This window comes from Pinus tabuliformis, chromosome 1_1, assembly GCF_031772625.1.
Source record: "Pinus tabuliformis cultivar Carrire ecotype Pingquan chromosome 1_1, CPIR1, whole genome shotgun sequence".
Taxonomy (NCBI): Eukaryota; Viridiplantae; Streptophyta; class Pinopsida; order Pinales; family Pinaceae; genus Pinus; species Pinus tabuliformis.
The window spans coordinates 930610505-930754683 of NC_142297.1; positions in this window are offsets into that span (position 1 = coordinate 930610505).

Consider the following 144179-nt stretch of genomic DNA (forward strand, 5'->3'; position numbering starts at 1 on the left):
TTAATTTTAAAATTGCTTTGAAAAATTGTTGCACTATTAAGGAGTGAAAAGTGTGCAAGTCGGGTGCAAAATTTGCACTTTGTTAGTGAATAAAATGTGCAATTTCACTCAAACTTACCATTTGGCAGAATTCAGGTTAAGTAAATGGTTTTGTTTTGTTGTGGGTGTGCAAATCCTGTAAGGAAGCAAAAAGTTGAAACTTTCATAAGCAAGTATGAAAGTAAAAAAAGGAGGGATCAAGTACCAAAGGTCACGTGGGGATTGATTGTGGAAATATGGTAAGCGCCATGTTTGATGAAGAATTGAAGGTTGAAGCTGCCACTATAGCAGCAAGATATGAAGTAGTTGAAACTACTCATGAAGCAATACATGATCTAGCAACAACTAATGATCAAGAAAAAGATAAAGTAATTGAAGAGTTTTTAATAAGAATATCCACTAATAGCATAACAGTGGAAGACAACTTCCATGTAGTGGAAAACAAAGCAGAGAAGGAAGAAGTATAAGCTCTCAATGAAGAGCGTAATAAAAATGTTTTTAACATGGTTTTTGAATATGTAGGTGTTGAAAATAACATGGGAGTAGAATTTGAAAGAAAGGTTGTTAATCAGTTTGATGTAGATTTGAAGCTCATTGAATAATGGATTCAGAAACCAATTGAACAAATTAATTTGAGTCTTAAAGAAGCAACTAGAATAAAAGAACTGAATGAAATGGTGAATAATGATCTTGAGTGTCCAAATTATAGGATGAAAGCAGCACTACCTGATGATGAAAGTGAAGAGAATGATATGGAAATTTTTGAAAACATGGAAGAATGCATTAAAACCGTTTTCAACAATGGATTCAAGAAGAGATAAGATTATGCTATCAAGAAATATGGTAGAAAGAAAGTCAGGAATATGAAGCGCAAGAAGCAAAGCAAAAAAGATAATTTGAAGATGTAATGTTGTGGAAGCAGTCCATGGTTGAACAAATATTTGAAGAAAAAGGTGTAGAAGACAATATCAGATTGTGTTTCAAAACAAATGTAAGAAAAGTCAAAGAAACATTGCAACAACAACAAGTAAATAAATATGGATCCTATAGTAAGAATGTGTAACGGATAATGAAACAATTTCGAGGATATTGAAGTTGGAAGAAAAGAAAAGGAAAATGAAAAACTGTAAAAGTTTTAAGTCATTGTAAACCTAGCTAAGATATAGACTAGCAGGCATGTTTGAGTGATAATGCAATCAAATTTCTATTGTAAACCTAACAGGAATAGTTAAGTCATGTTTGATTATGTTGAGTCATACGTGTTGGGTTGTGTTATATTCTTTCTACGACTAGCCCACGTAGTTAATCGAGGGGTTAGAAGGGGGGAAGAGCCCCCCCTTTGTTGTGTCGATTGCGTAGCGGGGGGAGTCACATGGGGTTTAACGGGTGCAAGTAACCCCACATTATGGGGTCTGGGGTAGCGCCCTGGAAAATTTTGTTTTTGGACCCCATATTAGGTTGGGTGGACCTACCTATGGTTTTATGTATTATTTTTTGCACATGGTTTTGGATGCAATGGTTTTCGGTCCATGGTATTGGATGCTTTGGCATGTATAAATATGTATTGTAACATTGAAAGGAATATAATGAAAAATAAATTTGGTAGTCCCAGTTTTTGGATCCAGGGGAAATCTCTATGTATATGTGTTTTATGTGTTATGCTCTCGCATTGTTTATTTTCTGTGTTTTAGAATTCGTATGCAAGTAATTTCTGTACGGGGTTAAAACCTACAATATGGTCATAATTAGAGGGGAGTATCAGAAATTGTAATTACTCCCACATTCTAGATTTGGCTAAATTTATGAGAGTCAATTAACTAAGTCAAGTCGAGTGAGTTTGAGTTAAGATATATTTTTGGAACAGTCGAAATTAGAGTGCGTGCATGTTGATTTATTTTTGGCAAGTAGCTAGTCCAAAAAGTATAAATATCCCTCACTAGTTTCATTGTAATAATCAAGTTTTTGTGTGATTAATAGAAGATCCACAACTCGTGTGTGTTTTGTGTGATTTATTTGTGTTATTTTGTCCCTATCGTCTTTTGTCTTTCCAACAAATTGGTATCATAGCTAAGGAAGGATCACAAGATCCATAGTGCCTGCAAAGCCAGTAAGAAGAGGGCCAAGTGAAGAAGGCAAACAAATATATCTATCTATCTATATATATATATATATATATATATATATATATATATATATATATATATATATATATATAATTGTTTTTCAAAATTGTTGCACTATTAAGGAGTGAAAAGTGTGAAAGTCGAATGCAAAATTCACACTTTGTCAGTGAAAAAACTGCACAATTTCACTCAAACTTACTATTAAGTAGAATTAAGGTTAAATGTGCAGTTTGCTTGTGTTGGTGGTGCACAAATCCTGTAAGGAAGTAAAAAATTGAAAATTTCGTAAGCAAGTATGAAAGTAAAAAAAGGAGGGATCAAGTACCAAAGGTCACGTGGGGATTAATTGTGGCAATATGGCAAGCATCATGTTTGATGAAGAATTGAACATTGAAGTTGTCACTCTAGCAGCAAGATATGAAGTAGTTGGAACTGCTCATGATGCAGTACATGATCTAGCAATAACTAATGATCAAGAATAGGATAAAATAATGAAAGAGTTTTTGATGAGAGTATCTCCTAACATCATAACAGTGAAAGAAAATTTCCATGCAGTGGAAAACAAGGCATAGAAGGAAGAGGTAGAAGATCTCACTTAAGAGCGTAATAAAGATGTTTTTAACATTGTTTTTGAATATCTAGGTTTTCAAAATAGCATGGGAGTAGAAGTTGAAAGCAAGGTTGTTAATAAGTTTGATGCAGATTTGAAGCTCATTGAAGAATGGATTTAGAAACCAAACGAACAAATTAATGCAAGTCTTAAAGCAACAGTTGGAATAAAAGAATAAAATGAAATGGTGAATAATGATTTTCAGTGTGCAAATTATAGGAAGAAAGCAACAGTACCTGATGATGAAAGTGAAGAGAATGATATGGAAAGTGCTGAAAACAAGGAAGAACGCATTAAAACCATTTTTCAACAATGGAGTCAAGAAGATATAAGATTCTTTTATCAAGAAATATGATAAAAAGAAAGTCAGGAATATGAAGCGCAAGAAGCAGAGCAAAAAAAATAAAATTGAAGATGCAATGTTGTTGCAGTAGTCCATGGTTGAACGAATATTTGAAGATGAAGGTGTAGAAGTCAAGATCATATTGCGTTTTAGCACAAATTCAAGAAAAGTCGAAGAAACATTCCATCAAAAATAAGTAAAAGAAATATGGATCCTATAGTAAGAACACACAACAGAGAATGAAGCAATTTCGAGGATATATAAGTTGGAAGAAAAGAAAAAGAAAATGCAAAATTGTAAAAGTTTTGAGTCATTGTAAGCCTAGCTGAGACATAAACTATGAGACATGTTTGAGTGACAATTCAGTCAATTTCTATTGTAAGCCTAACATGCATAGTTAATTCATGTTGAGTCAAATTAAGTCATGCTTGAGTTATGTTTAGTCATACGGTCTTAATTAAGGGGGAGTATTGCTGTATTAGAAATTGAAATTACTCCCACATTCCACTGTTGGCTAAATTTATGAGAGTTAGTTAACTGAGTCAAGTCAAGTGAGTTCGAGTTAAGTTATATTTTGTGAAAATTCAAAATTAGAGAGTGTGTGCATGTTGAGTTATTTTGGGTGAGTATCTAGTCCAAAAAGTATAAATACCCCTCACTAGGTTCATTGTAATAATCAAGTTTTTATGTGAGGAGTCGCAACTCATGTGTTTTGTGTGAATTATTTGTGTTATTTTGTGCCTATCCTCCTCTGCCTTTCCAAAAAATTGGTATCATAGTCGAGGAAGGATCACAAGATTCATGGTGCCTGCAGAGCCAGTAAGAAGAGGGCCAAGTGAAGAAGGATGACAATTTTTTTTTTAAATTGCTTTGCAAAACTGTTGCACTGTTAAGGAGTGAAAAGTGTGCAAGTTGGGTGCAAAATCCCGCATTTTGTTAGTGAAAATTGCGCATTTTCACTCAAATTTACCATTTTCAGAATTCAGGTTAAGTGTGTGGTTTGGTTGTGTTGGGGGTGTGCAAATTCTGTAAGGAAGCAAAAAGTTGAAAATTTCGTAAGGAAGTATGAAAGTCAAAAAATGAGGGATCAAATACCAAAGGTCACGTGGGGATTGATTGTGGCAATATGGTAAGTGCCATGTTTGATGAAGAATTGAAGGTTGAAGTTGCCACTGTAGCAACAAGATATGAAGCAGTTGGAATTTCTTATGAAGTAGTACATGATCTAGCAACAACTAATGATCTAGAACAAAATAAAGTGATTGAAGAGTTTTTTTTATGAGAATATCCACTAACAACATAATAGTGGAAGACAACTTCCATGCAGTGGAAAACAAGGCAAAGAAGGAAGAGGTAGAAGCTCTTACTGATGAGCGTAATAAATATGTTTTGAACATTGTTTTGAATATGAAGGTGTTCAAAGTAGCATGGGAGCTGAAGTTGAAAACAAGATTGTTAATAAGTTTGATGCAGATTTGAAGCTCATTGAAGAATGGATTTAGAAACCAACTAAATAAATTAATGCGAGTCTTAAAGAAACATCTGGAATAAAATAATTGAATGAAATGGTGAATAATGAGTTTTAGTGTGAAAATTACAAGAAGAAAGCAACAATACCTGATGATGAAAGTGGAGAGAAAGATGTGGAAATTTCTGAAAACAAAGAAGAATGCATTAAAACCATTTTTCAACAATGGATTCAAGAAGAGATAGGATTTTGCGATCAAGAAATATGGAAAAAAGAAAGTAAGGAATATGAAGCACAAGAAGGAGAGAAAAAAATACAATTTGAAGATGCAATGTTGTGGCATTAGTCTATGTGAACAAATATTTGAATATGAAGATGTAGAAGATAAGATCATATTGTGTTTCAGTACAAATTCAAGAAAAGTCAAAGAAAGATTGCAACAATAACAAGTAAAGAAATACAGATCCTATAGTAAGAGCGCGCAAAGAGAATAAAGCAATTTTGAGGATATAGAAATTGGAAGAAAAGAAAAAAAATGCAAAATTGTAAAAGTTTAGAGTCATTGTAAGCCTAAATAAGACGTATACCGGTAGACATGTTTGAGTGATAACTCAGTGAATTTCTATTGTAAACTTAACAGACATAGTTAAGTCATGTTAAGCCAAGTTAAGTCATGTTTGAGTTATGTTGAGTCACACAGTCGTAATTAAAGGGGAGTATTAGAAATTGTAATTACTTCCACATTCGAGAGTTCGTTAAATTTGTGAGTTAACTGAGTCAAGTCGAGTGAGTTTAAGTTAAATTATATTTTAGGAAAAATAAAAATAAAAATATGTATGCATGTTAAATTATTTTAAGCAAGTAGGTTGTTCAAAAAGTATAAATAACCCTCACCGGGTTCATTGTAATAATCAATTTTTTGTGTGATGAATAAGAGTCACAATTTGTGTGTGTTTTGTGTGAATTATTTGTGTTATTTTGTGCTTATCATCCTCCAAACCCTTGCGACACTCTATATTGTTCAAATTAAACTAAATTTACAGCAAGCTAGAGCCCTAGCTGGCTTCCCCATTTTTTTTTTGGCTTAAGTATGCATTAAGTGTGGATTTGCCGTAAGCTAGAGAGCTGGCTAGCTTCGACGATTTTAAGTGTGGATTTGCCGTAAGCTAAAGAGCTGGCTAGCTTCGACGATTTTATTCTTGCTCAAGTATGCATGTGGATTTCAAAATCATTCTTGTCATTCATAGCCACACTGATATACGAAAGAGAAATCGAAATTTCGAAGCGTAAACTTTGAAGAATGTGGAAAATACTGAATCCATGAATTCTGGGAAAGGTAAGAGGGGACCTGCCTTCACTCCACGTACAAAATTGTGGAGATAAAAATAATCCTCTTCCCAGAAAGGAAGCTGCTTTTGTGCCCTTTCCATGGATCGTGGCCAACACCAAGAGAGATCATGGACCCGATTGTTCGATTAATTGTGTGGAGATCACTTCATTTTTCTTTATTATTGCCGTTGGAAAGTCAAAACACTCGATCAATCCCTCCTAACCAAAATCTACGGCTTGGTCTGTTGGCAGATGCAATACGAACCTGTACATAATGGCAATCACAAATTTGTAGGTTTGGGGATTAAATTACTCCGAAGTTTACTTTATTCACAGGGTTTATTTCAAACAAATAATTCTTCTTATATTAGATGGAATGAATGAATCCGCCGGAGCAGAAATGATGGGCAAAGTTTTTTAAGCTGCCTATATGGTCAGCGGAATTTAGAGAGAATAGCCAATCGCTAATGTGCAAGGAAATATCCTCTATCAATATTTTCCTTGGTTTGTGATAGGGATTTGCTACCTTTATCATTGCCATATTGTAAGTACTTGCTTTACTGGGATCCATGGTTGAGTTGATATCCCCATTGCTGAAATGACGGAATCAAGTCTAAGACACAGAGAGGACAATAGCTTAGAAAAATATTAAGGTAGGCCAAATAAGACCCAAATAACAGCATACCCACTCAAACTTTTAAAAAATGTGGAAATTAATAAGTTCAAAGTGCACACAATGGGACCTTAGCAATAGACACAATGCTTACACTTAATTTTTTACCAATGTGGAATGTAAACATTTAAATCGTTGAAATGGTGTAAATGATTGAAATCATATAAGGCGTAGAGGCCTTTGCACGGATTGCGTTCTTATGAAATTTGTGAATTTTAAGACAATGTGTCACATATTAATTATAAAATTGGAGGCAAATTTGTGTTATGTTAATTAGGTTTGATAATATATTGTTTTAATATTATGATGGTAGTATTTGTAACGATGTTATTATATATTTTAATCATTAAAAATATGTGGTTTTTAATAAAATTATAAATAATTTTGTGTCATATTAATTAAATTGGATAATATAATGTTTCAATATTATGATCGGAGTATTTTTAATGGTGTTATTATATATTTTAATTGCTAAAAATTTGTGGTTTCTTTTTATTATAGAAAATTACAAGTTTAAATCTAAAAAGTTGACTATGTACAACTTGTATTCATTAAGGTTAGTTGGTGCTCGCTTTCTCAAGATCAAAATTTCAAAGTTAAATGTTGGAAGTATAGGATTGTGTTTATTCTTAATGAGATTGTTAATGTGAATGGAAAATCCATTAAAACTAAAATTCATTTTAATTTTACTAAAAATGTGAAGTGATTTTAAATTGAGATCTATGTATGGATATTATGGGTGTAAAAAAGGAAGAAAATAATTTGAAGTTATTGTCTAACTTTTTTAATAATATAATATATAAAACTTAGGGAATTTTTTTTTTTATCTATTTCATTAATTTTCATAATATTAAAAGAAATATTAATATAAATTTATATCAACTTCAAACATTATAATATCTAAAAAGTAATAAGAAATAAATGTTTTCTTTATCTGTTCATTTTCATATATATATATATATATATATATATATATATAGTGATATCAGATATTGTAAGAAGTAATTGAAGTTTGTATTTAGTTTTTTAATCCCTCTTAATAGTTAATAAATTCGGGATTAAGAAGGATTTATTCTAATTATTAAGATTTTTAGAATAAGGTAATTTAGTTTTCTTTATATGTTCTATTAATTTCTATATTTACTATTAAATACATATTTGTTAATAAAAATATTCCAAATCTCAAATCCCTAGAAATGTTTAGGAAGTTGCACATTGTCATTATGATTATTGTTTTTCTGACTTTAGGTGGCTGAGAGAGATTTCCTAGAAAAAGAAAAGAATGTGTGTTTTATTAGTTTCTATATTTCTATATTTACAATTAAATACATATTTGCTAATAAAAATATTCTAAATCTCAAATCCTTGGAAATATTTAAAAAGTTAGACATTATCATTATGACTATTCTTCTTCTGACTTTAAGTAGACACTAAGAAAGATTTCCTAGTAAAAGAAAAGAATGTGTAAATTATGGTTTAGAAATAAAAGATTATAGAAAAAAGTGTGTAAGTGAAATAAATCTTTCAAATTCTTTAATGCATCATCAACAACAATCAACCTATAATCTTTGTTGTTCATATTCTCCTAAATAGCTAGTTGTTCATATTCTCCTAAATAGCTAGCTCTTTATTTGATGTGATGGGCACATTTTCAACTTTTTCATTTGCAGAAAACTTTCCATAAATCATTGAAAATAAAGATGTGCCTAATCTTTCTCAACCATTCATTGTAGTTTACTTTGTGGTGAGCATTACACGAACTACTGAGATGAGAGAGTGAATCATGAATCTTTTCAGTAATTTATCAGTAATTCTGAGCTGCGACAATGTTACCTAATAAACCTAAACACCAAGAAACTTTTAACAGCCAGAAGTTAAAAAGAAAAAAAAGTGGAGGGAAAAGTGTATTGAGCACATATATTCCACCAGGATTTTTGTGTACTAGTTGGGTTCCCCACAAATTATTTAGATTCTCAACAAAGTATTTACACCAACGATGAAAAGACAATAATGACAGATAGTGAATTGAATACCAATAAACACGTTATCCAGGTTTCAAAGTGCAAATCGCAAATCACCAATAAGATTTATGGGTTCGACATACCATTCCAAATATAGATTGAATAGGATCCCACTATTTACAGTCAAATTACAATGCAGTTCAAATTTCTGGTAGTAGCTCCGTGTCTTACTGTGCAACAACGATATCATTGCACATTTGTTGCTTCACCCTTGCACGTAGCAATTGGACAGATTTAAAACGGGTTCCAAAGTTCGCAAGGACAATATGCAGCTCTGCAAACTCGGTTAGAGATTTAGAAACCGAGCATAAACATTATTCGATGGAAAAGGATAGGGATTTTGGAATGATTACGCAGCTCTGCAATCTCGGTTAGAGAATTAGCAAGCAAGCAGAGGTAGAGACAGAGCCCACGTTTTGGTGAAGGGCAGCAGCTTCTCGGTGGGGTTAATTGACAATGACAACAAGAGCCTCGAGATTAAAGCTGTTCTCACAAAAGACGATGAGAATGGACAACGACATCTCTAATAACGCATGAGAGTGTGTGGCGGTCAAAACCCGTCTGCAACTCTGGGCAGAGTAAATAAACAACTTTGACAAGCCAAAATAACAGCGAAAATAGACAGACATGCGTGAGCATGAGGGAAAAGGAGTTACGTGGAGCAGTAGATGTCTAAACTTGGCTCTCATATTATGTGGTTAAGGGAGTCTAATTTGTGATTCTTTGACCAAACACTAAAAACACAAACTTAAAATTTATGAATTTCTAAAATTTCTATGTGTCACGTAAAGGGAGTCTGATTTGGGATTCCTTCGCTTAAAAGAATCAGGGACTTAGAACACAAGCTGAAATTGATAATTTATCAATTTGCGTTAGAGAATCTAATCCCAATTATTTGTTAGTGTCACTGAGTGTAGTTTAAGTCTATGTAATTTTATTTACGGAGTATTGGAGAATCTAATCTCAACTCCCTATTAAGTGTCAAAACTGTCCCTCCAAGTGTCTTAGTTAAGTAGACTTAGTAGAATTTAAGTCCAGTTAACTCCAATCATTTATCACTGATGTTTCCAATATAAGGCTATAGAGAAATAGAAAGAATAGACAAGTTGGCATAAGATTCTTTGACAGAACAACAGAAAGGCAACAGCGAAGAAAGAAAGAGAGCATAAGACTCTTTGAGAGAGAAACAAATATTTGAAAACACCTGCAAAGAAGCAGCCAGAGAACCAAAAACTGAACTACAATTAAGACACAAGAACTGATTGAAGAAAGTTCAAAGTCAGATTTAAAAAAAATATTGTGATAACGCTGTATTATTTCGATACACTGCATTACTAACGCAGTTGAGAAATTTGAAAAGTCGTGTTAGTTTCATTTCCTTTATAAGCTTTTTCAATGCACGCTGTTCCTCTTCGCCAAACCAGCGTTAGCCGAATTCTGTTGACGCTACCACGAATTCCGTTGAAAAGAACAAAAGCCTCCAGAGGGTCTTCATAAAGAGGAGCGCACATAGGCGGCGAAGTTGTTTGGAAAAGTCTACAGGACACTAAGTCGTGAAGGTTAAAATTTCCCACCAGAAGTCAAGGCACGAAAAATCAAAGCCCTCCAAGCCCGAGAAAGCTTTTAAAAGTTCAATTTCTAAAAGTACGAAAAAAAGGTTTCATGAAAGTTTTTACGGAAAGAACTTATAAAAGGTTCTTTGAAAGCTTTTATAAAAGGTATCTTGTTTGAAAGGTTCCAAATGTTATAAAAGTTCTTATAAGACCGTGTCACATGGATGTTTTTATTTAAAGTTTTTAATTTTTTTTTAGAAAAAGGTAGAGTGAAGTGGTGTATTTCAATTTGTCTTGACGAAGAACCACACTAGTTGGTTTGAAACGCGTGGACAAAGGTTTTCTACATGTAATTTGCGCGGAAATTCTTCTTAAAAAATGTTATGGATCACAGAAGTCTCAATTCAACAATTGAATTATTACTCGAGATCCTTTTCTCGAAAGAGTGAAGTTTTTTGTTTCTTATAAAAAAAAAAAATGGAAGCCATGACAAAGTAAAAAGTATTCGACAAGTAGTGTTTAATGTGTATGTGAAGCAAAGGTTAAGTTAAAATGGGAAAAGCCAAGAAGCTTTTTTGATTTCACAAACCAAGACAGTTAAGGAGGTCTGGGATATCCTTGAAAGGAGTTTTCGGTGCAAGGGGAGCATTCAAGTTGAAGATGAATGTAGATCTATAGCATTAGGTCTACAACAAAATGAAAACTTTGTTAAATCCCATTGTGCTCAGCCACACGTGGATGATGTCTATGAAGAAGTCGCAGAAGCAAGTGAGAAGGAGCACATAGATGATCATGAACCCCACTGTGCACAATCACAAATGGATGAAGATATGTCAATTCCAACAAGTTGATGATAATATGATGATTCCGGCAACGAAGCTTGCTAATGAAGATTTAGTAAATCCAACGATGAAGCTTGCTGATGAAAGTTTGGTGAATCCAGCAACAAAGCTTGCTTAGGACAATGACGCTGCCATTGGAGCAGTCGATACTATGGTGAATCTAGCAAATAATATTTCCGATGTAAAGTTTGATGAATATTTTTGACTAATGATAAATGGCTACAGGTGATGCAACAAAAACATCATCTAGACATGATATTATTCACTGAGAAAAGCCCACTTGAGTCAGTGGAAGACAACCTACCTATAGTGGGTTAGTATAGAAGTGGAAGAGAGAAAGATAGAGACACAGACAGAGATAGAGGAAGAGACAAAGAAGGAAGCCCACAAAGAGGAAAAAAAAAATAGAGGAAAAGGTAGAAAAGGAAGTGCAACAGAAGGAAGCTCTCATTACAAAGCAAAAGGAGTAGAACCAATGTGGTTTTGCAAATATTTTTATAATGTGGTTTTGCAAATATTTTTAATTCTAATGTTGATTTTCAGTGCCTAGGTACACAGAATGACCATGAAGAAGAGTTAAATTTCCTTGAAACATGGCTCGCAACACCACGCATTGATGAACTCTACAGAGAAGCTGCAGAAATGAACCTTGAAGACAGATTGGATGATGAACAAATTAATAATTTTTTTAGGTATTGGAGTCTTGAAGAAATATTATTTTATTATAATCTTATGTTGCAACAGATTGATGATGAAAAGAACACTACATAAGATAATATGTGGCAACAGCTCACATATAAGTCGTTTTTTGAAGAAGTCCAGGATATTCTTAGACAACCTAGAAGAATGGTAGACCTCCACCAACAAATGAAGAAATTGAGGTTTGGAAAATACAACAAATAGAAAATGCTAAAACAATTTAGAGGCTATAGGATCTGGAAAAAGAGAATAAGAAAAGTTGGAGTCAAATTTTAAATTGTGAATCTAGCTGAGACATAGACCAACATGTATCTTAATTAAATTTTTATGTGGTTGTAATGAAGGGAAAGTGTTGGAGAATCTAATCCCAACAACGTGTTAGGTGTCAAAATCATCCCTCCAAGTGTCCTAGTTCAGTTTCATTGAGTCCACTTTAAGTCAAGTTAACTCTACGTCGAGTTGAGTCCAATCATTTATTAATTATATTTGCAAAGTAATCTTATTTAAGTGATTTGTAATACTAAGAAGAAAAAAATCCTCTACTCCATCGAGTTGAGTCCAATCATTTATTAATTATATTTGCAAAGTAATCTTATTTAAGTGATTTGTAATACTAAGAAGAAAAAAATCCTCTACTCCATCGGTTTGTTCCCTTCATTTTTTATCAATTTGTAGAATAAATATTAATTTTATATATAATTATAATTTTCATACAAGAAAAAATATGGAATAATTTTATATACATTTATTAACTCTCTCTCTCTCTCTCTCTATATATATATATATATATATATATATATTAACAATGTGTATTTATAAATATATTATAAGTTTAAATATTATTAAAACATAGTCCGCAGGGGTTTGATCTCATGGCCTGCTTACAATCTGTCATTGTGCAGGTGAGTCTCCTCTCAACCGAGGGCTGTCCTTGTGGGCTGGGCAGTTCCTTCTAGAAGTTATAGTGGTAGCCAGTGGGATTCAACCCCGTGTAATGCGAGTACTAGTCAACAAAAAAATATATTATTAAAACATAAAAATACAATTATTAAAGATATAAATTTATAAATATATAATGTCATTTTTATATATTTTGGGTGTTTATTTACTCAATCTATTTTATAATAGTTTCCTTATTAAATTATTAAGAAATATTTCAAATTTAATTGGATAATGATAAAAACCTTCCAAATTTTTTATTTCTTAAACAAAATCTTTCAATATATTATTTTAATAAAAATAATAAATATTTTTTATAAATCTATTCTATTTTTACGAAATAAACATTTTCATATTCTAATATCCACAAATCCCCACATTTAGCATCACCTTTAATAACTATAATATATAAATCTATTTGTTACGCTTAAATCAACAAATGTATTCCACATGTATACTCTACTTCTTAATATATATTAAAAAAATACAATTTTATATATCGAAGAAACAAATTCAAAATTCAAATTAAAAAGAAAAAAACAAAATTAATGTTAGAATTGATGGACATGTGTCACATATCTACATGCTATAACATACACGTTAAATTTTTTTTTTTATATATATACATACCGTATCTATACTTTGGTTAAACACCTGCACACTATCTAAGTATGTATTATGTTATATGGCCATCACCACTCCGTATACAGGCCTAACCTGAGGCGATGTATATTGTGGCAGGTAATGTTTGACATATCATTGATTATTCAACGATTAATACTTGCCTATGTTTTATTGTTAACTACATGGCATGAAAATCTTATGTCTACTCCTCGAGTGTATCAAGACTGTACTGTGCTCTCCTGTTGGCGCCTCCTACGCTGGACATCTGGCGATAGCATTGAATCTTGCCGGACTGATCACGTGATTAGGGTATGGTCGCTGTACTTGGGACTTTCCCGCGCCGAGCTTTTGGGTAAAGTCGCCTCCATCCACGGTGCACAATTGCTGGGTGAGATCAAGGGTTGGAATGGCTCCACGTTCCACCGCTGACAGTCCTGGTTTATATATGGTGTTCTCCGGATTATTCGAGATTTTCCTCTTACGGTTCCATACGCTCCCGCTCTCTGTTCATCACTGCAAGGGTTTGTTTCACAGTTCCACGCCAAGACCTCCGCTAATCCAGGCACATGCGCCATCAGGAGGGTCTGCAGCTTCACAGCTTTCATTATTGAATCTGTCAGGTGATTTACCCATCAGATAGCAGATCTGTTGCGTTTATTTGAATTTAATGTTTGTGCAAAAGTCTAATCTCCTATCTTTGGCATAACAGGTTGCGAACAAGTGGCTTCCAGCATCTATGGCTTGAAAGAAAGTCACTCCCGATGATGCCCGCCGAGTTTTCATAGGTATTTATCTGGTTCGAGGGTTTAGTTTTTCGGTTGGTCCCCCTCTGTCTCATTTCGGTTTGCCAGGGGTTTCCCCTGTGCTAAGAAAGAGACCCCAACCTTATTGTTACTCGGTTGGACGCAGGTCTTGATGGACCAATGCTCTTAATCTGGTTCCAAGAGTTCTGGGACTGCTTAAAGAATTGGGTCCCTCTTCATCTACGGTGATTTGGGTTTTTACCTGTGCTTCCCGAGGCTGGAGTTCCCACTTGACTCTATATACAGCTATTTATATTTTGTTTGGTTTAATATATCGTGACTGTAGCCATGTATTATGACTGTCATCAAACCCTGGTTGGAAGCCAGCGGCTTGTTTAACTTTTGTACTCATATGGCTTAAGGCCGATGGTTTATTGTAACTTTCTGTTACTGTTACGCCACGACTTGATTTTCTCTTGCAGATAAGAATGACTTTACTATTATGCAAAGTAGGATTTGATTACTACCAGATGTGTAATGCGTTTCCTCGTTTTCGGAATCATGCTTGTTTGAATATGGTATACATGCAAATGGTCATAGTATAATCTGTGGTTCTATTCCATTTCGTCAATGTCTTGAATGAATATGTAAAGAGTCAATCTGTCGCACCAACATCTGATTACTATAGATGTATGGCCGACTGGTTAGGGACTCTCCGTGACTAGAACCCTGAGGGTCTGTAATATATTTATACTCGGTTAAACCGTATAGTTGTTAAATTTCTGGTTCATTATTGGCAGACAATACATTTGCGGCCTCAAGGCGATTGCATGTTTCCATACTTTCCTTAATGCATAAAATGTTTCCGTTGTGCGTTACAGAAATATCAATTTGGTTCTGTCGCATAGTTCTATGCTCGTCTCTGTAATGATTTGCACCTTGACATTGTAATATTCAGTTACCCACAACACAAGTCTTTAATCTTGGACAGAATCTAGGTTCTCTTCGTCATTTTAGACTTCGCCAGAACCCTACCTGTTATGGCTATGCCGAGTTCGGGGTTCAGCGTTTATGCCTTTTCCTTACCTTGTTAAAATCTCTGTTGGCATTTTGTTTTAAGAGTGTTATGGGGTCTATACGGCCGTCTACGACCATTAGGGTCTTGATTTCATATCGACCCAGGTTTATTGTTTGCATGAAGAATTCAGTTTCCGTGATTCGGATATTTTTAGACTGTGTATTCATTTATCTGGTAAAGACAGGCTTGTTTTATTAATAGTCCGCCTCCTTTGTTTAGATGTTTGACTGTTCTCAGTTCTTTGAAGTTTACAGCTATACTGTATATAGTTTTCTTCGCACAGAATGTTATAGCTATATCATCTTTTGTCCTTACAGATATATTGTTGATACCTTGTAAAGTTATTCATAGTTACACTGTCTTTTGATCTTTGCAACTAGGCTGTCTATAGTTTGTACAGATATGCATAGTCATGCTATCTTTCGATTTTTACAGCTAGGCTGTCTATAACCACAGTTTACACTGTACGCTATTTACAAGTATTTGCTCAGACAATCACAATTCTTCTACAAGTTACACAGAAAGCTACACAGATAACCAGGGCACATGAGGGTTCCGTTACTTACCTGATCCCCACTGGTAAGATGAGTCTGGAACAAATCTCCTGCCAAATCGCTGTGTATCGCTTGTTTTCCACCCAACCGTGAGACCAGTCCTTCAAGCCCTGAGTCTCCCCCCAAGCTTCTGCTTACCGGATCACTATCCTCAGTAAGCCAGCACTCTGTGCTTGACTATCTGGTCCTTACCAGACTTAGTTCATCCAGGGTTTTTCCTTCCCTTTCTCCTTCTCTGCCTGTCTCTACAGCCCAGAGTTTCTCAACCAACCTCCCTTTTTCCCTGGAAGCCCTTCCAGTTGGGGAAGGTGGTTATTTCTAGTTATATTAACTAACCTTTCTTTTCCAGTTCCCTTTTGGGAATTCAGATATCTTCATGATTAATTCCTTTAATCATTAATTTAGTGCACATGTAAAATTAACAGAATATCCTCAAAAGAAAATAAATTCTTCATATTATTTCAATTCAGTTTTTTGCTGTAGTAACTTTTAAATAATTACATTTTTACGGGGTCATCACATCTCCCCCTCCTGAGATTGGACATCGTCCCGATGTCTAGTGTCTCCAAACAGTTCCGGATAAGCTTTCCGAAACAGCTCTTCGTCCTCCCAAGTAGCCTCTTCAGGCCCATAGTGCTGCCACTGCACTTTAATTTGGGTAATAACCCGCTTCCGCAACTGCACTTCTCTCCGGTCGAGAATGCTCAGCGGCTCGACCCGAACCTCTCCTTCCGGTTCGACCTGCAATCAATAACAGTATCAGTCTTTTGTTACAGATACATTTTCAATTAGTTCAAATAAAAGCAATCCTTACCCTTATATCTTGCCACTTGATCACATGCTTAGGGTCATAGATATACTTCTTAAGCATGGATACATGGAAGACATTATGAATTCTAATGTGGCTTGGTAAAGCTAGCTGATAAGCTACTGGCCCAACCCTTGCCAAGACCTGAAAAGGTCCGAAGTATCGGGGTGCAAGTTTAGCACAACTGCTCCATTGCAGAGTACTTTTTCTTGACTGAATTCTGATATAAACATGATCGCCCACCTGATACTCTTTGAACCTTCTTTTCCGATCTGCAAAATTTTTCTGCCGATCTTGAGCGGCCTTCAGGTTGGCTCGCACCTTTTTGACCATGTCCTCCATCTCCTTGAGCATTTCTGGTCCCAACCTTAATTTGTCCTCCGGGCCACTCCAATTTGAGGGCGTCCGACATTTTCGTCCATATAAGACTTCAAATGGAGACATCTGAATTGATGTGTGATACCCATTGTTGTAAGCGAATTCCACTAAGTGCAAATAGTCCTCCCATTGTGTCGGTTTTTGCATGACACATGCCCTCAACATGTCCTCCACCATCTGATTTACTCTCTCCGTCTGCCCATCAGTCTGGGGATAGTAAGCTGTGCTAAAATTCAGCTGTGTACCTAATTCTGCAAATAGCGCTCTCCAAAAGGCGGACGTAAACTTCACATCCCGATCTGATATTATAGTCTTTGGGAGTCCATGAAGTCTGAACACATTTTGCATAAAGACGTGTGCAATTTGCACTGCCTTGTAGGTGGATTGTACTGGTATGAAGTGTGTTGCCTTACTTAACTTATCAACCACTACCATAATAGAGTCATTGTTCCTCTTTGTTTTAGGCAGCCCAGTTATAAAGTCCATTGATATAATTTCCCATTTCCATTCTGGGATTGGTAGGGGTTGCAATAACCCAGCCGGGTGCTGGTGCTCTGTCTTGATCTGCTGGCACTCTAGACATCGCGCTAAATATTCAGCTACATGTCTTTTCATCCCTGGCCAGTAGTACTCCTTCCGAAGTGCAGCAAGCATCTTCTGGTATCCAAGATGACCTGCGTAATGACTGGTATGAAACTCATTCAGAATTAAGTTTCTAAGACTATCGTCATTTGGTACAAACAGTCGTTTTTTGTAAAACAGCATCCCATCCTTGCTCACTTCATACCCTTGCTGGCTTTCCTGGCTGGAAAGTGACTTTTGTCGCTTCATTTGCTGATATTCAGCATCCTGGTTTGTTGTTGTTTTTATGCTCTCCTACAAGGAGTTTTCCCACTTGCTGAGAGTAACTTCATATAAACATTGTACCTTACGACTTAGGGCGTCTGCTACACGGTTTTCTTTTCCTTTCAGGTGTTTAATATCAAAGTCGAATCCACTTAAGAAATCTGCCCAACGGGCCTGCCTTTCATTCAGAGTGGGTTGACTGAAATAGTTTGTCAAGCTGTGATGATCTGTTAATAACAGAAATTTCTTACCCAAAAGATAATGTCGCCACATTTTAAGGGCATGTATGACAGCTGCCAACTCCAAATCGTAGGCAGAATATTTCTGTTCATGTTCCTTCAACTTTCTCGACTCATAGGCGATCACTCTCCCTTCTTGCATTAACACACCTCCAACGCCTTCTCGACTAGCATCAGTACATACTACATAATCCTTATTAGGATCAGCTATACTTAGGACGGGAGCAGTAGTGAGTAGGTGCTTAAGTCATTCAAAACTTTGTTGACATTCCGAACTCCATTTGAATGCCCTTCCTTTCTTTTGTAAGGACGTGATAGGATATTCCACTCTTGAAAAGCCTTCTACGAATCTTTTGTAGTACCCTGCTATTCCCATGAAAGATCTGATATCCGCCACATCTTTAGGCACGGGCCAATTCATTATGGTTTTAATTTTCTCAGGATCCACTGCAATCCCTTCTTTGGTGATCACATGGCCTAAATACTGAATCTCTTCTTTATAGAAATCGCACTTGCTAAGTTTAGCATACAGCTGATGCTCTCGCAGGGTTTGTAGCACTATCCGAAGGTGCTCCTCGTGTTCCTCCTTGGAATGGGAATAAATCAGAATGTCATCAATGAATATTAGTACAAATTTGTCTAAAAACTGATGGAACACGCTGTTCATTAAGCACATGAATGTGGTGGGTGCATTAGTCAGTCCAAAAGGCAGTACTACAAACTCGTAGTGTCCATATCGGGTTCTGAAGGCTGTTTTAGCAATATCCTCTTCTTTAATTCTGATCTGATGGTAACCAGATCGCAAATCAATTTTGGAAAATACTGTCACCCCTTTGACTTGATCAAAAAGCTCATCGATCCGAGGTAGAGGGTATTTGTTTTTAATTGTGAGCTTGTTTAGCTGCCGGTAATCAATACACATTTGAAGAGTTCTGTCTTTCTTCCTGACGAATAATACCGGTGCTCCCCATGGAGATACACTGGGGCGGATATAATTTTTATCCAGCAATTCTTGTAGTTGCATTTTCAATTCAGTCAACTCCGGTACACTCATTCTATAAGGTGTCCGCGAAACTGGAGCAGCTCCTGGTATTAACTCAATGGTGAAGTCTATATCCCTCTTTGGAGGTAGTCCAGGAATTTCCTCTGGGAACACGTCTGCGAACTCTTTTATTACCGGGAGGTGGTCTAGCGGGTTTTCCTTATGCTTAGTTTCTGCATAGCCCACCTGAATAGCATACACTTGGCATCTATTTCGGATGCCTTTTGCCAGCTGAGATGCAGTGATTGGCTGGATCTGTACTGGTCGTTTAATTCCCTGCATTTCTTGTTCTATTCCAGCATCATCCTTGTACCGTATAACCTTTGTTTTACAGTTCACTAAAGCCCAATGCTTTTCTAGCCAGTCCATCCCAATTAGGACATCATAGGATCCGAGGGGAAGCATGTTCAGGTCTGCCACTACTGGCTATCCTGCTATCACTATAGGGCAGCTTTTGACCTTTGCCATTACTCGTCTTTTGGTCCCTGTAGCTAGCTGTACCAGCCAAGGATTCCTGAATTTTTCAGGCTGCAATTTACGCTGTTCAACTATCTTTGGACTAATATAACTTAAAGTAGCTCCAGGATCAATTAGAACAGAGATGGAAAGGTCTAAAATTTTACCTTCAAACTCTACCATGGTGGGCTGGTATTCTGCTTGGCGGTCGTCCAAGGCTGCGTTAATTCTTGGCATACTTCGTCCCACGTCACCCACGGTTGATGCCTCATGAATCTGGGATATCTGATCAGTTCCCTTCCTTTGCGGACAATTCTTGACATAGTGCGGACCACCACAACCCCAGCACTGCACTGGGGGTCTGGTTACTCCTTCAGTATCCATCTTGGCGGGTTGTTCACCCATTCTGTTTTCACTGATGGGCTTGGACCTGAATGAACCTCTCGGTGCTGCTCTACTGTTCTGGCTCTTGTTGCTTCCTTTGACTCCACTGCTCCGACTTCCCTTATTATTTCCAACAATCTTACTATTCTTTTTCTCATTCCATTTTCTGTTGGAACTGTCCCCTTTCTGCTTGCTCTGCTGGTAGCAGATTCTGGCCTTTCGAATAGCTTCGTCCATGGTTCTAGGATTGTCAAATTCAATCCTTTCCCTCATGTACATGGGTAGACTACTAACAAACCACTGTACCTTGGCTTTTTCTTCTTTAAGGTAGGGTACATAGCGAAGCAAAGATGTGAACCAATTGATGAACTCATCCATAGTCTGCTGTCCCAGTCGTAGGTCATGGAATTCCTTTGCTTTTTCATCGTAAAAGCGTTCCGTCAAGTATCTCTCCTTAAAATATTTCTGGAAATTTTCCCATGTTATGGTTCGCTCGCTTACCCCTTTAACGATTTTAACTTCCTCCCACCACAGTGTCGCCTTCCCTTGTAACTGGAAGATAGCCAAACGCGCCTTCAAATTATGATCATACTCATATAACTGAAAATATTTATTCATATTGATTAGCCATGCCTCAGCCGCTTCCTCTTGTTCCCCGTCGTAGTGTGCGTGTTCAATTTTCCGGAATTCTCCTTGCAATTCCACCTTTTGTCGCTTTGAAGTCTGCTGTTCTGATGCATTATCAGATTGATCCTCTCCATCTTCTGGAATCTCAGATTCTGCTTGGTAATGTTGCTCCTCTATCGTTCTCTGTTGCTCTGCGCTAGGGTTGGCCAGTGGCAGGTTCTGTTTGTCGGACAAGCTTTTTAGTATCCTTTCCTGCTCCATTGTCAAACGTGCATTGTCCTCACGTAAACGAGCCATTTCGTTCTTCAGCTCTTGAACTGTTTCTAGTATGGCCAAATTTGTACTGCGGGTCTCCTCACCCAACTGCACCCACAACTCTGGGTTGTTTCCTGGATTCATTTTTCCTTGTTCTGGTCTGGTCTAATCATGCAACAGTTAACCTTGTGAGCTTCTGGGCACAATTTTATTACCCCAGTTAAAGAAATATCAATGCTGTTAAAATTTAAAAAAAAAAAAAAAAACACATATTACTCATACCCAGAGGCCACAGTATGGGCAACCTGGGCTCTGATACCAATTGTCACATATCTACATGCTATAACATACACGTTAAATTTTTTTTTTTTTTATATATACATACCGTATCCATACTTTGGTTAAACACCTGCACATTATCTAAGTATGTATTATGTTATATGGCCATCACCACTCCGTATACAGGCCTAACCTGAGGCGATGTATATTGTGGCAGGTAATGTTTGACATATCATTGATTATTCAACGATTAATACTTGCCTATGTTTTATTGTTAACTACATGGCAAGAAAATCTTATGTCTACTCCTCGAGTGTATCAAGACTGTATACTGTGCTCTCCTGTTGGCGCCTCCTGCGCTGGACATCTGGCGATAGCATTGAATCTTGTCGGACTGATCACGTGACTAGGGTATGGTCGCTGTACTTGGGACTTTCCCGCGCCGGGCTTTTGGGTAAAGTCGCCTCCATCCACGGTGCACAATTGCTGGGTGAGATCAAGGGTTGGAATGGCTCCACGTTCCACCGCTGACAGTCCTGGTTTATATATGGTGTTCTCCGGATTATTCGAGATTTTCCTCTTACGGTTCCATACGCTCCCGCTCTCTGTTCATCACTGCAAGGGTTTGTTTCACAGTTCCATGCCAAGACCTCCGCTAATCTAGGCACATGCGCCATCCGGAGGGTCTACAGCTTCACAGCTTTCATTATCAAATCAGTCAGGTGATTTACCCATCAGATAGCAGATCTGTTGCGTTTATTTGAATTTAATGTTGTGCAAAAGTCTAATCTCCTATCTTTGGCATACAGGTTGCGAACAAGTGGCTTCCAGCATCTATGGCTTGAAAGAAAGTCACTCCCGATGATGCCCGCCGAGTTTTCACAGGTATTTATCTGGTTCGAGGGTTTAGTTTTTTGGTTGGTCCCCCTCTGTCTCATTTCGGTTTGCCAGGGGTTTCCCCTGTGCTAAGAAAGAGACCCCAACCTTATTGTTACTCGGTTGGCCGCAGGTCTTGATGGACCAATGCTCTTAATCTGGTTCCAAGAGTTCTGGGACTGCTTAAAGAATTGGGTCCCTCTTCATCTACGGTGATTTGGGTTTTTACCTGTGTTTCCCGAGGCTGGAGTTCCCACTTGACTCTATATACAGCTATTTATATTTTGTTTGGTTTAATATATCGTGACTGTAGCCATGTATTATGACTGTCATCAAACCCTGGTTGGAAGCCAGCGGCTTGTTTAACTTTTGTACTCATATGGCTTAAGGCCGATGGTTTATTGTAACTTTCTGTTACTGTTACGCCACGACTTGATTTTCTCCTGCAGATAAGAATGACTTTACTATTATGCAAAGTAGGATTTGATTACTACCAGATGTGTAATGCGTTTCCTCGTTTTCAGAATCATGCTTGTTTGAATATGGTATACATGCAAATGGTCATAGTATAATCTGTGGTTCTATTCCATTTCGTCAATGTCTTGAATGAATATGTAAAGAGTCAATCTGTCGCGCCAACATCTGATTACTATAGATGTATGGCCGACTGGTTAGGGACTCTCCGTGACTAGAACCCTGAGGGTCTGTAATATATTTATACTCGGTTAAACCGTATAGTTGTTAAATTTCTGGTTCATTATTGGCAGACAATACATTTGTGGCCTCAAGGCGATTGCATGTTTCCATACTTTCCTTAATGCATAAAATGTTTCCGCTGTGCGTTACAGAAATATCAATTTGGTTTTGTCGCATAGTTCTATGCTCGTCTCTGTAATGATTTGCACCTTGACATTGTAATATTCAGTTACCCACAACACAGGTCTTTAATCTTGGACAGAATCTAGGTTCTCTTCGTCGTTTTAGACTTCGCCAGAACCCTACCTGTTACGGCTATGCCGAGTTCGGGGTTCAACGTTTATGCCTTTTCCTTACCTTGTTAAAATCTCTGTTGGCATTTTGTTTTAAGAGTGTTATGGGGTCTATACGGCCGTCTACGACCATTAGGGTCTTGATTTCATATCGACCCAGGTTTATTGTTTGCATGAAGAATTCAGTTTCCGTGATTCGGATATTTTTAGACTGTGTATTCATTTATCTGGTAAAGACAGGCTTGTTTTATTAATAGTCCGCCTCCTTTGTTTAGATGTTTGACTGTTCTCAGTTCTTTGAAGTTTACAGCTATACTGCATATAGTTTTCTTCGCACAGAATGTTATAGCTATATCATCTTTTGTCCTTACAGATATACTGTTGATACCTTGTAAAGTTATTCATAGTTACACTGTCTTTTGATCTTTGCAACTAGGTTGTCTATAGTTTGTACAGATATGCATAGTCATGCTATCTTTCGATTTTTACAGCTAGGCTGTCTATAACCACAGTTTACACTGTACGCTATTTACAAGTATTTGCTCAGACAATCACAGTTCTTCTACAAGTTACACAGAAAGCTACACAGATAACCAGGGCACATGAGGGTTCTGTTACTTACCTGATCCCCACTGGTAAGATGAGTCTGGAACAAATCTCCTGCCAAATCGCTGTGTATCGCTTGTTTTCCACCCAACCGTGAGACCAGTCCTTCAAGACCTGAGTCTCCCCCAAGCTTCCGCTTACCGGATCACTATCCTCAGTAAGCCAGCACTCTGTGCTTGACTATCTGGTCCTCACCAGACTTAGTTCATCCAGGGTTTTTCCTTCCCTTTCTCCTTCTCTGCCTGTCTCTACAGCCCAGAGTTTCTCAACCAACCTCCCTTTTTCCCTGGAAACCCTTCCAGTTGGGGAAGGTGGTTATTTCTAGTTATATTAACTAACCTTTCTTTTCCAGTTCCCTTTTGGGAATTCAGATATCTTCATGATTAATTCCTTTAATCATTAATTTAGTGCACATGTAAAATTAACAGAATATCCTCAAAAGAAAATAAATTCTTCATATTATTTCAATTCAGTTTTTTGCTGTAGTAACTTTTAAATAATTACATTTTTATGGGGTCATCACATATTGTACCTAAAAGTGTTAAACATAAATTTATTCTCTGCTCCAACAACTATGGGTGACATGTGATATATCACCACTATAGTGGTTAAATAGGTTACATGTCAAGTTGTTGTTGCCATTGTTCAATGTTTAGTTTTTCAATCCACATCATCAATATATTAGCAGTATAATGGTGATGGTGACATATAATGTATCACATTGTGGTTATTATTAATCAATATTTAGTTTTTATATTATTTTAGATAATCAAAATTATAATAAAAATCATTTTTTTATTATTATTATAATATTAAAAATATATTTAATCATTAAAAAAAATTATAATATTTGTGGGTTTTCAAGATAATATTTATTTTTTTCAACTGTAGTTTACAGTTACTAAGTGGTCTAACCATAATTCCAAGAGGTTTAGGAGATTTGACCCATAATCTAAGTAGATCAACCATAAGTGACCTCCCAATTAGCAAGTGGAACTTGACCAATTAAACTATCCCTCGGAACTCAAAATAATATTTGTTATTTCAACAAAATATTAATATAAATTATATCAAATTTTTAAAATTCTAATTTTTAAAATTTAATATATATATATAATTTGAAATAATTTTATAGATATTAAAATAATTTATAATCTATTAATTTAAATATTTTTGTTTGTATGTTTATTAATTTTACATTTACAACTTTTTAATAATAAAAACTAACAATTTTTTATATAAGAATAGAAATATCATGTAAATTTAATTGTTGCTTATTATTAGTAATTATAGATAATATTAAATTTATTATTAAAAAAAAATAACACTTATAATTGAATAATGTTATGTTTGGAAAAAATTAATTTTAAATTAAAATTAAATAAATAATAAAAATATATAATAAATATCAAAATATATTATAAGTATATGAATTATATCTTAATCATATATACAATTTATGAATTATATTTTAATCATATATAATTTTAATTATATATACAATTTCTTAAAGTAACACTTCATTATAAAATTATTTCTTTATCATTATATAAAACATACATTTTTTTAAAAGTAACCATTTCAAAGACTAATTACGTTAACTAGATTTTAATGTAAATAAATTCTATCAATATTTAAAAATAAGTAAACATGGAAAATAAAATGATACAAGTAGCACATAATATATGGATTATTTAATTTAATTATTTTTAAAAAAATAACATAAATAAAATTTATAAAATTTCTTGATTTCGGTCAAGAGAAGGAAAATACAGTTTTAATAAAGGGGGAATTACCAATCATTTCAAAGACTAATTTTTTTCTCGAAGGTGGCAAAACCTATCAAACTCAGGTGTCAAACCAACAGTGAGGACAACCATCTCTGGCTGCTATCCGCGAATGTCGATTTGACTCATCACCGTTATCAAGGAAAACCACGCCACCTGTAATAACCCGCTGGTGGTCCGTAAGGGAGCAGGCTTTCACTCCTGCCAGATGCCTCTGGATCTTGGGCCGTTAACCTGTTTCCTTACGTCCAAGGAAGACGAGCTCTTCGCCAAGCAGAAGCAGTTTTACGGTATACTCCAGGCCGGATTTCAAAGACTAATTTACGTTAACTAGATTTTAATGTAAATAAATTCTATCAATATTTAAAAATAAGTAAACATGGAAAATAAAATGATACAAGTAGCCCATAATATATGGATTATTTAATTTAATTATTTTTTCAAAAATAACATAAATAAAATTTCGGTCAAGAGAAGGAAAAGACAGTTCTAATAAAGGGGGAATTACCAACCCGTGCGAACAAGAACCGGAGAATTACAGATCATGCAGGAATAACCAGACTTAGAATCTCTCGTACACACTGCAAGAGAATACTTGCAGCACGATCAAATGCTTAATAATACAACAATAGTTTGACTGACACGAAAGAACAATAGCTTAATAATACAACGAAGGAATTAATATTTGTCCAGCGGGCCTTTGAGCGGTCTGAAATGAAGAGAGTGACTAAACAATCGACACGCATTACATCTCTGACACGATTAATTTCCATCCATCTTCACGTGATTTATTAAGCCGTAGTTTACGAACATATTTTTATTTACGATTAATTTCCATCCATCTTCACGTGATTTATTAAGCCGTAGTTTACGAACATATTTTTATTTTTTGTTGGCATGAAAGTCACTGAAATTCTGGCCCTATTTTGAAAAAAATTGGCTATGATTTTGTAAATCTAAATTGTTAAACTTTTTAATTTTAGGTTGTTCTATAGGTTTTTTGATGTGGTGAATTTATTTATAGTGTCAAAAACATTATTTAGAGTTTAAACATTACCCTTATAAGATTTTTTGAATCCTCCTCTCTGTAGACGATTCCATTTATTAATATCCGTTTATTTATGCATATTTTAAAAATTTAAAACAGTTTTGTCTATGGAAGCTACAAATTCAATCAAAAGATTTTATTTTTTTTTGGAATTGGGACTTTTTTTAATATAATTTTTAATTTGATGATAAGAGTGTTTGATTTCAAAAATTTAAAACCGTTTTGTCTATGGAAGTCACAAATTCATTCAAAAGTTTTTTTTGGTTGGAATTGGGACCTTTCTTTTAATATAAATTTTAATTTGATTATAAAAGTGTTTGAATTGGTTTTTTAGGTAGAAATAGATTCAGTCTCATCTAAAACCTCAAAACACTTAAAATACTGAAATAAATTTAATAACTGTAACCCAAATTTCCCAAAATTTCTATAAGATTTTGACAAAAATCATATCAAAATTTCTACTATTTTTCATATATTAATATAAATATATTACTTCCTTATATATTTATTTAAAAGAAGTGGAACCCTTGTTTTACGTACTCTACAATTTTGAAACAAGTTCAATCCTTGGCTGTTGAATGAGGTCTTGACGTAAAGAAAATATCATTTCATATAAGAGCGTTGGATTCGTTGGCTATATATTATTTTTAATTTTCACTTATATTTAAATATTTATTTTATATAGGTGTTTTGGAATAGTTGGTTATATTTTATATTTTATTTATTTTTAAATTTTAATAAGAAATTTAAATGTTCATAAATTAGCCTAAAAATAATATAAATTTTAGTAAGATTATAATACAGTAAATTTTTGAAAATTTAGTTTATAATTGTTAAATTTCAAAATTTGTTTATTTAGAAATTTTTTATAATACTAAATCTATTTCCACCATAAAAATTATTCAAACATTCCAATATTCTTCTAATCTATTCTTTTGGTGAGAAATCTTATGTCCAGATAAATTGAATTTGTGGCATCCATGCACATGGCCATTTTTTAATCTCAGTTTTCATTGTTGATGGTTCAACGTCAAATTTTTATCTCAGTTATCATTGTTTGTTTTTTTTAATGTTGTTCTGATCTTTATGTTTATAGCGATATTAATTTTCTGCTATTTAAATTGGAATAGTCGGAAGGGACGAAAGCAACTAGGCGTCTTAAGTCGACTATTGAAAAGCAATTGTTACGAATAGTCACTTGCGTGTAATAGGCACTGCAGAGAATCACTACTGCGAATAGTCACCTTTCACAGGATCAAGTAGTCTGTCCATGGTAATTTCCCACGCAAGTCATCGACCTACAAGAAGACAGAGTGTGCTTGCAAACAGCAAGATCCAGAAATCAAGATCTTACCCAAAAACAACAAGATCTAGAAATCAAAATCAAGGCATAAATTACACGCACGCGGTTTAAGTTACTTTAAAACTTTAACTTCCACCGTTGCTTGTTCTCAACATATATTTTTGAGCTACAACTGGCGTTATCATTGCTTCCCTACCACTACCGTCAACATGCATCCCCTGCCATCATAGAGCCGAAACAGTTCATCTGATCTATTGCCCGCCTCCGACCACTACAATCTGGAATCTAGTATGGGTTGAAGTAGCACCTCTCCCTGGCTTGGTTGCTGTTTATTTTAAGATCCGTTGCAATGGCCAACTGAGGTGTTATTTCAACCCCTACCAGACTCCAGTTGGGTTGAGATCAAATAAATTTGCTGCAAGCTACAGAGTTGAAGGGTGGAAAACTTACAGGTGCATTCAATATGGATTTCAAATTCCTGTTTTACATTCATAACCATTTTGTTCCAATCTTTAACTTCATTTCCTCGCCATATATAATCCCTAACGGATTTCAAATTCCTGGTTTTGTTTCATAATCATTTTGTTACAGTCTTTAAATTCTTCTCCAAAAGCCTGGTTTCGTGTCATAGTCATTGCGGTAAAATCCGTAAATTCATCTCCTTGCCAGATTTAATCCCCAACCCCGTTATAGAGGAAGTTGTTCTAATAATGATTTTGTGGGGATGGGGATTAAAATGCTCAGAAATAGAAATTGGACTTGCAGTGTTTTATTTACAGAGGAATTCTTTTCTTATGTTGGATCGAATGTGAACTCCAACGGAACGGCTGTGGGAGAAGAAGAATATTGCTAATTGCCATTGTAATGATTTCAGTGTTAGATCAAACCCTTGCAATTAGTTTCTTCTCTCTTATTTTCAACTGTTATAACTTCAATCAAACCAATTGTTTGCTGGAGGTGAGGTGTAATTCTTAGGACCAGAAGCATTGAGTCTTCTGAGCTCAAGCCCATACATGAAAGCCATGAGAATCAGACATATTGATATGGGAATATAATATTTATATTGAGTGCACCCTTTACTTACCGTAGCATAACACTCCCTTAAAATATGCAAGTGGGTGACCATGATTCTTCCTATCACGCTACTATATGGGGTACAAGTAACAATATTTATTTTCTTTTATTTAAATTTTGGGCTGCATTAAGGTTGATCATCTTGTTTGAGGTAGAGCCATACCAAATGCGCGGTAAACTCTCACTTATAACCTAATGAATCACAAACCTTATAACCTAATGCGCGGTAAACTCTCCACTGCCAATGCCACTACTATCAAAACCCGACGTGTTCTGAGAGATCGCTTCCAACCACAGCAAAGTTGGCCAACCATTGTAAATCTGGCTGGCTTGGCTGAAGTAGCACCTCTGGCTAGCTTGGCTATTGCTGCTTATAGCTGTATGCTGCAATAGACAAATGAGACGTCCTTAAACCCTTACCACACTCCTATGTTATTCAGCTAGAGAGCTGGGTGGCTTCCGTGCCTGGTGTGCATTGAGGCTAGATTTCTAATCATGCTTGTGTTTCATAGTCATACTGGTATATGAAAGACGGGTCATAATTTCCAAGCATAAAGTTTGGAGAATTTGAAGATTACCATATACATGAATTCTGGGAAAGGTAAGAGGGGACTTTCCTTCCCTCCATCATGTCCAAAATGTTGAGATGAAAATAAACCCTCTTCCCAAAAGATAAGGTGTTAGATATGCCCTTTCCATTGAGCATGGCCAAAACAAGAAGTGATCAAGGAATGGATCCCGAAAATTGGGCTTTGATTAACCTTGTGATATCACTTTGTGTGCATGGCCAACTCCGAGAGCAATCATGGACCAGATCTCTAGAATTATCCTTTGCTTAGCCTTGTGGAGATCACTTTCTTTGGCTGACGATAGAAGATTATTTAGCCGAAGGCTTCCCTATATTGACCCCAGGTGGATGTACCATCACTGACTTTTAATTTTTATGCAAATCATGTTAAGTGTGAAGCCAAATTCACACAGGATTCTAGATCCTTTTAGATCAGAGCTTTCTAGATCTCCACACCGTCATTGGTTTCTAGATCTCGAGGATTCTAGATCTTTCTACACTACCATTAGTTTCTAGATCATTCCAGATCTCCATTTGAATCACATACAGGATTCTAGATCCTTCTTCTGCCTCTATAAATTTGTAATTTCTCCGGCCAAGGAAAGCAAGCTAAGGCCCAAGCCTGTTATGTAATGCAAAGTGATTTTTGTTCTCCAGTGATTGTTTTATCTATTCTGCTGTTTCTCACTGACTAATCTTGTTGTTTCTCCATTTGTCTGTCTTTGTGAATTATTCTCTGCTATTGTCGTCTAAGTCTCTGAGTATAAATCCGCTGTGTGTTATGTATGCTCTGGTCTAACAACTGTTATCGGAGCTAGGGTCGAATATCCACTGTGCAAGCTGCTTAGTGCTATCGCCTTACTCTGGCAGCATTCGTTAAAATGCTGGTTGTTACCCCTGGAGTTGTTGAAGGATCTGTCAAGGAATAGTTGAGGAACGCCGGAACTAAAAGACAGTTGCTGCAAGAAAAACAAGGTCGTGGACCTATGTTGAAACGTGTTGCTGGAGTTTGAAACGTGAGATCCTTACGTGTTGCTAGAGTTTGAAACGTGAAAATTGGAGTTGAAACGTGGTGTTCGTAAGTTTTTTTTACATCAAGCTTGCATGTATACGTCAAGTTTTTTTCTCAAACCAACATATGTATGTGTGAAATGTGAAAAGGTTAAAACATTTATTATGAAAATATATAATTATATGTTGGAATTTTGAAAAGTATATTTTAAAAGGGAGCAGGAGTTTTGAAAAGGGTATTTTAAAAGGAGGAAGGTCATTATTAAAAAAATTTAAAGAGTAATAATTAAAGTTTTATTTTTAAGTGGAGTTTTTGTGTTTTGGGGTGTGAATTTGATTGAAAATGGAGACAACAGATACAGATATGAAGAAGTTGAGCGGGGCTAATTTTGCCCTATGGAAATCACAGATGGAGGATATACTGACTTTAAAGGATCAGTATCTGCCGATTGAGGGAACAACAAAGAAACCCTCATTGATGACAAATGAAGAGTAGAATAAGCTAGATAGAAAGGCGATTGCAACAATCCACCAATATTTAGCAAAGAATGTGTATTTAAATGTGTCCGGAGAAAAGATGGCTGAAGGATTATGGAAGAAGCTCCATGATCTATATGAGAAGAACATGACATCAAACAAAGTGTTCTTGATGAGGAAGTTTTATAATCTCAAGATGAAAGAGGGTGCTTCAGTTGCTGAGCACTTGAATGCATTTAATATTATTACCAATCAGCTTGCCTCTGTTAAAATCATTTTAGATGATGAAATTAGAGCTATTTTGCTAATGTGTTCCATGCCAGACAACTGGGAAAATTTAATTGTATCTATGAGCACTTCAACAACTACAGGGACCCTGAGGTTTGATGATGTCAGCAGTAGTTTAATGAATGAGGAGTTGCGACACAAGTCAATTGTGGAAAACCAGGGAGGAGAGGCTCTAGCTCTAGCTAATCGTGGTAGGAGAATGGATCGAGGCCGGCAAGGGCGATCAAGATCGAGAATCCGATTAAAATCAAGGAGAGGCAGAATCATCTGCTTTAATTGTGGTAAACCCAGGCACATGAAGAAAGAATGTCGATTCTGGAAGAAAGGACAAAAGGATCAGAGACCATCTAGTACAAATCACAAGTCATCCAGAACAAATGAAGGTGAGGCTAATGCTGTAGCCACAGATGGTGATGTGTTGTTTACTGTTTCAGTAGAGGATGCATGTGTATATACATCTAGCAGTAGCTTTGATTGAATCCTTGACTTTGGGGCATCTCACCATGTAACCCCATGCAAAGATAGTTTTGTTTCATATAATCTTGGTTATTATGGTAGAGTGCATTTGGGGAATAGTCATTTTTGCAGTATTGTTGGAGTGGGAGATGTCTAGATCAAGATAAAAGATGGACAAGATATATTGTTGAAACAGGTCAGGCATGTACCAGAAATGCGCATGAGTTTAATCTCTATGGGACCACTGGATGATGAAGGCTATTCAACAAGCTTTGGAAAAGAAGGCTGAAAAATTAGCAAATGTGCATTGGTTGTAGCCAAAGGACCCAAGACAGGAAAATTATATACATTGAAAACACTGATAGGAAAATCAGATTTGGCTGCTGTCACAAAATAAGGAAATTCAGTAGATCTGTGGCATAAGCGTTTGGGTCACATGAGTGAGGAGGGCTCAAAAATCCTTGTTGGTAAAAATTTATTGCCAGGTTTGAAATCCTACAATCTTGATCTTTGTGAGAATTGTATATTTGGTAGACAAAGAAGGGTTTCATTCCTTAGAGGTGGCCATGACAGAAAGAAAAATGTGTTAGAATTGGTACACTCAGATGTGTTTGAGCCTGTTAACATCAAATCATTAGGAGGAGCATCATATTTTGTAACATTTATAGATGATGCATCTAGGAAGGTTTGGGCATATCTTATGAAAAATAAAAGTGAAGTGTTTGGAATATTTCAAAAATTCCATGTTGCTATTGAAAGAGAGACTAACAAATTGCTAAAGTGTTTAAGAACAGATAATGGTGGAGAATATTGCTCAAATGCATTTAAGGAATATTGTAACAGGTTTGGCATAAAGCATGAGAAGACTGTGCCTGGTACTCCTCAATAGAATGGTGTCGCAAAAAGGATGAATCGCACCATTATGGAAAAGGTGCGAAGTATGTTGTCCAATTCTGGTTTGGAGAAGAATTTTTGGGCTGAAGCAGTCAAGACCGCTTGCTACCTCATAAATAGATCTCCAACTACAACCTTGGATGGCGGTATCCCTGAAGAAGTTTGGACTGGTAAGAATTTAAATTATTATCACTTGAAAATCTTTGGATGTGAAGCATTCGTACATATTCCCAAAGAAAATAGAACTAAGTTAGATGATAAATCTATGAAATGTATTTTTTTGGGATATGCGGATGAAGATTTTGGTTATCGTCTATGGGATCCAGTCAAACATAAAATTATTAGAAGCAGGGATGTTATATTTAATGAGTCAGAAATGTTCAAGAGGACTGTAGGTGAGTTGGAGGTCAAGAAGGTTATTGACAGGTTTGAAGAGCAGCAAGAAAACATCCCACCAATGCAAGAAAATGAATAGCAAATTCAGGAGCATGAAGAACAACAAGTGGAAAATGATGAACAACAAGAAGAAGGAATCTTGCAAGAACCTTTACAGGAGATTCAACCTGATAATGCACCACCACAGTTGGTTTGCAGATCTTCTAGGCCTCATAAGCCTTCACAAAGGTATCCTCCTTCAAACTATATTTTGTTGACTGATGAAGGTGAACCTAATTGCTTTCAAGAAGCTTGTAAAGTCGAGCACAGTAAAGAATGGAAGAAAGCAATGGAAGAAGAAATAAACTCTTTGCAGGAAAATAAAACTTGGGAGTTGGTAAACCTCCCAAAAGGTAGAAAGGCTGTACAAAACAAATGGGTTAAAACTTTGGAGTTGGTAAACCTCCAAAAAGGTAGAAAGGCTCTACAAAAGAAATGGGTTTACAGGATTAAGAATGAAGGTGACGAAAAGAAGGAGAGGTATAAAGCAAGGCTGGCGGTGAAAGGTTTTTCCCAAAAATAAGGTATTGACTTCACTGAAATTTTCTCACTTGTTGTTAAAATGTCATCCATTAGAGTCATTATTGGTCTAGTTGTTGCTTTAGACCTAGAATGTGAACAGTTAGATGTAAAAACTACATTCTTTCATGGTGAATTGGAGGAAGAAATTTATATGGAGTAGTTAGCAGGCTTCATAGAAAAAGGTAAAGAAGGCCTTGTTTGTAGGTTGAAGAAGAGTCTCTATGGGTTGAAACAGGCACCTCGACAATGCTACAAGAAATTTGATTCATTCATGTTGGAACATGGTTTTAAGAGGTTGGAAGTTGACCATTGTGTCTATATCAAGAGGTATGATCAAGGAAAGTATATCATGTTATTGTTATATGTGGATGACATGTTGATTGTTGGGCATGATAAGAATAAGATCAATCTAAGATTGAAGAAAGATTTGGGTAGCAAATTTGCAATGAAGGATTTGGGACCAGCACAACAGATATTGGGCATGCGGATTATGTGTGACAGGCAAAACAAAAGGTTGTGGCTGTCACAAGAAAAATATATCAAGAAGGTGCTTGACAGGTTTAATATGAAGGATGCCAAGCCAGTTGGTACACCCCTTGTAGCCCACTTCAAGTTGAGTATTGAATTATGTCCTAGTGATGACAAGGAGAAGGAAGAGAAGAGTAAGATTCCTTATGCTTTAGCAGTTGGCAGTTTGATGTATGCCATGGTATGCACATGACCAGACATTGCATATTCAGTGGGAGTAATGAGTAGGTTCCTTGCCAATCCAGGCAAACAACATTGGCAAGCAATAAAATGGATTTTGAGGTATCTCAAGGGTACTAGTCATTATTGTTTATGTTTTGGTCATGATGAGACTGTGCTTGAAGGATTTACAGATGCGGATATGGCTGGAGATATGGATACCAGAAAGTCCACTATAGGTTATTTGTATACATTTGCAGGTGCAACAGTATCTTGGGTGTCAAGGCTACAAAGAATAGTAGCCCTCTCTACAACAGAAGCAGAGTACATAGCTACAATAGAAGCTTGTAAAGAGATGTTGTGGATGCAACGATTCCTAGGGGAGATAGGAATAAAGCAGGACGAGTATGTGTTATATTGTGATAGTTGAGTGCCATTCACTTGGCGAAAAACCCAACATTTCATTCAAAAACCAAGCACATTGACTTAAGGTACCATTGGATCCGGCATGTGTTGGAGGAAGAACAGTTATCCTTGGAAAAGATCCATACAGATAGGAACCCTGCTGATATGCTTGCTAAGATTCTACAACGAAATAAACATGACTTATGTAGAGGCATGGTAGGACTCAGTGTGACTTCATGACTCTTATTTGGCTTCAAGTGGGAGAATGTTAAGTGTGAAGCCAAGTTCACGTAGGATTCTAGATCCTTTTAGATCAGATCTTTCTAGATCTCCACACCGTCATTAGTTTCTAGATCTCCAGGATTCTAGATCTTTCTACACCGCCATTAGTTTCTAGATCATTCCAGATCTCCATCTGAATCACGTACAAGATTCTAGATCCTTCTTCTACCTCTATAAATTTGTAATTGCTCTGGCCAAGGAAAGCAAGCCAAGGCCCAAGCCTGTTATGTAATGCAAAGTGATTTCAGTTCTCCAGTGATTGTTTTATCTATTCTGCTGTTTCTGTCTGAGTAATCTTGTTGTTTCTCCATTTGTCTATCTCTGTGAATTATTCTCTGCTATTTCCGTCTGAGTCTCTAAGTATAAATCCGCTATGTGTTATGTATGCTCTGGTCTAACAAATCAATGGATGCGACTAAATTTCAAAGGAATATGCTTCGTCTAAGAGGGAATGGAGGGTTGTGATTTGTGGATCCCCAGGCTATAAAATAAATTTCAATAGTTTAATAAATAAATCGAATAGCAACCGCTTCATTTGAAGAGTCGTCGCTTCAGTTGGTTTGCAAAGGCGTTGGAATATGTGGAGAAGCTCAAGTCCGTTCGATTTGCATTGTTGATGGTGAAGATATCAAAGCACCATGTAACACTGGCATTTCCAAGATTTTGCAGATGTGGGTGATGTGAAATCTTAGAACAAAAGCAACAAGAATTGGTTAACTAGTAAAATTTCGAGTTAGATTTCACCATCTTGATTTCAAGTTAGATTTAATGGAGAATTTGAGTGTATCTCGTCGAAACAAGTAAAATTAGCTTGGATTCCAAGAGAAAGACACCAAAATTTGATGCGATTGTAAATCAAAGGATCCTAGAAACGAAGCTAAATTCGTAGCGAAAAAATTTAGTGAATCTACAAGTTGTTCACATCGACCATTATCATCCCAGATCGTGAAGAAAGTTTCATTGGATTATTTAGAGAAGAGCTTGAAATGTTATTGAATCAGTGTACAAGGTCGCTTTGAAGTTGTCATTTTAATTATATTTTTGTGACTTACGTTTTTATTTAACTTTTAAATAAATTTTAATTATTTTTGTTTTTAGAATTAAGCCTAATTGTTATCTTAACATTATTTCCATGGGAGGACCAAACGATGGATCCCCCATAAGACAGAAGGAGACTCGCGTCCTCTGTGTGATTGAAAATGCCGGACAAGTTCTGTAGTGGCTGCTCTCTATTTGCCATCCAAGCGATTGTCTGTTGTGACAATATGGAATACCAAATACCCACATACCATTGCTTAACATTGTTTCTGAAATAAGTTTCAAGCAGGAGAAATGAATTGTTTCTGAAATAAGTTTCAAGCTAGAGAAATGAATAGTGACTAGATACATTTATAATTTCTTATAAAATATAAGGAAGTAGAAGCAACTTCCTTATATATATACATTTTTTAGCAAATAAGATAATAATCAAACTATTAAGATATTTCTCAATTTTACAGGGTTGATCAAATAAAGAAAATAACATAATTCTAAGAGTATTGAGTTATTCCTAAATTTGAAATGATATTAAAGTTAAACATTTTCGAACAACACAACTTTTGGTGTTTCACTCATGCTATGTTATGCCATGCAGATCTCTTGATTGTCAATTACCATTCATTGGGTTTATAATATAATCCATTGGGTTTATAATATAAATTCCTTGGGTTTATTAATCACATTGTGACAAAGATTGTCTCGGTATGAAAATCAATCATGGTCAACCATGGTCCAATGTTGCATTGTGACAAGGATTGTCTCGATATGAAAATCAACCATGGTCAACGATGGTCAACCATGTTTATTTTAGGGTTTATATCAATCCCTTCGGTTTATTAATCTAAGGGTTCATATTCCTAGGGTACAATATTATTCATAGTGTTTATAATATTAATCCTAGGGTTTAATATAAATCTCTTGGGTTTATAATCATGGTCAACTATAGCCCAACATTAGATTGTGACAAATATTGGCTCAATATGAAAAATAACAACAATCAATCATGGGCAACCATGTTCAATCTTGGTCAATCATGGTCAAATGTTGCATTATGACAAAGATTGTCTTAATATGAAAATAAATCATGGTCAACCATGGTCCAACGTCGCATTGTTACAAAGATTGTTTCACAATATAAAAATCAACCATGGTCAATAATCATGGTCACATTGTGATGACGATTGTCTCTTGGTCCAATGTCACATTATGACAACCATGATCATCCATCGTCAACTATGGTCAACCATGGTCCAACATTGCATTGTGATAAATATTATCTCAATATGAAAATCAACCATGGTCCAACATCGTATTGTGACAAAGATTGTCTCAATATGAAAACCAATCATGGCCAACCATGGTCCAACGTCGCATTGTGACAAAGATTGTGTCAATATGAAAATAAACCATGGTCAATGATGGTCAACCATGTTTATTTTAGGGTTTATAATATTTATAATATGAAAATCAGCAATATTCAACCATTGTCAACCATCGTTAACCATGGTCATTCATGGTCAACCATGGTTAAATGTCACATTGTGACAAAGATTGTCTCAATATGAAAATCAATCATTGCCAACAATGGTCAATCATGGTCAATATGAAAATCAAGCATGGTCAATTATGGTCAACAATGGTTCAATGTCACATTGTGACAAATATTATCTCAATATAAAAATCAACCATGGTCAACTATGGTCCAACATTGCATTGTGACAAAGATTGTGTCAATTTGAAAATCAACCATGGTCAATCATTGTTAATCATGGTCATTGATCATTAATAACCATGGTAACATTATGACAAAGATTGTCTGATTGTTCAACCTCACATTGTGCCAACCATGGTCGACCATGGTCCAACGTTGCATTGTGACAAAGATTCTCAATATGAAAATCAACCATGGTCAACCATGGTCCAACGTCGCATTATGACAAAGATTCTCTCAATATGAAAATCAATCATGGTCAACCATGGTCCAATGTTGCATTTTGACAAAGATTGTCTCACAATGAAAATTAACCATGGTCAATCATCATCCAACATCACATTGTGACAACGATTGTCTCAATATGAAATTCAACCATGGTTAGCCATGGTCAACCATAATATCAATAATAACAATCCCTTGGGTTCATTAATCCAATGGTTCATATTCCTAGGGTATACTATTATTCATATGGTTTAATATAAATCCGCGGGGTTTAATATAAATACCTTGGGTTAATAATCATGGTCAACCATGTTCAATCATCATCAACCATGGTCAATCATGGTCAACTATGGTCCAACATTACATTGTGAAAAAGATTGACTCAATATGAAAAACAACCATGGTCAACCATGTTCAATCTTGGTCAACCATGACCAAACGTCGCATTGTGACAAAGATTGTCTTAATATGAAAATCAATCATGGTCAACCATGGTCCAACGTTGCATTGTGACAAAGATTGTTTCATAATATGAAAATCAACCATGGTCAACCATGGTCAATCATGATCAACCATGGTCAATAATCATGGTCACATTGTGATGAAGATTGTCTCTTGGTCTAACGTCACATTATGACAACCATGGTCATCCATCATCAACTATGGTAAACCATGGTCCAACATCGCATTGTGACAAATATTATCTCAATATGAAAATCAACCATGGTCAACCATGGTCCAACGTCGTATTGTGACAAATATTGTCTCAATATGAAAATCAATCATGGTCAACCATGGTCCAACGTCACATTGTGACAAAGATTGTGTCAATATGAAAATAAACCATGGTCAACGATGGTCAATCATGTTTATTTTAGGGTTTATAATATTTATCATATGAAAATCAACAATGTTCAACCATCCTCAACCATGGTAAACCATGGTTAAATGTGGCATTATGACAAAGATTGTCTTAATATGAAAATCAAACATGGTCAATCTTGGTCAACCATGGCCAATCATTGTCACTATGAAAATAAACCATGGCCAATTATGGTTAACCATGGTTAAATGTCACAATGTGACAAAGATTGTCTCAATATGAAAATCAATCATGGTCAAGCATGGTCAAGCATGGTTAAATGTCACATTGGCACAAGGATTGTCTCAATATGAAAATCAATCATGGTCAAGCATGATTAATCATGGTCAACCATGGTCAACCATGGTCAATCATGGTCAATTATGGTAAACGATGGTTCAACGTCACACTGTGACAAGTATTGTCTCAATGTAAAAATCAACCATGGTCCACCATCATCAACCATGGTCAAGCATGATTTATCATTGTCAACCATGGTCAACTATGGTCCAACGTCGCATTGGGACAAAGATTGTCTCAATTTCAAAATCAACCATGGTCAGCGATTATCAACCATGGTCACATTATGATAAAGATTGTATGATTGTTCAACATCACATTGTGTCAACCATGGTCAACCATGGTCCAAGGTCGCATTGTGACAAAGATTCTCTCAATATGAAAATCAATCATGGTCAACCATGGTCCAACACCGCTTTGTGACAAAGATAGTCTCACTGTGAAAATCAACCATGGTCCAGTGTCGCATTGTGACAATGATTACCTCAATATGAAAATAAATCATGTTCAACCATGGTCAACCATAATATCAATAATATCAATCCCTAGGGTTTATAATATTGATCTCTTGGGTTTATTAATACAAGGGTTCATATCCTTAGGGTATAATATTATTAATAGGTTTATATTATTAATCCTTGGGTTTAATGTAAATCGCTTGGGTTTATAATCCATTGGGTTTATAACATAAATTCCTTGGGTTTATAATATTAATCATAGGGTTTATATTCCTAGGTTTATTATTGAGCATAGGGTTTACAATATTAATCCCTTGTTTTTATTAATTTTAGGGTTATTCAACCATGGTCCAATGTGGCATTGTGGAAAAGGTTCTCTTAATATGAAAATAAATCATGGTCAACCATCCCATTGTGACAAAGATTGTCTCAATATGAAAATCAACCATGGTCAATGATGCAGGAGCATTCAACACAAGAGAAAATCATTGTAAATAAGTAGACATAGCGGGTTATGTATCTTTAGAGAAGTAGTTTCCTAAGTCTCAAGTTGATGTAATATTAGGCTTTGAGTCATTAAAATAGGATTCAAATTAGATGTGTGAGATATCTTGTAAATGCTCTTGAATAAGGAGGACATGAGTGGCTAGTAATGACAAAGAGTTAGAAGTCAAATCCAACTCTTAAAGTAGTTCATGATCCGAGGAACAAGAGAGATATTTTAGGAATTTAATGAGTTAGAAGTGGACATTGAGGATAGAGTACATCTAGGAGTCGGTTCAATAGATTTAGGAGTCAAACCAGGATCAGTTCAACATAACTTTCTGGCATAAATGTGAGCCTATGGGAAGAGCACAAGAAGAAGCCATAGATATTGAAGATTAGGCCTGTGAGAGACAGAGGTCTCATTCTGTAATCATTGTTGATATTTATTAATATAATCAACTCAATTCCGAGTGGGAATGCGTGTTTCGAGTGTTGAATTGTATGTGAATTCGTAGGTTCTATAACAGGGGTTGCAGGCAGAGTTCTGCAGAACACGCAGAGGAGGAAATGATACAGAGGATCACTATGGATCATTGAATCCATTTGAAGCTAAGATAGAGCTCTGTAAAAACAGAGATCAAGAGAACATGCGGAGTTAATCTCAGAAGGAAGAGGGCGTAGCGAAATAGTAGTGGACAGAAAACTTGAAGAAAATCCCAAAATTGCAGAGAAACCAATGGAAATAGCGTAAAGTCTAACAAAAGGGACAAGCAACAGAAGTGAGGCAGTGGCGTAGAGTAACTGTTGGATTTCGGTGATCAATGGTCCAGATTAAACAACAGAGGAACCTAAAGGTTTTATCGGAATTGATCGATGAAGTAGATCGACGGTCATCGCATGTGAAAGAGTGCGGGAGTTAACACAGCAGAAGGGTGGTTTCACAAGCCTTAGGTGGTATTTCGAGCGGCGAAGAAACGGTAAGTGATATTGAGGGTCGAGCTCCGATCCCATTTAGAGGAGGACACATGGCACAAGGGAGGAAGGGAAAACTGCCTATCGGGTGGTTAAATCCCATGCATGTTGTCAACCCAAAAACAATGTTAACCATTGGATCAGGTAAGGAAATAGACGGCGGTGATTGATTGAATCGGAGATCGGCGGAAGGAAGGGGGAGCACTTCGGCAATGGTTGAAGGCACGGACCTGATAGCTTATAGAGGCGGACTCAATTCCATTTGAGTTCCAGACTTAAGCTTTGGGAGCAGCATTAGTGTATTTCCTTTGTAAAGTGGAATTCGAAGGAAATGTGATAAGGCAAACTTGATTAAGTATTGAGGCACAGCTATATAAATATTTGAGTTCTGGAAGGCTATTGCATATCGGGAATGTGGGAAGATGTGTGTTAATGTGACCGCAGGAAACCCCGATTACGATCAGTGATAAAGAGAAAGCCTCGAGAACTGTGTAGAAGCTTTAAAAAGGCAGAAAAATGTAAGTTTATGTGCGTTTGGGTATATTTCTATGAAGAATGGAAATAAAGCACTGATAAGGGATTTTATGTGTTCAAACCTTATACAACCAAAGTTAAGGAAGTTAAAGGTTATATATGGTCATAAAGGGTTATTGAAGGTTGTGAAGGGTGTTTTAAGTGTTGATAGGAAGGATTAATGAAAGACTTCAATAAAGTCTTATATGAAGGCTCAAGGGTTGTAAATAGTCTCAATATGAGGTTTTGGCGAGGTGATTGAGTTCCAATATAAAAGGAATTGTGGCTAAAAGGGACTTAACCATTTGTGGTTGAAAATTTGACTCCTTTGAGAGTTAAATACTTGGGACAGATGTGTACAATGCATGGTGAATGCATACTGTGGGTATGTGTGAGGTAACCCTGCATCATTAGTGGTATTAGAGAAAAATAAAGAAGCTCTGTGTGAACATTTCTATGTGAAAGAATTAAAAGCAGAGTTATGTGTTAAGGTGTTTATGTAGGCAAGGAAGGATCAGATTCTAATCTGACAGAAGGAAGGCACACAGAGGTGATGTGTAGCAGAAATTGTAGATACAAGAGACAGAGGAAATCCATTCAAAGTACAGGTGGAATGGTGAAAGAAGATCATGCTGAGATCTTGAAAGTGAGGTAATATGTTCTGTTTTAAATTGAGAATGTGTGTTTTACACTAATGCACAAAGGACATCAAGAGAAGCTGTGAGAGGAGAACCAGATGTGTTCTTGAAAGTAGAGTAAGGAAAACACTCTGAAGAAAAGTGGCAGTGAACCTGAAGAATCCAACAAGAGATTGGACAAAGAGAGGATAACTTAAGTGTTCTAAAGAGAAAGTGAAAGATTGTAGAAGCCTAGAAGGAGCAAAGGTTTTGCTCAAGAGGAGGTTCCAGACAAAGGACCCGTGCTTACCAAAAGACTCAATGAGGAGAGCTTAGTGAGGTAAGATTGCAGCAAGGAGGACTAGCTATTGCAGAGGCTTAATGTAGATGAGTGAGGAGTTCATGAAGGAAGAGGAGAGGAAGATGACTACTGATAGTCATAGTAGAGGTTTAAAGAGAAGCCACGGCATAAGAAAGATGAAGAAAGAGGATGCCAAAGAAGATGGAAAAAACATGAGTCAAGAGGAAATTGATAAAGAGATTGCAGAGTTAAAAGAAAAACTTGATGCAGTAAGGATGATACTTGAAGAAGACCAAAGACTAGGTTGGGTCTTGAGGAAGAAGCCAGTAAGGTGGCATGAGATGCAGAGAAGGCTACAACAAAAGTAAGTAAAGTGGCTGAGGGAAAAACTCAAAGAAGCTGAGTTGGAAATGGAAGAGTACATTTGTAAACTAGAACAGGGAGAAATTCTGGGAGAAAGTGAAGACTACATTAAAGATAAGGAATGGAGATCAAGTGAAGATCTCATGGACTATTGGGATAGTTTAAAACAACATGAGGAGATGCTGACTAAAGATGAAGACTTGAAGACTGAAACTTCAAGTAAGGCCAAAATGTCTGATGATTTTAAATCTGACAATTTGTGTATGTTTGCAAGTGAAACATGTGAAGGACGATTTGCTGATATTGTTATAAAGGAGAAAGAAGACAAGCAGAATCCAAATTCTGTTTTGGAAGAAGATGAGATAGATAGGTCTCATATACAATTGGGGAAAGATATCAAGCAACCAAGTGAAGGGCTTGAGGAGATTGGAGAAGAGACCATCAAAGAATTTCTGAATCATATGAGGCATTTAGAACAGCAAGGAGATATGATGGCTGAAACATCAAGTGGGACCACATGGTATTATATTTTTAAGACTGATAGTTTGTCTGTGGATGTAGACCAAATGAAGGATAATGTTAATGCAGATGGTGAGATAAGAATAGCTCTTTGAGGAGGTAAACAACAAGAGATTAAAAGAAAACTTGAAGAAGAGACTATGTTAGCTGAAAACATAGTAAAGGATCATCAACACACTACGATGATAGGCACAGTAGAAATAGCCATGGAAGCTATTGAGACAGTCAGAAAAAGAGAAGGACATCTACTGAAAGATGTTAAGGAAGAAGAAACCTATGCAAAGGATTTAACCTTGGGAGAAGGAACACTAACAAAGGAGTGTTATGCAAAGGATAAACAATCTTTTGAAGCTGTTAGAAGTATGGAGAAGTATCTTTTAGAAGATAAAAACTCTAAAGTAAAGGAGGATGGAGAATGTCTCTTAAATGAGAGAAGCAATGACTTATTGCAGCAGAAGGAACTTAATAATGCATGGATGTGTGAAGATGTGACAACACAGGAACAAGTTCTTGTGGAAGAAGGAGATGAAGTTTAGTCTGAAGAGCTGATATGTGAAGCAATAGTTGAGACTATTGAACCTTATGATTTCCAAACTAATAATTTGTGTATAAATGCAAGAAACATAAGTGATGATGAAGTACTTATGAAATGTCACAACGTAATTGCATCGCTGGAATATTTGCTGGAAAATTCAGAGTATGACAGTATGATTGCAGAAGAAGAAGTTCACTATAGTGAACAAGAGAAGGAAGACATCATTAGAGCAGATGATGTGGAGGAGAGACTAGTGGACAGTCTCATGAATTCTTTTGAGAATTCAAATCAGCATACTGATGTGTTGACAGAGGGGAAATAAGCAGAGAAACATACTGATGTGTTGCCAAAGGAAGAAGAGGCACTGAGGCCTTATGTTTTTGATTTTAACAAGTTTTTTGTGAGTGCAAGTTTACTTGTATATGCTGGAGGAAATTTGGCACATATGAGCAGCCAAATAAAGATGAAAGAAGAAGTTTCTGTGGAAGTATTTAATCCATGGAGAAAAAATGTTAAATTGCTGGAGAGAGTGTTGGACAGTCATGATTCAATCATGAAAGAGGGTAAGGATGATAGGGAGGCAGTCAGCATAAGAGTCAATATAGAAGTCAGCATAGCAAGCACAACAAAAGTTGGAGGAAGCAAAGCAAAAGTTGGAGCAAGAATAACAGAACAAAAAGAAGAACAATAGATTGAAGAACTAGTGGACAACAGCACCAACCTGAAGTTAAGAGAAAGAGGAAGAAGTAAGGAGCAGAACATGGACCAGTCCAAGGATAAACTGGAGCCAGAGATTGAATAATTGTGGCAGTTAATGATGAAATTGACCATAGAGAGGAGAATGATAGCAGCAGGAAGAATGACCAATCAAAGAATGAACTTGATTAAAAAAGAGAATAAGATGGAACAAAAGACAACAGAAGTGCAGCAGCCGCAAAGGAAAAAGACATTTGGGCAATTACAAAACAAAGTATGGGATCCAGGAAGACAAAGATCAGAAGACACATGATCAGGAGATCATGAATATTTTCTACTTTGGGAGTCTGATGCAGGAGCATTCAACCCAAGAGAAAATAATTGTAAATAAGTAGACATAGGGGGTCATGTATCTTTAGAGAAGTAGTTTCCTAAGTCTCAAGTTGAAGTAATATTAGGCTTTGAGCGATTAAAATAGGAATCAAATTAGATGTGTGAGATATCTTGTAAATGATCTCGAATAAGGAGGACATGAGTGGCTAGTAATGACAAAGAGTTAGAAGTCAAATCCAACTCTTAAAGTAGTTCATGATTCAAGGAACAAGAGAGAGATTTTAGGAATTTAATGAGTTAGAAGTGGACATAGAGGATAGAGTACATCTAGGAGTCGATTCAATAGATTTAGGAGTCAAACCAGGATCAGTTAAATAGAACTTTCTGGCATAAATGTAAGCCTAGGGGCAAAGCACAAGAAGAGGCCATAGATATCAAAGATTAGGCCTATGAGAGGTAGAGGTCTCATTCTGTAATATTTGTTGATATTTATTAATATAATCAACTCAATTCCAAGTGGGAATGCGTGTTTCGAGTGTTGAATTGTATGTGAATTCGTAGGTTCTGTAACAGGGGTTGCAGGCAGAGTTCTCCAGAATACGCAAAGGAGGAAATGATATAGAGGATCACTATGGATCATTGAATCCGTTTGAAGCTAAGATAGAGATCTGTAAAAACAGAGAACAAGGGAACATGCGGAGTTAACCTCAGAAGGAAGAGGGCATATCGAAATAGCAGTGGACGAAAACCCTGAAGAAAATCCCAAAATTGCAGAGAAACCAATGGAAATAGTGTAAAGTCTAAGAAAAGGGACGAGCAGCAGAAGTGAGGCGGTGGCGCAGAGTAACCGTTGGATTTCGGTGATCAACGATCCAGATTAAACAACAGAGGAACCTAAAGGTTTTATCGGAACCGATCGATGAAGTAGATTGATGGTCATCGCATGTGAAAGAGTGCAGGAGTTAACACAGCGGAAGGGTGGTTTCACAAGCCTTAGGTGGTATTTCGGGCGGCGAAGAAATGGTAAGTGGTATTGAGGGTCGAGCTCTGATCCCATTCAGAGGAGGACACATGGCATAAGGGAGGAAGGGAAAACTGCCTATCGGGCGGTTAAATCCCATGCGTGTTGTCAGCCCAAAAACAATATTAACCATTGGATCAGGTAAGGAAATAGATGACGGTGATTGATTGAATTGCATATCGGTGGAAGGAAGGGGGAGCACTTTGGCAATGGTTGAAGGCACAAACCCGATAGCTTATAGAGGCAGACTCAATTCTATTTGAGTTCCGGACTTAAGCTTTGGAAGCATCATTCGTGTGTTTCCTTTGTAAAGCGGAATTCAGAGGAAATGTGATAAGGCAGACCCGTTTAAGTATTGAGGTGCAACTATATAAATATTTGAGTTCTGGAAGGCTATCGCATATCGGGAATGTGGGAAGATGTGTGTTAATGTGACCGCAGGAAGCCCTGATTGTGATCAACGATAAAGAGAAATCCTCGAGAACTGTGCATAAGCTTTAAAAAGGCAAGAAAAGGTAAATTATGTGTGTTTGGGTATATTTCTATGAAGAATGGAAATAAAGCGCCAATAAAGGGTTTTATGTGTTCAAACCTTATACAACCAAAGTTAAGGAGGTTAAAGGTTATATATGGTCATAAAGGGTTATTGAAGGTTGTGAAGGGTGTTTTAAGCGTCGATAGGAAGGATTAATGAAAGACTTCAATAAAGTCTTATATGAAGGTTCAAGGGTTGTAAATAGTCTTGATAGGAGGTTTTGTCGAGGTGATTGAGTTCCAATATAAAAGGCACTGTGGCTAAAAGGGCCTTAACCATTTGTGGTTGAAAATTTTACTCCAAGTTAAATACCTGGGACAGATGTGTATAATGCATGGTGAATGCATACTGTGGGTATGTGTGGGGTAACCCTGCATCAGTCAACCATGTTGTTTTTAGGGTTTATAATATTTATCTAAGGGTTTATCATATTTATATAAGGGTTTACAATAAAATATTTTAGCTTTTTAGTATTAATCTCTCGTATTAATTAGTGCCTTGGGTTTATAATATGAATGGTTTGGGTTTATTAATGTAAGGGTTCATATTCCTAGGGTATAATATTATTCATAGGGTTTATAATTAATATGAGGGTTTAATATGAATATTTTGGGTTTATAATCCATTAGGTTTATAATATAAATTCCATGGGTTTATAATATTAATCCTAGGGTTTAATATTAAGTATAGGGTTTACAATATTAATCTCTTAGGTTTATTAATTTTAGGGTTTAATATTAATTGTAAGGTTTATTGTTATTCCCTTGGGTTTTTAATAATAATCCCTTGGGTTCACATTATGACAAATATTATCTCAATATGAAAATCAACCATGGTCAACCATGGTCCAATGTTGTATTGTGGCAAATATTATCTCAATATGAAAATCAATCATAGTCAACCATGTTCCAATGTCGCATTCTCACAGAGATTGTGTCAATATGAAAATCAACCATGGTCAACCATAATATCAAAAATATCAATCCCTAGGGTTTATAATATCAATCTGTTGGGTTTATTAATCTAAGGGTTTATATTCCCTTAGGTTTTTAGTATTAATCCCTTGGGTTTATTATTCCCTTGTGCTTATAATATCAATACATTTGGTATATTAATCTAAGGGTTCATATTCCTAGCGTATAATATTATTCATAGGTTTATCATATTAATCTCTTAGTTTCAATATAAATCATGGTCAACCAAGGGTTTATATACCTTGTATTTATAATATTAACCCCTTGGGTTTAATAATATTAGTCCCTTCTATTTATATGTCCTTGAGTTCTTAGTATTAACCCGCTGTGTTTATTATTCCCTTGGGTTAAAATATCAATCCATTAGGTTTATTAGTCTAAGGGTTCATATTCCTAGGGTATAATGCTCAAACCCCAAGGGATTATAAATCCAATGGAATAATATTAACCAAAGGGATAATAAACCCAAATTATTAATACTAAAAACCTAAGGAATGATAAACACAAGGGAATAATATTAAACCCTAGGGATTAATATTATAAACCCAAGGTATATAAATGCTAAAATAAACATGGTTGACAATGGTTGATTTTCATTTTGAGACAACCATTGTCACAATGTGAGTTGGACCATGGTTGACCATGGTCAACCATCTTTATTGGAGGGTATTTCATATTTATCTTAACATTTATATACATTATGTTTATAATATTAATTACTTAGATTTAATTTTATTCCTTTGGGTTTAATACTAAAAACTCAATGAATTATAAACCCTAGGGAATAATGCTAAACCCTAGGAATTAATATTAATTACAAATCCTATGAATAATATTATACCCTCGGAATATGAACCCTTAGATTAATAAACCCAAGGGATTGATATTGGATTAATATTATTCCCTTGGGTTTATAAGCCCTTGGAGTTTTATTATTAACCTCTTGGGGTTTTTACTATTAACCCCTTGGGTTTATTATTCTCTTGTGTTTATAATATGAGTTCCTTCGGTTTATTAATCTAAAGGTTCATATTCCAAGTGTATAATATTATTTTATAGGGATTGTAATTAATATTAATCCCTAACCTTTAATATTATTGCCCAGTGTTTATAATTCTTTGAGTTTTTAGTATTAAACTGAAGGGATTATAAACACAAAGGAATAATATTAAACCCAATGAATTAATATTGTAAACTAAATGTATGTAAACCCTAAGATAAATATTATAAACCCTAGTATAAAGATGGTTGACCATAGTCAACCATGGTCCAACATCGCATTGTGAAAATCAACCATGTTTATTTTAGAGTTTAAAATATTTATTTTGGGGTTTATATACTTTAATTTCATAATATTAATCCCCAGGGTTTAATATTATTCCCTTAGGTTTATAATTCCTTGGGTTTTTAGTATTAATCTCTTGGTTTAATATTATTTCGTTGGGTTTATAATCTCTTGGGGTTTTAATATTAAACCCTAGGAATATGAACCCTTACATTTATAAACTCAAGTCATCGATATTATAAACCCAAGGGTTAATACTAAAACCCCAAGGTATTATAAACCCAAAAGACTAATATTATTAAACCCAAGGGACTAATATTATAAATCCAAGATATATAAATCTTTGGATGACCATGATTTATATTGAGCCTAAATGATTAATATTATAAACCTATAAATAATATTATACCCTAAGAATATGAATCTATAGATTAATATGCTCCAACAATTGAAATTATAAACCCAGGGGATTAATATTAAAATCCCAAGGGAATATAAACCATAAGGTTTTTAGTATTAATCCCTTGGGTTTATTATCCCTCGGGATAATATTATCCCCTTGGGTTTAAAATCCCTTGCAGTTTTAATATTAACCCCTTGGGTTTTTTATTCCCTTGAGTTTATAATATCAATCCGTATGTTTAATTAATCTAAGGGTTCATATTATATTACATAATTTAAATTTAAATAATAATAAATAACATTTAACATTAAAGAAATAAATTTTATAAAAATAAATAACTTATTATATAGAATAATTACTATTAATTATAATGATAATAATAATAATTTTATGGCAATAGTGTTTTTGATATTATTGCAACATATTGCAACATATTTATTAATGGAAGATACAAATAAAGCTTTAGTTATATCAACCTTATTAATGTAGTTGTGCTAATATTAACTACTATTCAAATCTACATAACCATACCTTTAGAGAGGCGACAGAGGAGACCGACATCATCAATTCATGCGAATCAAATTATGTTGCTTCGTCTTGTAGGAAGATGTAATCCCATCCTGTACACAATGGCAATAAAAATTTTGTAGGATGTTATTTTCAAAAAAAAGTTCTTCTGATATTAGATGGAATGTTGAATCCGCCGAAGCACAATTGATGAGTGCAGTCTTTTATTAGCAAGTTTTGAGCACGAGCCATGTGGTGAGAAGAATTTAGTAAAAATTGCCTATCGCCAGTGATTTAGCAAAGCAATATCATCTATCTTCCTTGGTTTGTGACAATGATTACCTCTCTTTAATCATTGTCAAATTGTAAGTACTTTCTTGTACACATCCATGGTTCGGATGATATCTCAATATTTATCATCACTGGATGAGACAACACTGACACTACTTGATATTTTTCCCAATGTGGAATGTAAGTCCTAAACTATAGAGTTTCTCTTTGGCTAAAGAATTAGGAAGAATATTCAATTAATTGCATTTATATCTTCAATAACTCAAATCATTAGCAAACTGTGAGAAATGGTTTAAATATATAAATGATCGATATCGTTGTCTTCCATGCATAGAGGCTTTTTGCATGGAATGTCTTTTTATAAAATTTGTAAATTTTATGATTTTAAGATGATGGGTCAAATATTATCACCCATAACGTATTTGGAACTTTGTCAAAGCTTTCTTGAATTAATTTGGAACATTTTCAAAGCTGTCTTGAATTAATTAAGTTTTGGTAACATAATATTAAAATACCATGGAGGGAGGTTTTTAACGTTGTTATTATATTTCAGAATTTCTAACTTAAAAGATTTCATTACATCATGATAATTATGATAATGAGTTGATAAAATACTAAATTAAAATAGAAAAAAAAACTTATTTTTATGATGATAGGCGTTCCCTTATTGGAATTGGCCATTTTAATTATTTTTTTAATTAATCTTTTTGATTAGATACTTTAAATTGAAAGATGTCAATGCATTTTCGTCGTCGCCACTCCATCAATGAATGAAATTGAAAACAATAACTTTCTTGCATATCTAAATCACATGTTTAAACTATAGTCAAATTAATTTTTTACAAAACATGATTAAAATTTTATTTTTCCTATTATTTATAATCATGTATCATAATTAACAAAAAAAATCAATTTAAAAAAAATTGAAACTATTCATATTCTTAAAAGTATGCCATTCAACCATTTTCCAAGTGATTTGGACACTCCATTACTCCAATGGCTCCCTATGCGTTACAAATTCCCTTCATCACTCCATTATCTCAGTACTACTTATGCGTTACAAATTCTCTCTCCATTTCGTGGTAAGTGGTTGCATAAGAGATTTCATGGATCACTAAATTATGGTGTATGTTTGATTGTGTTGAACCCTGACTCTTTGGATTGTTGAAAACTATGCAAGGTAAATTAGTGAATTTTAATTATATATTATAGTATAATGTGTTTTATCATTTTTCTTAAAACCTTGTAATGCTAATTCTTCTTCTTCTTTTTTTACATTGTAAGAGATTCTAAAGAAGATGTAAGGCTTGATCTGGAGTGCTCTGTTCCTTTTTCTTTAACTGTTTATTTTTCTTTGTTTCAAAGAGATTGTGGTTATATATTTTCTAGATATGTAAAAGATTTTTTAATATAAGAAATGTTATTTTTTTCTGTTGTTCTAAGGAAGATAATCCCAAATATAAAATTATTCTAATAAGTTTCTGGATGTGATTAAATGATTTTGGATTGTTTTAAATCATGGTAAAAATATTGATGTAATGTAGAATAAATAGGAAACCCACATGGGAATGGCATAATAGAAACTCAAGTAATTTAAATTTCTTTGATCTTCTCATCTTAACAGAATGTGCACCAATAAGAATTGGCTTTTTCCAATAAGTTTTTTATGTTGACAGTGCCTGCATAACTACCCTCATTTCCCTCATTTCAATGGGATGGATTTTTTCCTTTGGTGTGAGGTTGATACATGTATTGAAGTAATGGGCATTATCTACCTAGTCTAACTGGATTGAATGGATATTGACCCAACTGATTTGAATGGATGTTTACATTATTATAATTTTATGGATTATTAATTGATTATTAATGGTGTGTACACTAGGGAGCTATATGAACTTATTGCTGATAGGAATCCATGAACACTATTATTTTAAAAGCTCTATTTACAATGAGAATTTATTTATCTACCTATTTCTAATTGTTTTCCCAACTAATAATTATTGGCCATTGCATAATGAGGTTACCTGCTATTCATAGAAAATTTTAGGGGCGAATGTTCGCCCTTTGGCGAAATTAAGGGGTTTTAAATTTTTAGAGGCCGAATATTTTGTATCATAGTACAATTTTACAAATCACCTTAAATAGCCCACCTTATTTTAAGGGAGAGGGTAGAAAAGGTAAATTTAGCCTTTGAAATTAGGAGTTACAACCTTCCATTCACCCATTTTCAAGAATAGGTTTTATTTAAGTGAATCCTATGGGCCAAAGGCCCAAATACCATATTTATAAAAGAGGTATGGTAAATTAATAAAAATATAAATAAATGAGAGGTATGGTAAATATATAAAACATTTTTTATATTTACTCCATAAGTCACCTTATATACATGCAAGGGTGTAAACAAATAAAAATATAAGTAAAGTGGAGGTATGGTAAATAAATAAAACGTCCTTTTATACTTGCTCAAAAGGTATGGTAAATAAATAAAAATATAAATAAACTAGACGCATGGTAAATAAATAAAACCTCTTTTTATATTTAGTCCATAACCCTCATTCTATTTATGAAGGCTCAAGAAAGAGGTTTTATTTAAGTGAATTCTATGGGCCAAATACCATATTTGTAAAAGAGGTATGGTAAATTAATAAAAATATAAATAAACGAGAGGTATGGTAAACAAATAAAACATTTTTTCTATTTACTCCATAAGTCACCTTATATTTACGAACACTCAAAAAATGTGTTATATTTAGGTGAAACCTATGGGCAAAATACTATGGGACAAATACCATGGACTAGATTGTTATTAATACCATGCAAAAAAACATTATTAACCATAATATTAGTATTAATAAAAATAAAAATGGCATATGGTATTGACCCATGGTATTCACCAAAATGGCACATGGTATTGACCCATGGTATTCACCTGGAATGTAGCCTATTTAAATGGGGGAATTAAACCAGCATAGATCCATCTTTACTCTGGATCTACTAACCCCCGAGAGGTATCAAATATAGTGATATGCAAATTAGCATAGAGTGGAAAAATATTTGATCCAATCAAGAGTAAAAATGGATGTTGTAATTTAATGTATGTTAAACATTTTAGCTTGGTTAACATAAAAAATAAAATAAAAATCAACTATTAATTTTATTAATTTTTATAAATTACTAATAGTAATTTTTAAGCTCTAGGTTTATGATAACCCATGGTATTGACCCATGGTAATACCATGGTATTCATGTGAGCATAGACTATTTAAAGGGGAAATTCTATCATCTTAGATCCATATTAATTCTGGGTCTACCAAGTGCTCAGAGGGATAAATAGATTTCATCCCCCTAAGAGTGGTAGATGTGGAGTTAAGATGGATATAGGTTGGTTTTTATGATAATGAAGATATTAAATAGACTTAGGAAATTATATTGTAAAAACATCCTAAGGTGAATGGTTAAAGCATAGACATTGGACAAGTATATTTGTATACTTCTGTTTTAAACTGAAACAAATCGAGGGCCAAAAGGAATGGATTGATTGCACTAGTCATCCTTCTATAACTTTCCAACATATGCTGGAGTAAACAGATTGTAATTTGGGTAATTTTTCTAATTGCAAACAGGAACATACTTGTGTATTGGCAGGGTGGTTACGAGGTCCCTAGAAGTGATGAATTTGAATTTTTCTTGGTTTTATATATAGTATTAGGTTTTTTCTCATGCTTTCTGTGAATGGTACGGGTGAATTTTATCCTACTCGCACTAGGTTATCGATATGTAATTATGGTAATTTTGATTTCAAAAGATATTTTAAAGAAATGCAATGATTTCATTTGTGTATTCAATAAACACAAGATTTTATAATTAAGTAAAATATTCGCCATGCCTGGCGAGAGATTCGCCAAAAAATTATATATACATATCATATTATTGATAAAATCGCCTTCCATTTTTCCTATATACCATGGAGATTCGCCCATTTATTATACATGTAAATTTAGGGGGGGTTCTTAAAATTTTCCCTACTGCTATTTGTTCATGGTTTAATAACGAGCACCTTAGGATTTTATTCTGAATCTTGTTGATGATAGATAAACGTGATTGATCTCCAACAATTTTTTTTTAAATCTCCTTTTAAAATTATTTATCATATCAATATTTTTTTTTTATCTTCAGTAAGTTCAATATTTTTTAAAACCACAATAATGAAATTGAGAACTAAATGTGCAATGTATACCCATCATTTTTTCATGAGTATTTCCCCATTCTCCAGGCACTCTAATAATTTTTTAAGAATATATGGCTATCTAATACATCTTGAAAAATTCTTAGTATTGCAACTCAATTTAAGACTGAAGTCAATTAAAATTAAGATTAAAAATGGCAACGAATAATCGTTTTCTTCAACCTTGTTTGTGAGAATAGAATATCATCTCTCTACATTACATTTGCATATTGTAATTTTAATTTTATTGATGTAAAAAATCGTTAAAATTATTTTCTTCAACCTAGTTTGTGAGCATAGAATATCATTTCTCTATATTACATTTGCTTTATATATTTACAATATTGTAATTTTAATTTTATTCATGTAAAAAATCATTAAAATTAGAGGAAATAATGAGGATTTCACACTTTACTATTTTATATTAATATTCATAATTAATAATATAACATAATGCTATAAAATTAATATTGTTGTTAAAATAGTGTTAACTTTAATATTTATATTTGCCAAATTAAAATTAAAATTAAAATTAATATTATCATTAACATTAACGTTAATATTAATTTTATTAAATTATTTATATAAACATATTTAATAATAAGAAAACAATTATTAATATTAATAATTTAATTTTATATCGTAATATATAATATTGAAAAAATACAAAATATATTTAATATAAATATTAAATATCAAGTTCATAAATGTGATGGCATCAATTTTTATGATTTTAGGTTATTAAATATTAAAAAATATATATATTTAAATTATTAAATATTAAGTTGATAAATGTGATAGTTATGGTTTTTATAATTTTAATTTATTTAGGTTTTATGATATTAGGTATTTGTAATATTTGGTTTTTATTAATTTAATTTTTTAAATTTTTATAATATAAGTTTTTTATAATTTTATTTTCTACAATAATTAAGTTGAAGAAATAAATCTGTAGTGTATATTTATCATTTTTCTTCATAGGATTGCTTCTCTAAAAATATATGCACTAAAATTTTTTTTTCTCCTTAACGCGAATGTATTAACCTACATATTTGTAATAATATGGATTTCACATACGGTCAATCCCATCAAGTAATAAAAGTGCTAATCCATAGATACGAATTGCACATGACTTAAAATACTTACCATTATGATTAAAGTCAGAACCCCATGTAAACAAATCTTTTGAAATGAATGGAAGGATGTGGCGCCCTTCCCAACCTCGGTCGGTTCACAAGTGTACCACAGATGACCACGCGCTAAATGAATAAAAAAAGGTTATTAATGACTAGATACAACAAAGGTGGCTCCACGCTAACCATCGATCTGAATGGATATCACGGTGCCAGATCGTTACAGTTATACCTAACCAACTTACACCCCTTCTCATCGATACTCTGTCATTTCTTCATCGATTGAGTTGGGTTCTTTCTTTGTAGTGGATAGCCCCTGTGACAGCCAAGAAGGTTCAAACTCTTGCCTCATGGTCACTGGCTTATCCTCACAACAAAACAGGTAAGGGATCCCTCTTAAGGTTTATCTGTCCACTGCATTCATAATATGTAGATTTCCTTTGAAGGGTTGAGGTATGGTGATTGATTGTGCGCGGTGGTTTGCAGTGCCAGCCTTGGGCTTTTGTGCTTAGAGAGGTTGGAATGTTCGGCTCTTCGAAGGCTAGACAGATATAGGTCGCTAATGGCCCAAGTAATCCCTTATCAGACTTATACAAGATTGTTCCCTTTGAATGTATTCATGGTATCGATCAAAGATCTGAGACGAGGTAACCTGGTTTGAACTGACAGGATGGAAACGAGGGTTTCGAGATTACATTTAATCCGCAAGTATGCCTTATCGGTTGTTCACTTGTCTTTTTTTTTTTTTTTTAGTTTAAGATTTCGAGGTTTCAAGCCCTCAACTCAGAACATATTTCTTGATACAAGTATGCTACTTCCCTTGGTTTAATTGGAAAACAACACCCAAAGATCGAATCCTCACCAAGTTCTTCATCGTATGCACAGGTTGGGTCTCCTCTGGCTATGATAATACTTCTAACTTTCTCTGAGGTTGGGGATGGGATTCGATCGTCGTTCCTTGGTTTATGGCTCACAGGTCTAGTTTTAAATTAGGATTAAGGTTTTTCCAGGGTTTTGCATATATTCACATTTCAACTCTTTGATACTCTGTTCTAGATTAGAGTTGTTAGCTTGAACAACTTAGGACTGAAGTACTATTTATTATGGGTGTATTTTAATTGCCCTACGTGGTCGAATATTGAATTAAGCTTGGATTACTTAATTGCAAACAAATGTTGTATAAATTTCTATTACTGTTAATGAGGTTTCTTTCGTAATGCTTCTCTATTTCTAATTTAAGATATGCATATTATGAAAATCAAAACGTCTAAAGCTTGGTATTCGTAGTGTTTATCGATTGTAAGGGATATTCTTGGAATTTTCTGCTTGATAGGAAATGCTTTCTATTTCCAGTATCCTGTAGGAATACGATAGAAATAACATGGGTTGCAAAGGCTAAAACCTTATGCCTGATCTTGTAATTTTTTATTATATGTATGAATATAAAAGATACCCATTATGCTAGTTATGAATCATAGTTATGGCTTATCTATTCTCATTCTTGGATCAAACTTGTTTTAATTTTTTAATTGATTCCTTACCTTTGTTAGTCAATGAATACTACTATAGTATTGATTCTGAATCTGCACATAAATCTCTTTTATCTGATTTAGTTATTTGATTGGTTTTTACTATACAAGGACCTATAGCTTCCTCTACTAATTCGTTTATAAATGTATATATGTGTATACACAATTATTTATCTTATTTTTACAGTCTTAAATCTATCAATAATAAATTCAAAACTTTGTCGGTTAATGGTTAACTAGTTCACTACTATACTTTCTGTCTAGAACAACTAAACTTATCAGAGAGATTAACATTTACTCATGAGAGTTTAATATTTACTTATCTGTTTGGCGGACAATTATTCTTCAGAAGATCGTTGTTTTACCTATCTGTCTGAAAGTCTCTTCCTCCCAACCATGAGTCTGGCAATTATGTCCAGACTCTCCCCCGAGCACTTTCTGTGTTCCGCATTGGATTAACCAGCTACAGTCAGTACCTTGGGCATCAGGGTTTCTACCTAGCCTCAAGTCCTGTACTTTCTATTGACCATTCTCGTTCTGCAAAATCCCACTGGCTTTTCCTTCTCCCTCCCAACTCTAGGATTCTTTTTCCCTCTCTTCCCTTTTTCAGGTAGAGAGTAACTATCTTTTCTTTGCAACCATTTCTTTTAACTACATTAAATAATTGCTATTTCATTAAAACATCATTACCAAATTTTTGGTAAACACAACATATATGGCACTCTAGCCTCAGTGAGTTAATATTAAATCATTAAAATGTAATAAAGTATAATTTAACATTTAACCAAATTAACTTAGTAACTTTATTCATTTTATGTGACTTGGGGATGTTACATCTCCACCCCCCCCCTGCCCATATGAGGAACACCATCCCTGGTGTTCTCTCTGTTTTTTGAAAACAAGGCTGGATAGGTCTTCCGCATAAACTCCTCCTCTTCCCAAGTGGCCTCATCCGGACCAAAGTGCTTCCATTGCACTTTAATCTGGGTGATGGCTTGCTTCCGCAATTTGGTTTCTCTCCGGTAGAGAATACAAAGAGGTTCTACCAGGAATTCTCCTTTTGGTTCGACTTGAAACATCAAAAAAAAATTTCAACTTTTAGTTGTCACCAAAATAATATATCAGGTCATATAATTATCTAACTATTTTACATAAATGTTTTCCCAATCAATAATGTGTTTAGTAGGGACACATGAAACACATTGTGAACACAAATGTGGCTTGGCAGCACCAGCTTATAAGCCACTGGTCCAACTCGTTCTAAGACTTCCAAGGGTCCACAGCATCAGGGTGCTAATTTAGCACAACCTCGCCACTGTAAAAAACTTTTCTGGGGCTTCACCCTTGGATAACCATGATTCTTAGGTTGAAATTCCCTTTAAGTTATTTTTTTATTCGCATACAGTTTCTATCTATCTTGATCCACCCAAAGATTTTGTCTAATCTTCTTCATGGTTTCCTCCATCTCTGCTAGCATGTCAGGACCCAATGCTAGCTTATTAACTGGGTTATTCCAGTCTATGGGTACCCTGCATTTCCTCCCGTATAACACCTCAAAGGGGCTCATACCTAGAGATTCATGATGCCCATTGTTATAAGAAAATTCTACTAAATGGAGGTAATCCTCCCACTTGTGTGGTTGCTACATTACAAACATGCGTAGCATGTCCTCCAATACTTGATTCACCCGTTTGGTCTGCGCATCCATTTGGGGGTGGTAAGCAGTGCTAAATTGGATCTGGGTACCCATTATAGTGTCATGTTGTTTCCTTATGCAGGGTAACCCAGTGATGAAATCCAACGATATAGTCTCCCATTTCCATTTGGGAATGGGCAATGGTTGTAACAACCTGGCGAAATATTGGTGCTTAGCCTTTACTAACTGACACTCCAATAATTTGGACAAATATTCTGTGACATCCTTCGTCAATCCTAGCCAATAGTATCCTTTTTTGATGGCTGAAAACATTTTATGGTAACCTAGGTGGCTGCAATAAGTTTTTCTATGAAACTCGTCCAATATCAGTTGTTTAACAGAGTTTTGGTTAGGAATCTAAACTCTATTCCAAAATGTAAGAAGGTTGCTAGAGTTTATTTCAAACTCTAATTTTTCCTTATTTAGCAAGTTTTCTTTTGCCTGTTTCCAAAGGAAGGTGTATTCCAGATCTCTATTAGCTGCCTCTTTAACAATGTCAGGAATATTTGAATTTACTTGACTCATTTGGATCTCATAGACACAATGTACCTTTCTGCTTAGGGCATCAGCAACACAATTTTCTTTCCCTTTTAAATGTTTCATTTTGAAATCAAATTCGCTCATAAATGTTGTCCATCTAGCCTAGCGAGCTTTTAAAATGGGCTAATTAGAAAAATTTGTAAGGTTGCTGAGATCTATCAGCAGCAAAAACGTTTTCTCCAACAGGTAGTGCCGCCACATTTTTAGTGCATGTACCACCACTGTTAATTCAAGATCATAAGCGGAGTATCGTTGTTTGTAATCTTTTAACATTTGAGACTCATAAGCAATCACCTTTCCTTCTTGTGTTAGTACCCCACTGACACCTTCTTTACTTGCATTAGTGCAAACCACGGAGGAATTTTCCAGATTTGCTACTTTTAACACCGGTGCAGTAGTGAGTAGATGTTTTAGTATTTCAAAACTTTGCTGACATTCGACAGTCCATTGAAAGACACACCCCTTTTTTTGTAAATAGGTCATTGGAAAGGAAATTTTTGAAAATCCCTCAATGAACCTACAGTAGTATCCAGCTAATCCTAAGAATGATTTGATATCAATGACATTCTTTGGGGTTGTCCATTCGATGATTGTTTTGATCTTTTCCGGGTCTACTGCGATACCATCTTTTGATATAACGTGACCCAAGTATTGAATCTGATCTTTAAAGAAGTCACACTTGCTGAATTTGGCGTATAATTGATTCTCCCTTAGTGTCTGCAATACTGTTTTCAGATGTTCCTTATGCTCCTCCTGATTCTTAGAGTATATTAAAATATCATCAATGAATATCAATACAAATTTGTCTAGGTATGGCTGGAAAATACCATGCATTAGGCTCATAAAGGTGGTTGGGGCATTTGTGAGGCCAAATGGCAACACTACGAACTCGTAATGTCCATAACGAGTACAGAAAGATGTCTTGCAGATGTCTTCTTCCTTTATTCTTATTTGATGGTAGCCAAATCTTAAATCAATTTTCGAGAATACCTTAACTCCTTGCACTTGATCAAATAGGTCATCTATAAGTGGCAAGGGGTACTTATTCTTAATGGCGAGTTCGTTCAATTGTCGATAATCAATGCATAATCGTAAGGTTCCATCCTTTCTTCGTACAAATAGGACAGGGGCTCCCCATGGGGACACACTAGGACAAATGCAGTTTTTGTCCAAAAGCTCCTATAACTGCATTTTGAGTTCAGTTAACTCAGGTATGCTCATGCGGTATGGGGCTCTGGATATAGGGGTTGCACCCGAAATTAATTCAATGGTGAAATCAATATCATGCTTTGGTGGTAACCCTGGTATAGATTCTAGAAATACATCAATAAATTCTTGAACAACAAGAATGTCTTCCAGGGAGGTCATTTTATGTTTAGTATTCGAAAATCCTACTTGAACAACATATACTTGACAACCCTTTTTAATACATTTGCTTAGTTGACTAGTAGTAATGGGGTGTAACTTGTTATTGGTCTTAATTCCTTGGAGCTCCTTTCTTTGGCCTGATTCATCAATGAAACTAATAGTTTTTTGTTTACAATCTACTAAGGACCAACACCTTTCTAGCCAATCCATTCCAATTAACACGTCATATGAACCCAAAGGAAGTATATTAAGGTCTACGTGAATGGACTATCCTGAAATAGTTATGGGGCAACATTCTGTTTTCGCAGTTACTCTTCTTTTTGTCCCCGTAGATAGTTGTACTAGCCATGGTTTTGAGAACTTACTACTCTATAAATGAAATTCATCTACCACTTTAGGAATAACATAGCTTATGCTAGCGTGAGGGTCAAATAAAAAAGAGACGGGTTGCTTAGCAATCATACCTTCACATTCGATCATAGTAGGCTAGAATTTTGCCTGGTGATTGTCTAAGGCAGCGTTAATTCTGGGCATACTTCTTGCCACATCCCCAACCATGGATGCCTCTTGCATATTTGATAATTGTTATGTTCTTGCCTTATGCGGGCAATTCTTGTAATAGTGAGGTTCTCCGCATCCCCAACATTGTAGTGGTGGTTTTGGTTGCTGATCATTCACTGATTTAGTAACTCCTTCTCGCTGCCTATTTTCTAAATAAGCTGTCCTGGATTGATTTCTAATTAGAAATCGGTTGAGGGAAATTTGGTGCATGTTTCTGCCGTTAGCAAATCTGTAGTGTTTATTTGGGGTCAAACTTCTACCTTTTCTGTTTAGACTCCCTTTTGACCCTTCATTCTTTTGTTTCATCTGCTGGTAGCAAATGCGAGCTTTCTGAACAGCGTCATCCATGGTCCTGGGGTAGTCAAATTCTAATTTCTCCTTCATAAAATTGGGTAAACTACTGATGAAACGCTGAATTTTGGCCTTCTCTTCTTGCATGTAAGGCACATAACACAACAAGGAAGTGAATCGTGTCACGTATTCATCCATGGTCAAGGTTCCCAACCTTAACTCATGAAATTCCTTTGCCTTTTCATCATAATACCGTTCAGTTAGATATTTATCCTTAAAATGTTTTTGGAACTCTTTCCAGGTGACCTATTCCTCATTGATTTTTCTTATTGTTTTGATTTCTTCCCACCATAGGGTGGCCTTACCTCTTAGTTGATAAACCGCCAACTGTGACTTCAGTTTTTTTGTGTACTTATAAATATGGAAGTATTTTCCCATCTCAATTAACCATGCTTCTGTTGCTTTTGCCGTTTCCCCATCAAAGAGTGATGGTTTGATCTTTCTAAACTCATATTGTAACTCAGTTTTCTGTCTTTTCATTTTGCACTGGTCGGAAACATTGTCGGAGCATCCCTCCTTGTCTTCCCCACGCCTCTCTAACTTAGTGTTCTCTTCACCATGTTGAGCCGTCGGGGTTTTCTCCCGATCCTCCACACTAGGGTTTGGATGTTATTGATTTTGTCAATTGGACAGACTCCTGAGAATTTTCTCCTGCTCTTCTTGTAGTCTTTCATTATCTATTCTTAAATTTATCATTTTAGCACACAGTTGCTGAACAATCACGAGTAACACTGCATTAGCTTGTCATGACTCTTTGCCCAGTTGTATCCAAATATCAGGATTGGCATTTATATATGTGGTTCCGGGTGGGTTGGTTGGTCCTGGGCTCTCTTGCATCTTCCTTAATTCTCTCTTTATTTATCTCTGTTCATACATAGATTTATTAGTGAAGAAAAGCAAAAAAAAGCAATAAACACATTGATTTTCAGTACTGATTTTATTCCCAAAGAGTCTCAGTGTGCGAACCTGAGCTCTGATACCATTTGTAACAAATATATGCAATAAAAAATAAATTTTCCTTACCCCGAATGTATTAACCTACATATTCGTAATAATTTGGATTTCACATATGGTCAATCCCATCAAGTAATTGAAGTGTTAATCCATACATACAGATTGTACATGCCTTAAAATACTTACCATTATGATTAAAGTTAGAACCCTGTGTAAATAAATCTTTTGAAATAAATGAAAGGATGTGGCGCCCTTCCCAACCTTGGTTGGTTCACATGTGTACCACGAATGGCCATGTGCTAAATGAAGAAACAAAGGTTATTAATGACCAGATACAACAAAGGTGGCTCCATGCTAACCATCGATTTGAATGGATCTGACGGTGCCAGATCATTAGGGTTATACCTAACCAACTTACACCCCCTCTCACCGATACTATGTCATTTTTTTGCCAATTGAGTTGGATTCTTGCTCTACAGTGGATAACCTCTGCGACAACCAAGAAGGTTTGAACTCTCACCTCATGGTTGCTGGCTTCGCCTCACGATGAAACCGGTAAGGGATCCCTCTTAAGGTTTATTTGTCCACTACATTCATAATATGCAGATTTCCTTTCAAGGGTTGAGGTATGGTGATTGACTATGCGTGGCGGTTTTTAGTGCCAGCCTTGGGCTTTCATGCTCAGAGAGGCTGAAATGTTCAGCTGTCCAGAGGCTGGACAAATATAGGTTGCTAATGGCCCATGTAATCCCTTCTCAGACTTGTGAAAGACTGTTCCCTTTGAATGTATTCATGGTGTCGATCAAAGATTTGAGCTGGGGTAACCTGGTTCGAACTGACAAGATGGAAACGAGGGTTTCAAGATTAAATTTCATCTGCAGGTATGCCTTATCGGTCGTTCACTTGTCTTTTTTTGTTCAGTTTAAGATTTTGGGGTTTCAAGCCCTCAACTCAGAACATATTGCTTGATACAGGTATCCTACATCCTTGGTTTAATTGGAGAACAACACCCAGAGATCGAATCCTCACCAGGTTCTTCATCGTATGCATAGGTTGGGCTTTTGACAGGGTAATACTGCTCCTTGATGGCATCCCGAAATGAATCCCAAGTGGGTGCGGCTGAAAATAGTGAGCCTATGCTTTCATCCTTTTGCTCGCAGTAGGTTTCCCACCAGTCCTTGATGTGGGGGGCTGTTTTGAGAAGAGCGAAAACTATCTTTTCCCGACCCGAAAATTCATGAATAGAAAAATACCCATCTAGAAGGTTTAACCATTTATCTACAGCTTCTGCGTCTATTTGACGCTCGAAGATGGGGACTTCAAAATTAACTTGTCCCTTAAATGGTGTGGCATTTCCAGAGTAGCTATTGGAAGCCGATGCATTGCCTCTGGGTAGCTGCTGAAGGATCTATGCAAAGATATCCATCATCGCGTTCCGTTGTCACTTGAGGGCTTCTTCGAGCAAGATTTTGATAGGATCTCCTACCCCCTTGTTTTTCTTTTCATCCGCCATGGGAGGCTGTCGAGATTTGCGAGGCTGGTCTTGCAAAGGTTCGACCAGTTCAAGCCCTAACTCCTTATATCTCGACCTCGTTGGGGACATGCAAAGAAAAACAAAGAAAAAGCAGACTGCTCTGATACCACTGATCCGAATTTAAACAGGAACGCAACAAATTATAGAGATAACCATAAACACAAAGATGCAGTGGAAATAATACTTCATTTCATTAATGTAAAATACTGAGATATGCTTACAAACAGAAAATGGAAATAAACAGCTAGGGCGATGGTAGCTTATCTCCGAGAAGAGACGTGGTGGCTACATGCCTCTGAACTCTGTTACAATGAGGCTTGAAGGCCTATTTATTATTGAGAAACAATGAAAAACCCTTAACATCCCAAAACCTAACCCTAGAAGATGAAACGCCAAATTGTGGGCCCCGTTTTGGCTAAGTTGGTACATCAACTTCCGAGGGTCGTAACTTTGGCACTCGATCTTCGTTTGACGCGTACAATAGCTCATTAGAAAGATCTATCTGAGCACTATAACATTGGGAAGAGCAACATCAGTCCATGGAACATCGTTCCATGAACCCATGTTGCTCCCAGATTTCCCAAAAAACATCCCTTAGGGCCTCAAAATGGCTCCAGAAGTTTAGGACCCCAAAAACTGCTAAAAATAGTAAATTTTGCTACAATTACGGAAACTGAAAAACTGAAAGAGATAGTTGTGGGGGTCCAAATTGGATAGGTGGGTGGCCACCAACATCCACCTAGATCATTCCTCCCCCCTTAGGAAGCAATGGTCCCCATTGCGTTGAGTTCCTCCATCTGCTGAACTTGTTTTGCAATCTCTAATGTGTCCAGTAATGGTGGGAAGCATGGTTGACAACGGTCCACATTGAACACCTGGTGTAGGTGAAGGAATGGAGGAATTATATGCTTCAAAGCATTGTTTCCCGTAGCCTTGGTACTGGTGTAAGGACCATGTCAGAGTGGTCTGAGTTTCTAATGGGCTCTTGTAAGGCGTTCTTTCTGTAGATGCAACTAGACTTTGTTGCCCACTTGAAGCTTGTGTGGTACCCCTGTGGGTGAGGAGAAGTTGTTCCTGTGTTCTGTCATGACCATATCCCTTTGTTGTTGCTGCTGCGTGGAGGAACCCTTCACAGGGGTCATGGATGTGGTGACGATCTTCCCCTTACTTTGGGAGTGAACCAGACAGAAAATGAATTTCCTAGTCTGGGAGATGAGCTTGCTGCCTTTCTTGGCAGTGATCAAAGAGGTGGCAGTAGGTGGGGCTACCTCTGGTATCCTGTATAATGAATTATCCAAAGAAATAATGACAGCGCGAGGCCTTGACTCATACATAGCATGTCGCCTCGACAAGTATGGCTAGCCTAGTAATACATCACAAACATCCAGAGGTGTAACATCGCACAATACCTCATCTGCGAAGGGCTTGATGCTATAGGGAAGGCGACACTGATGGCGAACTTTGAGATCTCATCCTTCATGAAGCCACCCAATACTGTACAGTTGTGGGTTTGGTGTAGTCGGTAGGCCCAACCGCTTCATGACCTCTGTTGAAATGAGGTTCTTTTGGCTGCCACTGTCGACAATGAATTGCAGCGGTGAACCCTTCACCCACATCTGTGAGTGGAAAATACATTCCCCCTCCTCTGTATCTTCAGGCTCATTTTTCTGGATCTTGGCGGTGGCAACAGTGGCGCTGGGATCCGCATCAATGATCTACTTCCCTTTGCCATTCCATTTGTCAGGTTCTGGCTCAGGGTTAGCACATGCATTTGATTCGGAAGCCTTCAACTCGGCCACCAGCGACTGCTTTGTCCGACACTCACTTGTGTTGTGAGTGGGGCTCTTGTGGAACTCACACCACTTTCCTGTGTCCTTTTTCGACTTCGTGGTGTTGTTCTTTTCTTGCGGCTTCGATGTGTTGTCTTGGGTCACCCCACCTTGGCTTTGTCCTTTGGTCTTCTCAGAGATAAGCTACCATCGCCCTAGCTGTTTATTCCATTTTCTGTTTGTAAGCATATCTCAGTATTTTACATTAATGAAATGAAGTATTATTTCCGTTGCATCTTTGTGTTTATGGTTATCTCTGTAATTTGTTGCGTTCCTGTTTAAATCAGGATCAGTGGTACCAAAGTGGTCTGCTTTTTCTCTATTTTTTTTGCATGTCCCCAATGAGGTCGGGATATAAAGAGTTAGGGCTTGAACTGGTCGAACCTTTGCAAGACCAGCCTCACAAATTTCAACTACCTCCCATGGCGGATGAGAAGAAAGACGAGGGGGTAGGAGATCCTATCAAAATCTTGCTCGAAGAAGCCCTCGAGTGACAAAGGAACACGGTGATGGATAGCTGTGCGCAGATCCTTCAGCGACTGCCCAGAGGTGACGCATCGGCTTCCAACAGCTACTCTGGAAATGCCACACCATTTAAGGTACAAGTTAATTTTGAAATCCCCATATTTGAGGGTCAAATAGACGTAGATGCCGTAGATAAATGGTTAAATCTGCTAGAGGGTTATTTTTTTGTTCATGAATTTTTGAGTCGGGAAAAGATTATTTTCGCTCTTCTCAAAGTAGCCCCCCACATCAAGGACTGGTGGGAAACCTACTGCGAGCAGAAGAATGAAAGTACGGGCTCACTATTTTCAGCCACACCCACTTGGGATTCATTCCGGGATGCCGTCAAGGAGCAGTACTACCCTATCAAAAGCTATGAGGACAAATACATCAAATGGACCACACTGCGGCAGGGAAGGGACCAAGATGTGCCAAAGTTCACAAACATTTTTCATACCCTTCACACATAGTTGGGTATCAAGGACTCTGAGCTGCATTTGGTACTCAAATATCGTGGCTACCTACACAGATATATCTAGGAAGAGATGAAGTTCCTGAACATCTCCTCACTCTACACGGCATATCAATATGCTGTCAAAATCAAGCAAAAGTTCAAACAAAAGAAGCGACACTTTGGATCTGCGAATCCAAAGACCAAAGGACAAAGCCAAGGCGGGGTGACCGAAGACAACCCATTGAAGCCACAAGAAAAGAACAACACCACGAAGTCAAGAAAGGACACAGGAAAGTGGTGTGAGTTCCACAAGAGTCCCACTCATAACACAAGTGAGTGTCGGACCGAGCAGTCGCTGGTGGCCGAGTTGAAGGCCTCTGAAACAGATGCATGTTCCAACCCTAAGTCAGAACCCATCAAGGGGAATGGCAAAGGGAAGCAGATCATTGATGCAGAGCCTAGCATCACTGTTGCCACTGGCAAGATTTAGAAGAATGAGCCCGAAGATCCAGAGGAGGGGGAACGTCTTTTCCACTCATAGATGTGGGTGAAGGGTTCACCGCTGCAATTCATTATCGATAGTGGCAGCCAAAAGAACCTCATTTCAGCAGGGGTCGTGAAGCGGTTGGGCCTACCGACTACACCACACCCACAACCATATAGTATCGGGTGGCTTCATGAAGGATGAGATCTCAAAGTTCACCAGCAGTGCCACCTTCCCTATAGCATCAAGCCCTTCACAAACGAGGTATTATGTGATGTTACACCTCTAGATCTTTGTGATGTATTATTAGCCTAGCCATACTTGTGGAGGCAACATGCTGTGTATGAGTCAAGACCTCGCACTGCCATTATTTCTTTGGATAATTAATTATACAGGATACCAGAGATAGCTCCACCTACCGCCACCTCTTTGATCACTACCAAGAAATGCAGCAAGCTCATCTCCCAAACTAGGAAATTCATTTTCTATTTGGTTCGCTCACAAAGTAAGGGGAAGATTATCACCACATCCATGACCCCTATGAAGGATTCCTCCATGCAGTAGCAACAACAGAGGGATACAATCATGACAGAACACAGGAACAACTTCTCCTCACCCACAGGGGTACCACACAAGTTTCAGGTGGGCAACAAAGTCTGGTTGCATCTGCAGAAAGAATGCCTTACAAGAGCCCATCAGAAGTTCTGACCACTCTGACATGTTCCTTACAGCATTACCAAGGCTATGGGAAATAATGCTTTGGAGCACAGCATTCCTCCATTCCTTCGCTTGCACCGAGTGTTCAATGTGGACTGTCGTCCACCATGCTTCCCACCATTACTAGACACATCAAAGATTGCAGAACAAGTTCAACAGATGGAGGAACTCAACGCAATGGGGACCATTGCTTCCTAAGGGAGGACGAATGATCCAGATGGATGTCGGCGGCCACCCACCTATTCCACTTGGACCCCCACATCTGTCTCTTTCAGTTTTTCAGTTTCTGTAATTATAGCATAATTTATTATTTTTAGCAATTTTTCAGGTCCTGAACTTCTGGAGCCATTTTGAGGCCCTAAACGACTTTTTTTGGGAAATCTGGGAGCAACATGGCTCCATGGACTGAAGTTTCTCTTCCTAAAGTTATAGTGCTAACCCATTTTGCTCTTCCCAAAGTTATAGTGCTTCGATAGATCTTTCTAACGAGCTATTATACGCGTCAAACAGAGATCAGGTGCCAAAGTTACGACCCCGGGAAGTTGATGTACCAACTTACCCAAAACGAGGCCCACAATTTGGCGTTTCATCTTCTAGGGTTAGGTTTTGGGATGTTAATGGTTTTTCATTGTTTCTCAACAATAAATAGGCCTTCGAGCCTCATTGTAATAGAGTTCAGAGGCATGTAGCCACCACATCTCTTCTCAGATATAAGCTACCATCGCCCTAGCTGTTTATTTCCATTTTTTGCTTATAAGCATATCTCAATATTTTACATTAATGAAATGAAGTATTATTTCCACTACATCTTTGTGTTTATGGTTATCTCTGTAATTTGTTGCGTTCTTGTTTAAATCCGGATCACTGGTATTAGAGTAGTCTGCTTTTTCTCTGTTTTTCTTTGCATGTCCACAACGAGGTCGGGATATAAGGAGTTAGGGCTTCAACTGGTCAAACCTTTGCAAGAATAGCCTCGCAAATCCTGACGGCCTCCCATGGTGAATGAAAAGAAAGACGAGGGGGTAGGATATCCTATCAAAATTTTTCTCGAAGAAGCCCTCGAGCGATAAAGGAACACGATGATGGATAGCTTTGCACAGATCCTTCAGCAGCTACCCAGAGGCGACGCATTGGCTTCCAACAGCTACTCTGGAAATGCCACACCGTTTAAGGGACAAGTTAATTTTGAAATCCCCATCTTCGAGGGTCAAATAGATGCAGGTGTTGTAGATAAATGGTTAAACCTGCTAGATTGGTATTTTTTTGTTCATGAATTCTTGAGTCGGGAAAAGATTGTTTTCGCTCTTCTCAAAGCAGCCCCCCACGTCAAGGACAGGTGGGAAACCTACTAAAAGCAGAAGGATGAAAGCATAGGCTCACTATTTTTAGCCGCACCCACTTGGGATTCATTTCGGGATGCCATCAAGGAGTAGTACTACCTTGTCAAAAGCTACGAGGACAAATACATAAAGTGGACCATGCTACGATAGAGAAGGGACCAAGATTTGCCAGAGTTCACCAACATTTTTCATACCCTTTGCACACAGCTGGGTATCAAAGATTCTGATCTGCATCTGGTACTCAAATACCGCAGCTGCCTACACAGATATATCCAGGAAGAGATGGAGCTCCTAAACATCTCCTCGCTCGGCACAATGTATCGATACGCTGTCAAAATCGAGCAAAAGTTGAAAGAAAAGAAGCGAGACTTTGGATCTGCGAATTCGAAGACCAAAGGACAAAGCCAAGGCAGGGTGACCCAAGACAACCCTTCGAAGCCGCAAGAAAAGAACAACACCACAAAGTCGAGAAAGGACACAGGAAAGTGGTGCGAGTTCCACAAGAGCCCCACTCACAACACAAGTGAGTGTCAGACCAAGTAGTCGCTAGTGGTCGAGTTGAAGGCTTCTGAATCAGATGCATGTTCTGACCCTGAGCCAAAACCCAACAAGGGGAATGGCAAAGGGAAGCAGATCATTGATGCAGATCCCAGTGCCACTGTTGCCATCGCCAAGATCCAGAAAAATGAGCCTGAAGATCCAGAGGAGGGGGAACGTCTTTTCCACTCATACATGTGGGTGAAGAGTTCGCCACTGCAATTCATTGTTGACAATAGCAGCCAAAAGAACCTCATTTTAGCAGAGGTCGTGAAGCAGTTGGGCCTATCGACTACACCACACCTGCAACTGTACAATATCGGGTGGCTTCATGAAGGACGAGATCTCAAAGTTCACTAGCAGTGCTGCCTTCCCTACAGCATCAAGCCCTTCATAGACGAGGTATTGTGTGATGTTACACCTCTGGATGTTTGTGATGTATTATTAGGTCAGCCATACTTGCGGAGGCGACATTCTGTGTATGAGTCAAGGCCTCACGCTGTCATTATTTCTTTGGATAATTCATTATACAAGATATCGGAGGTAGCCCCACCTACTGCCACCTCTTTAATCACTGCCATGAAAGGCAGCAAGCTCATCTCCCAGACTAGGAAATTCATTTTCCTGTCTGGTTCGCTCCCAAAGTAAGGGGAAGATCGTCACCACATCTATGACCCCTGTGAAGGGTTCCTCCACGCAGCAGCAGCATCAAAGGGATACGATCATGAAAGAACACAGGAACAACTTCTCATCACCCACAAGGGTACCACACAAGCTTCAGGTGGGCAAAAAAGTCTAGTTGCATCTACAAAAAGAACGCCTTACAAGAACCCATCAGAAACTCAAACCACTCCGACATGGTCCTTACACCAGTACCAAGGGTACGGGAAACAATGCTTTGAAGCATAGCATTCCTCCATTCCTTCGCCTGCACCAAATATTTAGTGTGGACTGTCGTCAACCATGCTTCCCACCATTACTGGACACATCAGAGATTGCAGAACAAGTTCAACAGATGGAGGAACTCAACGCAATGGGGACCATTGCTTCCTAAGGGGGAAGGAATGATCCAGGTGGATGTTGGTGGCCACCCACCTATCCCATTTGGACCCCCACAATTGTCTCTTTCAGTTTTTCAGTTTCCATAATTGTAGCACAATTTACTATTTTTAGCAGTTTTTCGGTCCTGAACTTCCGGAGCCGTTTTGAGGCCCTAAACGACATTTTTTGGGAAATCTGGGAGAAACATGGGTCCATGGACTGATTTTTCTCTTCCCAAAGTTATAGTGCTTGGATAGATCTTTCTAACAAGCTATTGTACGTGTCAAACAGAGATCGGGTGCCAAAGTTACGACCCCGGGAAGTTGATGTACCAACTTACCCAAAATGGGGCCCACAATTTGGCGTTTCATCTTCTAGGGTTAGTTTTTGGGATGTTAAGGAGTTTTCATTGTTTCTCAACAATAAATAGTCCTTCAAGCCTCATTGTAACATAGTTAAGAGGCATGTAGCCACCAAATCTCTTCTCAGAGATAAGCTATCATCGCCCTAGCTGTTTATTTCCATTTTCTGTTTGTAAGCATATCTCAGTATTTTACATTAATGAAATGAAGTATTATTTCCACTGCATCTTTGTGTTTATGGTTATCTCTGTAATTTGTTGCATTCTTGTTTAAATTCGGATCACGAATCCTCCCCAGGTTCTTCGTCGTATGCATAGGTTGGGTCTCCTCTAGCTATGATACTACTCCTAAACTGCTCTAAGGTTGGGGATAGGATTCGATCTCCATTTCATGGTTTATGGCTCACGAGTCTCGTTTAAAATTAGGATTAAGGTTTTTCTAGGGTTTTACATATATTCATATATCAACCATTTGATACTTTGTTCTGGATAAAAGCTGTTAGCTCGAACAATGGAGGTCTGAAGTACTGTTTATTATGGGAGTCTTTTAATTGCCCTATGTGGCTGAATGTTGAATTAAGCTCAGATTACTTCCTTGCAAACAAATGTTGTATAAATTTCTATTACTGTTAATGAGGTTTCTTTCATATTGCTTCTTTGTTTCTAATTAAAGATATGCATTTTATGAAAATCAAAACGTCTAAAGCTTGGTAGTCGCAGTATTTATCAATTGTAAGGGATATTCTCAAAATTTTCTGCCTAATAGGAAATGCTTTCTATTTCCATTATCCTGTAGGAATACGATAGAAATAACATGGGTTCAAAGGCTAAAAACTTTTGCCTGATCTTGTAATTTTCTTCTATATGTATGAATATAAAAGATACCTGGTTATGTTGGTTATGAATCATAGTTATGCCTTATCTATTCTCATTCTTGGATCAAACTTGTTTTAATTTTCTAATTGATTCCTTACCTCTATTAGCCAATGAATACTACCATAGTACTAATTCTGAATCTGCACAGAAATCTCTTTTATCCAATTTAGTTAATTGATTGATTTTTACTATACAAGGACCTATAGCTTCCTATACTAATTCATTTATAAATATATATATGTGTATGCGTAGTTATTTATCTTATTTTTACAATCCTAAATCCATCAATAATAAATTGAGACTTGCGTCGATTAATAGTTAACTACTTCACTGCTATACTTTCTATCTAGAACATTTGAACTTATCAGAGAGTTGAACATTTACTCATGAGAGTTTAATATTTACTTATCTGTTTGGAAAAAAATTATTCTTTAGAAGATCGTTTATTTACCTATCTGTTTGAAAGTCTCTTCCTCCCAACCATGAGCTTGGCAATTACGTCCAGACTCTCCCCCGAGCACTTTCTGTGTTCCGCACTGGATTAACCAGCTACAGTCAGTACCTTGGGCATCAGGGTTTCTGCCTAGCCTCAAGTCCTATACTTTCTATTGACTTTTCTTGTTCTACAAAATCCCACTGGCTTTTCCTTCTCCCTCCCATCTCTAGGATTATTTTCCCTCTCTTCCCTTTTTCAGGTAGAGAGTAATTGTCTTTTCTTGGCAACTGTTTCTTTTAACTACATTAAACAGTTGCTATTTCATTAAAACATCATTACCAAAATTTTTGGTAAACACAACATATATGGCACTCTAGCCTCAGTCAGTTAATATTAAATCATTAACATGTAATAAAATCTAATTTAACATTTAACAAAATTAACTTAGTAACTTCAGTCATTTTATGTGACTTGGGTGTGTTACAGCTTCATTCTCCAAGCTCTCTAATTAATTTTTAAGAATATATGATTATCTAAAACATCTTCAAAATTTTTCATTATTGAAACTCAATTTATCATTGAAGTCAATTACAATTAAGATTAAAAATGGCACCTAATAATCTTTTTATTCAACCTCATTTCTCTATGTTACATTTACTTTATATATTTACAATTTTGTAATTTTATTTATTATTTATGAATAAAATCATTAAAATTCCAATAAATGACCAAGATTTCACACTTTACTATTTCATATTAATATTGATAACTAATTATATAACATAATATTATATAATTAATATGATTGTTAAAAGAGTCTTAACGTTTATATATATATATATAGATATAGATATAGATATGACATTAAGATTAATGTTATTAAATTAATTATATAAAGATATTAAATAATAATAAGGTAATTATTAATATTAATAACTTAATTTAATAGTATAATGTTCAATATTTAAAAATAAAAACAAAATACATTTAATATAAATATTAAATATCATGTTCATAAATGTGATCGCATGAACTTTTATAATTTTCAGTTATTAAATATTGAAAATAATTTTATATTTAAATTATTAAATATCAAGTTGATAAATAGATAGCTTTGGTTTTTATAATTTATTTATGTTTTATTATATTAAGATTTTATAATATTTTATTTTTATTAATTTAATTTTTAAATTTTGTATAATATAAGGTTTTTATAATTTTATGGTTAACCAATATTCCACATTTTACTATTTTATATTAATATTGATAACTAATTATATAGCATAATATTATATAATTAATATTATTGTTAGAATAATGTTAATTTAAATATTTATATTAATCAAATTAAAATTAAAATTAAAATTATTATTAATATTATCATTAACATAAAGATTAATTTTATTAAATTAATTATATAAACATATTTAATAACCAAAAAATAATTATTAATATTAATAGTTTAATTTAATACCATAATATTCAATATTTAAAATAAAATAAAATATATTTAGTATAAATATTAAATATCATGTTCATAAATGTGATGGCATAAATTTTATGATTTTAAGTTATTAAATATTAAAAATAATTTAATATTTAACTTATTAAATATCAAGTTGATAAATGTGATAGATTTGGTTTTTATAATTTTATAATTTTATTTTTTAAGAATATATGGGCATTTAAAATACCTTGAAAATTTCTCAGTATTGAAACTCAATTTATCATTGAAATTAATTACAATTAATATTAAAAATAGTATCTAATAATCTTTTTATTCAACATCATTTATGAGAATCAAATATCATTTATGTACATTACATTTGCTTTATATATTTAGAATATTATAATTTTATTTATTATTGATGATGAAAATCATTAAAATTGGAGAAAATGGCCAAGATTTCACACATTACTATTTCATATTAATATTGATAGCTAATTATATAACATAATATTATATAATTAATATTATTGTTAAAATAGTGTTAACCTATCTACCTACTTTTATATATATATATATATATATATATATATATATATGAGAGATTAATGTTATCAAATTAATTATATATATATATTTAATAAAAATGATAAGGTAATTATTAATATTAATAATTTAATTTAATAGTATAATATTCCGTATTTAAAAAGAAGAAAAAAACATATTTAATATAAATATTAAATATCAGGTTCATAAATGTGATCCATGAGCTTTTATAATTTGAGGTTATTAAACATTGAAAAAAATTTAATAATCAAATTATTAAATATTAAGTTGATAAATGTGATAGCGTTCGTTTCTACGTTTTCAAATTTTTATAATATAAGGTTTTTATAATTTTATCTTTTAAGAATATATGGGCATCTAAAATACCTTGAAAATTTCTCATTGAAACTCAATTTATCATTGAAGTTAATTACAATTAAGATTAAAATTAGTACCTAATAATTTTTTTATTCAACATCATTTATGAGAATCAAATATCATTTATCTACTTTGCATTTGCTTTATATATTTACAATATTGAAATTTTATTTATTTATATATATATAAGTTAAGGATGAACCACATTAGCTAGTTGAAACATTGACTCAATCCTTACAATATGATTAAACCTTACAATGTGATTAATCCGGAAGACTATTTTCTAAATCGATTAATTATTATAATAATTTGATTAGACGAAGTTATTTCAATGGGTGACTCTAAGTAAAACTTACTTTTAATTTCCATAAGTTTTAGATTCGGGAAAATACAACATTTTAAACAAATGTTACATAATAATTGATATTTACCCCTTAGTTTAAATATAAAAAATTACAATTTAATAAATAAATAGTGAATTTTTGAACCAATATTAAACATAAAACAAAGTAAATGAAACATTAATAAATATAAAAAAATAATTCACTAAATTATTTAAATTTATCTATTTCTTTAATACCATAAGTTAAAATAAAATAATAATAACACCCGTGATTTGTTTTCTTAAAAGACTTATTAAAATTAACCTTGATAAAGGGGAGTAGTGGGCCTCACCCAAAACGTGAACTATTCCCGCATTACTGAGTTTAATCAATTTATATTGTACAAAATAAATACCATTCCCCTACCATCAAACATTATGATTTTACATGTATGTTTATTTGATTATTTAAATTTTCATATACAAATAACACCTGAATTAAATGAAAGGAATGTCGTAAGTTGAATGACTTAGCGTTCATGTCAGAGCTACGACTGAAAGACCTCGAAGAGATTCTCTGACCGATGTTTCTTGGCTTTAAAAATCATTATATTAAAATGTTATATGAGATTATTTTTGAAAAACAAGATAATCAATATTTTCCTATACATACGTTTCAAAGACAATATTTTCATATATACTTGAGCACGGTGATTTCCAGATCAATCTAAAAATACGTATCAAAGACAATAAATTTCTAAACGTTAATGGTAAGGATTAATATTATAAACGCTATGAATAATATTAAACTCTAGGAATAAGAACATTTAGATTAATAAACCAAAGGGATTGATATTATAAACCAAGGGGAATAATAAGTCAAAGTGATTAATAATAAAAACCCAATGGGTTATAAACCCAAGGGATAAATATTATAAAGCCAAGGTATATAAACCCTAGGATAAATATTATAAACCTTAAAATAAACATGGTCGACCATGGTTTTCCATGCTTGATTTCCTCATTGAGACAATCTTTGTCACAATGCGACATTGGAGCATGGTTGACCATGTTAGACCATGGCTTATTTTCGTATTGAGGCAATCTTTATCACAATGTGACATTGAACCATGGTTGACCATCGTTGATCGTGATTATAAACTCAAGGGATTTATATTAAACCCTAGGATTAATATTATAAACCCTATGAATAATATTGTACCCTAGGAATACAAACCTTTAGATTAATAAACCCAAGTGATTGATATCATACACACAAGCGAATAATAAACCCAACGAATTAATTCTAAAACCCCAACATTATATAAACCCAAGGGAATAATATTAAACCGAAGGGATTAATATTATAAATGTAAGGTATATAAACCCTAAAATAAATATTATAAATCCTAAAATAAAAATGTTTGACTAAACTAAACATGGTTAACTATAAAGTCCCTTGGGATTTAAAACCTCAAGGGACTATGAACCCAAGTCAATAATATTAAACCCAATGAATGAATATTATAAACTCAATTTATAAATACCCTAAATATAAATATTGTAAACCCTAAAATAAACATGGTTGACCATGGTTTCCCATGGTTGATCTTCATATTGAGACAATCCTTGTCACAATGAGACATAGGACAATGGCCAACCATGTTTGACCATTATTGATTACGATATCATCGTAATATTTGTCATAATGCGACGTTGGACAATGGTTGAGAGTGAACGATTTCACACAACAGGGTTGGCCATGGTTGGCCAAGATTGAAGATGGATGACAAATATTGACCATGGCAGTAATTCAAAGGACTGTTATTTTAAACCATGGAAGTTTATATCAATATTTTAAAAATACATATCAATAATAATATTTTGACCATGGCCATAAAATAGTCAATGGTCAAATATTAATTCTATATGATAGACAAAATGGTCAATATTTTAAACCCAACGGATTAATAAACCTAAGGGATTAAATTATAAACCCAAGGATTTAGTAATATTATAAACTGTAGTGACTAATAAGCCCAAGGGTTTAATATTATAAACCCAATGGATAAATATTATAAACGTAAAGGATAAAAAAAACCCAATGAATCAATATTAGAAACACATGGGAGTAATAAACCCCAACAATTAATATTTTAAACCCAAAGGATTAATAAACCCGTGGGATTATTAATATTATAAGCCCAACAAATTAGTAAACTCAAGACATAAATATTACAAACCTAAGAGATTAACAAAGTAAAGGGATAAGTATTAAAAACCTAAGGAATTAATATTTTAAAATCAGGGATTAATAAACTCAAGGGATTATTAATATTATAAACCCAAGGGATTAAATTATAAACCCAAGTAATTATTAATATTATAAGCCCAAGGGTTGAATAATATAAACCCAAGGGATGAATATTATAAATGTAAGCCATCAACAACCCCAAATGATCATTATGAAAAGCACAAGGGATTTATAAACCAAGGAATTAATATTTTAAACTCAAGGGATTTATATTTTAAACGCAAAGGATTGATAAATCTGCAAGATTATTAATATTATAAAACCAATGGATTAATAAACCCTAAGGATGATTAACATTGTAAACCCAGCCACATTAATAAATGTCATTAAAAAATGTCAATAAGCATTAAAAATATAAATATAATATTAACCACAAAATTAATATTCATATTAATAAATATATAATAATAATAAGATTAAAAAATAATTATTATAATAAAAATAGGATTATTATTATTATTATTAATTAAGTATAATGTTAATAATATTTATTAATATTAATATTCTTAATATTATTTTTTACTATTATTTTTTATTAATAATAATAATAATATTTTCATGTTGTCGATGGGGTCTTGGATAGACGGTGATCAGGTGTTCTGTTAAGGCACTCCATGATGTGAATTCGCCGGTTAATTCCCGACCCCGATCATGGTGATATATTGGACATGATGAAGATGTAGTCTTGCCAATCTTACAAAAAAAAAAAAACAATATCTTAATGCTAATTCACATCATTTCTCTGCTCAAAATCTAGGTGTTCTCAACACCTTAGCCACTCGGGTGTTATGAGTTTTTGATGAAAACCACCTCAATGATGAAAAAATCCATCTCCTTAATGTTTTTAAGATGAATGGTTATAGTAGTAACTAGTGTCTTAGAGCTTTCCTTAAGGCTAAAAAAGTTCCTATAATTAAAAATGACCTTAAGGATCGGTTTCGAGGGGTGCAACTTCTATTTATCCAAGGGAGCATATAGAAGATTGCAAGGATCCTCAAGAAGCATAAGGTTCCTTCGACATTTAGGCTCTTAAACACTATTCGAAGCTCCCTAAGATCAGTGAAGGACCTTGTGAACCCTAAATATGAGAAAGGTGTTTATGTCATCCCATGCTCCTGTCGGACTCCGTACATTGGTGAAACTGGCCTTTCAATAAATTAGATGATTCGTGAGCATGTAGCCAACATCAAACATGGAAGGTCCCACTCCTTCGCTTTGGCAGAACATGTAGAAAAGACAAAACATCACATTTGCATTGAAGAGGCTAGGGTCATTGCAAGGATTGATCATTTTCATCACCGTAAGTTTAGGGAGGCCTTGGAAATTGAAAGGAGCTTATAAATCTGGATAGAGACGATAGTTGGAGTATTGGTAAGTGTTCAATCCCTGCCTTGTCTTCTTTTATATATATATATATATATATATATATATATATATATATATATAGCCCCAAGAGTTAGCTCAGTTGGTCAAAATCAATGCCTCGCCATCGGGAGGTCACAGGGTCCAATCTCCCCCAAGCCTTCGGGGTCGATCAGCCTAGATATGTTCGTGGACGTAGCGTCACCCATTGACTAGGGTGTCCGTAAACCACAACATAAAAAAATAAAAATAAAAATAAATAAATAAAAAATAATATATATATATATATATATATATATATATATATATATATATATATATATATTATTTTCAATCAAAATTTCTAGTATTCTTTTATTATATATATATTATTTACCTTCTTATTATTATTTTTTTTATTTATTCGTTTTATTGTTTAGAATAATTAAGCTTGAACATATTATTTAATTTTAGTTATTGTTATCGGACCATTTTTCTATTTAAATAAGAAAATTAATTAAATTCATTATTTCTATTCATTTTATTTATTTATGAATTTATTTATTTTCTTATTATTATTATTTATTCTATTAATTTTATTGTTTGGAATAATTAAGTTGGGCCATTTTATTATTTAATTTTATTTATTTCTATAGAACATTATTTTTTATTAAAATAATAATGATAATAAAATTAATTTAATTCTTTTTTACAGTGATTTGTCAATTGTTACTTTATTTTTATTAAAAAATTGGTAATTAATAAATAACAATTATTTAATCAAAACTAGTTGTTATATTCTAGCAGCTAGATAACATCTCTCTACATCTATTTAATTTGATGCCAAGATCTTGTTCTTCATCTTGTCCTAAAGATGAACCACACTAGATGGTTCCAAACACGTTGACAAAATTTTCTCTGATATGATTATCATCGAAATATTTCTAAGCATACAAGTTATGGATCACATATACCTAAATTCAGGGAATATCATTTATTATTATTATTAATTTATATTGCTATTATTAATTACTACTATTATCATTTTTATTGTTAATTAAATTTAATATCATTATTGATTAATAATATTAATTAATAATAATTAATTAATTAATTAAAAAATATTATTATAATTATTATTTATTAAAAAATATAAATATTTTTTTTATAATTTATATTATTTATTGTTAATAATAATAATATTGTTACATGGACTATTCAAAAATCATGAGAAGTTAGTCAGTTACAACTACCTCTCATGGAAACAGTCATAGATGAATGACTTACTTAACACAGTTGAATCCCAAAATGATATCTAATATAATGCACTGCGAAAACCCCAATACTTAATTCAAAAGAGTGAAGGGAACTCTACTTGAATGGTTCATGAGGTACAATACTTGCTAAGGTTTTTCAAATGGGGTAGCAAGCTAAGTGGGCTTGATTGTGGAGAAAACTCCACAGTTAAACACGCTTGAACCAGAGGTGATCTGGGATGGGTGACCTCCCGGGAAGTCCTGGTTACTGGGTGCAAGCCCCAGAAGTAATGATTTATGCTATGTGATTCATTTCACTAGTTTCAATCCCACTTCTTCACCCCTGTGAGCATCACCCGATGCAATGAGTGCTAAGTGGACTATTCAAAAATCATGAGAAGTTACTCAATTACGACTACCTCTCATGGAAACGGTCATATATGAATGACTTACAACACAGTTGAATCCCAAAATGATATCTAAAATAATATTGTTAATTTAAGAATAGTTTATTAATATTAATTAATTAATTAATCAATTATTATTAAATAATAATAATAATAATTCAATCATTCATTTTTAATTAATAATAATTAATTAATTAACAATAATTAATTTGTTAATTAATTAACAATAATTATTTTATTATTATTATTATTTATTAAAAAATATAAAATATTCTTTTTTTTTAATTTATATTAATTATTGTTAATTAATTAAACCCAAGGGATTTATATCAAACCCAGGGATTAATGTTATAAACCCTATGAATAATATTACACCGTGGAAATATGAACCCTTAGATTAATAAATTCAAGAGATTGATATTATAAACCCACATGAATAATAAACTCAAGGGATTAATACTAAAAACCCAAAGGAATAATATTACGCCCAAGGGATTTATTATAAACCCAAGGTATATAAACCCTAATATAAATATTATAAATCTTATAATTATCATGGTTCACCATGGTTGATTTTATATTGAGACAATATTTGTCATAACGGGATGTTGCACCATGGTTGACCATGATTGATTTCATATGCATACAATCTTTGTCACAATGCAATGTTGGACCATGGTTGATTTTGATACTAAGAAAGTCTTTGTCACAATATGATGTTGGACCATGGTTGGCCATGATTATAAACCAAGTTGAATTATATTAAATCCAAGGATTAATATTATAAACTGTATGAAGAGTATTAAACCCTAGGAATAAGAACACTTAGATCAATAAACCCAAGGGATTATAAACCCAAGGAAATAATATTAAACCCAAGGGATAAATATTATAAACCCAAGGTATATAAACCCTAAGATAAATATTATAAACCCTAAAATAAACATGGTTGACCATGGTTTACCTTGTTTGATTTTTGTAATGAGACAATCTTTGTCACAATGTGATGTTGGATGATGGTTGATTTTCATATTGAGACAATCTTTTTCGTAATGTGATATTGGACCATGGATGAACATCATTAAACATGATTATTAACCCAAGGGATTTATATTAAACCGTAGGATTACTATTATAAACCATATAAATAATATTATACCCTAGGAATATGAACCCTTATATTAATAAACCCAAGGGATTGATATTATAAACCCAAGGGAATAATATTAATTCGAAGGGACTAATATTATAAAGCTAAGGTATATAAGCCCTAAAATAAAAATGGTTGACTAAAATAAATATGGTTAACTATAAAGTCCCTTGAGGTTTAAAACCCCAAGGGACTATGAACCCAAGGAAATAATATTAAACCAAAGGGATGAATTGTTGGACAATTGGCACTTGGTATGTTGGCATTGATGTCAACCAGATTGGAACTGATATTAGAGGCAACATACGTTGGTATAAGCTCGGGGTGAGTCTCATGGTTTTTATGGTCTCTTGTAGAGAATTTTGACAGTAGTAGGATTATTGGAGAAGCCATAAAAGGATAACCATGATGGTGGGGAGTCACCGAAATTGGAGGAGATCCTCCCCCAAGAGATCAGCTTCGATACTTTTGGAGATGGTATAGTTGGATAGTGCTCAAAAATAACTTTCCAACGATATGTGGAAGTCTACAAATGGCCACCTGGATCAAGAGATAGAGCCTGTCAAAGGTGAGGTTCCCCAAAGTCAAAATGACAAAGCTAAAGTGGTTGAAGGACCCCTTGGAGCACATTATTTTGGTGTTTTGCCAAAATCAACAATAGAAAAGTTAGCAGAGAATCAAAAAATAAGGATTAGGTGAACTTGGTTTGACAATAAAGCAATGGAGAGGCTTCCCATTGGCCATAGGCACATCCCACATTGTAACCTGGCTCGGCGGGGGAAGCCCGAGGGATATACCTTTACAATATAGTTATGGTGCACAACTTTTAGTGGTGGAATGAATTGAACGGGCTGACGAGGAGCACTAGCAGAGTAGTGGGAAATTTTTTTATCAGCTCTAGTGGATCCCATCCAGTGGAGTTACCCTGGTCGGTGCACCCCGAAGGATTCCAAAAGGCGCACAAAGTGAAAGCGCGAGATGTGGGCATTAGGACATAGAAGTAGAGTAGCGACCAATAAGGATTTTAGCAAGTGGGACCCACACTACACATCAACCCACTGAGGGTGAGCCTAGAAGATTATGTAGGAAGCAGAATGAAAAGCATTAGGATATATGCCACGCAACGACATTCTGAAAGCACTATAGATGGGAATCTGGTCAGGCCTTGAGGTGTTGGGAAGTGGTTTCCCAAATCGTGAGTTGCACAGATCAACATCAGAGAACAGTTTTGTGACCACTCCACCTAATACCAAAAACCACAATGGAGTGGTGTCGAGGTTGATTTCTTGAGCCCGGTGGTTTTTTTATTACCAAAAGAAATTGGCACAAAACAAAGGTCTTGGGGAACCTTTCTCTCTCCTCTCCAACATAACACATGGCAAAATTTGATTGGCTCTCGAGAGCTGATGGTGGAAGATGACATCACCATAATGGGGTTGTACAGGGGACACTTGGTAGGAATATTCAATGTTTTTGGGTGGTCTAATGAGACAAATTTGGATGACATGTGCACCACTCAAGAGTTGCCATGTGGGGTTAACGAAATAAGCATGACATCATCATAGAAGGGATACCCCAAAAATTTTGAGCGGTGTGCGTAGAGGAACCAACTTACTAACTAGGCATTAGGCAGATGCGGTTGTGTTAGAGTATGAGTGAATGGAAAAAGTGACAATTTATGTCAGTGAGACAACTCATCTGGGAGGGGCCTTTGATTGGCTAATGAAAGAGCAGAGTGGACCCCATATGAAAACTAATCTGGCCAAGAGAAGCTGAAGGATTTTAAAGAGGCATAAGTCTAAAAGCGTCGAGCTTGGGAACTTCATCCTTAGCGTTAGGACCTGGTCATTTCTCATAGAAATGAGACTAATGGCGCAATGCCGTTAACAAAGGGAAATATGCCCTTGAAGGCCTTAGACAGGCTAAGTGTCTGAAGGCTTGAGTTAGCATTCACAGGAAGTAGTCCCGTGTAGGAAAATAGGTAAAGGTGTCAGTAAAAGGAGCTAAAGGCCGAAATTGAAAGAATTGGTAGAACTGTTAATAGAAAACCTTTGGAATTTGGATGAACAGGTCAATAGACGTGAATTAAGAATAAACATTAATGTAATTTTTAAGAGCTTTGGTTTAAGGCAGTGAAGGACCATGATGCATAGGAAAAATTTAATGGAGCTTATTGTGAAACAGAGCTGGCAATCCCTGAGCTTCATTGCAAGTTATGTTGAATTAGTTGGGAAGGATGAAGGGTTGTATTATTCTCCTCTAGTCATATGCACCTTAAAGAGAAACAAAGGAGATCCATGCTATGAGTACATGAAGATATTAATGGAGGAGCTCTTTGATTCAGTAGTTTGACTAAGATTTAATTCTCAACACAGGAAAACAATGAGAAGCCCATTCTCTGCATTAACTCAGTTGTCGTATATGAAAAAATAGAATTGATTGCAGTATGGGAAGCCATGTGTTGAGTACACTCGGGTAGTGTGGATCACTGTAGAGAAAACATCATTCCTAGCACTATAGAGGAACAAAACAATGGAGATAAATTCAAAAAGTGGGGTGAATGTAGAATTGTTGTGAGATGGTGTGCAGTGTTGTGAGTGTGTAAATTAGAAGGTGGCTTGGCCAAGTGTGTAACAGAGACATAGTGAAGCAGAGGGTAGTGATCAAAGTTGGTTGAGTAGCAGAGGGATTAGTTCAAAGGATAACTATAGAGCTGAAGGAAAGGAGATGGTATTGCATTAGATCAAATTTATATTTCTGTGTAAATGAATTAGCATATGTTATTCACTTTGAAAATTATATGAATTGTAGAATAGTGGCTAGAACAGGTAGTGGCTTGCATTCATAAGAGGTTGGTGCCTCTTGGAAAGTTGTGGCTTGCTATTTGAATGGGGTTGGGGCCTCTTGTGAGTGGGTTCTCATAAACAACTTGATGTAATTAAATGGATGCTTAAATTACATGATAATAACAAACAAATTGGTGGTTTTTGTGCTTTGGGTTTCCACGTAGAAAATACCTATGTCCATATGTGTGTGCTTATGTCAATTTCTTACTACACATGTAAATTGTAGTCTAAATGCTCATAGAAATAACTAACAAAGGTCAAAGGAAATAGAAGAAGAATTGGGCATAAAGTTTTAATAACCTCACAGTTACTAATTCACTCCCCTTCTCTCAGTAATTCCTTATCCAAGTATGAATATTATAAACCCAATTTATAAACACCTAAAGATAAATATTTTAAACCCTAAAATAAACATGGTTGACGATGAAAGCCCATGGTTGCTTTTCATATTGAGAAAATCCTTATCACAATGCAACATAGGGCGATGGTCGACCATGTTTGACCCTTATTGATCACCATATAGCCATATCAATATAATGTGACATTGGACCATGGTTGACCAAGGTTGATTTCCATATTGACAGAATCTTTGTTAACATGCGACATTGGACCATGGTTGACCATGATTGATTTCACACAACACAACTGGACATGGTTGACCCTGGTTGGCCAAGATTGACCATGGGAGATGAAGATTGACCATGGCAGTAATTCAAGTGACTAATAGTTTAAACCATGGTAGTTAATATCAACATTAAAAAAATACATACCAATTGTAATATTTTGACCATGGCAGTAAAATAGTCAATGGTCAGATATTAATTCTATATAATATATAAAATGGTCAATATTTTAAACCCAGTGGATCAATAAACCGAATGGATTGAATTATAAATCCAATGAATTAGTAAACCCAAGGGATAAATATTATAAACCTAAGGGATCAACAAACCCAAGGGATAAATATTAAAAACCTAAGGAATTAATAAACTCTAACATTATAAAATCTAGATATCATAAACTCTAATATCATGAAATCCAACATTATAAACTATTAAAAACTAAATCCAAATATTATAAACTCCAAATACTATAAACTCTAACATTATAAGATCCAACATTATAAACTCTAAGATTAATATTTTAATCCATAAGATTAATATCAAACATATTGCTTGTCACACTGCAATGTTGCTTGTCCCATGGTTGACTATAATTGATCATGGTTAACATTGATTTACCATAATTGACCACGAGGGACCATATCCAACTATGTTTGACCATATTCAACCATGGTAGAGCATGGAATGTTCTAGGTTTGATTTGGTTGATCAAAGAAGACCATGGTTGACCATGGTTGATCAAGATTTACCATAGAGACAATAGAGACCTTGATCATGGTAGACCATGGTTGTGACTATGGTTGACCAACGATGACCATGATTAACCATGGTTGGCCTAGATTTTCCATGGTTGAACATGATTGGTCATGGACCCAAGGGATTATAAACCCTAGGATTAATATTATAAACACTATGATTATAAACCCTAAACCCAATATTATAAACCAAAATAAACCCTAAACCCAAAATCCAATATTATAAACCAAAATAAACCCTAAACCCTAAACCCAATATTATAAAACAAAATAAACCCTAAACCCTAAACCCAATATTATAGATGAGAGAATATTAGACCCAATTTATTCATGTCACAATGTGACATTGAATAAATTTCAATGTAATGATTGTCACACTGCTTGTCACATTGCGGAGATGCTTGTCAAACTGCAATGTTGGATAGATTTTTGTTCCATTCCAATGTAACAATATTAAACCCTAATAATATTAAACCATAAGATTTATATTATAAACCTAAGAGATTATAAACCCCAGGATTAATATTATAAAACATATGATTATAAACCTTAAGATTATAAACACTAAATCCAGTATCATAAACCAAAATAAACCCTAAATCATAAACTAAATATTATAATGAGAATATTAAACCGTCATGTATTCAATGTTGGAATGCGACATTGAATAAATTGCAATGTAATGTATCATTGTGACAATGATTATCATGCTGCTTGTCGCATTGCGATGATGCTTGGCACACAACAACATTGCTTGTGACACTACGACGTTGCTTGTCCCATGGTTGACAACGGTTGATCATTGTTGATCATGGTTGGCATTGATTGACCATACTTGACCATGAATGACCATATCCAACCATAGTTGACCATATTCAACAATGGTACAGCATGGAATGTTCTAAGTTTTCTTTGGTTGACCAAATATGACCATGGTTGTGACTATGGTTGACCAAATATGAACACAACATTGTGACCATGTTGTGACTATGGTTGACCAAAGATTATCATGAATGCCTATGGTTGACCTAGGTTTCCCATGGTTGAACATGATTGGCCATGGTTTGATATATTTAGGCATGGTTGACCATAATTTTCTATGATAGAATATGGTTGTCCAATTTTACAATGGTTGACCATGTTTAACCATAGATAGCTTAGTTAACCATGTTTGCTCATTCTAACCTTGGTTGACCCTAGTTGGCCATCAGGAATGGGTAGAGCAATAAGTTTCCTAGGTTGAAATAGATGAGCATGGTTGAATATGGTTGAACAAAGTTGACCATGGTTGACCATAATTCACTATAGCTAACAAAGGTTATACATCATTGATCATGGGCAATAATGGGTAACAATGATAGTAAAAATGTTGATGTTAATATCATTAATAATGTTTCGAATATCATAATTATTTTTAATAATATCATTATTGGTATAGAATTTTTAGATTTAATTTTTTATTAATAATATCAATATTAGTATATATTTTTTATTAGCACAACCATATCATTGTTTATTATTAATAATGATAATATTTATTATTAATAATAACATTAGTAGTATAGAATTTTTAGATTTAATTTTTTTATTAATTACTTTATTTTTTTCATTAATATTAATGTTAATTCTAATTTTATTAACATGGTTAATTTGTTTAATAATATTAAATGCTAATAATTTTAAAAAATTATTATAATTAATAAGATTAATTTTCTAGATAAATGATGATGTTGTTGTTGCTGCTGCTGTTGTTGTTGTTGACCTAGGTTTCCCATGGTTGAACACGATTGATCATGGTTTCATATGTTTCAAATGATAATAATGATGTTAAGATTAAAATAATAATAATAATAATATTAATATTAATATTAGTATTAGTATTAGTATTAGTATGATTACTTAATAATTAATATTATTTTAATGATAATAACGATATTAATATTAAAATAATAATAATAATATTATTAATAATATTAGTATTAGTATTAGTATGATTACATAATAATTAATATTGAAGTTTAATAATAATATTCATTTATGTATTTAAGCTTTTGTGATTCATAATGAAATAAACAAATTTTTTGGTAGAAATTACATAACAGAAATTTTTGGCTGACGCGTTTCGAACCAACAAGTGTGGTTCAACATTTGATCCTGATGATGAACTACACTTGATGGTTCGAAACGCGTTGGCCAAAAATTTCTCATATGTGATTTTTACCGAAAACATTTGCTTAAATAATATTCATATTAAGTATATTAATAAAATTAATAATATTAAATTTTAATAAGTGTAATATTAAAATTAATATTATAGTATTATAAACACAAAGTATGAATAAACTAAAAACATTAATATTATAAATTCTTAGAATTTATAAATTATTATATAACATTAATATTAATATTAATATATATCACGATTAATAATAATAATATTAATAAAAAATAATATTATTAATAATATGTAACACTCATTTTTTGTGTGTTAAATAATTGTAAACTTAAGTTAAGGAAAGCTAGGTGTGATACCCTCCTTCGTAGGTTAAACTATTTTAAACCTAAGTTGAGGGAAGCTAGGTATGATATGTAATATGAAAAGCAAATATGTTATCAAATAAATTAATAAAATAAATCACTTGGATGGTGGAGCACCAAGAGAGATGAGATTCTTGTAAAACCCTATTGAGGATTGGGATAGAGATGAATCTTTCATGATGAAGCTTCTAGATGTGAGTCTAGATAATCTTGGATGGATGGGAGATAAATATCCATCGAACATGAAAGATTTGTGGGAGATAAAGGCAAGATTTTGTGAGGAAAATTCTCGTGGGAGATAAATACGAGATTTTCCAAAAAAGACCTAGGAAAATGGAAAAATCCATAAAATCGAGACGTCGCAAATGGATACTAAATCATGAAAGAGGGTATTAAATACCCAACGCATTGATCAATTGAGAAACAATTGATCCATGGCAAGAAGCTCAGCTTGGGGGGAACCAGAGGTGATTCATGGTTGGGCGGCGGTGCTCCGCTCTCCAAGTGATATTTTGATTAGTTGAATATGTGTGGACTGTACTGTATGTTGGTTTCTTATATCTATATTTATTCCTACTATTGAAATGGTTAAATCATTTAGTTCGAAAGTATATAAGTTGTGTTATCCGTATCCATGAAAATCATTGGAAAATTTTGCATGTAGTTTTTATTGTACCCTAGTTAGCGGTGAAATCATAGTAGATAGTTAGCTTACTCTTGATCGACTTTACTCATGATCGGTGTGGAATAGTAGAATTGCCGGTATTAACTGAGTTATGAATTAGTCATGTTTTGAAATGGTTGTTGAAACTAAGCATGATCCATAATTAAATGTGATGAAGGAAAATAGTATGCCTCTCACTTATGTGATATTATTTATAAGACTTTGGTGCATGCGAACAATTATGGACTAATGTTGTTAGTTGTATAAAGAAGTAGTATTAGTTATGCCATGCATGAGCTATATCTATAACCTTTTACATTGAAAATAACTATCATCATGGTTCATAGATATGTTAGATGCAACAGACTCAATGCAATATCTTATTAATGTTGCTAAGGGAGTTGTCCAAGAGTTTAATGGTTGTATACCATGATTGTCCTCTTCCTCCAAATTGTAAATGGTTGAGTTAAATTATAACTATGATAACTGGATCTGAACGCCCAAATTCTGGTACCAGATGGGGACAGTGTAGCTACTCTTGCCTATGTGTAGTAGTAAAGACAGTAATAGCTTTGATTTTTCCTGAAGTATGACTCATGCCCACACTAGTGGAAATATATGTAAGATAATGTTCTATTAATGTTACATGGAATGTTGCATGAAGACATTAAAGAATTCTTAAGGGATTGCATAACAAGAGAACATGTGATAGTATGCTAGAGTATATGCTCCTCTACCTTGATATTTCACAGTAGTTAAGACACTTAGTTCACTCTACTTGTGATGACTGTGAGATTTGAAACTATAACTAAGACAAAAATTTTAAATATTATGGGGTCTAGAGGCTAATTTCCTAAGTAGGCTCCAGAGGTTCGTTACAAATGGTATCAGAGCCCATGTTCAAACCTTGAGGCCTACGGATTCATCTACTTTCATGAAGTTTCGTTGACGGGTTGATTATAAGATTCCTATGAAAACAACAACCCCAAAATTTATCTGGAAAATTAACCATATAAAATTCACAATAAATTCTCGCCACCAAGGGAATTTAAGGGTCTTCGAAAGAGAATCCAAGCATAATCGGGGTTGTTCAAGGATAAAAAAAATATATTTCAAGGGTTTTGTTTTTATAAAGGTTTTAATTGATTAAATGAAGAGCTAAATAAATTCTCTCTTTTGGACCAAACATTCATTCTAAATGACTTGTATAGCCCGAACCACCCTCGCCCGCCTGTTCAGTAGCCACATTAAAAAAGGCATACCTAGAACCTAAATGCATTAATTTATAGATCATTGACGGACAAACTTGTATGTTGTGAATGCTACATAATTATATGTTGAAACCAATATGTAAAGTTGTTGTGTACATAACAGGTAGCACAGTCTTCGCAAATTTTAAAGGTTATCTGTTGATTCACGTGGAATGAGCAATTTCACAGTGATTTGAATGCATTTATTTGGTTACAAGTAGTAAATAGAAAATCCTAGACATGCTGAGACTTCATTGAGACAATAACAATAGAGACAAGTAGTGAATGCACAACCGACAACATTATATAACCAACCCTCAATGATTCCTTCTTGAATCTGGTAACCGTTCAAATGTTAAAGATCATGTATTAAGGTTAATTACTGTAATTACAGTTGTGTGGGTGAGCAAAAATCTTGCTGCGATTATGTCACAGTTGAACCCCTTCCAGATGAAAAGACCAACTGGAATATTTACAACATCATTGACATAAAATCATGAAAAGGAAGGTGTGCTTTTGAAACTTGTCATTTGTACAAAGGATCAAATCAAAATCCATATAAAATAGAGGATTAGGAGTGCTTTAAAAGCTTGATTAGTTAAATCGAAGCTTTTAATATCAAAAGAATGGAATGTACACGATGGGTAAAAGAAATAGTGCCTTACAAAGTTAGAAAGTGGAGAAAATCATGTTGGTTATTGTTGATTCTTGCTTTTCGGGTTGTTTTCTACCGTGGATCGAGTTAGCGACCAATGCAAGGTGTGGATAATTATTATCTTCATAAGCGTCCTAGAGCCATCCGATAAACACCATCATAAAAAGGTAAAAGAAGCGTTGTTACTAAAATTACGTTTAAAAGCTCGTATAGGCATCACCACACCAGGAAAATTAGTAGATGGTTGTTTGATTATTTGCCAAATTCTAACCATTGTTTCTTTGCACGAAAAGTCATTTTGTGTGCATACAGCAGAGGAGTCGCGCCATTGTTGCTCTCCCTAATTCTGCACTCTAGATTTCATATACGAATAAGGTGGCGGTGGAAAGAATTGACAGTTGTATGAAATAGATTATGAACTGAGGGCCTTGCCGCCTATGGAAAATATCATATTTCTCAAGGTGTTGGAGCTCTATGAAATACTATCGTGCCAATTATACCTTTAAATCTTTCCACTGGGATTTCGAGCTTAAATAGACTGACGTCTTGGAATCTCTCCAGTATTTTTCCACAACATAATAAACCCCGCGGCAACTAACAAATTTCCTGGCTAGATAAGCTGCTTTTGGAAGGAAATGACGCAGTGGAATAAGATTTTGATGAGTATGAATCCATAAACTCTTCTAGTGAGTCTCCGATTCAAATACCAAGAAAAGGTGGAATAGGTAGCGCTGTGATAATCAACTCATCACGAGTGATTGAAAAGCAGTAGGAAATCAGTGCCGAATGTCATCAAGAAAAAGGGAACATCCATTGCCCTTTGAAGGAGAGTGGTCAACTAGATGGTTGCTCAGAGATCAGTAATGATGATTTTTCCCAATGAGGTAAGCGTCATTCTATTCATGTCAAAAATTCTAAGCCCAACAAATGAAGGAGATCCATTATTGAAGAGATTGCTTGCTAAGTGCCAAGTTGTTAATACTGATTATCAATATGCACAAACCAAGAAAAAAAATTGAAATATGGGTATTGCCTGAACATTAATTAAAGCTTTAATCCAGAAAAAGGTTAAGTGAGTAATCATATAGGTCTGAGAAAAGTTGAATTAATTAAGTTTTGAATAACTAAGTTTCAAGGGGAAAAGATAACCCCTAGAAAATTATATTGGAATAAACTAATCCAATAGGTAGATAGTAATTGATGAAGTTAATGATATAGTAATCATGTTATCACAATTATAATACAAGCAAATTGACACTCGTACAAGTGTTGTGAAAGGAATTGACTAAATAAAAGGATGATTGTATAAAAGAGGAAATGTTAAACCCTAGTAATGTGTTATGAAATGAAAAAGGTTCCCCTGAACAATGTTAAGAATATAAAGAGCATGTATCTCTATTGCATCAAAGAGTAGAGTTAGTCGTAAGTGGCATAGTAGGTAGTTGTTATTGCTTGGGCAATAGAGTTATCCTACCCACGATAGCATCCGCATGGACTATTATGCATAAGTAGAAATACTTATATTTATATTTTTTCTATGATCTGAATGTATATGGATGGGTGAGACCTGTTTTAAATCGGAACTTGATCATCACTATGTTTAGTATAGAACATAGTATGCTTCTAACGAATAACTATATAAATATTTAGGCATAAGAAAATAAATACTTATTTGGAATTGCATAGAAGAGTTAAATCCTTATGTATAATGATTTTCGTATATGATCAAAGACAATTTTCTACCTGCAATATTTTAGTGGGTTGATTTTTCATGTAAATATCCAAATTAGTCATGCTTGAGCATGTGGAGATTGTGGTTTCAGAAGTGAAGGTAAAATACATATATATGCATGATAGCAACTAGATGTACATAAAGAAAACTTGGGCAAAAATGGGTATTATGTTTTTAAGGAATTAGCAGGGTTTTGGTTAAACCTCTAACACAATTTCTACCAAGGGACCAAAATCCCAAATCATGACATCCATAAGATGTACCGGTTGATGAGCCAAGTGGAAAACTATAGTGGAATGAAATAAAATTGATTATTCCAATAAGTAAAATTTTAAATAGTGATTGGTACAATTGTTGTATAGATGCATGGCTAAATAAAATCACCTAATCCTGGAAAGGAGGATTATATAATAGAGAAATCCCATGGTTGTATCATTGTTTTATTGTTGTGTAATGATACATATACCCATGCATTGTCATGAATTGTTTTGTATGTGTTACCATAGTCTGGCTGAGTGGTCATTTAGATAAACATGTTTTAAAGAGGATCATGCTTAATATCCATGCATAGTAATGAGTTATATGAATCTTCCATGTAAGCACATGTGTGTGCAGTATTATAGCCTTGTAAGAATATTGTATTTATCAATTGGTTGATGATAGAAGGGTCTTGGTGTCATGCATCCATATAAGAAAGAGTCTTGAGTCTAAATCGAGCTATACATACATGGGTTGTTATGTGCCAATAATAAATAGGCAAAGTATGCATGAATAACTTATGACTATGTTTAAGAGTCAGGCTGGACAAGGAAATTGAAGGTTATTAGTCCTTACTGTCAAAAAAGAAAAAAGAAAAAAGAAAAAAAAATATATATATATATATATATATATAAGTTGTTATAGCATGCAATGTGCCTTAGTGAGCAAATGACTTAAAAGTAATGTTGTTAGATTTTGTTTAAGATTAATAAAAAGTAATGCATATAGAAGGAAGATATGATTACTTGAGTGGCACACTTATAGATGTTGCCTTAATGTGTGAAAGAATCACACTTTTTCATTAAACGGGACTATGATAAAACCAAAATAAAAATAAAAATTACCATGCTTATTAGAGAATATGCGAGTAATTGATTATGGTTAAAGAGTAAACTATGGTCGTCATATAAAAACAATTTATAAATGGTATAATTGCTATGAAAATACATAAATAAATAAATAAAATAAAATAAATCCACCTAATACTTGAGGGGATGATTATATAAAGGAATTGTCAAACCTTGGTAAGGTAACTTAGTCATAAGTAAAAAAATCCAAAGGGAAATTATATACCTCATGAGATGTTGGGGGATTAAATAAGCGGGTTCCACCCTAAGTATTATACCATGGTAAAGGTTTTCTTGAAATAGTCTTAAGATGGTGAGAACACGTTACAGTATAAAAATATATAACTATACAAATTGTCTTCCAATTTAATCCTTGATTAATGCATCCCTATACAATGTAATTTGTTCTTTGGTTGGAAGAAAGTTTGTTTAAGGGGAACCTAACTTAACAGATTATTATATACCATGACATATGCATCTTTCATTGGATATGCATAGTGGGACCTATAAGTATCCTTGAGTACAAAACAAAAACCATGGTAATTAATAAGAAGTACAAATGGTATGTTATGAACCATTGGGTCAATTAAATGGTATCCAACAATCTATTTAAATAGATTGATGTCATACCAATTGAAATGCATATTTTGTACCAAGAAATTTTGAGAGGTTCTCTTGTTGGATTGCATTGATAATGTGTCTGGACAACATAAGAAATGTTGCATAATCCATACAGGAATTCATAAAATGGATAACTAATCTTTTAGTTAAGGGTGATTTAATGTTAAAAAGGAGGAGCTAACATGTAAGTACCTACAACTAAAAGGGTGTAGGATTGAAAGTAGTAAAACTTTCATGTATAACTCATGAAGGGGAAATGAGATTATATCTACCCTAAATTATGCATGGCCAACAAGTTGTTGAGGCATAAAAAGGGCAATAATAAATCACACGAGATGAAATATTTAAAAATAAAGTATTGATCTCATGGTTATTAAACTTCAAAAATTTATGAGTTGATAGTTTTCTTTAGAACATTAAGAAGAAGGTATGATTAAGATGAAAATATGCATATTAATGATATTGTGTTACAACCACATGAAATATGGGAATGATTTACACTTGACATCAAAATTTCTTGGATTATAGAGATGAACCATGCTCATAAAAATTCGTTGTAAACTAAGAACAATTGTTTTATTTACTAGAAAAGATAAATGAATGTTTGGCATGATACTAACATGGTGGAAAAAACTTGTGGATAAAGTTTATTTCATGCAGGTGATACCATGAAGATGGTATGATGGGTTATAGCACAGATGGTACTATCTACAGCAGTACACACGGTACCCATATGATTACGTGTGTTACATGATTGAAATAGGATATATATATCGGTGCGTATAATATACTCTGTGTGCAGGTATGCATGAAGCCATTAGGTAGATGTCTGGCAGGCATCCAACCTGGAGGTTTCACATAAGAAGGAAAGTAAGAAGTGGTTCAAGGATAAGTAACCATGGTTAATTACAGTTTGGCATACATACAATTATGATGAATATATATGATGAAAATATATAATGAATATATATGGTTATGTGAACTAATCTATTATGACATTGCAGGCATATTGATGTGGAAAATATGCTAACAGATGTGTTGTATGTAGAGAAACTACAAGAAGTAGGTGTTCGAAAAGAACACAAAGGCTTGGAAGAATTCCAAAAGAGAACCTGCATTCTTCAGATAAAATGAAAAATGAGCAATAGCTTCTTTAGTAATATTGAGTAACAGATCATGATATTTATCATAGTTAAATTTTTGCATCTATAACTTCTCACGGATGGTTTGAAAACAATGTTACAGGTAGCTATGGAAGGAGATATGCTAGGATCACTCCTTGTAACCAATGTACATCAGAAGTTTTGCATCAGATGGCGGAGCCATGAGAGTTGTGGATTCAGAAACCAGCTACCTATGAACGAGGACATGATGCAGTGATACACCGAGGACGGTGTAAAGTTTAAGGGTGGGAGTATGTAACACCCCTCCCTTGTGTGTTAAATTATTGTAAACCTAAGCTGAGGAAAGCTAGGTGTGATACCCTCCTTTGTGGGTTAAACTATTTTAAACCTAAGCTGAGGAAAGCTAGGTATGATATGTAATATGAAAAGAAAATATGTTATTAAATAAATTAATAAAATAAATCACTTGGAGGGTGGAGCACCAAGAGAGATGATATTCTTGCCAAACCCCATTTAGGAATGGGATAGAGATGAATCTTTCATGATGAAGATTCTAGATGTGATTCTAGATAATCTTGGATGGATGGGAGATAAATATCCATCGAACATGAAAGATTTGTGGGAGATAAAGGCAAGTTTTTTAGGAGGAAAAGCCTTGTGGAGGATAAAGACGAGCTTTTCTGAAAAAGACCTAGGCAAATGGAAAAATCCATAAAGGTCGGATGCCACAAATGGAAACTAAATCATGAAAGAGGGTATTAAATACCCACTGCATTGATCAATTGAGAAATAATTGATCCATGAAAAGAACCTCGGCTCGGGGGGGAATTAGAGGTGATTCATGGTGGGTTGGTGGTGCTCTGCTCTCCAAGTGATTTTTAGTTGGTTGCATATGCATGGACTGTACTGTATGTTGGTTTCTTATATCTATATTTATTCCTACTATTGAAATGGTTAAATCATTTAGTTCAAAAATATAGGAGTTGTGTTATCTGTATCCATGAAAATGATTGTAACATTTCGCATGTAGTTTTTATTGCACCCTAGTTAGTGGTGAAATCATAGTATATAGTTAGCTTACTCCTGATAAACTTTACTCAAGATCGGTGTGCAATAGTAGAATTGACAGTATTAATTGAGCTATGAATTAGTCATGTGATGAAATAGTTGTTGAATCTAAGTGTGATCCATAATTAAATGTGATGGAGGAAAATAGTATGCCTCTAACTTATGTGATATTATTTATAAGACTTTGGTGCATGTGAACAATTATGGAGTAATGTTGTTAGCTGTATAAATAAGTAGTATTAGTTATGCCATGCATGAGCTATATCAATAACCTTTTATATTTAAAATAACTATCATCATGGTTCATAGATATGTTAGATGCAATAGACTCAAAGAAATATCTTATTAATGTTGGTGAGGGATTTGTCCAAGAGTTTAATGGGTGTATACTATGATTGTCCTCTTCCTCCAAACTGTAAATGGTTGAATTGAATTATAACTATGACAACTGGATCTGAACACCCACATTCTGGTACCGGGTGGGGAAAGTGTAGCTACTTTTGGCTGTGTTTAGTAGTCAAGACAGTAATAGCTTTGATTTTTCCTGAAGTATGACTCATGCCCATGCTAGCAAGAAATAGATGTAAGATAATGTTCTATTAATGTTGCATGGAATGTTGCATGAAGACGTTAAAGAAGTCTTAAGGGATTGTGTGACAAGAGAACATGTGATAGTATGCCAAGGCATATGATCCTCTACCTTGATATTTCACAGTAGTTAAGATCCTTAGTTCATTGTACTCGTGATGACTGTGAGATCTGTAACTATAACTGAGACAAAATTTTTAAATATTATGGGGTCTAGAGGCTAATTTCCTAAGTAGGCTCAGGAGGTTCGTCACATATTATCATTAATATAATAATATCAATAATGTCATAGAAATAAGATTTTGAAGAATGACAATTAGACTCTCTTTTCTTGAGGTCTGATAGATCACCTTTGTCTTAGTGAGTGTTAATCATTAGCATCATCATCAATAATTTTATAAAATTATTATCATTTAATGTTATTAACATAATAACATTAAATTATTAATAACATTTAAAATCTAATAATAATATTAATAAAATTTAATTAATAAGACCAATATTATTAAACACATTAACATTATTAATATAAGTAAAATTAACATTAATTTTAACAAATAATAATAATAATAATAATAATAATAATAATAATAATAATAATAATAACAACATTAACATTAACATTAACATTTTTAACACATAGACTATTAATATTAATATTAATAAATAACTTTAATTATATTTGCATTCTAATTAAATATGGAAAATCAAAAGCAACCAAGTTCAGAGATGGTAAAACAAACTCAATCATGGTCATACATGGTCAATCACTATCACTCATTATCTTCCATATTCAATGATACACAAACTTTTGTTAGCTATTATCAACCATGGATAACCTTGATAAATGATGCTCATCCCTCTCAATTAAGTATTATTAATATTAATTATTATATAACATTAATATTAATCATTTAAAACAATAATATTAATAAATATCATCATTAATTAAAAATAATATCATTAATATAATAATATATAGAAAATTGATATTATTAATGTTATTAATTTTAATAACTTTTAAAATTATTAAAAAATTATTGGCATATAAATCCCTCCCATCCTACCCATATAACTCAATAGCGATCCCTCTCAGAGAAATTCCTAAATTGGTACAAGGCTACGAGGTCTATGTATTCTGGTACGTAAAGGCACGTTTAGTGGAACCAAAGGGTGGTTATTATTATGGCTACCCTCCCTCGTAATCATGGTTGGCTTCGGGCAGCGCTCCATCATTTCCATTTCGTGAAGGCAGTTGCAAGTGAAATATCTATCTTGTAGAACAGCTGGTATGCACTTCAGTAAGAGGGTAAGGGTAAAGGGTGAATAGTGGCAGCCATTAAACACCAGATTTCCACCAAAGTAGTGGGTATACGGCACATGTCTAAGTCTTCCTTCATGTGGTTAATTGGGGATGGTAGCAGGCACTAAATGAAAAGCATGTCAAGGTATACCCGTATTTCTTTCTAACATAATAACATTAAATTATTAATAATATTTAAAATATAATCATAATATTAATTAAATTTAATTAATAATATCAATATTATTAAACACATTAACACTTTTAATATAAGTTAACATTATTTTTATAAATAATATTAACAATATTTATTCGGTAATAGTTAATAAAAAATTAAATGTAAAAATTATGTACTAATAATGATATTATTAATAATAATAATATTTAAAAATTTAATGATGATATTAACATTAATATTTTTAATAAAAATATTATTAAGATTAATATTAACAAATAATATTAATTATATTTGTATTCTAATTAAACATGGGAAAACAAAACTAACCAGGGTCAAATATGGTAAAACAAACTCAACAGTGATCATACATGGTAAACCATTGTCACTCATTGTGGCCCATGCTAAATGATGCACAACCTTTGTTATCAATATTATTAAACACATTAACATTTTTAATATAATTTAACATTATTTTTAGTAACTAATATTAATAATATTTAATTGGTAATAGGTAATAAAAAATTAAATCTAAAAATTATGTACTAATAATGATATTAATAATAATAATAATATTTAAAATTTTAATGATGATATTAACATTAATATTTTTAATAAAAATACTATTAAGATTAATATTAATAAATAATATTAATTATATTTGTATTCTAATTAAACATGGGAAAACAAAACTAACCAGGGTCAAATATGGTAAAACAAACTCAATAGTAATCATACATGGTAAACCATTGTCACTCATTGTCGCCTATGCTAAATGATGCACAACCTAAGTGATGTGGTAACGAGGGTGTTACACCACTATAATGGTGATGTGGATTGGAAAACTAAACATTTAACAATGACAACAACAATGTGATACGTTATATGTCACCACTATAATGGTGATATATCACATCTCACCCATAGTGGTAGGAGAAGAGAATAAATTTATGTTTTAATAGTTTTAGATACAATCCATGTCCATGATTTTAAGGTTGGTTGTTTTTTTTATTTTTTATTTTGTTGGTTAGATATATAAAATTATAAATTTTTTATTATATATATTAAGAAGTATAGTATATATATGAAATGTTTATTTGTTGACTTAATTGTGATAAATAGATTTTATATATCATGGATTCATGGGTATTAGAATATAAAAATGTTTATTTTGTAAAAATAAAATAAGTTTATAAAAAGTATATGTTATTTTTATTAAAATAATGTAGTGAAAAATTTGGTTTAAGTAATAGAAAATATTAGGAAGTTTTTATTAATATTTAATAAAATTAGAAATATTTGTGAATAATTTAATAAAAAAACTACTATAACATAGATTGATTAATGAAATGCCCAATAATATATAAAAATAATATGATGTATTTATAAATCAATTTCTTTAATAACTTTATTTTTATGTTATAATAACACTTGAATTTCTAATATATTTATAAATACACATAATCTTATATTTTTCATTAATTTTATATATATTCAACTTAAAGGGAGATTTTAGAAATTGATAAATTTCTACTTCTGTTATTTGTTTTTAGTGTTTGATTATATAAGGTCAAGGAATCACAAATTAGACTCCCTTAACCTAACAAATGGGAATTTTAGAAATTGATAAATTTCAATTTTTGTTATTTGTATTTAGTGTTTGATTGTATTGGGTCAAGAATCACAAATCGGACTCCCTTTGGCCTGCCAAATGGAAATTTTAACAGTGTTTTTAATGTTTGATTTTGTTAGGTCAAAGAATCTCGGTCTCATCTTTCTTTGTGAGAACAGCGTTAATCCCGGGGCTCTCGGTGTCATTGTCAATGAACTCAGAGAAGCTGCTGCCTTCACCAAAACGCGGGCTCTCTCTCTACCTCCGCTTGCTTGCTAATTCTCTCACGGAGATTGCAGAGCTGCGTAATTATTCCAAACTTCTTGTCCTTTTCCATAGAACAACGTTTATGCTCGCTTTCTAAATATCTAACCGAGTTTGCAGAGCTGCATAGTGGAATATGTGTGGTTAATACACTTTTTCCTTAGTTTTTTCTTTTTTTTCCGAACTTCTAGCTTTCTAAGGTTTGGTGGTGGTGTTAGGATTATTGGTTATTATTGCAGCCGTTCAGAACTACGGATAAAAGATTCACTCTCATCCCTATAATTGGTGTAATGCTTACTGGCAAAGAAAATTACAGTGAATAGTTGAGAAAGATCAGGCACACGTGGTAATGTGTTTGTCAAGCCCCCATCCAATAAAGAGGTAGCTCCATTTAGGAGAATATAAACAACAAAGCTTATGTTTTTATTTTTGCGAGAATATAAACAACAAATCTTATGTCCTTATTATTACGTCGGTAAATGAAGAAATAAATTATCATATTATCTCAATTACAAATACTTATAATACATTAAAAAAATTGAAAATTTTATTTAACTTGCACACTCTTTCAAATAACCCTTTATTTCTAAAGCAGAACTTACACCTTCTTGTTCCTTTTTCAGGGAATCTCCATGTAAGCCAAAGGAATGTCGACCTCGCTGTAGGAATGTCGACCTCACTGTAGTTGTGGTGACAATGTGCAACTTTCTAAACATTTTTAGGGATTTGGCGTATTTTTATCCTAAATATAGTATTTAATTATAAATATAGAAATTAATAGAACATATATACAAAACTAAATTACCTTACTTTGAAAATATCAATAAATAGCATAGATTATTCTTTTCTTGAATTTATTAAATATTACAAGAAATTAAAAAACTAAATGCAAATTTCAATTACCTCTTAAAATATTTAAATTTATTAAATATTATGAGAAAGTAAAAGAGCTAAATGTAAACTTCAATTACCTCTTAAAATATCTGGGATCACTATATTATTTTTTTTAATGAAATTTAAAAAAATAAATAATAATTTTATTTCTTATTGCTTTCCATATATTATAATGTTTGAGAATGAGATAAATATAGTTTTCTGGATATTATAATGTTTGAGGATGAAATAAATATAATGTTCGAGGATAAGATAAATTTATGTTAATAATTTTTTTATATTATAGAAATTAATGAAAATAAATTGAACATTTGTTTTTTTTTGTTATTTTTATACGTTATAGTAATTAAAAAAAATACTTTAAATTTCTTTTTCATTTTTTTTAATTAGCACTACACATAGGTGATGTGACACCATATAACATACCCCCCACACATATATATATATATATCAAATTTAATGTCACTTCATTTTTTAGTGAAATTAAAATGAGTTTTATTTTTGGTGAATTTTTTATTGACATTAACAATGTCATTAACAATAAATACTATCTTATATTTCTCACATTTAATTTTGAATTTTTTTTCCTTAAAAATAATGAATATGAAAGTGAGCACCAAATAACTTCAATGATTATAAAGTTATACATAATTTACCTCTTTTAAATTTAAACTAGTAATTTTTTTTAAAATAATACATATTTTTAAAAATTAAAATATATAAATAATATAAAAAAAATCTCCCATCATATTATTGAAACATTATATTATCAAAACTTAATTAATATAACATAATTTTTTATCTAATTTTATCACAAGTTAATTAGTATAAGATATTTTATAATTTATCTGTGATCCATTATCTTAAAATTCACCAATTTCATAAAAACATAGTGTGAGTGTTGAACCTATGACTAAGGTCCCATTGGGTCCACATTGAATCTTTTAAATTATGCTCAAATTGAGACTTATTTCGATATTTTTGAAAATTTTAAGAGTGGGTGTACTGTGTTCTATTTGGCCTATCTTAATTCTGCTAAGCTATTGTCTGCCAACTCCATGACATTGTGAGTTCTTCAAACTCAATCTAGCCTCTCTCCGCGTCTTAGACTAAATGCAGCCTTTGAACTTTGAGTCCATCATTTCAGTGATGGGGATATCAAGTCAACCATGGATCCATGTAAAGACTTTACTTACAATATGTCAATGATAAATGTAGCAAATCCCTATCACAAACTAAGGAAAATATAGATAGAGGATATTGCCTTGCTCACACACAAACGATTGGTTATTCCCTCTAAATTCAGCTCACCATATAGGCGGCGTTCAAAACCTACTCGCTTAAAAAACCTCGCCGATCATTTCTGCTCCGGTGGGTTCATTCATTGCATCTAATATCAGAAGAATTAATTGTTGGAAATAAACCCTGCGAGTAAAGTAAAGTTCCAAGTAATTTAATCCCGAAACCTACAAATTTGTTATTGCCATTATGTACAGGTTCGTATTACATCTGCCACCAGACGAAGCAGCAGATTTTGGTTAGGAGGGATTGACCATGTCTTTTGCCTCTCCAAGGGCGTGGTAATAACAATAATAAAAGTGACCTCCATGGTTAATCAAACGAGTGGGTTCTTGATCTCTCTTGGTGTTGGGCATGCAGAGAAAGTGATCTCACAATGTTAATCAGAGTTATTTTCGGGATCCATTCCTTGATCTTTCTTGGTGTTGGCCATGATCCATCGAAAGGGCATAACAACACTTTCTCTTTTGAGAAAAAGATTTATTTTTATCTTGACAATTTTGTCCCTGGAGTGAAGTTAGGTTCCTCTTACTTTTCCCAGAATTCATGGATTCAGTATTCTTCAAAGTTTAGACTTCAAAATTCTTATTTCTCTTTGATATACCAGTGTGACTATGAAATCGGTTGTTGGGCAGCGTTGCTGTGGTTGGGAGCAATCCTTCACAACATGCCATTTTTTGTTTCTCTAAAGGAATGGATGTACGGTTTGTTGATATACTAATCTCATTGTTTGTTAGGTGTTATAGTGAGTTTATATTTATTTTAGTTTGGGCCAGTTTCACTTGAATTATTTATGGTTGATGCTTTCTATGTAATTTATTTAACTATTTTGAATATCAAGAAGAGCAATTTTTGTTCTATGATTTCATTTTTTTTTTGAGGTTAGAAAAAAAAACGAAGGGTCGTAAAAGACAGAAAAGAAATTTTAAAAAAAACTTGAATTTCGCATCTGTGAAGAAAGATAAATGTAAGTGCGTCACTTTCGCACCTCTAAAATAAACCAAGTGGGTCACTTTCACACCTCAAGAAAATGAAAAACGCCGAAAAATGTCGAGAACTAACAAAATTGTGGGAAGTTTAGACTCATACCCTTGAGTGTAAACTGTGCGCAAATTACGCACCCAACCTCGGTTGTAAGCTACGCAGACCACGAGGCAAAATTTAAAAAAGAAATTGAACGGTTTTTTTAAGGTACAAAAGTTCGTTTTGCTTGGTTCACTAAACGAAAAATGAATTTTGTTTTCAAAGTCCTCTTACTCATGTTCAAAGTCTTTACACGTTTTGTTTGAAGTTATTTTTATAAAATAAAAATACTCCATGAAGTCAAAAGAAGGTTGAATGAAAGTGGAACAAAAGCTCAATTTTTCATTTATTTATTTTTTAATGAATTAAAAGATTCAAATTATATTTGGAAAGCAATTTTTTTAACGGACGCATTTAGAAAAAAGGGAGTTTGATTTGAAAGGAGGATGACTTGATTAAAAATAATGGATTTTTTCTTAAAAGTGAGGGAGCTTCTTGTATTTTTTTTAAACCATTAAAAAGAAAGTGGAGATTTTGGTTTAAAAGTTAAAAAAAAGGCGTTTTAAAAGAAGAGGGAGAGTTTTTTTATTAAAAACAGAGGTTTGTTTAGAAAAGAGGTGGTGTTTAATTCAAAAGTTTTTTTAAAAGGAGATAGTAAAAAGGTATGCATATCAGGATTAAAAAAAAATTGGCTTTCTCTAGTGCTTTTCCAGCTTGGCAACAATTACGAGTTTTGGTTTTTAAGAATGAAGACTTTTTTGCAAGCACAAGAATGTTGGGATACCTACCAGGATGGTTATGTAGAGTCGACCCAAAAACAATTAGCAACCATGAATAATAATAAGAGGAATGTCATTGCCGAACTAAGAAAGAAAGAACATAGAGAGACAATTAGCAGCCATGAATAATAATCAGAGGAATGTCATTGCCGAACTAAGAAAGAAAGAACATAGAGCGTAATGTTGGATACAAAATTCATTCAATGACTCTATTTTTGACAAGATAAGTGATGCGCATCAACAACAAAAGAAGCTTGGGATATTTTGAAAGTTGTGTATCAAGGTAATGATACCATTTAGATTGTTAAATTGCAGACATTGAGAGCATAGTTCAAAACCCTAAATGTGATTGACACAATGAACGTTGACCAGTTCATGACTAGAGTCCTTGGAATAATAAATCAAATCAAACTCATTGGTGAAACCATTACAGATCAAAAGATTATTAAAAAAGTCCTTCGAAACCCACCGAAGAAATATGACATGATTGTAACAACCATTCTAGAATCCAAAGAGTTTACAACCTTCTTAGTAGAATAGTTGACTGGGTCACTTCTCGCACACGAAACAAGACTTAACTTGGCAGAAGATTCCATGGAACAATCTTTAAAAGCACATCTCTCTTGGCAGAGGTAGAGGCACACGATATATAGGCTGCAACAAGCGAGGTAGAGGTAGATCAAAACATAATAATGCAACAGAACAATGGAGACCTCCACAAAACCAAACACAGAGAAGCAAAAAATGGAGCAAATCTAATGTTCAATGCTATTACTGCAAGAAATTTTGGTATTATGAACATGAATGCAGAAATAAAGAGTGAGATCAACAAAGACGAAGTTTCCATCTCTCCAAAAATGAAGGAGAATCCTCTGAGAAAATATTTCTTTCCTGCCATCTTTCTGAAGACACACACAACGAGGACCTTTGGTTGTTGGACAATGGCTGCAGCAATCATATGACAGGCAACAAAAATATTCTCTCTTATCTTGATGCTTCTATAACATCAAAAATTACCCTTGGAGATCATTCCTGTATTAAATTTGAAGTGAAAGGTATTGTCCCCATTCTTACCAAACAAAGTTAACAAAAATACATACCTGATGTCTATTATGTTCCACATCTGAAGCATAACCTCATTAGTGTAGGTCAACTGCTGGAATATGGTTAAGATGTAATTTTCCAAAGGAACACATGTTATATCTATGACAAAATGGCCAATAGAACACTGATAGAAAAGATTGAAAAAACAAAAATTAAGATGTTTCCTTTCACTTTTAGAAGTCAAAATCTTTCATAGTCCTTTGTCCACAATGTGTCAAGAATAGACGAGTATAAGTTATGACACTCTAGGTATGGGCATATTCCACTAAAAACATTGAAATGTTTTATTTATAATTCACATTTTAGTAAAATGTATGACATTTCATGTAAGATCAATAATATTACATTTTACTAAAATGTGAGTTATAAATAAAATATTTCAATGTCAACAACTATACAGACATAAAAAAAGTGAAAATAAATACAAAAATATATAGTTAAAACATTTTATTAATATGTTACTTGAAACCTTGTAACATTTTTTTTTTTTTTTTACTTTAACCTTCTATTAATACTAACTATAATGATGAATTTTGTTCCACTTATGAGAAAATTACCATATCGATGTGAAGATAGGGCTAACCCTTACTATCTTAAGACATTGGACATTTGATTACTTTATTATATGGTAAATTAAATTTGGTTACTCCATTCTCTGTGCATATGTATAAGTTCTCTAAGTTCTCTTGGATCACACCCTTAAAAGGTATGTGTAAGGTTTCAACTAGGGATAAGACTCGAGCCTTGATTAAATCATATAACACGTTATAATTTATACACCAGGTTTAAGATTAACTTTACTTATCGTATTTTTCGATGAATTGATTGTATAATTCACATATGGGAATGTGGAACACTCTCGAAGGCTAGTTGTCATCAATAGCCTTGTTCCTTGAACCATCGTAATTTGTTCACCTGTAAACAATCCCACTATCAATTTATCAAGGTTTAGATCTAACAGTCCTAAGCTCTTTAAATCAGTTAAAGGTAACTCCCCTTTTCCCGTCCTTGCTGTCAACCATTTGTGTGCTACCATTTGCTGGAAATAATTACTCTTGACAACACACCGCCATGACTACACCGAACACCACCTCATCGATCACTGCCTTACCGTGTTGATTTTTGAAGAGTCATCACCACCATAACCCTTTCGAATTGAAGGGACAATTAACCAACCTAATTTATGTATAAATTCAGTTGATATGTGATATAAGAGAGATGTAGAGTTAGGATGCACAGTCCGAGTTGTAACGTAGCTGTAGCTACATAGTTTGTTGTTTGATTTGTATAAATTCATGTTTGGTTTTTATGATTTATTTCAACAGCCGTAGCTGTGTTTCTGTTGTTTGCTCTGTATCTCTTCAATTGGTATTAGAGCATTGTGTGTTCTACCCATTCTTTCAATTGGTATTAGAGAATTGTGTGTTCTGCCCATTCTTTCAATTGGCATTAGAGCATTGTGTGCTCTGCCCAACCTTTTAATTGGTATCAGAGCCAGAAGTAATTGAAGTCACCATTGCCTAGTGTCCAATTCTTTCATCTGGTATCAAAGCCAGACTAGCAGAGAATCGTTGAAGGAACCATTTTCATATCAAAGCCAGACTAGCATAGAATCGTTGAAGGAACCATTTGCATTTGCAGAGAGAGATGGTTATTTCTATGTGAACAACCACCACCCACACGAAGTTCGTAGCCGGTCCTTATTGTTGAGAGAAGATTGCATGAAGATAAAGCCTCCCTACTCTGTCGCAGTAAAGTTGTAGCGAATTCATTGTATCGTGCACTATGCTGTAAGTTTGTTTGTTGCTTGACATATTAATCACTTGTATGAAGTTGAAGTATGTGGTATTAGAGCGGGAGCTAGCCACGGTCGTGAGGGCTCAGTGAAAGGGGTGTGAAGGTCTGTTGGAGTGAGAGTTTATCTCTATGTAATGTTGTTGGGGCACGTGAAATACGTTGAGAGTGTAGTGGTTGTTACTGTGAAGTGCCATAGAAGCCTATGTCAAATAAACAAGAAATGTTGATAACAACGCATAAGTGTGAGCTTGGAGGTGAAGCTTTCAAAGAATCTTCAAGGTGTAAACGTGAAGAGCAAAGAATATTGTAGTTTCCCAGGGTATTTAAACTTCAAATTTGAAGCTAGAGTAGTGTGGGGAAGCATGTATTTGGAGTACGAAGGTAGAGTGGTGGATATGTGTGCGGCCAGCATGTATGGTTAAAGGAATTTCTAGCAAGGTTGAAGCGTTGATTTCATTGAAGTGTTTGGTAGCAAGTTGAAGGTTTGAACATAGATTTAACGTTTGATTTTTTATTTGAAGAGTTTTTGGGTTTTTGTAAAAATCAGCAAAGTTTTGTATCAAAGTGTTTTGGGTGAATTTTGTCGAGCATCACAGTGTTTTGGTGAAAATTGTGTTATGAAAGGAGCTCATTTCCAGTGGTGTGGTCCGTTGATAAAGCTATGAGCCATCCATATCGAGAAGAATTGTCAAGAATAATTTATTCAGTTTCATGATTTTTTTATTTCACACATTAAAGCATGGAATGTTGAACTGCTAGAAGTTGGAGAACGCGTTGCAATCGGTGTCTTAAGTCTGGTATGGTTGTAACCTTGAGTCCCAGTTTCTTTACAACTGAAGTTAAGTCTTAAGTTGACTTTAGTTTGCGTTGTTGAAATGTTGAAGCTCAAGCTCGCTATCTTCTTAATTGGAACGACATTGGAATTATTTTATATGCAATTCCGAATGGCCTTGTAATATAGTTTGGAAATGACCATATGAAAGAAGGAATTTAGAATAAAATTCTATTTACTCTGGCATTGGAATTTTGTCTAACATAGTTTTGAAGGCTGATTTATGTGACATCCATATATTTTAATTTAATGGCATGCATATGTCGATGATGACCATGTAAAGAGCGTTGAACTTGTAGTGTTCAACCCATTTGTGAAGTCGTCCACATCAACATCAAAGTTTTGCCAACTAGATAAGGAAGGCAAAGGCAGAGAAGCTTTGAGTTTGGAAGTGACAGTGTCTTAAAGAGCGTGTAACTTGTAGTGTTCTAATGGGAAAAGCACAGAGGTTGAGAAGTCTGGTAGAAGATAGAAAAAAAATCGAGGGTGATTGGTGTAGCTTTGATCTGCTACCACCACCTATGTTTACTCGGAAGATCCTCGAAGCAGAATTTTGGTGCAAGGTGGAGTAATCAAGTCGAAGACGATAGTGTTGTTCAGCCTCTTCTAGTAGTGCTTGAAGATAATAATGAAGATGGATCTGTAGTAGTGAATCTACAAAGAGATGAAAGATTTTTTGAATCTCACTTGAAAGTGGATCACAATGTTGATGGTGTGTTATCAACAGACGCTAATTTTGGCATAGATAATGTTTCCAATGGAGAAGCATCTGGTTTAGTGGATCCAACAATTGAAATTGCTAATGTTAAATTTGATGAAGAACAATTAACTCATGACGAGTGGTTGTAGATGATGCAATATAAACATCTTATTGATAGACTGTTATTTGGTGAGAGAAACCCACTTGTGTGTGAAAACCAAGTGGAAGAAAACCTATTTGCAGAAGCAAAGGTGGAGACTCAAGATTATGAGGCATCCACAAAGTTAAAGAAGGAAGAAGAGGAGGAAGCTCTCAGTCGAGAGCAGAATGAACAAAACCAATATGGTTCTCAAAATGTTTTTTCATATAAACTGAAAAATGATTTTGTGTGTGCAGATGCTAGAAGCAACCGAGATGAAGCAACAAAACATGAAGAAGAATTAAAGTTTCTTGAAGCATGGCTTCAAAAACCATGTATTGATGATGCCTGCATAGAAATTTTTGCTATGAATATTGAAGATAGTATGGATGATATTGAAAATGAAAATGAAATTTTCATGTATTGGAGCCCGAAAGAGATTAAATTTTATTATGAACTTATGTTGCAGCAAAATGATAATCAGAAGATTGATGATGAAGAACAAACTATAGAAGATGACATGTGGCAGTGGTCCACATACGAACATATTTTTGAAGAGGTAAAAGACATCCATGGACACCCTGAAATGATTTTCTATGTTTTGGTAGAGCTGCAACAACAAATGAAGAAACTAAAATTTGAAACCTACACCAAAAATATAAAGATGAAGCAATTTAGAGGATACAGGATCTGGAAGAAAAGGAAAAAGAAATCCAGCACAAGAGTTGATGTCAAAGTTTTGAATCATTGTAAGCCTAGCTGAGACTTAGACCAGCACGCATGGTTAAGTTGTCTGTCGTAATTAGGGGGAATGTTGGAAATAATTACTCCTGACAACACACCGCCACCACTGCACCGAACATCGCCTCATCGATCACCACCTTACCTTGTTGATTTTTGAAGAGTCATCACTGCCATAACGCTTTTGAATTGAAGGGACAATTAACCAACTTAATTTATGTATAAATTCAGTTGATCTGTGATAGAAGAGAGATGCAGAGTTAGGACTCATAGTATGAGTTGTAACCCAACTGTAGTTGCATAGTTTGTTGTTTGACTTTTATAAATTCATGTTTGGTTTTTAAGGTTTATTTCAACAGTCGTAGTTGTGTTTCCGTTGTTTGCTCTGGATCTTTTCAATTGGTATCAGAGCATTGTCTGTTCTGCCCATTCTTTCAGGCAAAGCATTGCATGAAACCTTAACTTTTTTAGAGTTTCTCTATTCCGTCTGCCTTTGTCAATTGCAGGTGGCTTGAAGGATTTCATTGGATTTTGCATTTAATTTGACGTTGTTTATCTATGGGGGTAACTTGTTACTTCTATCTTGTTTGTTGGACTTCAACCGCGAGATTTGGAGCTTTGGCGAGAGCAATGTGGTTTAAAGGTTTCTCAAGTATAAAGTCTCGGGACTTCAATCCTCCAGGTAAGAAGAGTAGAAATCTATCCGCATTTCGTTAACTCCTATGGTCACACATGATAGATATCTTAACAAAGTTGGATGTAGTTAATATGCAAAATTTTTAACCTCACTTTTGTATCTTGTAGCGCAATGCCTCATTGCTTGAAAACATGAAATATCAAGGTAAAACCAAGAAATATTTATCTTGTAGCACAATACCTCATTGCTCGGCAACATTAAATCTCAAGGTAAAACCACGCAATATTTAGTCGAGTATTTGTTCAATTTTTTCCTTTATTCAAAGTTATTCAAACCCTTACACAAAATAAGTTTTATTTGTGTGTTTTATTTTATAATTTATGGTTTCACGTCCTGTACCATTTTGTAAAAGACATGTTTGCATCTTTGGAGTTTTTGGGACTAGACTGTTTTGCATGTAATTCTTATGCAAGTTTATTTCTATTTCTAGGTTCTCTGGTTTACTACCCTGCCTGATCGAAGTTTCCTTCTCTGCTTTCCAAAATAATAAGTTATAATGTGTAATGTACCCTGGTAACCTCACATGTAAAAGCAGGGAGTTAGAATTTTTTACAAATTACCCACAAGTAATTATCCAAAATCACTACTCCACATTCCTCATTAACCATTAGATATAATGTTCATTAGTACATAAAGTAAATTGCAATAGAGGACATTAAGTTGCATAACCATTGACAACCATTGTTGTAGTATATTAACATAAATTGTCTCATGAACCTTGCACCCATTTCATGATTCCCTTAACCATATCCATTAATCACGTACTTGATATTATAATTATCACTTCAAATAAGGAATCAACATCATCAAGAATTCAACACCATCAATCTGACACAATAAGCAATCACATCATTGAACACCGATACACCTTGAAAACCCATAGGGTGAAAACCAGCAAATGTTTAATCTTATTATTAAACGCTCGTGAGGTTTTTCACCCCTCACTCAATGGCTTATAAGGGATTCCATCCCTTATCCATTGTTATCAATTATTACAATGAAATATCATTAAAATGTCACATAATTAGCTAAAAGCTATTACATTTTCCATGAAACCCTTTACTTACATATCACCCTCTCTACATCCTTGTGACATAATTGTTCTATCAATGTGTGATCTTGCAACTCATACTTATGAGCATGGACCGTTAGTTCTTTACCTACCACAATGTTAAACACCATTTTTCTTTGGCACAACCCGCCATCATTTCTTGTCCTTGTTATCATCAACAAGCTTTGGCAAGAAGATTAGATACAATATTAATCAATCAATAATCAGTCTCTAAAAGTGATCTTTTAACATCTACTCATGTGCATGAGCAAGCATGTCATAATAATTAACTAGTACATATATTCAAGTAAATACTTGTTTTACTTTCCACAATGCTTATTCACACTAATGCATATTTCTCTTTAAGAGATCTAACCCAGTAGTTCTACAAATCCATGTTTCTCTTTAAAATATATAACACAATAGTTATATCTTCATACATGTAATAAACTATTGTTTCTATGCTTTTGCACGTGTGTTCTTTTCACATAGTTATTTTTCAAGAACTCAACATAGTTTCTCTATCATTTATGTACAAAGCTATTATGCATTTGTTTCCATGAAAGTACCATAACAAATTCCTCATGCATTTTTTTCAACAAAGTATCATAATCAACCTTTCTTTTGCGCATAAGAACTAAGATAATAATACTGGTAACCATTTATGCATTAAACCATGCAAATAAATCAAACTACCCAATATGCAACAAACAAATCCTTTACCTTTTACTCACCAAAACATGTAACTTTTGCAAACTCTTGCAAAGGGATTAACTCCATTAACTTATCTTTCATGCATAAAGATATATATTCTTTCCAAAGAATGCTCATATGACTTATCTCTGTGCATTTTGTCTATTCATAGGTTATTATATTTTCTCATAACTAAGTATTGTTTTACAAGAAAACTCTCTACCCATGAGAATATTTCACAAATTACCCTCTTTAATCAATATTCACTCCCAGGAAAAGGACTATGAAATCCCTTTTTAAGAAAAGAGAATTCATCCTATCTTTTCTTACATAAACACATATGCATGTTATATAAAGACAATAATGTTACTTACCTTTTAATGTTGAATATATATATATATATATATATATATAATAACCAATTTTTAGATTGCTGGCCACTTCATTGTTGATGTCGTTAAGGGATGGTTCTAAACATGTGGCTGTTAGAATGACTGATAAATTTGCTATATAGCTCGATTGCAGAATTCCACTAAAAAAAACCATGCCACAAACCCTATGTGCCACATTCTGGTTCGGATATCATCTTGATTAGTGCACCAAGTTATAAAACTGAGCCTTAATATGCTTCCCAATGGGTTTCTAGGTTTCCTTCGAAGAGCCAAATGTTTCTGCTCTCCAATATATAGATCATCATCCCTCCGGAGATGAAGAACCCCGCTATTAGTAGCCACATTCCAGTGGTTAAAGGTTTTGTAAAAACCCAGCCAAAACTAATGGTATCCTGATGTTTCAATGGAACAACTGCCCCTAAACCAGAATCTAAGAAAGGTTATGCAAACAATACTTCTCGAGAACGTTTTGATGTGATGGTGAAGTCTCCTACCATTGCTTCTAGATTCTTGAGCAGAATTGGTCAATAATACTATCGTGGCTGAAGTCGACATATGGGATGTAATGGGCGGTATAATTGAGTGTTTTGATGGCTGCTTCAAACACCTTCACGCAGAATCCGCCAACAGTAAAAGTTGTTCCGTTCGTTTCTATCGAGACGAGATCGGTGAACATACTTGTATTCCAAGGTACGCCTACTCTCAAGATTTTTGCTGTTGGAGAAGTAATAGAAGAAGACGGTGTTATTTGATTTTGTTGTGCATCAGTATTCTGATAAAACGTATGCATGCAACTCATAAAAATAAGGGTCGGCCCAAGAAAAACTTTCAATCCCACCGCCCTCGTTCTGATCACTTCACTATTGGATTCTACAAATCAAGTTCTTGATTGTTCCAAATTAAATAATCGTAGGTTAAGTGGAGCGCTCGATGATTAGCGATTCCACAAATCCACGGTTCGAATCTTCAAAACAAAATAAACAAAGGTACAGACAGAAACACCAGTGAAAGTCCCATGCAATTAGCAAGGTTGGCTACATCTTACACCCACAGCAAAAGAAGAAAAAGGAGAGCCACCCCCACGAGAAGTATGGACTCCAAAAACATATACAAGTTTCCACCTCCTATCATCATTACGAGGCACCCAGATTCAAACCAAACGCATAACCATTTTCTTCCATACCATTCGCCATTCCGTGGGAGACTTTCCTTGATTCTTGCTTGGGATTCCCATTCAGTTTCACGAATACCAAGAATTAGTTTTATAACTAATTCGTAACTTTTTGATTTTACAATTAGTTATTTTAGGGATGTTACATACTCCCCCCCCCTAACAAGAACACCATCCTCGGTGTTCATCTCCCGTTGGAACTTTAGATTTTACTCATGATATAACCATATAAACTACACAAAAAGTGATCCATCCTCTTTAAAATCAAAGATTTCATTCCAAGAAATGACAATAAAAAAAAATTATAATGTCATAACATAAGAAAAAGCAATAGACATAAGCATTTATAACTGCAAAAATATGCAAGTTCTAATTTCCATCACTTGACCCTTATTCAAATTCATAATATACAAAAACAAATCTCTATGTCAACTTACCATTACTTACCATGTACTCTTGAAAATCATGAGCACTTTCACGTAAGCATTTTAATAGTGATTCAACAACCCATCAACCCTCCATGGTAAGTAATCCTATAATGTATGAATAACAAATTCAATCGCATTAGTCACAATATTCTGATTCAAATGAAATATTTTTAACTATCAATCAATTTTGCAATGTTAGATGATATTTAAATCATAGTACTTCTATAGGTACTTAAAGAGCACTAACACTAATCATCAAAATGATAAATCACTGCTCCACAAGCACACTGTATTAACTCTCACTAAAGACATCCACAGAGTACTTCTAAAAGTACCAAAAGAGCACCTAGCTCTCTAATCATCAAAACAGTCAATCACTGCATCAAGTGAAAATTGTCTTAGCCCCTACTAAGACGTTCACAAGATTAGTAATATAATAAAGGAATTAAAATTACCAATAACTCCTTATTGAGCACTAAGCTCATTTCCTGTTAAATGTGCATAACATATTTTACACAACTATATGTAAAATTCATTTTTAACACAACACATAACTATTTAATTAATGTGTTCTCCACGAGAACCATAATGGCAAAGGAATGCTCTTCCCAACCCATGGGAATTGGTTTCCACAACCAGGTGGAGTCATTTTCACATCCAGACAGTTTCTTTGATAGAGACCTTACCAGGTCTAACATGGAATTCCACTGGCCAACCAGCTCAAGAATTCCAATGACCACATAGGGTCCAATATAGGATTCCTCTTGGCAGCGTCCTACCTATTCCTCTGACAGTGTCCCATCTATGAGGAATTTTGGGCCTCTTCCAATAGGCTCCAAATCAATAAAGTTGCCTCAGGCTTTTTACCCTCTTCACCATCTTGGCAAACTCTTTTCCCTTACTAAGATCATTTATCTCTAAGGAGAGGAAATCCAGGTAGGCAAGTACCATCAACCCCTTCAGGCAGGCAACTGCCATCAACCTAAGGCCTTATATCCTTTCACAACTATCTGCAACTATCTGGCATATTGAATTTCTCTTTTATCACTCTTCATCAAAGAAATTTACTTAATGAACCATATGCACATTATCATTAACAAAATAAACATGCATGTAGTCCATGCATTTACACTTAACCCTCGACATGGGTCCACAACATCTAGATTGATAGGAAACATAACTGATATACATGTTGTATGCATTTTGATTTTCCAAATAACACAATCATGCATATCATATAACAGTATAATTTCTCATTTATGATTGCAATTCACATTGCAACATTTTATGTGACGATTTTTCTTGTTGCCATTAAGTTACCACTACTGAATCCCATCAACAATGTTAGTTATAAATATGCATCATTTAGCAAGTATTCAATTTCCAAATCATTTTAGGTTGAGGCACAATACTATCATGCATAAAAGTATATGCAAATATTCATTAATGTGTAAATGCCAATGATAGTTGAGGTAACAATCTAAACATTTCCAATTTCCCACAATGTATTTCCATCAACAAACCGATACATGAAGTAACTACCATAATCACTTGTTTGTGAATTGTAATAAGCTTAAATCAAATTCAATTCACACAAATAAGTGCTATTAGTTATTCATACAAGACTAACCAATCACAACTACCAATCATCTTAATGAAACCATTGCAAAACTTAATCAAAAATTACTTATTATAGTCAAGTCTTGTTACTTGACTCATTTTTTATTTTCAATATCTAGAGGGGTTCTTACAATGTCTTTTTAAAACACTATATCATGATATTCAAGGACATTCCCTGTATTTTTCATTCATGCATTGACTCATTAAAATTAGTTCATTGTAACTTCAATCATGTTCATTAAATGTATCATTATTATTACCATATTTGCAAAGCAAAAGTTGGTAGTTGATTGTCACTTTCCTTAATGAGTGCTCAATATTGTTCATAACTGTAATGAGTGTTCAATATTGTTCATAAGTGTGACAAGAGTTTTATTGTCTTTTATCCTCATCAAGAATCCAATTTCATGAACACAGTTATGCAGCAAACTTTATTACTTACTACGCGAAGCAGTTATAACATGAATCACACATATCATGTCAAAAGTAGTGTACTACATAAATCAATATGTAGATTGTTAAACTCATACCTGAGTTAATGCCCACTGGTGGCATACCTCAATTTATTTTCTGCTTACCAATTCCCAAAGGCGCCAGTGCTACAACCTTTAGCTCTGATACCACTTGTAACATACCCTGGTAACCTCACATGTAAAAGTAGGGACTTAGAATTTTTTACACAATTACCCACAAGTAATTATCCAAGATAACTACTCCACATTCCTCATTAACCATTAGATATAATTTTCATTAGTACATAAAGTAAATTGCAATAGAGGACAGTAAGTTGCATAACCATTGACAACCATTGTTGTAGTATATTAACATAAATTGTCTCATGAACCTTGCATCCATTTCATGATTCCCTTAACCATATTCATTAATCACATACTTGAAATTATGATTATCACTTCAAATAAGGAATCAACATCATCAAGAATTCAACACCATCAATCTGACACAATAAGCAATCACATCATTGAACACCGATATACCCTAGAAACCCCGTAGGGTGAAAACCAGCAAATGTTTAATCTTATTATTAAACGCCCGTGAGGGTTTTCACCCCTCACTCAATGGCTTATAATGGATTCCATCCCTTATCCATTGTTATCAATTATTACAACGAAATATCATTAAAATGTCACATAATTAGCTGAAAGCTATTACATTTTCCATGAAACCCTTTACTTACATATCACCACTATCTACATCCTTGTGGCATGATTGTTCTATCAATGTGTGATCCTGCAACTCGTACTCATGAGCATGGACCGTTAGTTCTTTACCTACCACAATGTTAAACACCATTTTTCTTTGGCAAAACCAGTCGTCGTTTCCTGTCCTTGTTATCATCAACAAGCTTTGGCAAGAAGATTAGATACAATATTAATCAATCAATAATCAGTCTCCAAAAGTGATCTTTTAACATCTACTCATGTGCATGAGAAAGCATGTCATAATAATTAACTAGTACATATATTAAAGTAACTACTTGTTTTACTTTCCACAATGCTTATTCACACTAATGCATATTTCTTTTTAAGATATCTAACACAATAGTTCTACAAATCCATGTTTATCTTTAAAATATATAACACAATAGTTATACCTTCATACATGTAATAAACTATTGTTTTTATGCTTTTGCACGTGTGTTCTTTTCACATAGTTATTTTTCAAGAACTCAACATAGTTTCTCTATCATTTATGTACAAAGATATTATGGATTTGTTTCCATGAAAGTATCATAACAAAGTCCTCATGCATTTGTTTCAACAAAGTATCATAATCAACCTTTCTTTTGCACATAAGAACTAAGATAATAATAACAATAACTGTTTATGCATTAAACCATGCAAATAAATCAAACTACCCAATATGCAACAACCAAATCCTTTAACTTTTACTCACCAAAACATGTAACTTTTGCAAACTCTTGCAAAGGGATTAACACCATTAACTTATCTTTCATGCATAAAGATATATATTCTTTCCAAAGAAGGCTCCTATGACTTATCTCTGTGCATTTTGTCTATGCATAGGTTATTATATTTTCTCATAACTAAGTATTGTTTTACAAGAAAACTCTCTACCCATGAGAATATTTCACAAATTACCCTCTTTAATCAATATTCACTTCCAGGAAAAGGACTACGAAATCCTTTTTTAAGAAAAGAGAATTCATCCTATCTTTTCTTACATAAACACATATGCATGTTATATAAAGACAATAAATGTTACTTATCTTTTAATGTTGCAAATATATATATATATATATATATATATATATATATATATATATATATATATATATATATATATATATAGATATATATATAGATATAATAACCAATTTTTAGATTGTTGGCCACTTCACTGTTGATGTCATTAAGGGATGGTTCTAAACGTGTGGCTGTTAGAATGGCTGATAAATTTGTCGTATAGCACAATTACAGAATTCCACTAACAAAAAACCACGCCACAAACCCTATGCACCCCATTCCGTTCTGGATATCATCCTGATTAGTTACCAAGTTATAAAACAGAACCTTAATATGCTTCCCAATGGGTTTCTAGGCTTCCCTTCTAAGAGCCAAATGTTTCTTATGAGCTAAAAGAGATGCAACCGAAAAGTCTTGTACTTCCAGTTTTAATACATCTAGTCTAAAGAGATCATTTCTTTTTAATACATAATCAATGTTGTCAGGCACAATGCATTGTAATCTGAATTGGTAACTGTCAACATCTATAATTTCTTCCATCATTATTAAAAACTTAACAGAGTTGCCTTGTGCAATTGTCTTCATAGAAAGTCAATCACTTTAGCAATTTTTACTATTGCTGTTATCTAGCATGGAAAAATTAAAAAAAATATTAAAACAACAGCAAACAAGAATGAATTTAGAACAACGTTAAAACAAGAACGAGTAATTCCTTAGATGAGATTTGAATTAACAAGAGAATGTTGAGAAGAATAACAGACAATCTATGTCAAATATGAACCCTGAGATTACAGGGAAAAGTAAAAAAACAAGAACAAATGACAAACAATTGACTAGAACATTGAAGCACAAACAGAGTGATGTCAAAGATAAGCACTCCATTTATAAGGAAATGTTGAAAAGCAACAAAATGATGTTGGAAAAAGTTAAAACAAGAACAACATCATGCCTAAAAATGAATTTTTGCATGAAAAATACTTGAAGCAATAGCAGAAACATCATCAATAAGTATTCCCAAACAGAATTCTTGATTCACAAGAAAAATTTAAAACAACTACATATTGGTGAGACTATTTGCAAATAGATTCCAAATAATGATAATCATTACCCATAACGTTATATAATATATGACTTTAATTAAGACTATATGTACCTATTGTCTGTTGAAGACTCCTGTTCATCGCATTTGTTTACTACTGGAATGAGGGAAAGGGAAAATCCAATGTGATTATTTCAAAATATATTTATATAATTAGGGCACCAAGTGTCTTCATGACTATTACTCCTATGAATGAAATGCACCCATGTGATAATTTAGACTTAACTCAGTGATACATATATACTCACCCCAGATAATGTTGAAGTTCCGACTTCAGCAGCCTCCAACTTCAACAGTATCTGGGGTGAGTATATATGTATCACTGAGTTAAGTCTAAATTATCACATGGGTGCATTTCATTCACAGGAGTAACAGTCATGAAGACACTTGGTGCCCCAATTATATAAATATATTTTGAAATAATCACATTGGATTTTCTCTTTCCCTCATTCCAACAGCAAACAAATGCGATGAACAAGAGTCTTCAGCAGACAACCCATGAATAAAAGTGATGGTTATATTATTGTTTATAGAAAGTCTTATCGTAAGGATACAATAGCTAGATTGAAAGATTACTCTGTAACTAGAACTATAACAAGCTCAGGAGTCTGTAGATGGAAATCAAAATTTACATAAAATGGCTAAGCTGTGGTCTTATCTGTTACTGTCATTTTGTGAAGAGACATCAAAAAGCAATAGGGGGCACGTTAAATCCTGGCTGACTTTGATGGAAAGGTACTCCATACTCATGCATTAATGTTAATGCACTATTTCAAAAATATCTCAGAATCTGGTCAGAAAAGAGGTCAACTGAGAGGTGAAACAATTGACCTTTTCCTGAATGTGCAATTTACATAACTCTATACCCATAGCCCTGGTATGAGAGGACCAAGAATGGTCATCATTTCCCACATAAAAGAGCAGGCAAACGATAATGGAAGAAAGGGAAAAGAGCCAGTCTCATTCATGTCTATTGTTGAGAGAAATAGCCTGAAAATTTGATATTCAAAACGAGCCCTCAGAAAAGAAATAAAGCCTTCAATCTCTATTGGAATTTTATAAATAGAATGAAAATTTGATATTGAGAATGAGTCCTCAGAAAAGAAATAAATCCTTTGATCTCTATTGGAATTGAGAATATTGAATCCTTAGAAACGAAATAAAGCCTTCGATCTCTAATGGAATTTTATAAACAAATTTAAGGACACCCTATTACTAGACATGCACGTGCATGGAAAGGTGGTGGCCTCACAATGAAGAAGAAAACTTGAGTTAATTGAAAGCTGTAAACTCTTCAAAAAGGATATGCAATGAGCTCGATTACAATCTATAGATGTTGGTCATTGACACTTTATTTCTCTTTACTCTCATTAGCTACACAGCTACAGCCAGGGTTGCCTCCAATCCTCAACAACACATTACCTTCTTTCAACAAAACCCACAGATAAAAGCTTGATCTCCCAAATGTTATGCTTTCCCAGTATAGGCAACCCCATGGAAGCAAAGCATCTTCCAATTATTCTATAAAATGTAATGACTGTTTGAAGAAATATTTTACCCACCAGTAATCATATTTTAGTTTTGACCTATATGATTTTACAAAATATCTGTCCAATTGCTAACATTCCTAAAAATATTAAATACCCTACTTGTTGATAGGTGAATATTGTGAAAGAGTCATGCATAGCACAATACTGGGGTTTGCAAGAGATCACCAATTAAAGTGCAAAGTGATCTTAATTTGTTAAAGTACAACAAATAGTTAAGTAGCTGACATTGAAATCTAACCACAGATTTGATGACAAAACTTCCATGAAGATTGATGCACCTATATGATGATAGATTTACTGCCCACTCCTTAAAAGAAGTGTTTACAACTTGCTTGACTTGTTGATTGCACTGGCTATAGTGGATTAAAGTCCCCATCACATATATGATGACAAAGAACTTCCAAGAAGATTGATTGAACTATATGGAGATAGATTTACTGCCCACTTCTTAAAAGAATTGTTTATAACTAGCACTGCCTATACTTGTAAATTGTACCCTAGAAAATGGAAATGGAAATTGAGCCTAAACAAAATTGATCCCGAGGCCAAGAAAAAAGAAGAGGGGGAAAAATAAAAATCAAAATTGAGTTTGAGCCCTAGAAAACAGCAAATGAGAATTAAGCTTGAGCTAGATTTATTGCCCACTTCTTTTAAGAAGTGGTTACAACTTGCTTGACTTGTAGATTGAGTTGGCCTGACTTGTGATTTGAACCCTAGAAAATGGAAAATGAAAATGGAGCCTAAAAAAAACTGAGCTTGAGCCCCCCACAAAACAACAGGTGAAAAGGAGCTCTAGCCTTAGAGAACAAAAAAAGAGAAAAGAAAGCATACAATAATCACCAAGGATCATAGTAGCATATGTCACAACACAAATCACCATATAGATCCTTGTATGGTGCATGGCTGGCCTTTTAAGCTTGTTCCCTCCATGCAAGTATATATGTAGTTATGTGAAATCTCAAACTATCCTATTGTAATATCTTAAACCATACACCAAAACCACAGTAATATTAACAAAGTTACTCTTGGAAAAATCTTTGAAAAAATTAGATGAGAATTAAGCTTGAGCTAGATTTATTGCCCACTTCTTTTAAGAAGTGGTTACAACTTGCTTGACTTGTAGATTGAGCTATCCCCACTTGTCATTTGAACTTTAGAAAATGGCAAATGAAAATGGAGCCTAAACAAAACTGAGCTTGATCCCTAGAAAAAAAAACAAAGGAAACAACAGATAAGAATGGAGCTTGAGCCCCCCAGAAGACAGCAGATGAAAAGGAGATCTAGCATTAGAGAACAACAAAAGAGAAAAGAAAGCATGTAGTAACCACCAAGGATCATAGTAGCATATGTCACAACACAAATCACCATATAGATCCTTCTATGGTGCATTGGCGGCCTTTTAAGCTTCTTCCCTCCATGCAAGTATATATGTACTTATGTGAAATCTCAAACTATCCTATTGCAATATCTTAAACCATACACCAAAGCCACAGTAATACTAACAAAGTTACTCTTGGCGGAATCTTTGAAAAAATCACTATAATGCTACATAAAAGCCAAATAAATGATTCCTATATCAATCTCTTTCAGCCTGATATATAAAGGTGAAAGTGGCCCCAATAAATATTGAAGTTGGTTTTCTATATAGCCATACCACGCAGCCATATAATTGAGAATATGTACTACAGACCACTTGCAATGGGGTCCTGATTCAACAATGAAGATGGAGGAAGGTTGAGTCACCCATCAAGGTTCATTTCTGCGAGAGACATGAAAAAGCAATAGGGGCCACGTTAAATCCTAGCTGACTTTGATGGAAGGGTACTCCCTATCAAGGTAGCCTAGCTAGACAAAAGTGCCTATGTTCAATGGTTTGCCTCTTGAGTGCCATTTTTCCCAGAAAACTAGACCACTTTTTATAGAGATTGAAAGTAGTACTTTCGAAAATAACAGAATTTGGTCTCAAACCTAACTAACTTGGATATCATATGAATAGAAGGGCAGAGTAGTTAATAAAATAAAAGGTGGAAAGCAATGCGAACCTCATTAATCCAAAAAAATGTCAAAAACGCTTGACAAGAACTTTTAAAAGTAGTTTTAATCATAGAAAAACCCCGACAATCCCTAAACATATCCTTCTTTACGACTACTGTCTATTTTTCTCATGCTATGTTATTTTCAGTACCTTTGCAAATTTTCCATTTGACAATGGTAGTGAACTAATACATGGATGTTAAATAATTGATTGAATGGTCATTCATGCCCAGCTAACATTCCCAAAAATGTTAGATACCCTGCCTGTTGATAGGTGAATATTGTGAAAGAATCACACATACCACAATGTTGGGGTTTGCAAGAGATCACCAATTGAAGTGCAAAGTGATCTTAATTTGTTAAAGTACAACAAATAGTTAGGTAGCTGACATTGAAAAAGATCAGAATCTTATAGTAACTTTAAAGTATCTCACTCTTAAGAGAGAGATGAATACCATAGTAATGTTAGCAAAGTTACTCTTGGTAGAATCTTTGAAAAAATCACTATAATGCTACATAAAAGCCAAATAAACAACATATGCAATGATTATAGCTAGAAATGTGATTAGCGTTTGTTGATATTTAATACTTGTTTGTCCATAAACATAGTGTGTCCTCACAAGTAGTTCTATGGTTACTAGATTGAATAAGAACAAAATGTAAACTTTGAGTTAATCATATTCAATTTAAAACCTTCATAAATTTATAATAATAATAGAAAACTGGAAGCCATCTATGTAAAGGATATCTCGGAACGTACACAACTAACCATCATTCATATTGGGCCATGATTTTAGGCAAAATGGAGTGCTGATGTAAATATTGGCCAAATGAAAGTAAAAGGAAATAGAAATGAACAAGACCGAAGATAATGGGAGTTACATGGATTTTAGCGGCCTTTGAATTTGTCTTGATCTCTGCCGCTAAACTTGTCCTGACCAATAGCAATCCATGTACCCTGTTGCATTGTGAATGGTCCTCCAACCGCGCCTTCACGAAGCCTTGCACAGAAGAAAGGAAATGACAGTTAGCCATATGACCTCGTTCATGAAGAAAAAAAACAGTTTAAGTTAATTGCAATGGTGAGGGCAAGGAATTATTGTTCGCCCATCCAACTAGATTTTAATATTTGAATCACTTACATTGTTGATGCAAACGTAGATCTGACAGTTCTCTGTTCTATGAAGCATGATTGTCAAAATCACTCGCCAGATGCGTAGCATGAATGAAAATTCTTTGTACTATGGAGCTGTAGGCTGACATAAGAAATAATTATCTGTGCTATGGAGCTATAAGGTGGGTTAAGAAAGATCTCAAGTTGATTCATTGTATTGATTGTAAGCTCAACTATTGCAGAGAATATAGTATTCAAAAATGGCAAGAAATAAGCAAGCTATGATACTTACTTAGAACCAGCAGCAGCAGACGACTCCTTTGAAGATCAATACAATATTCAGCTACTTTTTGATTTGAGAAATTTTTACTTCCAAAAATTAATTTCCTTATATATATTTTCAAAATAAAACATAAAACATATTTTTATTAACTTATACATATTCTCAAAATAAAATTTAAAATATCTTTATTTTTATACTGACAAAAAACCATAAATCACTAAGACATTTACCAAAAAGAAGAAAACACATTTTGATATTGAAAAAAAACTTGGTTGTTCTTACACAGGTCTAAATGGATTATCCTGTGTGAGCTCCTTAGTTGGACATTTTCTAGACATGTTATAGCATATAGGATATCTACTTATTGCATACTAAGAAAAAAGCAGTGAATGCTCAAAACTAGAGTAATGAATTTGAGAATTTCAGAGAGACTTTTGTAAAAACTTTGAGTGGAAGTAGGACAAAAATAGAACAATTGTTTTTAGATAATCAGTAGGAATTATGGAACATTATGATAATCAAAAAATATTGTACAACAGTATTGTGCCATAAGTACATTTTCTTGGTAAATGAGTGGAAACTGCAAGTTAAATAGTTCTATTACAATAACACCATAATATGAAGAAACATATTCATATCACTTTTGCATTTGTTGTGTACGTGAAGGTAGTCAATCGCATTGAACAAGCTATTGGATTCTAATAGATGCCATGTTCCTGGATTTTGTGATCTGAATAACAAATAATTAGTTATAATAAAATGATAACATTGTGAATTGAACAGAGGACATATTTGAAAGAAAAGATGTTAAGGCATATGTTGATGTACCTTCCATTTGTTAGCCGACATGTAATAGTTCACTATCTTCATTGAGTGTGAACTTGCTGTGAATTTTGAAGTCACGTAACATGTATACAGTGGTAGCCTTCTGTTCCAAATATGCTTCATATGGCATTGGTTTTAAATCAAGAAGTAAGTCATGTAGTAAAGGTTGTCTGATAATGCAATGCACAATGTTATTTGTAATAGATTCTATTACAGCATTTATACAATGCTTGTAGATGAAAGGGAAATTATTATTGCATTGTGAATAGTAGATTGTTCCATTGGTTATCAGTATGGATGAATTGATTGGAGAGTTACAAATAGCACAAACAAGTTCGAAAGGAGTTGAATATGAATTTGCTACCATCAGAATACCTTTGACCTGTTTATAAAATATTCAAATGTTAATCTACATTATTACATATGAAATACAAAGTTAGTAAAAAGATCATTATTTTTATACTTGCAACATAGGTAGATGTAGTTATTTTTCTGAGATTCTTTACTGCATCTGTGTTAAGTTCCGTCATGAATGTTGAATTTGTAGCTCTCAATATTTTTTTCTTTTGTGTCTGTCCCTTTTTTTATATTCTTGAAAATGATCAGGGGGAACTCTCCTTTTTGCAGTTGTTCTTCCATTGAAATAAAATATTGTTCGTAGGTGTCAAATAATTGCAACTGCAAGAGACAAATTATAATAATTATATAATGAAGTAATGCATGTTATCTATTGAAAATTACGAATAGGTAATACGCAAATACATTGTTCATATGTGTCGAACAATTGCAAGTGCAAGAGACAAATTACAATAATTAGATATTGAAGTAATGCATGCTATCTATTGAAAATTAGGAATAAGTAATATCCAAATACATATTGTTGCATTGTCATTTTTAGAATCTCCATCTTTGATATGGAGTATGTAATGCAATCCAACCCATTTGGCAAGTGTAACGGCTGCAGCGATTGTACCAATTGGGTACATTTCTTTTTTGTTTGCAAATTGCCTAACGGTTGTATCGGGAATGAAGAAATATTCTTTGCAAACCTTAGGTACAGTTTCTGTGATACTTGATTCAATGAGCAAAATTATTTTGTCATAGTCACCGCGATCATAAACATTTTTAGGCAATATCTAGAAATTTGTAATTGATATGTTGTTGCCTTGCAAAATTTTTTGTTCATGTTGCTCAACTAAATGTGCAGGTATAGTTAATGTTATAGTCATCATTCCTTTAGCATCTGTCAAATTGGCCCATAATATTTGATGTGATTTGTTTGCTTTATCAAGAAATGCACTATACACAACCATTATGTCTCCAACAAATAGTTGTCCAATTCTACGACTATTCAGATCTTCAATTGATACTTTAATTGGCAGTATCTGTTTTTGCCTATAAAAATTGCTTAGTTAGATACTGCTATAAACATCTCTACAATGCTATGTTTTTTCTATAAATTGTAGAAGTATAAATAGATTACAATGTTGTATTTCATATGCATACCTTTTTGATGTATCATTTCGTAGATTTGTTGAATCAAGTTTTGTTGTGTTTGTTTCACTTGGACTAAAAAAAATAATTGCACATTTCAATATGATGTGGATATTATCACATGTATTTTGCATAAGCAATCAATAAAAAATTTATGATATCTAACCTATACATGTATTGTTGTTGCGTTGTGTGGGGGGACTTACTACTAGTGCTTTCTCCACTCGTCCAACGTTTTCTAATTTATATACATTTAATTATACATATGTAAAAACAAAATGCATATATAGTAAACATTAATATTCTAAATACAAATTAGCATATTTATATAGTTGTCATAGACATACCTTTTCAAAACAAGTGGTTGGCTTGTGTTTTCTATTTGGCTTATGCCCTCTATCTCTTCAATTGTTTCTTTTCCTTTTTCAAGATTTATGCTATGTTATAGAATAGTAGCATATATTTAGTTCAGTTTAAAAGAGCATATAAAAGTAAAAAGTGAACAAGAACATAAAAACCATAGAAAAGGAAAAGCAAGAAGAATATACTCTCTTCGTTCATGTTCCATGTTGTTGTTCTTTTTTCTCGTTCGTTTTGTTTAATTGAAAAGGGTTTTACTTGTACAATCTGTATTCAAAAATATATGAGGTCATATGTGTAAATTTACAATAGGATGCCTGTCTTGCATAATTGAAAAGGGTTTCATTGGCACAATTTGCATTGACGAATATATGAGGTCATATATGTAAATGTACAATAGAATGCATAATATATATGGTGTTATTATCTGGTTTATTACAGAGAGAATATGCTAATATGCTTTAGTAAAATAGAAGTGGTAAAAACAATGACGTATTGCAAAAGTATCAAAATTTGCAATTTTGTAAAGTGTTTCATGTGTATATCATCGCTGAAGGACAAGAGATATTGTATCATGATCATACCAATATGTATCTAATATGAAAATTCTATATTTTTATCAGCTAAATTTGCCCAAACATGGTCAATGAATGATTTAGGCATGTTATTAGTTTTGGCAATAAGGAAATGAAGATTGTAGTTTTCCATGTAGCTTTCTAGTTGCTTTGTTTTTTGATTGCAATGCACCATACCAATATTGAAGTCCCCCAATATAATTATGATATTGTTTAGATCTAAGTGGCATAAAGCTTTTGCAATGACATTCAAAATATTGTTCACATTTGCATGTGGTGATGCATATATATTGAGTATTGCAATTTGTAATCCGTGAACTTTTGTTTTTGCGAGCAATGCCTCTACAAGTTTCTCTTCAAAATGGGTATGTTCAAGGATAATGATATTTATTTTTATCAGTATCATTACTCCATGCTTAATACAACTTGAGATGCAATTGAAATTTTTGAAGTACTCATTTTGCATACACAATGAAATATGTGTTTCTTGTAAGCATAAGATATTAGATTGCATTGTGTCATAATCATTGCATATGTCATTAAGATGTGCACGAAGATTACATGTTCAATGAAACAATAAATATGGATCGCAATGATTGTATTGATTAATAGTCATATTCTAATTGCCATTTTGCAGTGGTTTGCAAATGCAGCATTTCACAATTCACTTTTTTCTTAACCTTAAAATTATTGCCTTTAAGAGCATTAAGCAAATACAATGATTCTATGTTTCTGACACGTGATAGCATTGTGTATACTAGGCCATGCACTTGTACGCCAGTAGGGTCGAATGCAAGCCTATCCAAGGTTAAGCCTTGTGATCTATGTATTGTGCGTGCACATGCAAGTTGAATTGGAAATTGTTTCCGTATTTTCAAATGAGCCATCTTTGGTGTGATAGGCATTGCTTTTGATATTCGTAGTATTGGTGTCAAATTATGTGCTATGTCTGAAGTATACAAATGTGCTAGTTTTCTAGATTGTCGATGACCAATATTAGGGTCATGGAACTTAATCCATAGAACATCGACCTTATCTATATGGGTATATGATTTAACTATTCCATCTGCACCATTTACTAGCCCATCTGGTGCATCATAATTGCAAGCATACATTTCAACTAACATGTTCAACTTTAGCACAAGTTGTGAAGGCAAATTAGCTGTATGTTGATGTGTTGGAAAATTGCCCTTATTCTCCTCATTTTCATCAATTGCGTTAATTAAAATTTCATTGCCAGGCATGAGCATTAACATTTTCTTGTAATGCATTGCAACATCCTTGTTTTTGTAAAATAAATAGGGAAATGTTGGATCATTTGGTACAAGGCGCATGCAACTTGTATTAATATCTGTTATATCATCAGATGTTTGACAATTTGTTTGCATTCTATTTAAAACTGATATGAATCTCTCATTTGTTTGTTGCATAGTCATATGCAATTGGAAGCACTTGACATTATCCTTCCAGAAATCATGTGTTATTGTTTGATTGTTGATTCTTGGTTGTTCAAAAATAAGAGAGTCTTGAATAGGTTGCCCTTGATAGAAATCACCACAAAATATGATGTCAATGTTTCCAAAGTATTTGGTTTGGACATGTTTTATGTTTCTGAATCTATTGTTAATAGAATATAAGAACTGACTACCAATCATAGAGGCCTCATCTATGAAAGCTAGCTGCAATTCTTGATATAGCTTTGATAAGTTGTCTAATACTTCTTTGCTAAGTGGCAACAATTGAGATTTGTTAAAAGGCATTAGCAATGTAGAATGGATTGTTGTTCCACCTGCACTATATGCAGCTTTTCCTGTATATGCTAATATTAGACCTTTTGGTTTCATAGGATCAGTTATGTTTTGTGAATCATACATTCGTATAAGCATTTTGAAAATTGCTTTTGCTATGAGTGTTTTGCCTACCCCTGCTCCACCTGTAATAAATAGGTAAATTGGTTCCTTGGTTTTTTTTTTTTAATTCCAACGTCTTTTACAATTGCTTGTTGCTCTTTGTTGCTTGTTGCTCTTTGCTGTGAGTGTTTTTCCTACCCAAATTTTCTCGATACTTGACATCTCTTGCTAATATTTTTCTCCCTCTTAGTTGTCCTTTTCTTATTCGTACCCGTATGCAAGAAAGAACTTTATCAATAATTATTCGCATTATCTTGAAAAACAAATTTGTTGTATGATATGAGAAGTCACCACTTGCTTATAACAATTCCCATTGTACAGTTTTTTGGTAGCTAAACCTATTTGTGATGTCATCATCACGCGCATCACCGTAGAATAATGTTGGAAAGTTCATTTCTTCTTCATATTTGTCCTTGAAAATCCCCAGTGGTCGTTGTCCTTCAGTAGGTGCCAGTACAATAATCTTGTCTTGAAAATCGTAGATGCGTTGTTACTCTATTAATCCATGCACCAATGTTTCAGTAGGTGCTTCATTATTTGCATCACTGTTTGTATCACTTTCATTGTCACTGTTTGCATTTTGTATGATGTATTCATTATTATCTTGTAAAACATGGGTCCAATTCTTATTTATACAAATGTTCTCAACTTTATAAAGACTTCTAGAACATAGTTCGTTCAGTTCTTTTGGACATACTTTACCTATTTGGTATGCATTTTTGTATTGCAAACGTCTTTTCAATGCAACTACAATTGTCATTGTATCACTTAGATATTGCGGCAATGCTTTTTGCACAACGTCCATATGAACTGGTACATTGATAATTGATCCTGTTAAGCTAATCTGTGATCGCTTATATCCCCATTGTCTGATTTGTGCAAATGCAATTCTCAGTGACACAAGTCTTTCTTCTAGATTTGAAAGTGTATTTACAGTTGGTAATGGAATGTTACATCTTATTTGTTCAGGTGTTGCAAATTGTGGAAGCTTTCCATTTTGAAGTACTTTTTTGCAAGCAACACATATGTTTTCATTACTGAAGGTCCTATTGTTCAATGTCAAATTCATATGCTTTTCTTGCAATTCTGTAGTGAAACATCTGATATTTTTTTCAAAATGCAATCTCGTACAAATTGCACATGTATTCCTAGGCATGTCTTCGACCTATTTCATATAGATGTATTTTGCATTTTTCTTGCTTGGATGGATTTGTTTGCTTATTGTATTTTTCTTATTGTTTCCGATGTTGTGCAATATTTGTTTTAATCCAAGAAATGCCATTCTTGTCTTCTTATTAGAAGATTCTTTTTTGCATATGTCATTGCATTTGCTTCTTGTACGTATGAATTGCTTCATTTGGTGATAAGTAAGCTTATGACACTTTGGCAATTTTTGTAAGCAAGATGCTATTTCAAATTCAATGTTCTTACTGAGATGTATGTGAGAACTAGATTGTTTATTTTTTAGTACATGCTTCTGACAAAATATGTTATCATTGTTATGTACATCATTGCATTTCCTTTTTGCACGTATGAATTGCTTCAGTTTGTGATAATTGAGCCTATGATGCTTAGTTGGTCACATTTGTTCTAAATGAGATGCCATCTAAAATTGAATATTATTATTAAAATGTAATTGAGATATACATTGTTGTTTTTCTAGTATATGCTTATGACGCAATTGATTACAATCCTCTTTTGCTTCCATGTACACTTATTCAGAATTCCGATCATATTTTTGTATCATTGCGTGGTAATGAATATGTAATGTATCTGTTTTGAATGACATGATGTTAAGAACACGATTGCATCTCGAATGAGCAAAACTGTAACTGAAAAAGTTATTAGCAACAGAGGACCATACTTGGATATTGACTTTGAATATGACAGATATCCATTGCAAACAGAATGGTCCACCTTCTACCTGCCCTTTCTCATATGGCATTGCCATATTTATGAGATATTGTTGCGAGTTGTTATTCATTGCATAGTGTATCACATCAACTATTAGGTATCGTTCTAAACAATGCAATGCATCTTGATTCTTTGCATAAGTGCATTGCAAAAAGATTGGAATATGTAAAGTCGCAAACACTCTGCATCGAATTCTGTTGCTACTAAATAGCAAATTGCATTAAAGAGACTGTCACCGCAATTAGATGTGATTTGTTTTGTAATCATTAATTCATTTAAAAGCATATTATGTGCAGTACACATCCAATGGCTTTCAATATCTTTGTAAAAAGATGACAGGTAGATATTAGATTTTTTAGAGATGCATATTGGAAACTTTTGGTAAAGAAATGGTTCATAATGACCACTAACAGGATTCGCATCATGAAAGAGAATGCAATATGGAATTGTATTTTCATGTTGATTAAAAAGCAAATATCTTGTTTGCCTTGTCCATGACCAAACTCCAATTGATATATCTAGCCATTTAGCTAACCAACGTATGCAAAAGGTATCCCCCCATAGACCTCGTTCAGAATCCTTTATATTTGTAGATGTAGAAAAATGCATTTTATGAAGATATGTACCAATATCATTAATTCCATGTAACTCGTATAGGAAGTCAAGTGCTAATTCATATTCATATGACTCTATTGCTTCAACATCATTATTGTTTAAGCAAAAAAGAAAATGTTCTATTAACCCATTTCGTAGTTGATTTGAAGTATAATGAAAATGTAGAAGCATTTCGAATGAGTCAAATAGACAATCTCCTACAGTATATGAAAATGCATCTTGTCTAAAGAGACCATTTCTTTTTAATACACAATCAATGTTGTCAAGCACAATGCATTGCAATCTGAATTTTTAACTGTCAACATCTATTATTTCTTCCAGCACTTCCAATTGCTTACCAGAGTTGCTTATGCAAGAAATAGATTGTTGATTTTCTAGTACATGATTATGACAAAAGATGTTATTGTTGTTATGTACATCACTACATTTGCTTTTTGTACGTATGAATTGCTTTAGTTTGTGATAATTGCGCTTACCATGCTTAGTTGGTCACATTTTTTCTAAATAAGATGCTATCTCAAATTGAATATTATTGTTAAAATGTACTTGAGATATACATTTTTTTTTCTAGTACAAGCTTATGACGCAATTGATTACAATCCTCTTTAGCTTCCATGTACACTAGTTCAGAATTGCGAACATATTTTTGTTTCATTGCGTGGTAGTGAATATGTAATGTATCTGTTCTGAATGACATGATGTTAACAACATGATTGCATCTTGAATGAGTAGAACTGTAGCTCACAAAGTTATTAGAAACAGAGGACCATACTTGGATATTGACTTTGAATATGACAGATATCCATTGCAAAAAGAATGGTCCACCTTCTACCAGCCCTTTCTCATATGGCATTGCCATATTTATGAGATATTGTTGCTAGTTGTTATTCATTGCATAGTGTATCACATCAACTATTAGGTATTGTTCTAAACAATGCAATGCATATTGATTCTTATGCATAAGTGCATTGCAAAAAGATTGGACAGTGTAAAGTCGCAAACATTGTGCATCGAATTCTGTTGCTACTAAATAGAAAATTGCATTAAAGAGACTGTCACTACAATTAGATGTCATTTGTTTTGCGATCGTTAATTCATTTAAAAGAATATTATGTGCAATATGCATCCATTGGCTTTCAATATCTTTGCAAATAGATGACAAGTAGATATTATATTGTTTAGAAATTCATATTGGAAACTTTTTGTAAAGCAATGGTTCATAATGACCACTAACAGAATTTGCATCATGAAAGAGAATGCAATATGGAATTGTATTTTCATGTTGATTAAAAAGCAAATATCTTGTTTGCCTTGTCAATGACCAAACTCCAATTGATATATCTAGCCATGTAGCTAACCAACGTATGCAAAAGGTATCACCCCATAGACCTCGTTCAGACTCCTTTATATTTGTAGATGCAGAACAACGCATTTTATGAAGATATGTACCAATATCATTAATTCTATGTAACTCTTATAGGAAGTCAGCTGCAAGTTCATATTCATATGACTCTATTGCTTAAACATCATTTTTGTTTAAGCAAAAAAGAAAATGTTCTATTAACCCATTTCGTAGTTGATTTGAAGTATAATGAAAATGGAGAAGCATTTCGAATGAGTCAAATAGACAATCTCCTACAGTATATGAAAACGCATCTTGTCTAAAGAGACCATTTCTTTTTAATACACAATAAATTTTGTCAGGCACAATGCATTGTAATCTAAATTTGTAACTGTCAACATCTATTATTTCTTCCATCATTTCCAATTGCTTACCAGAGTTGCCTTGTGCAATTGTCTTCGCAAAAACTCAATTACTTTAGCAATTTTTACTATTGTTGTTATCTACAGATTTGCAAAAAATATTGATCAGATCAGCAAAAACTGAAGATGATTATTTCCAACAAAATAGATATATTAAAACAATAGGCTCTTGCATTATGTTGCCAAACAAATATCAAATTTCTAGCAACAAGTCATATTTAGAAATGACAAAGAAATTGGAAATGAAAAAATAACTTTGGAAAGCAATATAACTTGATAAAGGAAGCAGTGGAAAGACATAATGAAAATGACTAGGATGGAAAATTTGCAACCAAGTCCTTTGTTGATGGATAGTAAGTTGGCGAGGACATCTAGGCTTGTGAAAAATGCTATAACTAGGCCTGTGAAAAATGCTATAACTGATGTGGTAATGATCATTATGGAAGTTGCATCTTCATGCATTTTCCCCACGATGTTATTACATGTAAACTTTGAGTTAATCATATACAATTTAAAACCTTCATAAATTTCTAATAATAACAGAAAACTGGAAGCCATCTATGTATAGGATATCTTGGGGCCTATTATGCGGAACTCCATTTGCTCCTTCCACTACAGACAGTTGCGGGATTGGAGTGATCTATAGCTATGGGTCTCCCTTATCGAGCCAAACCGGCCACCCATGAATAAAGAAATGAATAGATATCGCATGGGCCTTTCTTTGTTTTTCTATATATAGGATGCGTCGATCGCATTTTGTTTGTGCTGCATAGATCGTCGAAGCACACGCTACACAAAGTAGCTCACTATCACTATGTTATTGGTGGGGACTGAATGTCATATGGGGTGTTGATTCATACAACCTTAATGCTAATGTACCTAGAAACAATGCAGGCACTGATATTAGATAACCAATCCACCCATCACTAGTAGCCCAGTATACAACAGTGGCAACTGAGGATGCAATGATTATAGCTAGAAATAGGATTAGATCATAAAAACGACTAGACCAATTCATCGAATATGGCAAGGTGGCTCTCATCTCTTTCGTAATAAAATATATGACTCTAAGTTATAAAAGGAAAGTAACAGTAACCATACATGCTCTGTAAGTGAATACAGTTTTAAATATTAGTATGGAAAGGAAGAAGGAACAAAATTTTAAAACAAGAACAATTTCATAATGAGAATGATGTGTATGAAGAGGTTGTAAGAAAAATAGAGTTTCATAAACAAGATTTTACGGATGAAATCCAAAGAATTCCTTATACAGAAAGTTATAGTTCCCTTGGATCTGGAACTCTAATCAAATTTTTGAGCATCTGGGCCTATTCAGAACTGGGCAAAACCTCTAAGGGCCACGTACCACCATGCATGCCCATGGATCATAGCAGAACTCTTCTCATGCCTAAAATATCTGTCAGATTCTTATCAAATTTGTGACCACAAAGAAAGTCCTACATGATTAGCTTACTCCATTTGGCTTTTTGCTCATAGTAGGTAACTCCAAAAGCTGGTCCCCACTTGCAATGGGGTCCTAATTCAGCAGTGAATATGGAGGCAGGTTGAGTCACCCATCAAGGTTCATTTCTGCGAGAGACATGAAAAGGCAATAGGGGCCACGTTAAATCCTGGATGACTTTGATGGAAGGGTACTCCCTATCAGGGCAGCCTAGCTGGAAAAAAGTGTCTACGTTCAATGATTTGCCTCTTAAGTGCCATTTTTCCCAGAAAACTAGACCACTTTCTATAGAGATTGAAAGCAGTACTTTCAAAAATAATAGAAGTAGTCCATTTTTTGATGCCCCACATATTTACTTGCTTGATTAGGAAATACAGTTTATAACCTGTGAATAAATGTGATGGTTGTATTATTGTTTATAGAAAGTCTTATCGTAAGGATACAATAGCTAGATTGAAACAAGGATCATAGTAGCATATGTCAGAACACAAATCCCCATATAGATCCTTGTATGGTGCATGGCCAGCCTTTTAAGCTTCTTCCCTCCATGCAAGTATATATGTAGTTATGTGAAATCTCAAACTATCCTATTGTAGTATCTTAAACCATATACCAAAACCACAGTAATATTAACAAATTTACTCTTGGCAGAATCTTTGAAAAAATCAGATGAGAATTAAGCTTGAGCTAGATTTATTGCTCAATTCTTTTAAGAAGTTGTTACAACTTGCTTGACTTGTAGTTTGAGTTGGCCCCACTTGTCATTTGAACCCTAGAAAATGGCAAATGAAAATGGAGCCTAAACAAAACTGAGCTTCATCCTTAGAAAAAAAAAAAGCAAAGGAAACAACAAATAAGAATGGAGCTTGAGCCCCCCAGAAAACAATAGATGAAATGGAGCTCTAGATGAGAATTTTACTGAGTTCTCATTTTTTAGAGGTTGCATAAAATCATCATTTTCATAATAATTTTGAAAAAGTGGCAATTCAACATCATCCTTTTTTCATTCCAAGGTTAAAATTCCAACATTTTTCAACCATGTTATTAAAAATGAAATATCATGATTAAAAAATACATGAAAAACCACACTAAAATGAAAAAATGGTGATGGAGTGACAATTATTGTCAAAACCTAGTGATCAGTTTATGTTTATGATAATTCCATTAGGTTTTGGTTTCAACAAATATGTTTACAAAAAAAAAATTGACAATGAATAAGTCAAAGAAGGATTTTATGGAATGCTATTTCTTGGTCAGAACTAAAAATGGATAATTGGTTTGTATTTTTGGATCTTGCATTGATTTTTCTTGAATTCAATCATGTAAAAATTCCAAGATTATACACTAATTCCTGTAGGACAATAATTCATCAACAAAGGATATATACCCTATCTGTTTTTTGTTTTCTGATTGTAAATATTTTTCGAATTTACAAGTTTTTTCAGATCTCGAATAATCACTATATCAGATAACAAAAATGCCTTAGGTTAAGCCAGATTCCTTAGGTCCATAAAAAATATTTGATCATCTTTTTAGACTGTATATATGGGCCTAATGGAAAAGGTATTTAATGAAGGTCTAGGATCAATGGATGAAAAGGTTGTATTTCTGTATTTCTGCATGTTATATGTTTATACTTTATGTGCCTAAAGGCAAAAGTATAAAGTGCCTATGTTCAATGGTTTGCCTCTTGAGTGCCATTTTGCCCAGAAAACTAGACCACTTTCTATAGACATTGAAAACAATACTTTCAAAAATAACAAAAGTTGGTCTCAAACCTAACTAACTTGCATATGATATGAATAGAATGCCAGAGATAGGTGAATATTATGAAAGAATCACACATACCAATCCACCCACCACTAGTAGCCCATTTGTTGATACCCCACATATTTACTTGCTTGATTAGGAAATAGAGTTTATAACCCATGAATAAATGTGATGGCTATATTATTGTTTATAGAAAGTCTTATCGTAATGATACAATAGCTAGACTGAAAGATTACTCTGTAACTAGAACTATAACAAGCCCAGGAGTCTGTAGATGGAAAGCAGAATTTACATAAAATGGCTAAGCTGTGGTCTTATCTGTTACTGTCATTTTGTGAAGAGACATGAAAAATCAATAGGGGCCATGTTAAATCCTGGCTAAATTTGATGGAAGGGTACTCCATGCTCATGCATTAATTTTAATGCACTATTTCAAAAATATCTCAGAATCTGGTGAGAAAAGAGGTCAACTGAGAGGTGAAACAATTGACCTTTTCCTGCACGTGTAATTTACATAACTATATACCCATAGCCTTGGTACAAGAGGACCAAGAATGGTCATCATTTCCCACATAAAAGAGCAGGTAGACGATAATGGAAGAAAGGGAAAAGAGACAGTCTCATTCATGTTTATTGTCAAGAGAAATAGCATGAAAATTTGATATTGACAATGAGTCATCAAAAAAGGAATACAACCTTCAATCTCTATTGGAATTTTATAAATAGCATGAAAATTTGATATTGAGAATGAGTCCTCGGAAAATAAATAAATCCTTCAATCTCTATTGGAATTGAGAATATTGAATCCTCAAAAAAGAAATAAACCCTTCGATCTCTATTGGAATTTTATAAACATATTTAAGGACACCCTATTACTAGACATGCACGTGCATGGAAAGGTGGTGGCTTCACAATGAAGAAGAAAACTTGAGTTAATTGAAAGCTGTAAACTCTTCAAAGAGGATACGCAATGAGCTTGATTACAATCTATAGATGTTGGTCATTGATACTGTATTTCTCTTTACTCTCATTAACTTCACAGCTACAACTAGGGTGGCCTCCAATCCTCAGCAACACGTTACCTTCTTTCAACAAAACACACAGATAGAAACTTGATCTCCCAAATGTTATGCTCTCCTAGTATAGGCAACCCCATGGAAGCAAAGCATCTTCCAATTATTCTATAAAATGTAATGACTGTTTGAAGAAATATTTTACCCACCAGTAATCATATTTTACTTTTTAACTATATGATTTTACAAAATATCTATCCAATTGCTAACATTCCTAAAAATATTAAATACCCTGCTTGTTGATAGGTGAATATTATGAAAGAATCACGCATACCACAATACTGGGGTTTGCAAGAGATCACCAATTGAAGTGCAAAGTGATCCTAATTTCTTAAAGTACAACGAAGAGTTAAGTAGATGACATTGAAATCTAACCACAGACTTGATGACAAAACTTCCATGAAGATTGATGCACCTATATGATGATAGATTTACTGCCCAATTCTTAAAAGAAGTGTTTACAACTTGCTTGACTTGTTGATTGCACTGGCTATAGTGGATCAAAGTCCCCATCACATATATGATGACAAAGAACTTCCAAGAATATTGATCGACCTATATGACTATAGATTTACTGCCCACTTCTTAAAAGAATTGGTTATAACTAGCACTGCCTATACATGTAAATTGTACCCTAGAAAATGGAAAATGGAAATTGAGCCTGAACAAAATTGATCCTGAGCCCAAGAGAAAAGAAGAGGGGGAAAAAGAAAAATCAAAATTGAGTTCGAGCCCTAGAAAACAACAAATGAGAATTAGGCTTGAGCTAGATTTATTGCCCACTTCTTTTAAGAAGTGGTTACAACTTGCTTGACTTGTAGATTGAGCTGGCCCGACTTGTGATTTGAACCTAGAAAATGGCAAATGAAAATGGAGCCTAAACAAAACTGAGCTTTATCCCTAGGGAAAAAAATGAAGGAAACAACAGATAAGAATCTCACTTGAGCCCCCCAGAAAACAGCAGATGAAAAGGAGCTCTAGCCTTAGAGAACAACAAAAGAGAAAAGAAAGCATGTAGTAACCACCAAGGATCATAGTAGCATATGTCACAACACAAATCACCATATAGATCCTTGTATGGTGCATGGGATTCCTTTTAAGCTTCTTCCTTCCATGCAAGTATATATGTAGTTATGTGAAATCTCAAACTATCCTATTGTAATATCTTAAACCATACACCAAAACCACAGTAATATTAACAAAGTTACTCATGGTAGAACCTTTGAAAAAATCACTATAATGCTACATAAAATCCAAATAAATGATTCCTATATCCATCTCTTTCGGACTGATATATAAAGGTGAAAGTGGCCCCAATAAATGTTGAAGTTGGTTTTCTATACAGCCACACCATACAGCCATATAATTTCGAATATGTACTAAAGATGTAGCTACAAATGAAAGAGTATGCACAATTGCAGAAGCATCTTATATATGCAGAACATTACATCACTAATGAAATCAGTACCTAATAGAGATGAAATGCATATATATTTCAAGGATTACTGCCAAAATGGTGTGAAAACGATGTAAAGAAATCCTAAACAATGCTAAACTGCAAGCCCAAAAATACCTGTCAAATAAAGATGAACTTCAAAGCCTCTCAAATTAAACTGGACCTCAAAAGCTGTAGCAGTTAACTGCTTTGAAACTGTAATGTATAAAAGCAAAGAAAAACTGTAATGTATCAAGCTAAAGACAGAGCTTTTAAAAAGACACTTGTAACACATGCAAAAAAAAATGTATAATACAAAAATATATTTCAAACACGTAAAATCCTGTGGGCCCACAATTTTACCACCTGCCTGCCTCTCGTCCTTCTTGCATACCCAACATCTTTACCTCTGTCTCTTTTGCATGTCCAATGTGTCTACCTCCTAGCTAACCAACTCACTTGCATCCACCCAAATGATTGAATCTCCTTCTAGAGTCTTTCTAAAACTGTCCTGAAGAAATGATTCAAGGCAGTGGAGGCACGTGGATTGTATCAAGGCCATATGTCACCAAATGTTTGTTTATTTTTATTTCAATTATTTTTATTTTTAACAGATAAATAACTAATATAAAAACATATGCAAATTTATATGAAATAAAAATTAATATGTTTAAACATATTGAAGTAATTTCTTTTTAGTTGCTGTAGATGGTGGATGATTGGATGTTCAAATATGGTATGGAGGTTTTATGAGGTGTAAATGTCGATGGGGATAGTTTGAGGAGAGTGAGCTCATAGGTATCACTTTGTATACCAAGGATATCCAAGGAGGAATGGTCATATACTTTTGGTGCTATGGAGCAAGACTTGCTACAATAACTGGTACTTTGGCCATTGTAGCCCACTTCCGTTGTTGAGAATCAAAAACCCACCATTATGCAGATTGGTTCAGTCATGGCATAGCTTCTTCCAACCAAGCTCTATCAATTGAGCGAGCCCTATCAATGTGAAATGGAGAAATCGATGTGCTGGGTTCACCCAAGGATTGGTTTAGCCCAAGACAAAACCCACAGTGATTACGGTTGGCTTAGCTACTGTAAAGCTCTTATATACAAACAGGAACCCAGAGAAAAAAGAAAAATGGAGGGCGTTATTCCCTACATTCATAAAGCCCTCACTCATCGGTATGAGCACGAGCCTAAACCTCCTAAACCTTAGTGTCGCATGGTTCGATTCCTGCTATGTCCAACATGCATTGGAGCTAGTATGCACCAAGGCAAATAGCTCCTGGAAGAGCCTTATTATGCAGGTTCGACTCCTGCCAATGGAAAATGGGTTGATACCGTCATTTGGCTAGGCATGATGCCAGCTTCCCGCAGAAAATAAAGTAACCCCTATTAGCCTGGCCCTCTCCACATTGGTTAACAAGGGTTGACTTGTGTCATTTCAATCAAGTTTTGGCAAAGCGCCTGAACTCTAGGAACTTTGAGAAAAGCATGACCTTGGCAAGGCAACACTCCGTTAGAGCTAATTCCCTCCTAATTAGAGCTAGGGTGTCGTCCCTATATCAAACAGATCTAGAGATAGACATGTGCTTCGACTACGTGATGAAGATTTCTCTTTCCTTTTTCCGATATGCAAGAAAGCCCTCTAACTGGGTAAGCTCGGATTGTCGCAAAGATGTGGAATCGAACTCAGATTACCTCAACTCAGATTTTTCAGGCTTTAACCACGGCTTGCCTACAATTCCATCTCTCCATTAGCGGAGATTGTCACACACAACAATTGAAGAATGTTAAGCTGTCTCACAAATCAGGAGACAGCCAAGAAAAAGGAGTCGAATCGTCAACGATAAAGGGCATTTAGGGTTACACTATAGCCAGTACATTGAGAGGATAGCCGTAAATGGACAATGGGCATGGTAATGACTGCCAGCCGGTAAGATAGAAGTATAGCCACTATAGTGACAAGATTTTGCCTCAGCTAATAAGTTATGCACAAAACAAGAGGTAAACGAGCAGAAATTACCTCCACATGCACAAAACTAGAGGTAAACGAGCAGAAATTACCTCCACCCTCCTTGGCAAACCCCTCCTTGACTGAAACTCATCCTCTCTTCCTTGGCTAAAACTGAAGCTCCCCCCTTGACACTTGAAACTGAAACTCTCTGCTTTGATTTGAAACTCAATCTCTGCCTTACTCCTCAAACTCTCTGGAAACGCACTCCCTGCTTTGCTCCTGACACTCTCTGCTCTGCTCCTGAAACTAGCTCAAAACTGAAACTCACTCTCTGCTTTGCTACTCTACTCCAGAAGAAGGATGTGTGTACAAACGTGGATGCCTGTGCACAACCATTAGACATCTGGCACTGGCTGCATGCAGGGCACGAAGAACATGCATGAAAAGAAAACAGGCACCCTGAACATGCATGAAAATAAAACTTTGAACAGCAAACAAATAAACTTTGGATAAAATAACCATGTCCATTGTAATGTGCCTCGAAATAAGTGAGGTTTACAATAAGAGGTGTAAGTGAAAAATTTGGTTAAAATTTCATTGCGCGAAATTGAAATGCCCAAACCTTAGCTTAAATTTTGGTGAACAGCACAGTCAACGGCAAGTAATATGGATTCAATGCATAGCGATAGCTAATAGTCCCCGAGGCACAATGCATTGTAATCTGAATTTGTAACTGTCAACATCTATTATTTCTTCCATCATTTCTAATTGCTTACCAGAGTTGCTCATGTGAGAACTAGATTGTTGATTTTCTAGTACATTATTACGACAAAATATGTTATCATTGTTATGTACATCACTGCATTTGCTTTCTGTACGAATGAATTTCTTCAGTTTGTGATAATTGAGCCTACGATGCTTAGTTGGTCACATTTGTTCTAAATGAGATGCTATCTCAAATTGAATATTATTGTCAAAATGTACTCAAGATATACATTGTTGTTTTTCTAGTATATGCTTATGACGCAATTGATTACAATCCTCTTTTGCTTCCATGTACACTTGTTCAGAATTGCGAACATATTTTTGTATCATTGTGTGGTAATGAATATGTAATGTATTTGTTCTGAATGACATGATGTTAACAACACGATTACATCTCGAATGTGCAGAATTGTAACTAACAAAGTTATTAGCAACAGAGGACCATACTTGGATATTGACTTTGAATATGACAGATATCGATTGCAAATAGAATGGTCCACCTTCTACCTGCCCTTTCTCATATGGCATTGCCATATTTATGAGATATTGTTGCCAGTTGTTATTCATTGCATAGTGTATCACATCAACTATTAGGTATTGTTCTAAACAATGCAATGCATCTTGATTCTTATGCATAAGTGCATTGCAAAAAGATTGGACAATGTAAAGTTGCAAACACTGTGCATCGAATTCTGTTGCTACTAAATAGAAAATTGCATTAAAGAGACTGTCACCGCAATTAGATGTCATTTGTTTTGCGATCGTTAATTCATTTAAAAGCATATTATGTGCAATATGCATCCAATGGCTTTCAATATCTTTGCAAATAGATGACAAGTAGATATTAGATTGTTTAGAAATGCATATTGGAAAATTTTGGTAAAGCAATGGTTCATAATGACCACTAACAGGATTTGCATCATGAAAGAGAATGCAATATGGAATTGTATTTTCATGTTGATTAAAAAGCAAATATCTTGTTTTCCTTGTCAATGACCAAACTCCAATTGATATATCTAGCCATTTAGCTAACCAACGTATGCAAAAGGTATCCCCCCATAGACCTCGTTCAGACTCCTTTATATTTGTAGATGCAGAACAATGCATTTTATGAAGATATGTACCAATATCATTAATTCCATGTAACTCGTATAGGAAGTCAAGTGCTAATGCATATTCATATGAAGCTATTGCTTCAACATCATTATTGTTTAAGCAAAAAAGAAAATGTTCTATTAACCCATTTCGTAGTTGATTTGAAGTATAACGAAAATGTAGAAGCATTTCAAATGAGTCAAATAGACAATCTCCTATAGTATATGAAAATGCATCTAGTCTAAAGAGACCATTTCTTTTTAACACACAATCAATGTTGTAAGGCACAATGCATTGTAATCTGAATTTGCAACTGTCAACATCTATTATTTCTTCCATCATTTCCAATTTCATACCAGAGTTTCCTTGTGCAATTGTCTTTGCAAAAACTAAATTACTTCAGCAATTTTTACTATTGTTGTTATCTACAGATTTGCAAAAAATATTGATCAGATCAGCAAAAACTGAAGATGATTGTTTCCAACAAAATAGATGTATTAAAACAATAGGCTCTTGCATTATGTTGCCAGACAAATATCAAATTTCTAGCAACAAGTCATATTTAGAAATGATAAAGGAATTGGAAATGAAAAAATTGCTTTGGAAAGCAATATAACTTGATAAAGGAAGCAGTGGAAAGACATAATGAAAATGACTGGGATGGAAAAGTTGCAATTGAGTCCTTTGTTGATGGATACCAAGTTGGCGAGAACATCTAGGCTTGTGAAAAATGCTATAACTAGGCCTGTGAAAAATGCTATAACTAATGTGGTAATGATCATTATGGAAGTTGCATCTTCATGCATTTTCCCCACGATGTTATTACATGTAAATTTCGAGTTAATCATATACAATTTAAAACCTTCATAAATTTCTAATAATAACAGAAAACTGGAATCCATCTATGTTCGGGATATCTTGGGGCCTATTATGCAGAACTCCATTTTCTCCTTCCACTACAGACACTTGCGGGACTGGAGTGATCTATAGCTGTGGGTCTCCCTTACCGAGCCAGACCGGCTACCCACGAATAAAGAAATGAATAGATATCGCATGGGCCTTCCTTCGTTTTGCTATATATAGGATGCGCCGATCACATTTTGTTTGTGTTGCATAGATCGTCTAAGCACACGCTACACAAATTAGCTCACTGTCACTAAGTTATTGCTAGGGACTGAATGTCATATGGGGTGCTGATTCATACAACCTCAATGCTAATGTACCTAGAAACAATGCAGGCACTGATATTATATAACCAATCCACCCATCCCTAGTAGCCAGTATACAGTGGTGACAACTAAGTATGTAATGATTATAGCTAGAAATAGGATTAGATCA